This window comes from Scyliorhinus torazame, chromosome 8 (assembly GCF_047496885.1).
Source record: "Scyliorhinus torazame isolate Kashiwa2021f chromosome 8, sScyTor2.1, whole genome shotgun sequence".
Classification (NCBI taxonomy): Eukaryota; Metazoa; Chordata; class Chondrichthyes; order Carcharhiniformes; family Scyliorhinidae; genus Scyliorhinus; species Scyliorhinus torazame.
Window position 1 is genome coordinate 219,825,280 of NC_092714.1, and position 144,179 is coordinate 219,969,458.

The 144,179-nt window shown below is 50.1% G+C and overlaps 1 protein-coding gene across 1 annotated transcript; it reads right to left on the minus strand.

Moving 5' to 3' along the window:
* Positions 1–431: 431 nt before the first annotated feature.
* On the minus strand, positions 432–85,204 carry LOC140428381 (stathmin-3-like). The gene is made up of 5 exons (XM_072514778.1): positions 85,028–85,204; positions 16,283–16,378; positions 7,257–7,426; positions 4,294–4,485; positions 432–1,064 (listed from the first exon to the last, which is right to left on the minus strand). Exons 1-5 carry the CDS (start codon positions 85,044–85,046, stop codon positions 1,005–1,007), a joined length of 537 nt encoding a protein of 178 aa, XP_072370879.1. The 5' UTR covers positions 85,047–85,204; the 3' UTR covers positions 432–1,004.
* Between the last annotated feature and the right edge of the window lie 58,975 nt (positions 85,205–144,179).

The window sequence follows — 144,179 nt, forward strand, 5'->3', positions numbered from 1 at the left end:
GCTTAATCTGACAGCTGTACTATACAATGTTACCAATGATGTTTTCTATTTATAGATGGAACTTACTCCATGTATTAACAAGTTCAACCCACAACATCAACTGCCAAATAGATAGGCCTGTTGAAGGCCTAGATGTTTTTATGCTCTCTAAAGATAAAAAGGCCTAATGGGCAGCAACAGGTCATAATTAAGCTGTGATACTTCCACAGAATAATTAATTGGCATTCACTTATATATTTGTTAAATTATTAAGTTAACGACAATTTTAAAGATATAACCATTACGAAATAAGAGAACATTTAAATAATAAAAAGTTTATTTTAAAATATATTTTTAACATATCTGTTCAGATATATGGTTGAGAAACAGTTAGTCACCTTTATCTATTTGATTTGATGAATTTGACCTGACTTACATAAATTATTGGCATAAATCATTATTTGTATCAGAGATGTTCAGTTTGTCTTCAAATGGCTGAGAATTCTAACAACGGCAGCATGCCAGGGATAAATTAAAGAATTACCATCCTTTAAATGTGGGGATTAAGAAAGGAGCTGCAATGACTATACTGTAGTATAACCCTTCAAAAACTGGCAATGCTCATGTACCCATAATAATATCAATAAAAACCCAATGGTTAATTACATATGGGATATAAAACATTAATTCATTGGTAAACCTTTTTTAATTGTAGGTTGAATCTGTTAATCAATATAATGCGTCTATATATACACATGTTAAAATACATTGGCAGATTATGATGTGAATAACAATTAATACTCTGAATGTTTTAAATATCATTAGATTATTGATATTTTGCTGATTTTTGCCTGCTTACAACTTTCTGTATTGCACATGAAATAAGAACCAATAACCTGAATGCAAAAAAGCATAAACTATTATATAGAAGTACTGAATTCAGAAACAAAATTTGTATCTTGATAGCCAGGATATTATTATTAGATTCGTTCCAGGGTGGTCTTCACAAAGTGATAGAAAGACGATTAGCCAGAAAGTTCCTCTCGTAGCACCTTGTTCCTACGGACCTCAGCTGCATGCCTTTCCTATCACACAAAATGCACAAATTATAGAAGACAGCATACCAAAACAACTCATCTTAAAAATGAAATTCTTTCATTATCATCAGTTTCTATTAGTTTTAAGCACATGCCCCTAGTTTGAGACAAACGTGGAAAATTAGAATGCAGAATCTTTCTCCCTTGGATGCAGTCGATGGGGTTTTCTGATTTGTTTGAGAATCCAAAAAAGATCTCATAAAAAATGGTCAGCTTCACTGTTCCAAACGCCCTGTAATAAAACATTTCATTTCCATGAAGTCATCTGCCCTGTAGGTATTTAAAATTAGCTTTGTGGATTCCTGAAGGTGCACAAGGTCTTTAGATTTCTGTTGAATGTGAATGCTGTATTCTCTGATTTTCCATTTTTATCAATTTACTTGTTTCTGTTTTCAATTTTTAAAAATCTGTAATCACTTTTGAAAGTTGGAATAAGGATAACCAGAAGCATGTCAATAAGTGCTGGTGGTCACTAGGAGTGTGTCTGTCCAGGAGAGGTCGCCAAAAATGGCTCAATGTCTGCCTGGGGACCCCCTTACAGAAAGCTTTGGAAGCTGCCATCTGTGATAGGGTCAGGGTCATGAAAACATATCATCCTGCAAGGACTGGTTTATTTGAATTGCACACTAAGTTGGCATTCTCTACTTGCGTTGCTATCAACAAAAATTTAAAGAAAATTAATTATGAAAGATCATTTTATTTTAGTGTATGAGTATGGCAGAGATATATTTTACTTGTTATTAAACAAGATGATGTGAAATTCTCCCCGTGTCTGCCTGGGTCTCACTCCCACAACCCAAAGATGTGCAGGGTAGGTGGAATGGCCACGCTCAATTGCCACATAATTGGAAAAAAAGAATTGGGTTTCAAATTTTTAAAAAACAATATGACGTGAGACAACATTTTTCAGATAAAGTACAAACAAAGGAGTTTGAGAAAACGTTAAAGTTTTGATTGTTATTTGATTGTTCATTTTGCAGTGTTGCAGTCTTTTCTGAGTCAGAGTCTATAGTCAGAGCTATAACACCTTATTGTGGTTCCATTTTTAATGTTAATTATGGGTGTTGCTTGTCTGAGATTGCATGACTGATGCACAGCTCTTAATGGTACCAGGTGCTTCAGAACAAACTGCAGCAAGCAGAGAAAATCTCCATTAAAAATAATTTATAGTGTTGCTACGTACTACGTGTAAATGTATTACGAGAAATTCTTCATTCCTCAATGTATTCACTGGGTAACTTGATGACCCAACTCATCTACTAATACAATGCAACAGTAGGTTGTACTGACTGGAATGAAACCCAGATATATATATATAAAATACCTCAGCATTATGTACTAAATTAATGTCTTAATAATATGGCAAAATATAATTTCAACTGAATATGTCAACTTTTTCATATTTTTTCCATGACTTCATAGTTAGATGCGAGACCCTTATGGTGCAGTGAGTAGCATCCCAAACCCTGGGCCAGAAACGTTCGAGTCCCACCCCAGGACATGATGGTCAAGGAATTTGTGTTCAACACGCAGCCCAGCAGATTGATTATCAACCTGCACATCTTTCCAACACACGGCAATGGCAGACAGTAAGAGAGGGGGAAATTCCTGGTCAGCCATATGATAGAAAAAAATTTGGAGCCTCTGCCATGACTATCTTTAACACCAGACTGCGACATGCACGTAAAAATACATGTTGCCACAGTCACTCGGTGAACTTTAACGTACCACTGCTATATAATTAGTTGAAGAAAGTGGAAACCTGTTAACAGCAGATCGTGGATTCGAAATTGGACCTCATCACTCAAGTTTCACAGATGAGAAGCAAGTGCCATGAGAACCAATTTTGGGAACCAAGATCCTGGGCGGGATTCTCTCAGCCCGCGGGCAGGACAGAGAATCGCAGCGAATCGTTCCCCGCCACCCCGACGCGATTCTCCACAGAGCGGAGAATCAACGCCATTGGCGCCGGCACCGGCACGGTCGGCGCGCTGCCGGCCGGGGCTGCTCTACGGGCCCCCCCCCGGCGATTCTTGGCCCGGGATGGGCTGAGCAAGCGTAACAAAACACTTGAGTCCCGCCGGCGCCGTCCTAATTGTCATAATGTACACCAGTATATCATGGTGCAGATACACACACACTGATGGACACACACAACACCGCAGCCAATCACCAGTTAGAGCACACTCACTATAAAGACAGGGGGCATCAGAGTTCCTGCTCATTCTGGATACAGCCTCCTACAAGGACAGAGCTTACAGCACAGATCCTCACCATGTGCTGAGTGCATAGACTGGTTTGAACAGGCATTGGTCTTTAGTTTAATCTAACATCGTGTTAACCTACAGTGAAAGTATGTTCAACAGATCCTAACTTAATAAAATAGTGTTGCACTATTTTAAGTGTTGGTGGCCTGTATGTATTCCATGGATCCAGAGCACCCAACACATCACTAATCTGCTCTTAGTCGGTGGGATCTCGGCATGGAAGGGTCCATGCGGGATAGGCATTTTAGCGGCGGGACTTCGGCCCATCTGGGCCGGAGAATCACGCGGGGGGGCCCGCCAACCGGCGCGGCGCGATTCCCGCCCCCGCCGAATCTCCGGTGCCGGAGACTTCGGCAACCGGCGGGGGCGGGATTCACGCCAGCCCCCGGCGATTCTCCGATCCGGCGGGGGGGGTCGGAGAATTTCGCCCCAGGTTTTAAAAAAATTGATACTTTAAAAAATTAATACTTTCATCGGTCGTTACTGTAAAACGCATTAAGGGTATGATAGATAGAGTCAGAATGAAATTTGCAAAACTTATTACATTTATAAACAGAGGAAGGTAAAATAATATTATAATACACTGTTCGTGCTTACTACTATAAACCTCTAGCTTTTAATAGCAGAGAAGGCCACAATTACACATACTAGAGATCCATGTGTGAGTTGGAAGAAGAGTGAGGAGGTGAGATCAGTTCTTCCCTAACTTGATGACGATAAATTATTTCTGAAACTACAAACCTATTTGGATTCACCAAACTAAAATCTACCTATCACATTCCACTAGAAACAAAAACACTCTCAAACGTCTTTCCCCTGGATAAATACCTAAAAAATATAGCCTTGAGAACCAGCAATTATTTACTACTTTATTAGGAAGGAATTCAACCCATTTTGAGTTAGCTACTTTTAAAGTATTAAATATAATAGAAAGGAATTAAAATACTTACCTTCTCACGAAGACGATCCTTGAGGGCAGCTATATGGGCTTTGCGATTTTCGTTACAAACTTCCATCTTCTGATTTAACTTTCTTTCAGTGGTTCTGCTGAAGTCGCAGTTATCCACAATCGCTCTGTGTAGAACTATACGCCTATGTTGCTGCTTTTCTGCAAGTTGCTGCAGAAGTTGCATCTCCTGGGACTGTGAATTCACATAATGATAATCGTTATGCCGAGGTAAGTGGGATAGATAGCAGCAAAACGTTCCGCTGACCTCAAAGAAAGCGATTGAATGAATTCTACAGCGTGGATTTCCCCTTTCCTCACATCAGTTTATTTCAGATGTCGAGTCCAGAGGATCTCCAAGAGACAAGCAGGGGTGATGTTTACGAGCAGGGTAAACAGCCAATCACACTGAAACACTATCAAACGACAGCAAACCTGAAGATATGAAACACTGAATCCCCTCCTCGTTAATTTTAGATTTTTATGACCACAAAATAAATGATTGGGAAAAACTAATGAGATTAAAGTCGATGATTAAATATCATAAGCACGGGCAGCACAGTGGCGCAGTGGGTTAGCCCTGTTGCCTCATGGCGCCGAGGTCCCAGGTTCAATCCTGTCTCTGATTCACTGTCCATGTGGAGTTTGTACATTCTCCCCGTGTTTGCATGGGTTTCGCCCCCACAACCCAAAGATGTGCAGGCTATGTGGATTGGCCATGCTAAATTGCCCCTTAATTGGAAAAAGTGAATTGGGTACTCTGAATTTATTTTAAAAATATCATAAGCAAACGTAAAAAAATGAAAATATGGAGAATTTCTTATCATAATGGAGATATTTGGCATTTAACAGATATAAAATTACTCTTTCAGTGCAAGTGAAGTTGTTTATCAGTAATTGTGAATTGAATACACCATTAATAAAACACAGTTATATCTTATTCAACAAGTATAACTTTTTCAATGGTATTTACAGCAAACCTAAGGCTGAAATTTTCCAGCGCTCCGCCGCAGATTTTCTTACGACGGAGGTGGCAACCATTGGTCACCAGGAGGACCTTCCAATCCCGCCAATGTCAATAGCAATTTGCATGGCTCGCTTGTCCCGCTATTAAGGAACCCGCGGCGGGGGTCAACTTCAGTGGGATCAGAAGATTCCGTCTGCAGGAAGGTGTGGAAAATCCTGCTTTAGCGTGTAATACTGGAAGTTCTTGCCAGCAAAGTCTGGAGAATGCACATAAGAACATAATGTAAGTGATCATGTGCTCCTTAGAGCCTACTCCACCGTTCCACAAGATCGTGCCACCTGGGCAACTTAGCACTGCCAGCCTGGAACCCTGGCACCTTCAGCCCGGCAGTGCCAGGCTGGCACCCAGGTGGCACTGCCAAGGTGCCCAGGGGGTACTGCCAGTTGACGGGGCATTGCCATGGTGCCAGGCTGGCACTACCAAGTGCCAAGCTGTCATTTTTTGCATGGCAGGGATTAGGCGGGGAGTGTCATGCATGGGTGTTGGGGGGCCCTCCCGAGGACACCCTTGTGGTGAGCTTTGGCTTGGGGGAGGTTCGGAGGTCACGTCAGGAGCTCGGGACTTTTTAAAAAGGTGTCCTGATCTCTCCTTGCACTGAGTTCTGGCGAACGGAGCTCCTCAGTGCAGGGAACGGGGCTAAGTGTGGCCTTGGCCACTTGTTCCTCGCTGAGGCCCCTGATCTAGCCAGATGTGCATTTGATAGAGCTCCAAATGCCAGGAAACATCCGGCTATCGCACGCAACGGAACTCTGTCCTCATTCGGGTAGATTGCACACAACATTTCTTTATTCCTTTAGTACCCTAACATTTTTTGACTTCTGTTTTGAATATTCTCAATATCTAAGCACCTACTACTGTCTGGGGTGGAAAATTACAAATATTTACAATCCTTTGAATGAAAGAAACTTCTCCTTATCACCGTCCTAATTGCACAACCCTGTGATCTGTACCAGGGAAAACATTTTTCAGCATCTAGCCTGTCCAGCTACTTAGAGTTTCATGTTTCAATTAGATGACTCCTTCTGCCAAGCTCCAAGGAATATGGATCTAGTCTACTTAATGTCTTCTCATAGGACAGTCCCTTCATTCCGTGAGTCAGTCTTGTGAACCTTTGTTGCACTCCCTCTCAGGCAAGTATGTCCTGCCTTAGGCAATGAGACAGAAACTGCAGACAGTACTGCAGGTGTAGCCTCACCTGTGTCTTGTATGATTGTAGTTAAGAATTCTTTACTTTTCCTATCTAATTGTAACGAAAGCTAGCATACCAGTTAGCATGCACAGTTAAATGCAGAAATCCAGAAGTTACTATCGGTGATTTTAAGCTTCTCCAGAGGGTGCACTGTTGAGATTCCCCCAGAATGCAATCAATTGGAAATCTTTCAGTGGAGTAATGATGGCAAATGCTGACAGGTTTGAAGTCATTATTTTAAACAGTCCTGGACATTCAGTTCAACAGAAACTGTTTCCACTTGCAGAAGGGACAATAACCAAAGGAAACAGATTTAAGGTAAGTGATAAAATAATATTTGGGAAAATTATTTATAGGCTTCAAGTTGTTCTGATCCGGACGGAATGCATTGCTTGAAAGGATAATGGAAGCAGATTCAGTAGTAACTTTCAAGAGGGAATTGAGCCATTAAAGGAAAATGTTAAGGTCCATGTGAAAGAAAAGGGGCGCTAACATAGGCAGGATTGACAGAATGATCTCTTCCTTTGTTGTATCATTTCTATGATCAGTGACGTAAAGGTAACATTTTCTACTCACCTGTGACTACAATTGGACAAATTCACTTTCAAATCCATAAGCCTGTAGGAAACTGGAGACTTAAGAATGACATTATCTGTGGAAAAACTGGGGGGGGGGGGGGGGATGGTGTATGGGGAGAAGGGGAGGAATGTTCAATTTACCACCTGCAAATGAAACCGGCATTATTGTTTACCTTCCTCCTGTCCTCAGCAGCATCCAGCTGTTGCTGGAGTTCCTCCAAAGAGATCTCCTTCTTCTTTGGTGAGACAGGTTGGTCAGGTGACAAATCGGTGGATTGGGGCTTCAGGATTACTTCAAAAGCTTGTCCAGATGCACGCTTGTTAATTGCTTTCACTTCCATATCTAAAGCAAGAAGAGATATTTGAAGTAGGATAATTGTAAGTCAATTGTAGCATTGGGTGAGAGTTAAACTCAAGGGGCGGGATTCTGACATAATCGGCGGGGCGGGAAACTCCGACAGGGAAGGAGTGGCGAGAACTACTCCAGCGTCAGGTCCCCCAAAAGGTGCGGAATCCTCCGCAACTTCAGGGCTAGGCCCGCCCCGGAGTGGTTTGCACCCCGCCGGCTGGCGGGGAAGGGGCTTGGCGCCACACCAACCGGCGCTGAAGGGCCACCGCCGGCTGGCGCGAGTTGGCGCGTGCGCGGGAGCGCCAGAGTCTGCTGGCGTCATCCCAGGGCATGCGCGGGAGGGTTCGTATCCGCATCGGCCATGGCGGAGGACCACAGCGGCCGATGTGGAGGAATAGAGTGCCCCCACGGCACAGGCCCGCCTGCGGATCGGTGGGCTCCGACCGCGGGCTACGCCACCGTGGGGGCACCTCCCGGGGCCAGATCCCCCCGTGCCCCCCCGAGAACCCCAGAGGCCGCTAGTGCCGCCAGGTCCCGCCGGTAAGGACCTACTCCAATTTACGCCGGCGGGACCAGCAAAAAAATGGGCGGCCACTCAGCCCATTGCGTTCCGGAGAATCGCTGGGGGGGGGGCAATGCTAGCGGCTGCCGACCGGCGGGGCGCGATTCCCGCCCCCGCCAAATCCCTGGTGCCGGAGAATTCGGAAGCCGGCGGGGGCGGGATTCACGGTGCCCCCCGGCGATTCACCGATCCGGCGGGGGTTCGGAGAATCCCGCCCAAGATTCCTGGGGCGAGATTCTCCGACCCCCCGCCGGGTCGGAGAATCGCCGGGGGCTGGCGTGAATCCCGCCCCCGCCGGTTGCCGAAGTCTCCGGCACCGGATATTCGGCGGGGCGGGAATCGTGGCGCGCAGGTTGGCGGGCCCCCCCGCGCGATTCTCCGGCCCGGATGGGCCGAAGTCCCACCGCTAAAATGCCTGTCCCGCCGGCGTAGATTAAACCACCTACCATACAGGCGGGACAAGGCGGCGCGGGCGGGCTCCGGGGTCCTGGGGGGTGCCCCCACGGTGGCCTGGCCCGCGATCGGGGCCCACCGATCCGCAGGCGGGCCTCTGCCGTGGGGGCACTCTTTTCCTTCCGCCTTCGCCACGGTCTCCACCATGGTGGAGGCAGAAGAGACTCCCTCCACTGCGCATGCACGGGAATGCCGTCAGCAGCCACTAACGCTCCCGCGCATGCGCCGCCCGGAGAGTTCATTTCCGCACCAGCTGGCGGGGCACCAAAGGCCTTTTCCGCCAGCTGGCGGGGCGGAAATTCGACCGGCGCCGACCTAGCCCCTTAAGGTTGGGGCTCGGCCCCCAAAGATGCGGAGCATTCCGCACCTTTGGGGCGGCGCGATGCCCGACTGATTTGTGCCATTTTGGGCACCAGTCGGCGGACATCGCGCCGTTTCCAGAGAATTTCCCCCCTTATCAGCACTTTGTTCCTTCATATAACCCGTGAAATTATCAACAACACGTATGCAAGCATGGCCCAGTATTTCAGCATTAACTTTAACACATTTATTCTTATTAATGGATAGAAATTTGGAGTTTGTTTTTAGAATTTTACATTTTTGGCTTGTTTTTTTATGTGAATAGCTGAGGAAGAAGATTACGATGGGAGTGAATTATCATGAGCGTGATTGACAACATGCCCGGAAAACCCTGCAGTTTTATTTGGAATTGTCGCCGCTCTTCCATTGAAGTTACAGCAGACGAACAGGAGGTCCCTGAGGGATTGACCCCACTATACATGTTGTGGAATAACAAAAATAAAATTTTTAACATCATGGAGACATTTAAAAAGTGGCCATGTTACTTTCCATGCTGTGTCTGAGTCAGATTCAGTGACAAACATGAAGCGGGATTCTCCCTTCGGGCGGCTAACACAGGAATGTTTTACTCCGGCGTCGGCACCTGTTCTGGGACCCCATTCTGTGGCCCACAGGGGGCTAGCACGGCGATGGAGTGGCCCACGCCGCTTCAGCTGCCAATCCCGGCCTGATCCCAGCGCCGCGGGGTCCGCACATGCGCAGTTGGGCCGGCGCCAACCAGCGCATGCGCAGTGGCCCTCTTCCCCGCGTCGGCTCCGATGCCAAATGGCACAAGGCTACAGGAGCCGGCGCGGAGGAAAGGAGGCCGGGGAACAGCGAGGCTGGCCCATCGATTGGTGGGCCCCGATCGCGGGCCCGGCCACTACGGAGGCCCCCCCCCCCCCGTGGTCGGACCCCCCCCCCCGCCCCCCCACCCCCACAGGCCGCCCCCGGACCCTTCAACGCCGAGGTCCCGCCAGCTCAGAGGATGTTAGAATGGCGCTGGTGGTACTCGGCTTTTTGATGACAGCGGCTCGGCCCATCCTGGCTGGAGAATCGGCGCACCGGCCCGTGCCGGAGAGTCGTCGTATACACTGACCTGCGCCGGGCCGACCACGCCGGCCCGAATGGCACCGATTCTCCGCTCTGCGGGGGGTCGGAGAATCCCGCTCCATGTACATATAGAATAAAGGTTTCAATCTAAGAGCTGTTAACATGTTTGTGTATGTACCTGCTCTGTCCAACACTAGACTGACCCCTTGGTGTGATTCATGTGTTCCCTTACATCACTGTGAGGGAGGTACTTTATTCAGTCCCATGTAAAACCAATATGTGCCAAACCCTTTTACTGCACCCCCCCCCCCCCCCACCCCCCCCCAGTCTTTATCCAATGTATTTCAAGTTATTCTCGTTTTACCCATGTATTTGTATCATTATGACTATCTCATCTTCCTCCTTCAAGCCTGAGTTTGTAGGTTCAAGTGGTCTGGAGGCCTTTATAACCCTTATCAACATTCCATATCTTGTTTGTGCTACTGTCGGAAAAGAGTAAAGCTCTGGGGCGAAATTCTCCCCCAACGGCGGGATGCCCGCCGACTGGCGCCAAAGCCGGCGCAAATCAGACGGGCATCGCGCCGGCAAAAAGGTGCGGAAGTCTCCGCATCTTTGGCGGCCTAGCCCCAACATTGAGGGGCTAGGCCGACGCCGGAGGGATTTCCGCCCCGCCAGCTGGCGGAAATGGCGTTTGTTGCCCCGCCAGCTGGCGCGGAAATGCGGCGCATGCGCGGGAGCGTCAGCGGCCGCCGAAAGTTTCCCGCGCATGCGCAGTGGGGAGAGTCTCTTCCGCCTCCGCCATGGTGGAGGCCGTAGCGGAGGCGGAAGGGAAAGAGTGCCCCCACGGCACAGGCCCGCCCGCGGATCGGTGGGCCCCGATCGCGGGCCAGGCCACCGTGGGGGCACCCCCCGGGGTCAGATCGCCCCGCGCCCCCCCCCAGGACCCCGGAGCCCGCCCACGCTGCCTGGTCCCGCCGGTAAATACCAGGTTTGATTTACGTCGGCGGGACAGGCAGTTTCTGGGCGGGACTTCGGCCCATCCGGACCGGAGAATCCAGCGGGGGGTCCCGCCAACCGGCGCGGCTGGATTCCCGCCCCCGCCCAATCTCCGGGAGCGGAGACTTCGGCGGGGGCGGGGGCGGGATTCACGGCGGCCAACGGCCATTCTCCGACCCGGCGGGGGGTCGGAGAATGACGCCCCTGTTGTTGCAGGTAAATTCTGTTGATTTAGAGGTTATCCTAGTATCTGGATATCTTTTTATCCTCTTTTTCCATTCCTTGGTTTTGAGCCGCTCTTTGCCGATTTGGCAGTTGTGGTGATGGGTGATTGTTGTTCCATCCCATTTCTTATGGATGAATGTTGCGCTCATCTCCATGTCATCTCTTCCTCTTCTCCCTTCATTGTGATCTGCTGTTGTGTGGGTCTTCGTGGTGTCCTTTCTGACAGAGATGGCCTCTTTTGTTATGAGGATGTGTTTTTTTAATAAGCGCGCCTTTTCGTTTGGCTGTCAATATTGGACGGTTGCTGGTTTGTTCCGGCATCGTCTGTGGCACTGTTAAGCTGTCCAGGAGTTTTAGCGTCTGCTCTGCGTTCGTGTTGTTGACCTCATCAACAGCCGGTGGAGGTCCTTCTATTTGTTGGTTACTTTCTTGTTTCCACCACCGCAGGTGTCATGGTAACAATCTGAGTGGTTAGTTGGTCTGACCAATGAGATCTTTCCAGCACCTGTCTCAAAAATGGCAAAACTGCTCTGCAAAGAGAAAAGACAATTCCAAGCTGAAGTCCCATCTCTTGTGTGAGCTCTTGGGAGCTTGTAATTCAGTATAATTTATGACAGTGGTTGTATTGACATCTTCTGCTATTTTGACGAGATTCAGAGCTACTCAGGCATCTCTGCTCGAGAGAGAAAAACTGGTTATGGATGACTTGCATCAGCTCAAAGATTATTTTCTCACTACACCTTTCTGGTTCCAGAATCAAGCCTATGACCAGAGATTAGATTCCTCTGGGCCCATAGATCAGTGTGTCTGTTGTTCGAAGCCAGAGGTCTCTGAGACATGTTTCTTTTCCCAAAAGGACTGTAACACTGGCCCTCCAGGTCCAATTTAAAGTTTGTGAAATGGCCCTCAACTAAATTGTCCACATTCCAGTTTAAAAATCCAGGATCTTTGACCTCACCCAAGAAGCATGGCTATGTGTCCTCTTGGTGCACTGTCTTGACCTCATGAATCATCTTTTGGTCTTCTGGACATTTCAATGCTTTGGCCTTGCACAGTTTGCCGAAGTGTACAATCATTGTTTATTGGATTTGTTTATTGTCACGTGTACCGTGTACAGTGTAAAGTATTTTTTTGCAAACAGCTCAACAGATCATTAAGTACATGGAAAGAAAAGAAAAGAAAATACATAATAGGGCAACACAAGGTACACAATGTAACTACATAACACCGGCATCGGGTAAAGCATACAGGGGTGCAGTGTTAATCAGTTCAGTCCATAAGAGGGTCATTTAGGAGTCTGGTAATAGCGGGGATGAAGCTGTTTTTGAGTCAGTTCATGCATGCTCCAGATATTTGTTTCTCCTGCCTGATGGAAGAAGTTGGAAGAGTGAGTAAGCCAGGTGGGAGGGGTCTCTGATTATGCTGCCCGCTTTCCCCAGGCAGCGGGAGGTGTAGATGGAGTCAATGGATGGGAGGCAGGTTCTTGTGATGGACCGGGCTGTGTTCACAACTCTCTGAAGTTTCTTGCGGTCTTAGGCAGAGTAGTTGCCATACCAGGCTGTGATGCAGCCAGATGGGATGCTTTCTATGGTGCATCTGTAAAAGTTGGTAAGGGTTAATGTGGACTGCCGAATTTCCTTAGTTTCCTGAGGAAGTATAGGTGCTGTTGTGCTTTCTTAGTGGTAGCGTCGACGAGGGGGGACCAGGACAGATTTCTGGAGATGTGTAGCCCGAGGAATTTGAAACTGCTAAGCATCTCCAACTTGGCCCTATTGATGCTGACAGGGGTGTACACAGTACTTTGCTTCCTGAAATCAATGACCAGCTCTTTAGTTTTGCTGGCATTGAGGGAGAGATTGTTGTCGCTGCACCACTCCACTAGGTTCTCTATCTCCCTCCTGTATTCTGACTCGTCGTTATTCGATATCCGGTCCACTATGGCTGTATCATCAGCAAACTTGTAGATGGAGTTGGAACCAAATTTTGCCATGCAGTCGTGTGTGTACAGGGTGTATAGTAGAGGGCTAAGTACGCAGCCTTGTGGGGCCCGGCATTGAAGACTATTGTGGAGGAGGTGTTGTTTATTCTTACTGATTGTGGTCTGTGGGTCAGAAAGTCGAAGATCCAGTTGCAGAGTGAGGAGCCAAGTCCTAGGTTTTGGAGCTTTGATATGAGCTTGGCTGGGATTGTGGTGTTGGAGGTGAAGCTGTAGTCAATAAATGGGAGTCTGATGTAGGAGTCCTTGTTGCTGAGATGCTCTATGGATGAGTGTAGGGCCAGGGAGATGGCATCTGCTGTGGACTGGTTGTGGCGGTATGCGAATTGCAGTGGATCAAGGCATTCTGGGAGTATGAAGGTGATGCGCTTCAAGACCAACTTCTCGAAGCACTTCATTACGAATGAAGTCAGGGCCACCTGACAGTAGTCATTGAGGCACATTGCCTGGTTCTTCTTTGGCACCGGTATGATGGTGGTCTTCTTGAAGCAGGTGGAGACCTCGGAGTGGAGTAGAAACAGGTTAAAGATGTCCGTGAACACCTCTGCCAGCTGGTCCGCGCAGGCTCTGAGTGCATGACCAGGGGTCCCGTCCGGACCCATCGCCTTCCGAGGGTTCACTTTCAGGAAGGCCAATCTGACTTTGGAAGCTGTGATGGTGGGTATGGGTGTGTTATTGGCTGCTGGGGCACTCGACAGCGAATCGTTGGTTTTCTGCTCGAACCGAGCATAGAATGCATTGAGTTCATTGGAGAGGGGTGCGCTGCTGCTGGAGATACTGCTCGGCTTCACTTTGTAGCCCGTTATGTTGTTCAGGCCTTGCCACAATGGCCGAGAGTATGTAACACTGGTCTGTGACTCTAGCTTGGTCTGATATTCTCTCTTGGCATCTCGGATGGCTTTGCGTAGGTCGTACCTAGATTTCTTGCATAGGTCAGGGTCGCCTGACTTGAACGCCTCAGATCTGTCCTTCAGTATGGAGTCAATCTCGCGATTGAGCCAAGGACAAGGATTCTCCGATCCCACGGCCGAGTTCTGACACCGGCGTCAAAAGCGGCCCGAGCCACTCTGGTGTAAACGGGCTCCAGGGCCAGGTATTCACCCCTTCCTAGGGGGCTAGTACGGCGCCAGAGTGGTGTCCGCTGCTCCGGTGGTCGGGTCCTAGCATGTGCGCCACGGCCGGCGCGAGTCTGGGCATGCGCGCCAAGGCCGCGCGAGTTTGCGCATGTGCGTGGGTTCCCGTTTCCCCGCCGACCCCTGGGCAATATGGCGGAGCCCTACAGGGGCCTGGCGCGGAGGAACATAGGCCCACCACGGAATTAGCCCACCCCGCCGATCGGTAGGCCCCGATTGCGGGCCAGGTCAGAGTGGAGGCCCCCCCGGAGTCGGATCCCCACTCGCCCCCCCCACCAAGACGGCCCCCATAGCCAGAACCCCGAGGTCCCGCCGGGTAGGACCATATATAACCTACGCCAGCAGGACTCGGCCGAACTCGGCGGGCAGTCGCTGTTTAGATGGTCACTGAGTTCTTAAATATGGACCAGTCCACTGTCTCTAAGCAGTCACGTAGGAGCTCTTCTGTTTCCTCGGACCAGCACAGCACGGCTTTCTTAGCTTGAGTTTCTGCTTGTATGCCGGAAGAAGGAACACCGTTTTATGGTCTGATTTCCCAAAGTGCGGTCGGGGTAGGAATGGTAGGCGCCCTTTGGCATTTCAATTGGAAGCATTGAGCAGAAATTGCGGAACATTGATCTCGCCTGTGGGGTGCTTTGCTCCACAGCACTGGCATGGCCGCTCTACCAGTCGGTTAGTGTATTCCTTCCCTTAGCCTGAAGTGTCCCTGTTTCAGTGCTGTTTAACTAACTGGAGCATGGGGTTTCTTTTGTACTACGGTTTACTTTCTCCTCTCGAAAAGGTCCTGTACTGCAAACGGAGATCAGACTGCCGAACAATCTGGATAGCTTTCTCGAGGGTTAGATCTTCCTTTGCTTGCAGCAACTCTGGGCATCCATGGCCCACTACTCCGATAACTATTCGATCCCTGATAGGTTCAGATTTTAGGACTTCATATTCACAGCCTTTTATCACCCTGTATCGATCATTAATAAATAAGTCTACAGGTTCTCTTGGCTGCTGGACACGTTAATTAAACTTAGTCCTTTCAAGGATTTTGTTACTTCTTAGGTTAAAATAAGTATTAAATTATTTTAGTACTTCTTCAAACTTAGCAGATGCTTGGTTGGTTTCTTGTCTGGCAATAATAATATCCACTATCGGGTCTACCGAGTAAAGCAGTGTGTTCACTTGTTGAGCTTCTGTCTTTCAGTCCAGAATTGAAACAATCATGGGTCTAAGGAATCTCCAAAGTCCTCCTTTATGTGAGTAATCTGGAAAAGTGGATTTCTGGTGCATGGTTAAAAAATTTAAAAGGATAGGCTCAGCTTTAAGGTTCGTTTGAAGACAAAGGTTTTTTTTCACATTTGCTGGTTTTGGTGGGGTCCTGCTTTAAATGCGCTCATTTTGGTTGGAAAAAGGTTTTAAACAATGGTTGCTTGGATCGACGAGCTGAAGACTTTTCCATTTCACTGCTAAGCTTTAGGGTCACAAAAGCATTGAAAACGAGCTTTTTCGATCATTATAACTGATTGTCTAGTTACCATTCTTACGGGTTAATTCATTAATTATTGAGAATTGTGAAATATTGCTAAAGTCATTGTCCAGAAGTGTAAAAGGGATGGGTAAAGAACTGTCATGGCTCAAAATTTCATTTTGTGTTTTCTAGTTGTCATACTAAGCCTATCAGAAATGACAATACACGGTTAATTCTGGGATCTGACCTTCACGTTCCTAGTATTGTCAAGCTCAAGGGACAATGGTCTTTGACGGCTGTTTGAGTGATGTTCTGTGATGTGACTGTTTGCTTTGATTCTGTGACCTGACACGCTACATAACACTTCAAACAGGAAATAATTAGACGTTTGTGGCAACAATTTACTAAATAGTTTATCAATAAAACAGTATTTTAGAATTGTGCTATATTTGTTCATGTCACACATTTACACCAAATGTATATTTGAAAATGAATGATTGTGCAAATTTTGATTCTATGTATACATAAATAAAACAATAGTTATTACCTATTACATTATCTGGCTATTTATAGTGTAATTACACAATCTAAACATACTTAGAAAGCAATCTGCAGATTACACAAAGGCCTCACTCACCACCAAATTTGTTAATTGTGTTGGGATGTGGCTGAGTGTAGAAACAAGAGCAGATCAGCGAGAGCATTGAGAGCTCCTTCATTTTTTCCTTGTAGGCTTTAAAAACAGAAAAATATATTTTTGATTAAAAATGGCATTTTGATTAACGTTTCGACAAGTGCATTGTGCAACTTTTCAAGCTGAATTCCACATGAATGGGCATCCGTTTGAAAAGATTTGTTAAGGACTTAAATAAAGCCCCCAAAATCTGTTGTCTCCTTACAGTGTATTGAGCGTTAAAGAACTAAGCCTCAATGAAAACCTTAAGATTTCCCCAGTTGGCAATATTGGTCATCTTGGATGGTTTGTCAGGTGCAGCATTAAGGACAGGGAGAGTGCTCAGAAATAATGCCATAATGGCCCTGTGGCAAATCAGAATTCAGACCATCAGGTTGACTGAAAGAGTTAGATGGTCATCTCATCCTACCATCAAACTATTTGTTTCAAGTTCCCTCTTATGGGTACCCATTCATTCAATTATAACTACAATAGTTATAGAAAAATGTTTCAATTCACTGAAAATGATTCAAACTTCTACATTAAACAGCTGCTTGACTCCATCTCCAAACATTCCTCCTTTTAAGTCAGATTTGTTGTGTTTTGCTGATATAATATAGATGAAGCCAAAAGGAGGTTGTATCCCCAAAGTCAAAAAGACTTCCAGAGCAGGGCAGCACAGTGGCGCAGAGGGTAAGCCCTGCTGCCTCACGGCGCCGAGGTCCCAGGTCCCGGCTCTGGTTCACTGTCTGTGTGGAGTTTGCACATTCTCCCCGTGTTTGCGTGGGTTTCGCCCCCCAACCCAAAGATGTGCAGGCTAGGTGGATTGGCCACGCTAAATTGCCCCTTAATTGGAAAAAAATGAATTGGTTACTCTAAATTAATTTTTTTAAATGGGCTTCCAGAAACAGCAAAACACCAGTTGGATCGTTTTCGTCTCCATTTTGTTGTTTCTTTTTCTACATTTGTGCTTTCCAGGAGCTATCACTTGTCTGTGTCTTTGCTTCACAAACAAAACCAGTTACTTCAAGTTGACTCATTTTATTCCCGTGCTGTTTATTTGTTCTTTGCCTCTTTGTTTCTTTCTGCTCCTAATGCAGTTGTTTTCAAAAGGTTACGTGCTGGACAGATGCATGGAGCACACAACATAGGTTGAGCAGAGTAAGTATGAACAAAGAGGGACAAAATAGGATTGGTTGAAAAGGGATAAGAGGAATCATGATAAAGTACTAATGGAAATAAAGACAGGAGGCAGCGCTAAAAAAATAAAAATAATAAAAATAAAGCAGAAACAAGGGGCAAAATTCTCCCCAAACGGCGCGATGTCCGCCGACTGGCGCCCAAAACGGCGCCAATCAGACGGGCATCGCGCCGGCCCAAAGGTGCGGAATGCTCCGCATCTTTGGGGGCCGAGCCCCAACATTGAGGGGCTAGGCCGACGCCGGAGGGATTTCCGCCCCGCCAGCTGGTGGAAACGGCCTTTCTTGCCCCGCCAGCTGGCGCGGAAATGACATATCGGGGCGGCGCATGCGCGGGAGCGTCAGCGGCCGCTGACAGTTTCCCACGCATGCGCAGTGCAGGGAGTCTCTTCCGCCTCCTCCATGGTGGAGACCGTGGCGGAGGCGGAAGGGAAAGAGTGCCCCCACGGCACAGGCCCGCCCGTGGATTGGTGGGCCCCGATCGCGGGCCAGACCACCGTGGGGGCACCCCCCGGGGCCAGACTGGCCCGCACCCCCCTCAGGACCCCGGAGCCCGCCCACGCCGCCTTGTCCCGCCGTTCAAAAGGTGGTTTAATTCACGCTGGCGGGACAGGCAATTTATCGGCGGGACTTCAGCCCATCCGGGCAGGAGAATCCAGCGGGGGGGCCCGCCAACTGGCGCGGCCCGATTCCCGCCCCCGCCGAATATCCGGTACGGGAGACTTCGGCAACCGGCGGGGGCGGGATTCACGGCAGCCCCCGGCGATTCTCCAACCCGACGGGGGGTCGGAGAATGACGCCCAAGAAGTGGGAAAATAACAATGAAAATACATAAATAACAATAAAAAGGAGAAAAATAATCTGAGATGTCCTTCATCCTCAATTGTTTTGAAAACAGCAAACATTCTTCTTGTGATGGAGGCACTTTAAAAGAACCACTGCCTAAAGCAGGAGATTATGTAAAGTTGGCTGCGAATCACTTAGAAACATTTAATGAACTGGAAGCCTGTGAACACCATAAATTGCAAGATTGGTGTTGAATAATTCATGCCCAACTCCAAGAGATTGAGATTAAAAATAAGATTTTGTTTGGAGTCTGTATCTTCGAATGGTAACTTTAAAAAAAACACAGTGCTGGTTACAGACGCAAATTTTTATCAAATGACAGGCATTTTTTAAAGCGAAAATTACGCATAGTCTTGATACATGGCAAGAAGAGAGTGGTTTCAGGGAAAAAGAAAATAATGTTCTGTTATTGGCAGATCCTGGCATATATTTTCAAAGGGTTACAACAATAGGAAATATCAAAAAAAATTGCAAATTTTAAACGAAGGAAAAAATGTCTATATTACGAGAAATATATTATGGGAAATATATTATGGGAAAAGAAAGGTATCCTGTAGGATGATATCCTTGAAAAAAGGACTTTGACCAATATGCTAAATGGAGAAAGGAAAAAGCATCATCAAGAATCAAGAAGAAAGACAAATTTGTATTTCTATCACGCCTTTCACAACGTCATGATATCTCAAAGTATTTTAGTCAATGTACTTTACTATATTGGTACCCCCGGTATTAACTTTAAAATATCGAAATCTGACTATCATTAGTGCATTGCCAAAATTCTAACATGAAATTATTCTGACATGATTACCGGTGGCTGCAGATGCATTAACATATCCATCGCCCATTGGGATTGTAGGATTTTCAGCTGGAGCCAATAACAACTCCTGTGTCACAATTAAAATGCAGCACGAAACAATAGTGGCGCCATGATGTCTGTGGTGAGCTCTCAACAGATGTGTGAGTTGCACTCATGGTTTAGTGCAGTGATTTTCATTCTTCTGCATGAGAAGATCATCAAATATTGGCATGCCCCTGAGAAATGCCAGACTTGTACTAACATGCTCCTGAAAACACCTTGTCCCGATATCTGGAATAAGGAGTTATCTTCCCTCTGCAATAGTTGAAATAAATTATTTTCCTTTAGGACAGAGATAAGTAAACAAACAAAGACTGTGATCATGTCCCTTGGGATGTCACTGTATTCCCTTCAGTTGCCCCGAGGACCCATAGACACCACTTTCATGTTCAAGCCTTATTAACATTTTCCCAGCGAGCTGGATGCCCTGCTGCTGTTCACCAGCTTAATCTGGAGAAGTATTGACTGACAATTGTTAGCAGTTAGGGTGGGATTTAACGGGTCCATTAACCGTGGGTGCAAATCCCATAATGGCTGCTAAATATCGTGAGAGGCCAGAAACAGGATTTGCGTCTCGAGATTTCAGAACGTGATCGTCCTGGACCTTCCTCATTGGCGCAATCAGGTTCACGCCCAAGAAGTGCGCAAACCTGATTTGTATCAATTTAAATCCATTATAGTCTATTAGCGATGATAACGTTGCATCTTCAGACCCCATTGAGTCAGGTGTGACGTCTCATGGGGGCAAATTACTACTGCTTTTTAAAAACGGGAACCAGGTGCCATGACCTCCGATAGGGAGGAAGAAGGTGAACACCACTGTCTCCACCTAGCACCAGGAGGGATATGAGCCGCTGTCCAGTTCCATCTCCAGAGAGGGAAGGCAGCCTCTTGGGTGTGGAGAGGTACCAGGATGGGGGTCATATCTGCTGTGGTGGTCCAGAAGCCTGCTGCCTGTATTGTTAAAAAGTTCTTACAAGCCTGTGTGAGACTGCTGCATGAGGCATGGGGATATGGGCGGGGGAGGGGGAGCGGGGGGGGGGGGGGGGGGGGGTGTTGAGCAGTGGGGGGGTGGGGGGGAGTTGTTGAGCAGTGGGGGGGCAATGTGGAATGGCTGTCTCAGAGCCTTAAGTGTAAAGGCCTGACTGTAATGAGGTCTCGAAAATATGCAGCCTAAGATGGGTGCCTATTAGCTTTGTCTATCCCTGAAGTAGAAAGCAATTGTGCCCTCTAAAACTTCTGAGACTCATGCTTAACAAACTAATTGGCCATCCCTTAACAATGTCAACTGCACACAGTCTCAAAGTCAAGGAATGGGCTGAAAACTCGGTTCAAGGACAAATGTTTGGGTACATGGGATCAAGAGGCACTGAGCTTCCTTATGTGCCAGACCCCAAAGCCTGCCAGTCAGGGTCCATTCGCCCCCAAGGCAAACATCACTGTCCAATGGACCCTGCCTATGAGGGATGGGTGACCACATAACCTCCTGTCAAAACCACAAGTGATATTGAGAAAAAGGGAGGGGAGAACAAGATGTGAGGCCAAATGCAACTCTGACTGGGCGAGGGCATAGTCCGGGGCCAGTGATGCAATGGAGGTGGGATGGTACCTGTGTTCTGAGTGAGCATTAGGCACCAGATAAGGTGTGGGACTAGTTGCTCCCAGGCCCGGAGGCCAATGTGTCAGGGGAAGTGCTGTGACTAAGCAGAGGCGACATGAGCCTGACTGTCTCTCTCTCATCCCTCACAGCTGACTGAACGATATTGGCAGGAGCCAGTGAAGCTGGCTATTCTTCTTATCACTGTGCTGCATCCGTGTGTTCTTCTTGGAGTTGTCGGATATCATGTGCCATAGGAGACACCATCTCACCAGGGAGACTGTGCGATACCTGTGCCACAATCATTCCAACTTGGTGTCACGTGGAGGTGGAGGACAGCCTTTCTCTGTGGCCCTGAAGTTCATGGCAGCCCTCAACATTTATGTGACGAGGTCATTTCAGGGCTCAATGGGTGGCCTGTGTGGCATGTTACAGGCATCCACCCATAAGTGTATCCATAAGGCAAAGGGTGCGCTCTATGCAAGGGCCTCGGACTTAATTCATTTCAACCCGGACCAGGCCCAGTCGGACGAAAGGGCTCCAGGATTCGACACCATAGCTGGTCTGCCACAGGTGTAGAGAGTAATCAATTGGGCTCGTGTCGCACTACGCGTTCCATCGCATCAGAGAGTTCCCTTCATCCACAGTAACACTCCCTCATTGTCCAGCTGGTATGACCACCATATGAGGTTCGAGCACATGCATGCCCATTTTCCAGGGAGCGTGTATGACAGCTACATCCTCAGGTAATCATAAGTCCCTAGAATTGTTGAGGGTCATCCCAGGCTGCAGGCAAGGGATATTCCCTGAGGTCTTTGCTGATGATGCCAATGTGGAGGCCAGAGGCCGTAGCAGACGGCTGGCACAGCGAGGCTCACAGTGCCACCCGGTTTGTGATAGAGCGGTACATCAGCCTCTTTATAATGCGCTTCTGCTGCCTTGACAGGTCTGGTGAGGCCCTCCAGTACAATCCCCTGAGGGTCTCCCGCATCATGGTGATTTGCTGTGCCCTGCATAACCTGGTCCCGCAGCGGGGTGATGACTTTACTGATGAAGACCTGGAGGAGCGTCATGTTTCCTCGGATGAGGAGGAGGTCATGGAGGGAGGAGGAGGTCATGGAGGAAGGAGATCGTGGAGGGAATAGAGGAAGAGGCTGATAAGGAGTCATGGATGTATGCCCAGTGAGGGCAAAGGTTCACATGGGTAGGAGGGCCAAGAATGCCCTCATCGCTTCCCACTTCATGCAGTAGGACCAGTATGTTGTTTGACAGCTCAGTAAGTGCCCCTCAGTCCATCGTGACCCCCTCCCCGACAATGGGATGAGGGTTGCAGAACCTGGACATCAGGGAAACTGGGCTGGGGAGTCCTTGAGTGCCTGCTGACCAGTCATTGCAGCAGGTTGATGATGACTCGCAGTGAGGAATAGTCTGTGATGCTCCTCAGTTATTGTTTATATCCAACTCCTGTCTGTCTGCTGTCAGCACGCTGACTCCCCGACTCATGAGCAAGTGAGGTTCTGCCTATGTTCCTTTGTCCCTTAGTGCTCAAGGGGGATTAGGGGCAACGGTCCAGGGTTCACTGATTCATGCCTGAGTTCTTTCACAATTGGTGAGACATTAGCAGTGAGAGTGCCTCACCATCTGCCTGACATTGAAGACCTGTGAGAAGATTTTTGTCCAGTTGGGGAGAAGCACTATGTCACTGGGAGGAGGGTGAATAAAAATGAGACCTTAAGGTTGTGAATAACAATTGAATTTAATATAGTGATCTCTGCAGATATGACAACTATCCTTGTCTAACCTCACCTGTGCCCACACTGTGCTTCTACAATTCCTTACACTTGTGTACCCTCTCACTACATTTAGGTGTATTCCCAGGAGGCACATCAGAGGTGGAGATGGCCTGCTGCCTTCCATGGCCTGTTGCCTGAGATGCCCTTGGCATACATCCTCTGGAGGGCTGGGATCTGGAGGGCCCGGACCTACTTTCAGGTGGCACTGATGTTGTCGTACAACCCTATTCTGCTCGCTGCGCTTGAGTTGTGTCGGTCTCAGGAAGGGGGGATTGAGACTGTGCAGTCTCAGTGCAGGCCCACTCCTGCTCCTTGACTTTGAGCTCCATGGCCGTCTCCTTGAATGGAGTCTGGATCCTCAGCTCAGGCATCCCACCATCCATTTTCCCTCACTCACAGCGGTTGTGGGTGATCGTCTCCCGCAGGAACACAAATGGGGATTATGTGAGCTAGACTCCTGGCTGGTCAAGGTCGATGTCACCTGGCATGTGTGGGCACTGAGGCTAATCAGGGAGGGATTCTGATGAGGAGTCGGATGCTGGGGCCCTGCGAAGTGGCAGCATGTTTGACTTTCTGAGGGGTGACAGTAGGGTGGAGTGCAGAGAGGAGACCCTTGCTGATCATAGTAGGTTTACATCTTTTTCTTACATTGCACAACCTTCCTCTTGGTCAGGCTGCTGGCACTGACCAGTGCTGCACCATGTCCCAGATGAGATTTGTCATCTTGCTTGAAGGCCTCCTACCAGCACGAGGGTATATTAAAATCCATGCAGTACAGAAGGAGGCCATTTGGCCCACTGAGTCTGCACCAACCCTCCAAAAGAGCACAAAAGATCCACACCCCTGTCCTACCCCTGTCCAATGCTCCTCATTAGAACCCCTCCTAACTTGCAGATTTTTGGACACTAACCTGCTCATATTTTGAATGTGGGAGGAAACCGGAGCCCTTGGAGGAAACCCATGCAGACACGGGGAGAATGGGAAAACTACATGCAGACAGTTACCTAAGGTTGGAATCGAAGCCGGGTTCCTGGTGCTGTGAGGCAGCAGTGCTAACCACTGTGCCATCATGCCGCACACTTCTCCTCCAAAGCATCCAGAAAATGGTGAGGGATCCCTGCATAAATTTAATAACTGGTTTCCTCGCTGCCATCCATTGAACCCTAGAACCATTGAATCCCTACAATTCAGAAGGAGGCCATTTGGCACATTGAGTCTGCACCGACCCTCTGAAAGAACACCCTACCTAGGCCCACTCCCCTGCGCTATCCCCATAATCTGTACATCTTTGGACATCTTTAAGGGGCAATTTAGCATGGCCAATCCACCTAACCTGGACTGTGGGAGGAAACCGGAGCGTCCAGAGAAAACCCATGCAGACAAGGGGAGAATGTGCAAATTCCACACAGGCTGTCACCCGCGGCCGGAATTGAACCCAGCTTCCTCGTGCTGTGAGGCAACAATGCTAACCACTATGCCACCGTGCATCCTCCTGGCTTGAATGACAACAAATGCTGTGGACCCATTTAAATGCAGTGCCCTCCCCCCCACCCCAATCATCAAAGTTCTCAGAGTGGCATTTTTCACATAGGGAAAAACAATTTCAAAGTGCTTGAAAATTGTGGTTTGGATCGCTCCACTGGAGCCGTCGGGAATCGCACTAATTTTCTCACCAATAATGACACTTTGCCATTTTGGGGGGAAATTCTGCCCTATGTGAACAGGTGGAGGAGGGGGAGCAAATGTTAGGTGGTGAGAACAGGTCAGCAGCAGGCTGGAAGATTTCTTGAAGGGCCCAGACATGCACCCTGCTCCTTCTGGCTCTCCTAAATTCTTATGATAAAATCCCAAATACTTACCATTTGGAGTGGCCTCCTGCGCCCCTTTAACAACCATCAGGTAGATGGTTGGAAAAATGGCAACTGGTACTTGCTTGCAACCTCCACCTATTTCTCCTCAAAGGTTGCAATCAGAGCTCTACAACAGGCGGAGGAGCTTAATTCCATGTTTAAACTTCTTCCATACATTTTCGACGAGAGTAAAGGGAGCCCATTAAAAGTCTCCCTCCAAGTTGAACCAGGCCGACAAATGGACGCACAAGGTCTCCACCCAATTTTCAATTTCTGGTCACCCGTGTATTCAAAGAGTAACAAGGGGCAGCAGTTAAAAGTCTCCCCTAATTGGGCAGCACGGTGGCGCAGTGGTAGCACTGCTGCCTCACGGCGCCGAGGTCCCAGGTTCGATCCTGGCTCTGGGTCACTGTCCGTGTGGAGTTTGCACAATTCTCCCCGTGTTTGCGTGGGTTTCGTCCCCACAACCCAAAGATGTGCAAGATAGGTGGATTGAACACGCTCCTTAATTGGAAAAAATGAATTGGGTATTCTAAATTTATTTTAAAAAGTCTCCCCTAATATCTCCTTAAATATCCAACCATAAACAGTCACGGCATTCTGCAGCACAGCATTTTGTTATTCCGTTGCTCGATAAATGCTCAGTGGGATGATGTAACATGTGCCATTTTTAAAATTATTTTTATCTTGCAAGAGGCTTGATATCATTATGACTGAAACAACATGTGATTATTCCAGCTTGCTCCCTCGCCATCTTTTAATATCGAATAATAAAGCTGTATTGTAAAAACTTTTAAAACTTCACAGCACAGATGGCGGCCATTCAGCCCATCGTGGCTCTGCTAGCCAGAAGAGTTGCCCAGCCTAATCCCATTTATCAGTTTATCATCTGTAGCCCTGTGTAAACTGATGTAAAGTTATCTTTATTGTGCAGAATAATTGTAATAAAGAATAAAGAAAGATCCCATGTTGTTTTAAGAGGCGTATGCTCAATGTTTAGAGTCACCAGTAATTTTCAGTCAATTGCAAACATTTTTAAAAATGGCTGTATAGATAAAACAAGATGGTGCCTTTTATAATCAATTTTATTTTTATCCGTTCTTGTGAAGTGAACGCTATTGACAATCGAGGCCAGCGTTTATTGCCCATCAATAATTGCCCTTGAGCAGGTGATGGCGAGCATATTGATATATCACTAACAGATTGTATGAAACATTTCAGGGTATTCTAATTTATAAGATAATTTCCAATATATTTATTCCCTCCTATCTCAGTTATTGGATCTCCCAGTTTCATAGAATTTCCAGTGCAGAAGGAGGCCATTCGGCCCATCAAGTCTGCACCGGCCCTTGGAAAGAGCACCCTATTTAAGACCAAACCCCAACCCTACCAATAACCCAGTAACCCCACCCAGCCTTTTTGAACACTAGGGGCAATTTAGCATGGCCAATCCACTTAACCTGCACATCTTTGGACTGTGGGAGGAAACCGGAGAACCCGGAGGAAACCCACGCAGACACGGGGAGAACGTGCAGACTCTGCACAGACAGTGACCCAAGCTGGGAATCGAACCTGGGACCCTGGAGCTATGAATAAACTGTGCTAACCACTATGCTACCATGCTGCCCTCTTAAAAAGTTAAAAGTTAAAAGAAAAGGAATATACTTTTCAATAATTCCACATGCTGTCTCATTTAACTATCAGAGACACCTTTCCTCTGAAGAAAGTTGGACAAAACATCCTCTTACCTCATGGCTCTATTGAATCTCATCCCCATAGAGTGGGCCATACTGTTCAGCCAATTGTCTGGACAATGTCAATGCCAACGGTTTTCATCCATGCATTAGCAAAAACAGTACCATCACACGCAGTCCCAGTCTTGTCCACTGCAGCTTCTGCTGCCGCAGGGACTGGAGAACCGGTCAACAGCTCTCTGATGAGTCAGGACTTCTTTTCGAGTGAGGGGTGGAAGCCCCACCTCCAGCCAATAATGCTTGCTGGAGCGAGAATTCGCTGTGGGGAAGACAATGTCAGCAGTATCGAGTTCCCTGCCAACTCTTCAGATGGCAGGAAAGGAAACCCCAACATCCTAAAAATCCTGACCAGTTATGTTCACTGGCTTCATTCAAAGGTCGGAGCTAGTATTAATCCTGTTTGGTGTGAAGTGACAGCAAAGGACACAGTTGTAGTCATCATCAATTATATGCCAGAAAACTATATTTCCCGTAATCAACTCCTATGATTCTCTTAAATCTGAGGATCAGATGGGCCTACAGTGCTACATTGTTAGTTGGTTCACATGGTAACCTGTCAGGATAGTAATGATGTTGGTTCCAAACTAACGGCTCTCCAGTCAGTAAAAGCCCGCAAGGGCCTGGGATGTCTATTGATGCATGAAATGGAGTTCAGAGTCACACTGAGGAAGGAAGAAATGGAATCTATGGATTCATTCCTGACAGACACAGGGATCAAACAATAAGAAGGCCAAGAAAATTAGTTCTTGAGGCAGGAAAGTATGGGAAATCAGGAGCAGAAGGAAACTTGGGCTGTTTTTTATGCTCTCCATTGAGCCAATTCAGAAGCAGCATCAATTCAAATATGGGAATAAATTTCTCCACCTGCCTTCCGGTTGGAGTTGAACCTTATACAATGGGACAAAATGTATGTTGCAATATCATTCAGTTTGGCTGCAGCACTTAAAAGGTACATGACACTGGGTGACTTTTTTTTAAAATGTGCATAACCTTTCTTAAACTGAAGAAAGCATTGCAGTTTAAAATTAATACTTCAGTGAGATTTGAAGGGCGAGTATAACTCTCCCTGCTTACAGAAATTGAGCAGATAAAAATTGCCTCTGTACTTGTGGTAGTACCAGGTATTGCGGTATCTGAGAGGCTGATGACCATTGGTTAGACCCAGGAGTCTACCATTGGCTGTATTACGTAGCTCCGCCCTGAAGGTGGAGTATAAGAGATGTTGCCGTCCCAGCAGCCTTCACTTTCTGTATCGAAGCTGCTGGGGAACAAGCTCTAGTAGATTAAAGCCTTCAGTTATGAAATCACTTCGTCTTGAGTGTAATTGATCACGCATCAGTACTGATGCGCGCTCACAGACTTCTTTGCAAAAACGACAGGCATTTATAATAAGAAAAACTGCACAGAGGCCAGCAGAACCCCCCACCCAGCCCCCCCCCCCCTCTCAGCTGCCCCAGTTCCTACTTGTCTCATAGATGTTAGGTGCGATTTAATATGAAAAAAACAGAGACTCATTTTGGATGCATTTAGCGGGGTGTTCCTCATCACTTCCAGTGCCGAGAACCTGCCCACTGTCAAACAGGACTCTTTTTATTTTTGGCTATACTTATCTCACTTCCATTTTTAAATGCTGCCCTGATCTCTCAATCCCCTCAGACTCCCCACCGTGGCCTCCAGACCCCCAATGCCCCGACTTACACGTTGAGGGTTCCTCGAGACCCCCCCTCACCTCGCTTCACAAGGACAGAGCACCCCTGGGCCCGATCCTTGGCACGGGCAACCTGGCAGCTGGGCAGTGCCAGGGTGCCTATGTGGCAGTGCCAAGGCACCCAGATGGCAGCAGGAGAGCCGGGGAGAGCAATGAGGGAATGGAGAGTCCCAGGATGGAAGACACCGCTGGTTGTCTATGTCACCCCCTCTACCATTCCTTAGACATTACACGGAATGGATGATACCTTGGATCCCGTGGCAGCTGCCCTTGTGGTGCTGCTAGTAGGACAGGCAGCCAGACGCTGGAAAGGGTGCTGGCAGCAGCGTCATCAGAGGCTTAAGGCAGCCGCCCTTGTGCAGGGCCCCGCCCCACATCCTGAGGACCCGGCCATCCATCAGGCCAGGGAGGGACCCAGAGGGGGAGGCCGGCAACGGCCCAAGGTGTACAGGCGGCGCTGGTCTTTTGAATAAATTATGGACAGCCTGTGCCGCAGGAGGCTCAACCTCAACAAGGAGATGATGCGGCACTGACTGCAGCCCTGAACATCAACGCGATGTTCAGGGACTTCTGTGGCATCTCACAAGATGCAGCCCACAAGTGCATCCGTCATTCCCAAGCCAGCGAACTCTATGAACTTTGACATGGACCAGGCCCAACAGGATGACCGGGCAGCAGGATTCTCCGTCATCGCCGGAATGCCCCAGGTCCAGGGGGGTCGTGGATGTCACCTTGCGCTCATCGAGACATCTAGGAGTGCCCTACATCAACAGGAGGGGGTTCCACTCCCTGAACGTCTAGCTCGTGTGCGATCACCACATGAATATCATGCACGTGTGTGCACACATCCCAGTGAGTGTGCAGACTAAGAAGACCAACCTAGGATGGCCGATTGACTCTAGGGGAGAAGGGGTACCTGCTGAGGACCTGGCTAATGAAAGCAGTACAGAGGCCGGAGGCCCATGTGGAGACCCGATACAACGAGGCCCATGCAGCCACCCGGGCTGTCATTGAGCGGTTCATTTGGCTCCTCAGAATGTGGTTCCGATGCCTCGACCGCTCTGGTGGTGCACTGTAGTACACCCCCGGAGCATCGCCCGTTTTGTGGTGGGCTCCATAACATAGCAGCGGGGCGATGTGCTTGAGTTGGAGATGGGGAAGATGTAGCCACCTCTGAGGAGGAGGAGGACAAGGGGGCACTGTAGCACAAGAGGCTGGAGGACGAGCCAGGAAGTACCCGCAGGACCAACCTGAGAATGGAGGGCAGGTGACAGTGGCGAGGGTCCGGCAAGCCCGGAGGGCCAAAGAGGCCCTCATTCTCACCCGCTTCACAAAGGATGTGGCCTCATCCATCATTCCTGTCTGAGTCTTCCCCCGTCTGTTGTGGGCGAACTCCTCCTGCAGGGACACAGAGGGGCATCATGAGCTGCACACATCGTTCATCGTGGGGCTGAGGGAGATTTCAGTGGGGGTGGGGGGTGGGGATGGGCTATATGGATGATATGGGGAGTATGAGGGGGGAGATGAAGAATATGTTGGGGGGGGGGGCTTGGGCAGCACTACTGGACATGGAGCCCCCGAGCTGACGGCCGCTGCCACTTTCTCCCAGAGGACCCTGACTGCCCTGTATCTGACCCTCCGAGAACCTTGGGGGAAAAGGGCATCCCGTTTGATGTCGCTCACTTCCAACAGTCTGGCCAGGTCGGCATCCCCGAATCGTGGGGCTGGTTTCTTCGGTGGCAAGGCTGCGAGTTGTGTGGGGTTGCCTGTGCAGAATGGTTTAGGTGCTGCTCTCCCTTGTTAGAAAGGGGCTGCCAAGCGCAGTCTCAGCCAATCAGCCAGCGGAACAGTCATTTGCAGCATGAAGGCCATGGGGCCTTGTTAAGTGGTCCAATCAACGTTTTACAGCAGTGGCGGCCTCGCCAGGCAGAGCGTCAGGAACTCGCGGCATGATAGCGCAGTGGTTAGCACTGTTGCTTCACAGCTCCAGGGTCCCAGGTTTGATTCCCGACTTGGGTTACTGTGCGGAAGTCTGCACGTTCTCTCTGTGCCTGCGTGGGTTTCCTCTGGATGCTCCGGTTTCTTCCCACAGTCCAAAGATGTGCAGGTTAGGTGGATTAGCCATGCTAAATTGCCATTAGTGTCCAACAAAAATGGTTAGGTGGGGTTACTGGGTTACAAAGATAGGGTGGAGTTGTGGTCTTAAGTAGGGTGCTTTTTCCAAGGTCCGGGTCGAATGGCCTCCTTCTGCACAGTATGATTCCCACTCGCTACCACACTTAGAAATTTTCCATTAAATCGTGTCCATAGTTTCATGTTGTGGTTCAAACACAAATATGACCTCAGACCCAAGTTTAATATTTTGTTTGAAGAAATATAGCAATGTGCAAACTGTTACAATAATTGAAATTGCATTCATACCGATGTATTCCTATTTCTGATCCTGAACTTTCCACAAATGTGTCCAGCATCTGCAGTGTAGTGCTTTTATTTTATTGCTGTTATTTTTCTGTTTGTTGACAAATGTGCTAAAATGCAAAAGATGACGACAAGACAGCTATTTTTATCTCGGTGTTGGAAGTCTTCTCTTGATTTTATACATGAGGTTGTGCGAGACAGCTGGTGTCACAGGATATCAGGTTAGTGAAAGACTAGCCAAAGCAACATTTAAAAACAATTGATTTATTAAAAGAATCGATTGAGCATTGTGACTGTAAATCCCACACCATTTGGGAACACTGCTTTGGCATCCATAGTTACGAAGAGGGTTATATCATTGGGCCAAATTCATTCTGAAAAGGAAAAGAGAAACACTGAATTCTGAAAATCATGCCAAACAGAAAATATGTTTAATGCACAGGCATGACGTCTCTATTTCTCTTTCAGATGCCGATGAACCTGCTGCATTTGTTCTGCATTTTATACTAGTTATTTTAACCTATGTTTATGAAATTCAAAAGAATAATAGAGCTACAGAAATTTACAGCACAGAAGAGTGACATTTGGCCTATCATTTCTGTGACGGGTGCAGAAGTGCTATCCAACCTTATCCCTCTTCCCAGCTGTTGGTCCGCAGGCTTGTGGGTTATGACACTTACACTGTATATCCAAGTATTGTTTTTCAATGTATTGAGAGTTTCTGCTCTCCAACCTTTCAGACATTGATACCACCCCCCTCCCCTCCACCAATCCTCTGGGTGAAAGAATTTATGCTTAACTCCTCTCCAATCCTTCTACCAATTACTTTAAATCTATGGCCCTTTGATATTGATCTGTCTGCTATGGAAAATAGATCCTTCCTGGAGAATCTATTCCCCTGGGGAATGACCTTGCAATGACCTTCCCTGTCGGCCACAGGGAAGGTCATTGCAAGAATCCTCCTTCATCACTTTCTCCCTGTGGCTGAAGAGTTCCTCTCAGAGTGCCAATGCAGATTCTGCCCATTAAGAGGCACAACGGACATGATCTTCTCCGCGTGCCAATTACAAGAGAAATGCAGGAAACAGCACAAACCCTTGTACATCACGGCCTTCTTTGACCTCACAAAGGCCTTCGACACTGTCAATCACGAGGGATTATGGAGCGTCCGCCTTCCGACTTCCCCCAACATTTGGCACCATCCTCCTCTGCCTGCTCCACAGTGACATGCAAGCCGTGATCCTGACCAACGGATCCACCACAGATCTAATTCACATTCAGACTGGGGTCAAGCAAGGCTGTGTCATCGCATCGACACTTCTCGATCTACCTCGTTGCAATGCTCCATCTCACCTTCAGCAAGCTCCCCGCTGGAGTGGAGCTAAATACAGGACAAACGGGAATCTTTTTAATTTCCGCCACCTGTAGGCCCGATCTAAAATTGCCCTAACCTCTGTCATTGTACTACAATGCAGACGATGGTTGCATCTGTGCATACTCGGAGTCCGAGCTCCCAGCCATCATCAAGACCTTCACTGAGGCATATGAGTGTATGGGCTTTACCCTAAACATCAGGAAGCCAAAGGTCCTCTACCAGCCTGCCCCCACCAGACAGTACTGCTCCCCAATTATCAAAATTCAAGATGGCGCATCGGGCAATGTGGACCACTTTCCATACCTTGGGAGCCTACTGACAACAAGGGCAGACATTGACAATGTGGTTAAACACCACCTTCAGGGTGCCAGGACAGCCTTTGTTCGCCTTTTGAAGAGAGTGGCTGAAGGCCAGCACCTCAAACACAGCACCAAGTTCATGTTCTACACATAGTGATATCCACCCTCCTACATGGCTCAGAGACATGGGCCGGGATTCTGCGAAAATGCCGTGTTGACGCCGGCGTCAACGGGCCTCTTGGCCCAGCGATTCTGAAGCCCACAGGGGGCCAGTACGGCGCCGGAGTTCTCCACGCAGCTCCGGCGCCGATGTGCGTCCCTGCACTGCCAGCAGCGGGTCCGCGATTGTGCGCGGCGACCAGCCGAGGGTCTGTGCATGCACGCGGCGGCCGCTTCCTTGCAGGACCGGAGCCACATAGTGGGCCGGCGCAGAAGAAGGTAGGCCCCCCCCCCTGTATCGCGCACGCCCGCCGATCAGTAGCCCACTATTGCAGGTCTGGCCATCGTGGATGCCCCCCCCCCCGGAATCTGACACCGCCGCCTGCCCCCCACTAGGACGGCCACAGTGGCCGCGAGTCTGAGCTCCCGCCGGGTGGAATCACGCCGGCGGGAACTCGGCCGATCGACCGCGGAGAATCACGGCGGGGGCCTCTTTCAACGGCCCCCGACCGGCGGCGCGTCGACCGCGCACCTGCAACTGCCGGCGATTCTCCGGTCGCCGGAGAAACGCGTCCCAGCATCGGACCTGATCGCGGGTCTGAGGCCCCATTCTCTGCCCCCGCGCCGAGCGAGATTTTGGCACGGAGGCTCGGAGAATCCCGGCCATGGTCTATGTACAGTAGGCACTTCGAAACCCTGGAGAAGTACCATCAACGCTGCCTCCGCAGAATTGTCAGGACAGTCACACTGAAATTCTTGCTCAGTCAAGAGCATCGAAGCACTGACCATACTCCGCTAGGAGGACAACATTGTCCGCATGCCTGCCACAAGATTCTACTCAAGAGCTTTGAGACGGCAAGAGAACCCCAGGAGGCCAGTGGAAACGTTCCAAGGACGCCCTCAAAACCGCCTTGAAAAAGTTCAAAATTCCCACAAACACCTGGGAACCCTGGCTTAAGGCTGGCTGAAGTGATGGAAAAGCATCCGGGAAGGAGCTGAACACGTCGAGTTTCATCGCTGAGAGCAAGCTGAAGCCAAACGTTGAAAGCGAAAGGAGCGCATGGCAACACGGGCACCTCACCCACCTACTCCTCCAATCATCGTTTGCCCCATCCGCGACATAGTATTGGACTCTGCAGTCATCTGAGAACTAATTTTGAGTGTAGAAGCAAGTCATCCCTGACTCCGAGGGACTGCCCAAGAGGGAGATATAAACCCCACATAATTTCATACAATTAAATGTCCCCTCAGCTTCCTCTGTTTCAAAGAAAACAAACTCTGCCTTTCCAACCTTGCCTCTTGTTAACATTTTTCAGTCCTGGCAACATCCTTGTAAACCTCCTCTGTACTCTCTCTAGTGAAATCTCATCTTCCCAGTAATGTGATGGTCAGAACTCTAAACAGTGCTCTGGCTATGATCTAATTATTGTTTTATACAGTACTAATATAACTTCCTTGATCACAGATTCTATCTTGGCTTCTAAATCACCTTATGTACCTGTGCTCATACTTCAAGAGCGGGATTCTCTGTCCCGCCACACCTGTTTTCTGGTGCACTTACCCTCCCCCCCCCCCCCCCACCCCCCCCCACCCCCCCCCCACCGCCAGCGGGATTCTCCGAGCCACCAGATGGCCAATGGGGATTGCCATCGTGCGCACCCTTACACCGTCAGGAAATCTGCGGGCATGAATCCGCTGACGGCGAAACGGAGGATGACGCTGGCGGAGAATCCAGCTCCAGGGATTTGTGAACCTGCAGTTCAAGGTCTCCCTGTCTCTTTACACTTCTCAACATCCCAGCATTTATTGCATATTCCCTTGCCTTGTTTGCCTTCCCTAAATGCATTCCCACACACTTCTCTGGATTGAATTCCATTTGCCACCTTTCTGTACACTTGACCCGTTCTTTGATATTTTCCTGCTAGCTATACGGTTTTTCCTCACGATTAACCACTTGGTCAATGTATCATCTGCAAACTTCTTAATTATGTCTCTCATATTTAAGTCTAAATTACTGGTGTATATCATGAAAACTAAGGGACTTAGTCCTGACTCCTGTGGAATCTCACTAGCAATAGCGTTCCTGTCACAAAAACATCACATATTACCCTTTGTTTCATGCTCTGAGCCAATTTTGGATCCAACGTGGATCCTGTCGTGATTTATTTTTCTGATCAGTCTGCCATGTGGAACCTTGTCAAAAGCCTTGCAAAATCCAGGTTGATAACATCAAAAGACATTACCCTCATCAACCCTCCTTGTTACCTCTTCAAAAAATGTCATCAAGTTAGTCAGACATGACATTCCCTCAATAAATCCATGTTAACGTTTCATTATTAATCCATGCTTTTCTCTTTGATACTGCTCCTCTGAATGTTTCTGAATAATCTGTCCACCATTGAGGTCAGGGTGACTAGCATGTTAACTACTCTGTCAAGCCAATCCTGCACTCCAGATCCCGTTATGTCATGGAACATCCTGCGCCAGTGTGCCCTTTGGTCTGTGAGGACATATTTGCTCTGAACCATCTCTATCCCCTCCGTGAATTTTTCCCACAGCTCTGATACTGATTAACCTTCAACTAGCTGTTTCCAGTTCACTTTTGCTAAATTAGTAAAAATTTCCTTTCCCCAGTTGAGAACTTTAACTTCTGTTCAATGTTTGTGCTTTTCCATAATTACGCTAACTCTAACTGAATTATGATCATTATCACCAAATTACTCTCCCAGTGATACACCTGCCCAGCTTCATTCCCTAAACTAAGTCCAAAACAGACACTTCTCGATACTATAATAGGCAAATGAATTTCTCGAAGGAGATTATGTATTACTAGTAAAGCAAGAAAAAAAATGGGGTAGAGAAGCAAAAGGATTAAAGGAAAGAGATATATATATCATGAAAATTTTAGATGCAAGTTAATAGATGAAACTCAGAACTAGCATTTATCTCAAGAGGGGTGACATTGAAATGTTACGCTAAACTTGTACTGGACCTTGATTAGAATATGTATAGTTCTGGTTGCCATATTAGACAAAGGATATAGAGGCATTGGAGGCATTGGAGAGACTACAAAAAGATTGACAAGGTTTTTAATTTAGGATGTGGGCATCGCTGGCTAAGCCAGCATTTATTGCCCATCCTTAATTGCCCTTCAGAAGGTGGTGGTGAGCTGCCTTCTTGGGGCAATTTTGAGCCCGAGTTAGTGGTCTGCGGAATTGCCCACGTGGGGGGAAAATCCGGAGAGTATTGGGAAATGCAATCCGATTTTCCACACCCATCGAAAGGGTGACATCACAAGGTTCACGCCCACAAAGGGCAAGAACCTAACTTTCATGGTTGTACATGTATTTTAATATAATTAGCCAGCCCCCCGCCCCACTAAATATTCAAACCTTGCCGACGAGGTTTAAAACAGGTTTTGAAAAACGAGATTCAATCAAGAGGAACCCCCGGGGCGCAAAGGTAAGTATGGCCCTCATGTATGGGGTAGAGGGACATACCCAGGCAGTGCCCTGGCACAACCTCCAGGCACTGGTTGGCAATGCCAGGGTAGCACAGTGCCAACCTGGTAGTGCTAACATATGACGAGGGCAGTGCCAAAGGTGGACCCTCTGTGCAGCCCCATGGGATGGGGTCTCCTGTGTGTTGGGGAGGGCTGATGCCTGTGAGGAGGGACAATGCCCCCGAGACTGCAGTGGTAGTGATGGGTGGGTGCGGGCTGTTGCCCCAATGTCTGCAAGGGGGATGGGTATGAGAGGGGGGTCACCCGATGCCTGCATGGGGGAGGGGTGAAAAGAAGGGGATCCTTGCAAAGGTGGGGGGGGGGAAGGACTGCCCTGATGTTGGTGTTGTTGGGGGTGGTGGGGAGAGAGCCTCTCCGATTCTGCTGTGGTGGGAGGGTGGAGGAGCGTGTGACACTTGTGAGGGGGTGTCCTAATAATTATGTGTGGGGAGAGGAGGAGGGGCTGGGTGCTGTTGAACTTGTCTTCTGAACAGGGCGCCCTTTAAAGATGGTGCCCCAATCTATGTGGAGCCAGCCTTGCCAGAGTGATGGCATAAACCCTGCCAACTCTCTTTTTCTCAGAGAGGTTTAAGCTCTGGAGTGAAAACTGGTCTGTGCAGCTAGAGAGCTACACACTGGTTTTCCGTTAGAGCCTGACACTTTTAAAAAATAGGATAAGATTCTGTCCAGTGAATCACTGCAGTCCATGTGATGTAGGTGCACCCACAGTGCTGTTTGGGAGGGAATTCCAGGATGTGGACCCAGAGACCGTAAAGAAACAGCAATATATTTCCAAGGCAGGATGATGAGTGACTTGGAGGGGAACTTCCAGGTGGTGGTGTTCCCATGTGTTTGCTGCCCTTGTCCTTCTATATCGTAGTGGACATGGGTTTGGAAGATGCTGCCTAAGGAGACTTGATGAGTTCCCGCGATGCACCTTGTAGATGGTGTACAAGCCTACCACTGTTCATCGGTGGTGAAGGGAGTGAATGGTTGTGTAAGGGGGAGCAATCAAGCAGGCTGCTTTGTCTTGGATGGTTTCAAGTATCTTCAGTGTTGCTGAAGCTGCATTCATCCAGACAAGTGGAAAGTATTCCATTGCACTCCTAACTTGTGCCTTGTTGATGATGGACAGACTTTGGGGGTCAGGAGATCAGTCACTCACCACAGAATTCCTAGCCTTTGATCTTCTTGAGTTTATGGTCAATGGTAACTGGCAGGAGGTTGATAGTGGTGGTAATGTCATTGAATGTTAAAGCACGATGGTTAGATTCTCTCTTATTGGAGATTGCCTGGCACTTCTGTGGCGCGAATGTTACTTGCCACTTGTCAGCCCAAACTGGCTATTATCCATGTCTGGCTGCATTTGGACATGAACTACTTTAGTATCTGAGGAGTCACTAATGGTGCTGAATATTGTACAGTCATCAGCGAACATCCTGACTTCTGACCATATGATGGAAGGAAGGTAATTGATGAAGCAGCTGACGATGGTTAGGCCAATGACTATTGTAGAACTACCAGCAGTAATGCCTATAAGGAAAGGTTGCACAGCTTAGGTCTCTTTTCTCTTGAAAAGAATTGAGGGCATTAATATGATGAAAGAATGACAAATAAAAAGTATTTCCAATGGTGGGGAAGAGGCCTCCAATACAAGATAGTTAGAAATCAAATCGGGAATTCAGAAGAAAAGTCTTTACCTGGAGTGCTGAGAATGTGGAACTTTTTCAGGGAATAATTGAGGGAAATAATATAAATGCATTTATGGGGAAGCTAGATAAGCATATCAGGGAGAAGGGAATAGAAGGTTATGCTGATAGAATTGTTTGAGAAAGGATGGAACTCTAATGGAGCCTAAGCACTAACAGTTTAGGCCAAATGGCATCTATTTCTGTGCTGTACATCGAATGTAATTTTATGTTTTTCTCTACATAGGCTTGAATCTGATATTTGGGCGGCAGGGTGGCACAGTGGTTAGCACTGCTGCCTCACAGCGGCAGGGACCCGGGTATAATTCTGACCTTGGTGACTGTGTGGAGTTTGCACATTCTCCCCATGTCTGTGTGGGTTTCCTTCAGGTGCTCCAGTTTCTTCCCACAATCCAAAGATGTGCCGCTAAGGTTGGGGTTGCAAGGATAGGGCGGGGGAATGGGTGGGGTAATGGGCCTAGGTAGCATTCTCTTTCGGAGGGTCGGTGCAGACCGGATATGCTGAATGGCCTCATTCTGCACTGTAGGGATTCTCTGGATTCTATAACTGTTTCTTGTTCTATATATTGTGAAAGCTTTTGTACTGTACATGCAGCAATATAAATAGATGCTGCAAAGCAGTTCAAGATCTTGAGAAAGAATGTAGCTGAATCCAGAGTTCTCAATCCCTACCTCCATCACCATGGCTTTCCAAGATGAATCACAAGAAACGCAACAATTGTAATGATTGAACAACAAAATGATTGTGTGAAGAAAGTAAACACCAGAAAGAACAGAAGGAACCAATTTGTCTGATTTCTTGCTATCTCCATTTACAATCTGAATTGAGCTAGGAGCAAATCACCATTATATTTTAGCTAGCTTTCTCACCTTCTCACACCTGAGTACGTGGGCTCTTCCTGGATAGTTTATTACAGCCATGAGTCACCCACAGTTAACGCACCCTCAAATGCCCATTCATGTGCAAGAATGCAATGAGTGTTTGTGTTCGAAGGCGATTCAATCATCGGCAAGCCTCACCCTTACCTAATATTCACACATGCATACTTTCCATTGAATCGCTCGATAACAATTAGGGGCAAGAAACCTGGAATTTCTGTTTTGCAAACAAGAGGTGCTTAGGCTAATTATGGCACTAGCCCGTGGAGATCGGCTAGCCCGCTACAGTCTGGTCTGTGTAGCTCGGTTATATACTGTCGTCAGCAAGCTTGGTATTCTCTTTGGGACACTAATTAATAATCTCACTTCTCCAATTCACACATCGCTTTCTTTAGAAGTGTCTACTCAAATCGCAACATTTGGAAAATGAAATCTCTCTTAAAATAGCTTCCATTTAACTCTTTAACTTACATTTTGTAAAACCATAAATGTTTACTGACCTCTTTGACATTTTGCAGTGTATGCACACATCTTATTTCAAGTACTTATAATAAATACACAGATACATTGGAATACTAATTAATGTTGGGATTAACATGGTTCCATGGGCACATGAAACTGCCATGCTGACCAGGTTTTAAGTTTAATTGCTTTTCATGCTAGACCATTCTTGTATGTGGCGAAAATTGTCCCTTAGGAATTCTGCTTTCTACTGCATGGTGAGCGAAGTCAACTGGAGCTAAAGCTATCCAATGGTGACAACAGTGAATCTAATGAACTGAGTAATTTGAAAAGACGCACACACAGAATTTTAAATTGTCTGCATTAAACATGCATTTTACGAATTTGAATAATTAGCTATATCGGTCTGTATTTCTTTTCACCTTTCTCTAAATGATAGTTCTCGGCACCTCAAACAGAGATTGTCAATTTGCAGACATATTCTCATTGCTGAACTCCCTAACAGGTTGGCTTCCCTTCCCTCTTTTAAAAATTCACTATCTCAAACCCCGAAAAGGATTAAAGGTCAAACTTTAGCTAATTGGGCAGCAGGGTGGCACTGTGGTTAGCACTGCTGCCTCACGGCGCCGAGGTCCCTGGTTCGCTCCCAGCTCTGGGTCACTGTCTGTGTGGAGTTTGCACGTTCTCCCTGTGTTTGCGTGGGTTTCGCCCCCACAACCCAAAGATGTGCAAGGTAGGTAGATTGCCATGCTAAATTACTCCTTAATTGGAAAAAATGAATTGGGTACTCTAAATTTTAAAAAAAGACTTTAGCCAATTAAGGTTTCTCACCGAAGACTCATGGGATATAGAATCTTTAATCATTGCTTTTTAAAAGCATTTTTCATTCTCTGAAAATGTTCATTTGCATTTAAATAATCCTTGAGGAGAGAAATCTGGGCAGCCGCATTGTACGATATCCTCGCCACTTCTGCACAAGTTCACTTTAAAATTCTTGAACAAATCTGGGTGCACAGAAACAAATACTGCTAGCAATCTTTTGTGCATATTTAGAAAGATGACAAGTACAAAACTGCACAACCATTTTTTGCTGCAGAGAGAGAGAGTTAAATTAATTTCAAATCCTGTATGATGTTTTTTTCTTTCTGAACTCAAACTGTTTATCCCTCCACAAATGCCGCCAGATCTGCTGAGTTTTTCCAGCGTTTTCTGTTTTTATTTCACTCTTTCTGCAAAGCTGGTTTGTTAGTTCTTTATTCTGCACAGAACTGTGAAATTGTCTCTTTGTATTCAGTAAATTGATCAAGCTTAAATGTTACTTCAAATATGCCTTCTGCAGTCACTTTCAGAAATTGGTCCCATAATTACAGAGCTGCAAAACTGAATGAATGCCAAGATCAAAATGAAAATTTACTAGCTATGCACAAACCTTCATCTGCAGTGTTTTGTGTGCAAAGGTTTCAGGTATTTAATTCCACAAATGTTAAGCTTTAAAATTAACGTATTTTTAACAAATATTTCGCTATGTGCCTGTATGTGAGTATAAATCTTGTGTTTATTTTATCTTTCTGCTGAAGATGTTACAGTATGTGTAGGATGTAGATTCCAAATGTTACTAAGCACTTTGAAGATGAAAACCTATCCAATTCCATATTCACAATGCTGTGCATGGCCTTCAACTAACCTTCTTTTTCAACTAACCTTTTAGTCTAAGTACAAAGTGTGAAATGCTGCATCAATGTGCCTTGTCCTTAAAATTTGACTGAGGTCCAGATAATTAAATTTGATACAATTTTAAATAGCAAGGCCAGGAAAAGTATGAGCAATAGAAACCACAACAATCTGCTTAGCGCTGATGATTTCTGATATAGGCTGTTCCATTCTGAATGAAATTTTTTATTTTAATATGACTAATCCTTTCACTGCAATGTATTTTTTCAGTGGGCATAAATTATCTGGTAACTTATCGTCAGGGCAAATATGTTAACAGGCTTAGTCAGCATTACTTTTGAAATAAACTAAATTCTGGGGCAAGATTCTCCAACCCCCCGACGGGTCGGAGAATCGCCGGGGGCTGGCGTGAATCCCGCCCCTGCTGGTTGCCGAATTCCCCGGCACCGGATATTCGGCAGGGGCGGGAATCGCGCCGCGCCGGTTGGCGGGCCACCCCTGCCCGGATGGGCCGAAGTCCCGCCGCTAAAATGCCTGTCCCGCTGGCGTAGCTTAAACCACCTACCTTACCGGTGGAACAAGGCGGCGCGGCTGGGCTCCGGGGTCCTGGGGGGGGCCGCGGGCGATCTGGCCCAGGGGGGTGCCCCCACAGTGGCCTGGCCCGCGAACGGGGCCCAACGATCCGCGGGCGGCCCTGTGCCGTGGGGGCACTCTTCCCTTCCGCCTCCGCCACGATCTCCACCATGGCGGAGGCGGAAGAGACTCCCTCCACAGCGCATGCGCGGGAATGCCGACAGCGGCCGCTAACGCTCCTGCGCATGCGCCGCCCGGAGATGTCATTTCCGCGCCAGCTGGCGGGACACCAAAGGCCTTTTCCGCCAGCTGGCGGGGCGGAAATTCGTCCGGCGCCGACCTAGCCCCTTAAGGTTGGGGCTCGGCCCCCAAAGATGCGGAGCATTCCGCACCTTTGGGGCGGCGCGATGCCCGACTGATTTGCGCCGTTTTGGGCGCCAGTCGGCGGACATCGCGCCATTTCCGGAGAACTTCGCCCCTGTTTCTGTATTAATTTCAAATAATGCACATTATAGTTTAGTAAGTTTAGCTTTAGTTTATGTTTGTATGGCACTTTATTTTACCTCTAAATGTAAATCTCTTCTGAGATTATCTTTAGAGCCTATGTTAATACAGCTTTTATGAATGCCTGGGTGAGCTCCAAAATCCACTAATAGGTTCAGCTCTGTGGGGGTTCTTTATGCAGTTGTGAAGAGGACTGGGCTTTGTTTGATTGACAATTTTATGAGCTGTTAAGATGGTTATGTGTCTTGCGTCGGTTTTGAATGCCTGTTTGTTTAATTTGGTTGTATTTTGAGTAATTGATAGGATTAAACCTTTTTTCAAGGGGAGTCTGGTCATAAACAGTGGCTTAGGCAATGTCTCCAAAGAATCATTTATAGAAATCAAAAAGTATCAAGTGTGTTTTCTTTCCTATTTTCTTCTAATTAGCCTTTTACAACCACAATATCTCCCCTAGTTAAGAGAGTAGGAAATACTCTTTTATCAATACATTCAAGGATCATTCAATACAATAAAGGTTGATTCAGGCAGTTAAAATCGCTTGAGTAACCTGGAAGGATCTCTTTTATGATTTTTCTTCTCAGTGGTGTACAATGAATAACACTTGGTCACTCATGTCAGATAGATGATATACCCCAGGACTACACAGTAGTTCGCTCTCAGCCTCAAATGGTACATTCTGGCTATATTGTGACTCTTTTTAAAAAATGATATTTTTATAAATATACACTTTAAAATATTGAAATTCAACATGGCTCCAAGCTACCAGTTCTGTGGATCCAGCTGTTAACTTTCAAAAGGCCAACGATGAACTTTCATTTGATGTTGACTTAATGCTTGTCAGGCCAGGAGATAAACAAAACTCCATCGGCACTCATAATAGGAATGCATATTTAGCCTTGGCAAGAACAAAGAGCTTGGCTACTTAACAGAACTGCAGGTGGAAGAAGGATTCAGGCCACAATTAAAATTACCACAATACCTTATTTTGGACCACGACTCAACATAGTGTGAGGCCATGTGATGCAGTGGCCATCTTGGGTCTTTGCTCGAGATGTAGCAGAGAAAATTCAAGCTGCTTTTCAGAGAGAGGCATCTTCAGGAACAGACTGCTGGGAGAGAGAGGAGCCGAGCAAAAAAGGCTATTGGGCTGCTTTAGTCAATTGGAGAGCCAAAGTGCCTCACTGTAGCACCTTGAGAAAGTGAAACTAAGGAGACCTATAAATTCTGTGTAAAAACCTATCTTTTCAATCACACTTTCAGTCAGCCCTCCTTGACAATGTTAGAAATGCAGCTCCCTTTCAGAGTGAGACCAGTCTTGCTTCAAAATGAATTGGGAACAGGTGACTGCTCTTTGAAGCTTGTACCTAAGAATTGTTTTTTTTCACCAGTTGGGGAGTTGCCTCTGGATAGGGAGAGGGAACCTGTCACAACCCCCACAAAACCCAGGGGGCGACCCATTTGATCTCCCCGTGGGCCATGTGGAGTATGAGCTCCCCCACTGAGGGGTAGAGGTCCAACAGCAGGCTCCTTAATTCCCTGAGATAAAAGGTGGCCCAGGAAGGAACCGGCATCTCAGAATGGTCCCCGCTGGGACTTGGACTGTTGCTTTGTTTTTGTATTTTCTAGTGTGAGTAGGAAATAAACTATTTTTGACTCTCCATTTCGGTACTCCTCATTGATTACAATAGAGCCAGAAGGGAAGAGTGGAAATCAGTGCTTGAACTGAACTGTAGTATCATGATGAAAGAATTGTGAATCATCAGAATGTCTTCTACTGCCTAATTCGGTCAACGGATATTCATCTGTTGAACATTCCTAATATCTTCTTCCGTAATTCAGTGTCTGAACAAAGAACAAAGAACAATACAGCACAGGAACAGGCCCTTCGGCCCTCCAGGCCTGCACCAGTCATGATACCACCCTTGGCCAAAACACTCAGCACTTACCAGTGCCGTATCCCTCTATACCCGTTTATTTGTCAAGATGCCTTTTGAACGCCGTTAATGTCTCTGCTTCCACAACTACCCCTGGCAGCGGGTTCCAGGCACTCACTACCCTCTGTGTAAAAATACCTGCCTCACACATCTCCTCTAAACTTTGCCTCATGACCTTAAACCTATGCCCCCTAGTGACTGACCCCTCCATCCTGGGAAAGAGTGCCTGCCCATCCACTCCATCCATACCTCTCATAATCTTGTAGACCTTTATCAGGTCATCCCTCAATCTCCGTTGTACTAATGAAAACAATCCGAGTCTATTCAGTCTCTCTGCATAGCTAACACCCTCCAGATCAGGCAACATCCTGGTATACCTCCTCTGCACCCTCGCCAAAGACTCCACATCCTTCCTGTAGTGTGGCGATCAGAATTGTGCGCAATATTCCAAGTGCGGCCTTACTAAGGTTCTACACAACTGTAACATGACTTGCCAGTTTTTATATTCGATGCCCCGTTCAATGAAGGCAAGCATTCCGTATGCTTTCGTGACTACCTTGTCCACTTGTGTTGCCATCTTCAAAGATCTGTGGACCTGCACGCCCAGATCTTTCTGACTTTCTATATTCCTAAGAGTTTTGCCACTTACAGTATATTTCCCCACCACTATGTTATACCTACCAAAATGCATTATGACACATTTGTCTGGATTAAACTCCATTTGCCATTTATCTGCCCAAGTCTCCAACCTATCGATGTCCTGCTGCATCCTCTGATAAACCCTCAACACTATCTGCCACTTCACCAAACTTGGTGTCATCCGCGAACTTACTAATCAGACCAGCTATATTTTTCTCCAAATCATTTATGTACACCACAAACAACAGAGGCCCAAGCACAGATCCCTGTGGAACACCACTAGTCACAACCTTCCATTCAGAAAAACACCCTTCTACTGCTACCCTCTGCCTTCTGTGACCAAGCCAGTTTTGTATCCATCTTGCCACCTCACCTCTGATCCCGTGTGACTTCGCCTTTTGTACCAGTCTGCCATGAAGCACCTTGTCAAAGACTTTACTGAAGTCCATGTAAACAACATACACCGTCCTCCCCTCATCAATCATCTGTTCCCTTATTTGGCGCTGGGATGTTGTGGTGGTATGTATTAGGGGTAATACGGTACACCACGTGTCGACAGGCTATTGGTGGAGGGATGCCAAGTCCTGATAGGATCTGCCACCTACTGGACTCCACCCAGAAATGCCGGTATAAGAACTCAGTTTTTCCCTCTATTTCCCTCAGCAGTTGCATTCTGTCACCACGCTGCTGGGGATAAAGTTCTGCTTAATAAAGCCTTCAATTGACATTACCTCAACCTGCCTTGCGTCATATTGACGGTGCTACAGATGTTTTCTTACAATTCTGGTTCTGTGTAAATGTTAGTTCTTATTCTTACCGACACTCACCTTGAAGCAAATTAGTTTCGGGGGTTTTGTGACAGCTCGATCTTTTCTAACAGAGTCAGCACTGTACATTTTCAGCATCAGCAAAATAATTTGACTGCCAATTGCCAGAAACAGAACAGCTGTACCTACATAAAATGAATTATTTCCCTTGAAAGCCAGAGACAACAGGCGGGATTCTCCAGCCTCACAAACACATGTTTCTCGGCAGAGCGACGCACGAGTCCCTGCTCCAAAGAATCCTGCTGCCAACGAACGGCGGGAGAATTCTGGCCAATATTTGTCCGGAAGGATAAAGAGAATACACTTGCATTTATAGAGTACCTTTCATGACTTCAGGATGTCCCAAAACATTTTACAGCCAATTAACTACTTTTGAAGTGTTGTCACCATTGTATTGCAAGAACCCCAGCAGCCGATTTGCACACAGCAAGCTCCCACATACACAAATGAAAATAAAAATGCAGAATGAAAACATATTCCACTTTAGCCGTGTTGGCTGAAGTATAAATGTTGGATAATAGAACAGGGCAAAACTCCCTGCTCTTCTTCGAATAATGCCATAAGCAGCACATCAGAAAAATACAAGCAGCAGCAGCATCCTTCTCCTCAGCTGAGAGGTGATGGGTATGTTGATGTAAGAGGTGATGGATATGGAGATTCAGGAAGTGATGCTGATGGATATTCAGGAGACAATACCCTGAAAACAGAGTTTAGAGGCTGAGGATCGGCTTCCTTGACATGCCTGACTAACAGTGGCTCAGGAAGCTCACACTGCTGACATCTGTACTCTTCTGGAACAAGACCTCCACCTCAATGGGAGTGCATTTACAGTGGCCGATATGGTGCCTGTCATTTGAGGACCATCACTACCCCCTCCTCCACTCCCACCCCCATCCCCCACTTTGGGTCTTTGCCCGTCACCAAGTTGTTTGCTCTCTTCTGAAAGGAAAGAAAGCAAAGAAGCAAGTGTCCGTAATAATTACTTATTGTCACAAGTGGGCTTCAATGAAGTTACTGTGAAAAGCCCCCGATGCCTTGAGTGGAGAGGAGGGAAAGACACATTCATGGAGAGAGACTGTGAGGCATGAGTGTAAGGGGGCAATACAATGGAGGTGAGGGTGAGTGTTGGGTGTTCGTATGGGGGTGTGAGGTGTCTGCACAGAGAGGAATGAAAGGAGCTGAAAGGAGCATTGTTCTGAAGTGTTTGCAAGGAAATGCTGTGAAAGTCAGTGTGTGGCGGTTGGCATCTGAACCTTCTGCCATTCACCTGCCATGTCCTGAAAGTCTTGAACCTTCTTTGTGCACTGTCACTAGGTTGAAGTAACCATACTCCTGCTGCTCACTTCTTCAGTCACTTCCATCAATGCCTGTTTGGTTGGGGAGTTTGTCCTCGTCCCCATGTCCTCAAGACAGTTCACCTCACTACAGTCCATCAGATCCCAAAGCAGGAACTGAATGATCGACCTAGCGAGCAACTTTCCCAAATCTCTTCTCTATTCCTGTAGTTGCTGCTGCCTAAAAAATCCAGGTGCTGGTGAGCCTTTATATCCCACACAATACTTCCTTTGACAGAATGGTCACATCCTCCTGGCCACCATCGCCGCTTGGTCAGGGAGCCCAGAGGCACAATGCCCAAGCTCTGGGATAGAGACTTAGCAAAGCTCACTCCTTCATCCATTTGAGTTGCCGACCCAAAAATGGTTCCACTGTTCCGGCAGGGAATAAGGGTAGAGCATTCCAGCCGGTATTTCAGTGTCAATGTCCTTCCATCAGAAGTGGACTACATTAGAGATGAAAACCTTAACAGAACTGGAGAAAAGTTTGAGCAGGAAAAGAACCACAGCAACTTATCACAGATGTATTCCTGTGCCAAATATTCATTTGGTATTTTCCCATTTCATCTTCATCTTGTGTGCCACGACCACTTTAGAAACATTTTAAATTTCCCCATAACTATTCTCTTTTTGTTATGATACTGAAGAACATTTAGTATTGTGCTTTAGTACACTGCAGAAACAATGGCCAGACATTTGAATGCCCTTTCCTGAGTTTTTCCTTTGTGCTTTCCTCAATGACTTTTATTATTCTTTCTGTATTTTAATTGCTCGATTTTATCTGACACTGTGCACTTAGGCTACATTTATTTTTCTCTCGCATATATTTACATTGCATATTCAATATTAGTTATAAAATAAAACATTTTTCCATCTATGATCTCCTCAGGCAATATTTCCAGAGTAATTGTTTTTAGTTCACTCCTCACTCCTTTGCGTAGGTCATTTTACAGTCATATACTTTTTCTCCATGTTCTTCTTGATGTTAATTGTTCGATATTTTTAAATTTAATCATATTGTAGCCTCCTCCACCACTTCTACATTGTGAAGTTAATCCATAACATTTCTAAAAACAACATCTGAAAGCACACTGTTGAGTCCATAACATATTGAGTCAAAAAATGATCTTGGACTACCTTCACTAGTTCAGACACTGTAGTCTCACTTCCATTAAAGCAGTTCATATTAGCTTAATTGAGGTCACCAATAATCTAATATTGTGCATAATATATCATCATAGAGGGCTCGATTCAACTAAATGGGAACAAAGTCCCATAGCGAGCGCATTCAGCTGCTTGTTTCCCGGCGCTTGCAGTGCCTAGAAACACATGGCTGTACAATGCAACTCGCGTTGCATAAGGGGCCTCAGCGGGGCACATAGCCCCATTTTGTACACTGATGAGCATCACTCGCCGGAACCCCCCAGTGTAACAAGAGATCAGGATGCCATTTGTAAATGGGTTCCTGATCTCCGAGGCCCTCAAAGCGAACCCCGCCCTCCACCCCCGCCAGCCCGAACGCACTATGGGAGGGTCCCTGGCAGCCCCCCCCACCATACCCCCCCCCAGCACCCACGCAAGGCATCCCCACCCAATCACAGCGCCCACAAATAGTCAGCTTGACACCTTGGCAATGCCAACCTGGCACACTGTCAGTGCCCATGCCGGTTGGCAATGCCAATTGGGCACTGCCAGGCTGGCACCCATGTGGCATTGCCAGGGTGCTCAGGTGGCACCAGCAGTGCCAGGGCACCACCCTGCCCAAAGGGCATGCAGCTGGGAGCATCCAATCTCCTGGGAGACCCCCACAGGTGCTGTTCCATTTGGTCCCCGTTTGCAGGGGCTCGTGCTGAATGGCGCTCGCCCGAGGTCTCCAAGGCGAAGGGGATGAATCCCAAAGCTTCACTCTAATATGCAGATTTTCCAAAAGTTGATCCCACCCACAATGGGTGGTATTTACATCACAACATCTTACGAGATCCGACGTGATCCCGCGAGGCATTGCGAGCCGTGTAGATCCCGGGAGCAGAGTCTCCCGGCTTTCATCGGCCATGGTGTGCCGCTGCGAGCTGCTTTTTGGGTGCAGCATGGCCATTGGATCGCGCCCAGAGTATGCCATTCTCATCTTCCTTACAAAACAAGACTTATTAAAGACTTATCATTAAGTTATTTTCAAGTTTCTTAGACCCAGTTATTAATGCCTTTAGCTCACCCTTCTAATTTCATTTTAAATTTAATTAAAACCTGTATTAACTGATATGGAGTCTTGGGATTGGATTTCAAACCTTTTGGCAGAGTAGGACTTTCATCTGCTTCTTTGTCCCGACTATAACCCTGACCCATTTTTTTCTGGTTTGGATCTCATCTCTCTAGTAGCCAAGATGGCGCCAGTGCACAGCCACTCTCTGTGAGCTCTCCCCCACAAATCCTCTTCCTATATCTTTTATAACCTTTTAAACCTTAATTCTAACACTAATATAATCACTAACCATGTTCTTTTATGTTTACTTCACTATATTCCGTTTGCTTCACCCGATGTCTATGTTTATATGTTTAGATCGTGTATTTGTCGTATGTTCTATGCTTTCATGTATGGAGCCATCTCCCTGGACTGTACACAGAACAATACATTTCACTGTACCTCACTACACATCACAATAAATCTAAATCTAATCTAAACATTTCATCTGAATCACCGGGCAATTAGCTTGAACTCCTACTGGGAATCTCACCACTGCAAGGAACACAATCACTGTCTAACACTAGTGGATCTCCTACAATGTTACTGGCAGAGGAGGGAATCAATGGTGTACCCCCAACATTGATGGCAGGGCCGTGGCTGTATGAAAGGGTGAACATTTGTTAATGAAGTTCACCATTGAGTTAAATTAATGGATACAGTTGATATATGAGACCCTCGTGAAATTAATTAGCCACTTCTCCCTGGAAATGTTACGAGCTGAGCATATAAATAAGGATGAAAAGTTACATGGGCATGGGATGCATGGGAAGCCCAAAAGGCATCAAAAGAAATATCGTGGAATCGGAGCGAGTATTTAAAAAAAAATATATATATATTCAAGTTTTTCAACAAATTTTCAACACAAACCCCCCATATAACAGTAGAAAGCACAAATAGGGTGAAAAAAAAAACACCTTAACCCAAACATCACCCCAAGAGAACCCCCCCCCCCCCCCCCTCCCACCGCCCCTGGGCTGCTGCTGCTGCTGACCTCCTCCTAACGCTCCGCGAGATAGTCTAGGAACGGTTGCCACCGCCTGAGGAACCCCTGCACAGACCCTCGCAAGGCAAACTTTATCCTCTCCAGCTTGATGAACCCTGCCATGTAATTAATCCAAGCTTCCACACTAGGGGGCTTCACATCCTTCCATTGTAGCAAAATCCTCCGCCGGGCTACCAGGGATGCAAAGGCCAGAATACCGGCCTCTTTCACCTCCTGCACTCCCGGCTCGTCCGATACCCCAAATAATGCTAATCCCCAGCTCGGCTTGACCCGGGCATTCACCACCTTGGACATAGTCTTCGCAAAACCCCTCCAAAACCCATCCAGTGCCGGGCACGGCCAGAACATATGGACGTGATTTGACGGGCTTCCCGAGCACCTCCCACATCTGTCCTCCACCCCAAAGAATCTACTCAACCTCGCCCCTGTCATATGCGCTCTGTGAGTAACCTTGAACTGTATTAGGCTGAGCCTGGCGCAAGAGGAGGAAGAATTAACCCTACTCAGGGCATCAACCCACAGACCCTCATCTATCTCCTCCCCAAGCTCCTCCTCCCACTTGCCCTTTAACTCCTCCACTGAGGCCTCCTTCTCTTCCTGCAGCTCCTGATAAATCGCCCAAACCTTGCCTTCTCCAACCCATACACCCAAAATCACCCTGTCCTGAATCCCATGTGCCGGAAACAGTGGGAATTCCCTCACCTGCTGCCTCACAAACGCCCTCACTTGCATGTACCTGAAAGCGTTTCCCGGGGATAGCCCAAACTTCTCCTCCAGTGCCCCTAGGCTCGCAAACGTCCCATCGATGAACAGGTCCCCCATTCTTCTAATCCCTGCCCGATGCCAGCTCCGAAACCCCCCATCCATCCTTCCCGGGACGAACCGATGATTCTCCTGAATCGGGGACCAGACCGAGGCTCCCACCTTGCCCCTGTGTCGCCTCCACTGCCCCCAGATCTTCAACGTCGCCGCCACCACCGGACTCGTGGTGTACCTTGTCGGCGAGAGTGGCAGCGGTGCCGTCACCAGCGCCCTCAGGCTCGTGCCCACACAGGACGCCCATCCCTAACCTCTTCCACGCCGCCCCCTCTCCCTCCATTACCCACTTACAGATCATCGCCACATTGGCTGCCCATTAATAGCCGCACAAATTCGGTAGCGCCAGCCCCCCCTGTCCCTGCTACGCTCCAGAAACACTCTCTTCACCCTCGGGGTCTTATTCGCCCACACAAAACCCATGATGCTCCTACTTACCGAACAGTCGCCGGAATGTGGCGACTCGGGGCTTTTCACAGTAACTTCATCTGAAGCCTACTCGTGACAAAAAGCGATTTTCATTTCATTTTTCACTTAACCGTTTGAAAAAGGCCTTGGGGATCATAATGGGAAGGCACTGGAACACAAAGAGAAACCTCGGGAGGACCGTCATTTTGACCGACTGCACCCTACCCGCTAGTGAGAGTGGCAGCATATCCCATCTTTTAAACTCCTTCTCCATCTGCTCCACCAACCGCGTCAAATTGAGCTTGTGCAGGGCCCCCCAACACCTAGCTACTTGGATCCCTAGGTACCGAAAGCTCCTTTCCGCCCTCTTCAGCGGTAGCTCGTCTATCCCCCTTCCCTGGTCCCCTGAATGCACCACAAAGAGCTCACTCTTCCCTACGTTGAGTTTATACCCCTAAAAGTCCCCAAACTCCCTTAGGATCCGCATGACCTCCGCCATCCCCTCCACTGGATCTGCCACATACAGCAACAGGTCGTCAGCATACAACAACACCCGGTGTTCCTCTCCCCCCCCGGACCAGTCCCCTCCATTTCCTGGACTCCCTCAGTGCCATGGCCAGAGGCTCAATTGCCAGTGCAAACAACAAGGAGGAGAGGGGGCACCCCTGCCTCGTCGCCCGGTACAGCCAAAAGTACTCCAACCTCCGCCGATTCGTAGCCACACTCGCCACTGGGGCTCTATATAGCAGCCTGACCCAGCTGATGAATCCCTCCCCGAACCGAAACCTCCGCAACACTTCCCAAAGGTACTCCCACTCCACCCGGTCAAAGGCCTTCTCCGCGTCCATAGCTGCCACTACCTCCACTTCCCCCTCCACCGGAGCATCATAATCACATTGAGGAGCCTCCGCACATTTGTATTTAATTGCCTAGCCTTCACAAATCCTGTCTGGTCCTCATGAATCACCGCCGGGACACAGTCCTCAATTCTCGTAGCCAGTACCTTTGCCAGCAACTTAGCATCAACATTGAGGAGCGAGATCGGTCTATACGACCCACATTGCAGTGGATCCTTGTCCCGCTTCAGGATCAAATAAATCAGCGCCCTAGACATTGTCGGGGGCAAGGCCCCCCCTCCCTCGCCTTATTGAAAGTCCTCACTAGCAACGGGCCCAGCAGGTCCACGTATTTCCTGTAGAATTCAACCAGGAACCCATCCGGCCCCGGGGCCTTCCCCACCTGCATGCTCCCAAATCCTTTAACCAGTTCTTCCAGCCCAATAGGCGCCCCCAAACCAGCCACCTCCTCCACCTCCACCCTCGGGAACTTCAGCTGATCTAAGAATCGTCGCATCCCCTCCTCCCCGCTGGGGGCTCAGACCTGTACAGATCCCCATAGAAGTCCCTAAATACCTTGTTTATTCTCACTGCACTCCGCACCGTATTCCCCCCTCTATCCTTAACTCCACCAATCTCCCTCGCTGCCTCCCTCTTACGAAGCTGATGTGCCAGCATCTGACTTGCCTTCTCCCCATACTCATACGTAGCCCCCTGCGCTTTCCTCCAGTGTGCCTCTGCTTTCCCTGTGGTAAACAGGTCGAACTCCGTCTGGAGGTTCCGTCACTCCCTGAGTAGCCCCTCCTCAGGGGCCTCTGCATACCTCCTGTCCACCCTTAAAATCTCCCCCACCAACCTCTCCCTCTCCCTCCCCTCTCTCTTCTCCCTGTGGGCCCGAATGGAGATTAGCTCTCCCCTGACCACCACCTTCATCGCCTCCCAGACTACCCCCACCTGCACCTCCCCGTTGTCGTTGGCCTCCAAATATCTTTCAATGCACCCCCGCACCCGCCCGCGCACCTCCTCATCCGCCAATAGTTCCACATCAAGGCACCACAGCGGGCGCTGGTCCCTCTCCTCCCCCAACTCCAGCTCCACCCAATGCGGTGCGTGGTCCGAGATGGCTATGGCCGAATATTCCGTTCCCTCCACTTTTGGGATTAGAGCCCTACTCAAAATGAAAAAATCTATCTGGGAGTAGGCTCTCTGGACGCGGGAAAAGAAGGAAAATTCCCTGGCCAGCGGCCTGACAAACCTCCATGGATCCACTCCCCCCATCTGGTCCATAAACCCCCTGAGCACCTTGGCCGCAGCCGGCCTCTTATCCGTCCTGGACCTAGAGCGGTCCAGTGCTGGGTCCAGCACCGTGTTCAAGTCCCCGTCCCCCCCATTATCAAGCTTCCTACCTCCAGATCCGGAATCCGACCCAGCATGCATTTCATAAATCCGGCATCATCCCAATTCGGGGCATATACGTTCACCAGTACCACCCGCACCCCCTGCAACCTACCGCTCACCATCACATATCGACCTCCATTATCCACTACAATATTCATTGCCTCAAACGACACATGCTTCCCCACCAGTATTGCAGCCCCTCTGTTCTTCGCATCCAGCCCTGAATGAAAGACCTGCCCTACCCATCCCTTTCTCAGCCTAACCTGATCTGCCACCTTCAGATGTGTCTCCTGGAGCATAACCACGCCTGCCTTCAGTCCCTTTAAGTGCGCGAACAACCGGGCCCTCTTGACCGGCCTGTTCAGGCCCCTCACATTCCAAGTTATCATCCGGATTGGGGGGCTACTCACCACCCCCCCCCCCTACCCCCCTGCAGACTAGCCATCTCCTTTTCTAGGCCAGCCACGTGCCCGCGCCTCCCGCACCCTCCAGTCCCCTAGGCGGCGGACCCCCGCTCCGACCATCTCTCATACTTCCAGCTCCCCTTTGGCCAATGCAGCAGCAACCCTGTTCCCCCCCTCTTCCGTCCCCCCTCCCCCCGCTAGATCCACATCTAGCCATTTTGCTCCCCCATGACACTCCCGTAAGTCAGCTGACTCCTGCTGACCCCGGCCTCTCCCGCCATTCCATCGACCCGCCAGTGTGAGAATCCCCCCCGCCCCTTGGTAGCCAGTGTGCGCTCCTCTCCAGCACCGCCCTTCCCCCCCCCCCCCGGCCCAAACCCCGTCCTTCCCTAAGGCGGGAAAAAGCCCGCGCTTTCCTGAGCCGGCCCCGCCCCCTCTGGTGCAGCTCCTTTATGCGGCCTTACCCCAACTCCCCATCCCCGGGCCTCCACTCCCCCTCTTCCTCCCTGGGGCCCTGCCCCTCCAACACCGACGCCCACACTCTCCCACAGCCCCCACATCAAATCCATTCACCCATCCCCACCCAGCACTCAAACCAAAAGAACATTCCCCAAACGTAATAAACACAGTGAACACAGTAAACATCCCCCCATGACAAACCCTCAATTTGAGTCCAACTTTTCAGTTTGTATAAAGTTCCATGCCTCATCGGGCGTTTCAAAATAGTGGTGCCGATCTTGGACCGTGACCCACAATCGCGCTGGCTGCAGCATACCGAACTTCACCCCCTTCCGACGGAGCACCGCCTTAGCACGATTGAAACCAGCTCTCCTCTTAGCCACCTCCGCACTCCAGTCCTGGTAAATTCGGATCTCCGTGTTCTCCCACCTGCTGCTCCGCTCTTTTTTGGCCCATCTCAGGACATACTCTCTGTCCATAAAGCGGTGGAACCTCACCACTACTGCCCTTGGCGGCTCGTTGGCTTTGGGTCTCCTTGCCAGGACCCGATGAGCCCCATCCATATACTGTCGGGGGGACCTTGCTGTCACCTTCCCACACTGGAAGCCGTCGAACAGTTGCCGTTGGGGCCCCTCTGGAGAGCCCAAAAGTCCGTTCCCGGCGGGAGCTGCCGAACATGCGACCTACCTAGGCATACTCGCAACCGGAAGTCTCGGTGGGGGTGTAATATAACCATCATATAATACATATCTGTACCTGTGCAAATTAAATGGCCATTTGAGCTGATAAGGAAAACGTGACACATTTCTGTGTTACAGATCTATTTAATGTGTAATACATGCTATACAGAGAATATTTAAAGACCAATATTAAACATCATGATTTGTAGCAGGAATAGTGGGCTGGATTCTCCGAATTTGGGGCTATGTCCGGAGGATCCGTGGGGTTTTACGAGGGAAAAATCGGCGAGACCCCAGCACCGATCGTCCGACCGGTGAGGGGCTAGCAGCCGTGCCACCTAAAATGCACAGCCTTCCCGATATAAACGGCCGGAGAATTGCCGGGTCCGTGGCTGCGCATGCGCACGGCGACGACCTGCAGTGGTCGCAGCGTACAACATGGCACTGGCCGTGCGCGGACCCGACCTGCCAGATAGTGCCCCCCTGGACATCCCCTCGTCACCCCTGGGCCACCCCCCACAAGCCCCCAGCCCTCGCCAAAGCCCTCCCCAGCCAGCAGCGCGGCTCCTGCCCGACTGTGGCCCATTGGGGGTGGAGCTTCAGGTAACATCCTGAGGCCATCCCAACGGCGTGCGGCATACTCCTCGATGATGCTTTTTTGGAGGGGGTGAGGAGCATCCAAAAAGGATTCTCTGCCCGATCACCGATTATGAAATTGGTGTTGGCAAGCGGAGAATCCCATTCAGAACAAACCCCATAGCAGTACAATAAAATAAATTACATATTAATTTTTTTGGCCCTACCTCCAAAATTGCACTATTCCAAAGTATTGGAATTTACTGTTCACTATGGTGAGGAACAGTAACATATGACAGACAATTTAATTTGCCGACAATCTTCCCAGTTCTAAATAAATTTATTGAAGTACTGCAAATATGACGACAACCTTGGTTTTATAGTCATTTCCCTCCACTCCTCCCGTGCCTCCCCATTATGCCGTGCCTCCCACTTCAATCAAACAAGTAACTGAATGCTCCAAACACAATGCAAATATCAAGGGTAGATCATTTCTTCAATTGACATAGATAAAAAGCAATGTACTATTACTCAGTGGATCTTTTTAATGCTTATCTTTCCCAAGCAGCTGTAATAACTAATGATTACACATTGATTTTCAATAACTAGTAAATGGCTAGGGATGGATTTTGCAATTAATTTTTTCTTAATGTTAATGCATTTATCTTTCTGTCTAATTCCCTTGCGTCTTTCCCTTGCCTCTATTTTTGATTAATTTTCATCAGTCCCCAAATCTAAGGCACCTTGAAAAGTCAAGACTGAAGTGTTGGGTGCTCTGAGATACAGACGAACCAACACAGTTGCGATTGGTACAATGCAGTTTTATTCCTTTAAACTATTTATATTACAAACTTGGTACTCAGCACGTGGTGACTGTGTGAGTGTCTGGCTTTGAGGTCCTTGCCCTGTGCCGTCTCCTGATGGACTGCTCAGGAAGTGTCGTGTTTCTTGTTTTGTACTGTGTATGCTCTTGTCTGTGATTGGCTGTCGTGTTATGTGTGCTAATTGGTCCGTTGCTCTGTCTATCATTGTGTATGTGTGTACGTGCTGTGATGTTCACTTGAATATCATGACAAAGACTATTGCTGTGATTAAAGAGTTACAGCTGTAGTCTGGTCATTTACTGCATTTAATGGTGAGGTAAATTATTGGTCTGTTCGTTAAAATTTGGCCATCGGTGTGAATCAATCTGTCCATCTTCAGCTATCTGCCAGAGTGCTAATCCTCATCCAGGAATAATCAAAATTTGCCAATTAACTGAGTAAGATACCGTGCACTTCCATTAATGCTACTTTCAATTTTCAAGACAAAATAATAAACAAGGACAATAGTTTCACTCCAAAACTATGGTTTTAATCAGGGAAATATCTGCCTTGAAGCAATTTGTAATCAAATTTCAGTGGCTGCTCCTACGGTTTAATTGAAATCTTGATTTTATTGGCACCTTTGAATTTGACCAATGATCTCAAGAAAATGTACAGGAGTAACAATTGGCCGGGATTTTCCAGGAGCCACCATGCAGCACGGTAGCACAGTGGGTAGCACTGTTGCTTCACAGCTCCAGGGTCCCAGGTTCGATTCCCGGCTTGGGTCACTGTCTGAGTGGAGTCTGCACGTTCTCCCCGTGTCTGCGTGGGTTTCCTCCGGGTGCTCCGGTTTCCTCCCACAAGTTCTGAAAGACGTGCTGTTAGGTAATTTGGACATTCTGAATTCTCCTTCTGCTTTTCACAGTAATTTCATTGCAGTGTTAATGTAAGCCTAGTGGGATAATAAAGATTATTTTTTGAAATGCAGCAGGTGGGGCCAGGTGATCCCGGTGATGGTCGTGGCCAAAGATTCCCACCAAATGTATCAGTTAGATTTACCTTTTCACCCCTGAGACAAGAACATACGTGTGGGCATGATCCTTATGTTCATGTGAAGTGGTAATTTTAAAAATATTGTTAAGTGACATACTTTACGTTGTATGAGTGCATTTGGAACTTGGGCGAAATTCTCCGGTATCGGCGCGATGTCCACCGACTGGCGCCCAAAATGGTGCAAATCAGTCGGGCATCGCGCCGCCCCAAAGGTGCGGAATGCTCCGCATCTTTGGGGGCCGAGCCCCAAGCTTAAGGGGCTAGGCCCGCGCCGGACGGATTTCCGCCCAGCCAGCTGGCGGAAAAGGCCTTTGGTGCCCTGCCAGCTGGCGCGGAAATGACATCTCCGGGCGGCGCATGCGCGGGAGCGTCAGCGGCCGCTGACGGCATTCCCGCGCATGCGCACTGGAGGGAGTCTCTTCCGCCTCCGCCATGGTGGAGACCGTGGCAAAGGCGGAAGGGAAAGAGTGCCCCCACGGCACAGGTGGGCCCCGATCGCGGGCCAGGCCACCGCGGGGGCACCCCCCGGGGCCAGATCGCCCCGCGCTCCCCCCAGGACCCCGGAGCCCGCCCGCGCTGCCTTGTACCGCCGGTAAGGTAGGTGGTTTAATCTACGCCGGTGGGACAGGCATTTTAGCGGCGGGACTTCGGCCCATCCGGGCCGGAGAATTGCGTGTGGGGGCCCGCCAACCGGCGCGGCGCGATTCCCGCCCCCGCCGAATATCCGGTGGTAGAAAATTCGGCAACCGGCGGGGGCGGGATTCACGCCAGCCCCCGGCGATTCTCCGACCCGGCGGGGGGTCGGAGAATCTCGCCCCTTATCCAGAATAATAATAGCAACTTAAAATTTAAAAAAACTCTGCTTTGTCCTCGGGAATGGTTGAGGCAGAAACATTTACATCTTATAAGGAAAAATTGGAAAAGTATTTGAAACAAAGGAAGAAATAGGAGAGGGGTTCTCCATCCCGCCAGCCCTGTTTTTCTGTGCGGCGCGTCCTTGCCGGCAGCAGGATTCTCCGTTCCCACAGTCGGCCAAATAGGTTTCCCATTGTGGACACGCCACACTCTCGGGAAACCTGTGGGCGTGAGTGCACTGCCGGCTAAGCGGAGGATCCCGCCGATGGAGAATCCCGCAGAAGGCATTTCAAAGGCTGTCAAGAGATTTGAAGCCCTTTCAAGTGTACTTGGTTTTCAAGAAAACCTATGACACTTGTGACAGCTGCTCCTTTAAAGAATTTTGGCTGAGGCAGCAGGTGTTAGGAATGGGTAAGTGAAAATGCAGAGATCTTTCAATGTACTATCTGGTCAGGGGTGACTGATGAGAGGTCTGATGTAGGGGTCTGATGGGGGGGCTGGGGGGAGACCCAACCCCCAGGACCCTTGAGGACCCCTGTTCTGTAGCCTGGCAGCGGGAGAGCAGTATTTCATCAGTGCCCTGACTCGCTTGACCTCCCTTGGGCCCCACCGCGACAGATCTGCGCTTGCCCAACCTCGCACCAAAGCCCACCCGGTGGATTTCCCCATGAGGGAGTTGGAGCATCACGGTGGAGAAGGAGACTTGTGCTTCGAGCCCGTTAATTGCATTTACATGTTTAGCATTGATTTACATGTTTCCGCCAGCACTGGGTGGGTAGCGTGCTGCCGCTGGCAGCAGAGGATTGGAGTATAGAAGGGGTTTGGCATCTAGCGCCGATCCCATTTTCCAACGACCTGACATTCTCTGCCAAATCGGGAATCCCGATATCAGCATCGGGCGATGGAGAATCAATCCCTTTATTCGGACATATACTAGATTTTCAAGGAATGAAGACATGGGGCGCGATTCTCCGACCCCCCACTGGGTTGGGGAATCGCCGGGGGCTGGCGTGAATCCTGCCCCCGCCGTGTCCCGAATTCTCTGCCACCAGAGATTCGGCGGGGGCGTCAGTGGGCGGAAATCGCGCCGGTCGGCGGAAATCGCGCCGGTCGGCGGGCCCACCCCCAGCGATTCTCCGGTCCGCTATGGGCCGAAGTCCCGCCGCTGTCAACCCACGCCAGCCGGCGTGGATTGAACCACCTTTCGAACGGCGGGACAAGGCGGCGTGGGCGGGCTCTGGGGTCCTGGGGGCGCGAGGCGATCTGGCCCCGGGAGGTGCCCCCACGGTGGTCTGGCCCGCGATCGGGGCCCACCGATCCGCGGGCGGGCCTGTGCCGTGGGGGCACGATTATCCTTCCGCCTTCGCCATTGTCTTCACTATGGCGGAGGCGGAAGAGACCCCCTCCACTGCGCATGCGCGGGGATGCCGTGAGCAGCCGCTGACGCTCCCGCGCATGCGCCGCCCGGCAAAGTCATTTCCGCGCCAGCAGGCGGGCGCCAAAGGCCTTTCCCGCCTGCCGGCGGGGCGGAAATCACTCCGGCGCGGGTCTAGCCCCTCAAGGTGAGGGCTTGGCCCCTAAAGATGCGGAGAGTTCCGCACCTTTGGGGCGGCGCGATGCCGGACTGATTCGCACCCTTTTTGGCGCCGGTCGGCGGACATCGCACCGATTGTGGAGAATCCCGCCCCATGATGCGTGATGTGGCAGACAAATTAAGCCCAAATGAGAAATTATTGGATATAATCATTTTGCGATGTGTATATATCATAAACTGACTATATATTCTAACCAGACAACTCTTTCATCTCAGAGTCACTCTCTGTCTAAATTGAACAATTATTTGGATCTCAGAATCACTACTCAAGAGATTGGGCTTTTTAATGCCTCTTTTCGGGCAGTACGAGAGCCCTTAGAGTTGCAAACTGATATTCACAATGCACACGGTGATGGTTACATTATGCCTGCAGAGCTAATTTGGGAAACAGACACTTAGGGCGACTTTTCTTTGGATAGACTGAGACAGGCATAACGACATATCTCTGGGAGATTGCTTAAAATGTAAATCATTTTCCCAGTTACTAATTGACTATGCCTTACCATTTGAATGGAAGAACTTTAAAATTACAATGGTTGCAGGGTTGCAGATGGGATTTTAAATAAAGTGAGCTGGAATTCATAGCTGGAAGGTTAATGGGATAGCAAACAATTTCCCATGTGTGTCAATTACATTTGTATTAACCCAGCATGTCAGAAAGAGAGTAATCACCCAGCAAAAGTCGAAATGACAGTCATCACAGGAAGTAAAATGGGGCTAATTCATTCTATCTGGACGATTACCTTTCTTCACTACAGAGGTTCCACCACAATTTTGACTGCAAATCCAGAAACCTCCAACCTCCATTTGCCTTCAAGAAACCAGGAGAGAATGTTTTCAACCACCATCTTAAGGACTGTAAGCAAGTGACCTATTTCTGTTTTACCATTCTAGTAAGCACCCTACCCTAGGTTCATATTACTCTAGAAATTGGCTTTCCTTGTGTGTAAGCGTCTGTGAGTTTGGGAAGTGGGTCTTTATTGCGTTTATATTTCAGTAATTCTGAAAACAAAAATGTATCTTTTCTTTTGATTTAAACTTACAAGAAAGCCTGTTTGTGCCTGTTCTTTAAAGCCAAAACATTCATAAGGGTTAAAGCATTCCTTCTCAAAAATTACATCTTGCCACAATCAGCCAAGGTGTGAGAAAAGGGCGGAAATTATCGCACACTTCTCCCCATTCCAGCAGTGCATACTCATGAGAGAGTGCGAGGAAGACATATTAGTGCAAGCATTAGCTCATGCACAATGAACATGTGCAAGGAATAGGCAGAATAGGCAGATCACGGCATTGATCAGCGTGCGTAATTATTTGATGCCCACAGTGCCATTTTGTAGCTCAACAGCTGAACATGCATTCAGCAGACAGAAGAACCTCCCCATCACCATCTCAACTATGCTATTTAAAGAGATCAACTACTTGCAGATTAATTGCTGATTGAATGCTTCTAGCTGTTGCTTGAATCTGCAAATGATTTCTAAAGGTGTTTAAAAAGGTAAAAAAATCTACAGATTGCTAGTGTTGAAGGACTGTGTACTGGCTTCAAGGTTTATGCATAAACAGGTTGCTCCCAGATGTGGGTACATAGTGGAATGCAGCATGATTTGGAAAATGAACATCAGAGGCCATAATTTGCATGAGAAGCTACTTGAAGAGGTTGGAAGAGGTTAGGGCTGGTTTAGCTCAGTGGTTTGTGATGCAGAACAAGGCCAGCAGCGCAGGTCAAAGATTAGGAATCATGTGGCAAGTAACTCACCTCCTGACTCCCCAAAGCCTGTCCACAAGTCTGGAGTGTGATGGAATACTCTCCACTTTTCTAGTTGAGTGCAGCTCCAACAATACTCAAGAAGCTTGACACCATCCTGGACAAAGCAGCTTGGTTGATTGTTACCCCTCCCACAAACATTCAATCCCTCCACCACCAATGAACAGTGGTAGTTGTGTGTACCATCTACAAATCACACTGCAGGAAATCACCAAGGTTCCTTAGGCAGCACCTTCCAAAGCCATGACCACTGCCATCTAGAAGGACAAGGGCAGCAGATACAAGGGAACACTGCCACCTGGAAGTTCCCCTCCAAGTCATTCACCAGCCTGACTTGGAAATATATCATCGTTCCTTCACTGCCGCTGGGTGAAAATCCTGGCAGTCCCTCCCTAACAGCATTGTGGCTGTACCTACACCTCAGGAAGTGTAGCGAGCCTTTTGTCGCAGAATTCCCAGTCTATAACCTGCTCTTGTAATCATTGTATTTATATGGCTGGTCCAGTTCAGTTTCTGGTTAATGGTATTTGATCATGGGAATTCAGCGATGAGAATTCAATTGGAAGCAAGAGGAGGTGGTTAGATTCTCACTTGTTGGAGATGGTAATTGTCTGGCACTTGAATGTTGCGAGTGTTACTTGCCACTCATTAGCCCAAGCCTGAATGTCACCCAGGTCTTGTTACATATGAATGTGGATTCAGCAATGACTGTCTGAATAATGGTCAGTGCTATCTCTTCCTTTTAGTTCGGACTTACAGAAAGACCTGTTCCCCTCAGGTTACCTCCTTCTCTTCCAGTTGTGTGCCACCGAGTTCATCCAGAGAGCAGGAAGTGTGATATGGGACTGTTGTGAAATGTTTGGGTCTTGTGTTTGTCTTGGTTCAATAGCTGACCGTGTGTGCAACCTATGAGATGTAGGTGTGAGGATTGTAGCAGTAGTAAGTGTGTGAAGATGAAGTGAACCTTGTGAATGGTAGATGAGTCCTGAATGATTGTGATTGTTGATAGGTGAGAAATAAGGGTACAGTATTTGAACAGTGTCAAAGGCTAGTGGTGTAGTTGGTAGAATTTGGCATTCACTGACCTTGACTACTCATGTGAGGTCATTGAAGTTCTTGCAGCACTGCAACCAGACTCTTAGAGTTTGATTCAGCTTTGCCTTCCACAGGAAGTGTTCCCACTGTCTTTTCATAGAATTATCATAGAATTTACAGTGCAGAAGGAGGCCATTCGGCCCATCGAGTCTGCACCGGCTCTTGGAAAGAGCACCCTACCCAAGGTCAACACCGCCACCCTATCCCCATAACCCAGTAACCCCACCCAACACGAAGGGCAATTTTGGACACGAAGGGCAATTTATCATGGCCAATCCACCTAACCTGCACATCTTTGGACTGTGGGAGGAAACCGGAGCACCCGGAGGAAACCCACGCGCACACGGGGAGGATGTGCAGACTCCGCACAGACAGTGACCCAAGCTGGAACCGAACCTGGGACCCTGGAGCTGTGAAGCAATTGTGCTATCCACAATGCTACCGTGCTGCCCCTGTATCCCATGTATCTGGAGGGCCTACTGATCCCCTGCAGATACAGGACATCCCTCATCCACTTCCTCCAGTGAGGCCTCCAGTGCACTGTTTGAAAACATTGGCACCCACTTTCACTCATGCTCTTCGCAGTTGCCCAAGTCAGATGTACTTCCTGTACATTGCCAACACCTGACCCAGTGACCAGCGCCCTTTCGCTTCAAGCAGTGCAAACTTTAACTGGAACAAGCAAATTATGATATTGGGCTCTGTGTTGATACACGCAGACAATGAGCAGCATAGTTAGTGCTGGCTGCATGCAGAAATCATTTGAATAAGCAGACAGTGTAAAGTTGGATTCTACACACATTACATTGATCAGGCCTGGTTAATCATGAATTCTGGGGCAACATTCTCCGGTATCGGCGCGATGTCCGCCGACTGGCGCCCAAAATGGCGCAAATCAGTCGGGCATCGCGCCGCCCCAAAGGTGCGGAATGCTCCGCATCTTTGGGGGCCAAGCCCCAACCTTAAGGGGCTAGGCCCACGCCGGACGAATTTCCGCCCCGCCAGCTGCCGGAAAAGGCCTTTGGTGCCCCGCCAGCTGGCGCGGAAATGACATCTCCGGGTGGCGCATGCGCGGGAGCGTCAGCGGCCGCTGACGGCATTCCCGCGCATGCGCAGTGGAGGGAGTCTCTTCCGCCTCCGCCATGGTGGAGACCATGGTGAAGGCGGAAGGGAAAGAGTGCTCCCACGTCACAGGCCCGCCCGCGGATCGGTGGGCTCTGATCGCGGGCCAGGCCACGGTGGGGGCACCCCCCGGGGCCAGATCGCCCCGCGCCCCCCCCAGGACCCCGGAGCCCGCCCGCACCGCCTTGTCCCGCCGGTAAGGTAGGTGGTTTAATTTACGCCGGCGGGACAGGCATTTTAGCGGCGGGACCTCGGCCCATCCGGGCCGGAGAATCGCGGGGGGAGGGCCCACCAACCGGCGTGGCGCGATTCCCGCCCCCGCCGAATATCCAGTGGTGGAGAATTCGGCAACCGGCGGGGGTGGGATTCACGCCAGCCCCCGGCGATTCTCCGACCCGGCGGGGGGTCGGAGAATCTCGCCCCTGATCTTGAACCCGTTTATAGGGTCTGTCCAATTTAAACACCACTTTATCAATGTTAATCGTTCAGGATGGGACCAGTTGAGAGCAATAATGATCATCAATCTCTGGCATCCAAATTAAAACTTTAAAATCCCACATTTAGCTACATTTTGACTGGATCCTCTATGGAATTGGTTCACTTAAATGGGAAAAATGAATAGAAATTGATATTGCAATTTTAGAATAAATGCTGCCCAGTTTCTCTTCCAAGATTACGCATCGATAGTACAGTTGTATTCATATATTCTGTTTTGGCCCACTGGCTCCTCGGCAGAGAGCTTGAGGAGGTCATCCTGGGTTCCCTCATCCACCTTGGCAACTTTCAAATCGGCAACATCAATAAAATCAATGTTTCAAAGGTGGCAGCTTTCAAACCAGGATATGATCAAAATGGACATGCCAATCACAATATCACCAGTTAAACGCAAACAAATGGGAGTAAAAATTAATTTGCGCAGTGCTGCTTCTTTGCAGACTTATGTTGATTCTGCAGGGTAGGCTTTGCCGCAGCTGCATAGGTAGCAGTCCACAGCAAGACCTGCTCCCAGGGATATAATACAAGTCTGCATAGAAGTGACAGTACGCAAACAAATTTATTCCTCGTGTTGTCAAAGCAGTTCACATCAATACAGACAAACTCTCAGTTTCACACATAAGTAGAAGTATGTCCCAGTATGGTAATCATAGAATCCCTGCATTGCAGAAGGAGGCCATTCGGCCAGTCGAGTTGCACCGACTCTCTGAAAGATCACCCTCCCTCGCCCTATCGCCATAACACCACCTAACCATCTTTGGGCACTAAGGGATAATTTAGCATGGCCAATCCACTTAACCTGCACATCTTTGGACTACGGGAGGAAACTGGAGCACCCGGATGAAACCCATGCAGACACAGTGAGAAAGTGAGAAAGTGCAAACTGCACACAGTCACCCAAGGCAGGAATTGAACCCAGGTCCCTGGCGCTGTGACATAGAACATAGAACATACAGTGCAGAAGGAGGCCATTCAGCCTATCGAGTCTGTACCGACCCACTTAAGCCCTCACTTCCACCCTATCCCCATAATCCAATAACCCCTCCTCGCCTTTTAGGTCACTAAGGGCAATTTATTATGGCCAATCCACCTAACCCGCACATCTTTGGACTGTGGGAGGAAACCGGAGCACCCAGAGGAAACCCACGCACACTCAGGGAGAATGTGCAGACTCTGCACAGACAGTGACCCAGCAGGGAATTGAACCTGGGACCCTGGCGCTGTGACGCATCAGTGCTAATCACTTTGCCATTGTGCCGCCCAAATGGTAAATCTTCATGGCAGTATTTTACTGAAGAAAAGAAGTTTTAATTTTATTAAATATTTGGCCTTGAAATTATCCCATGAGTAGCAGCAAATTAGTGTTTAATACTGTTATGATCACGTGAGGAAGGGCGAATTGACACCCCTATTCTATGACTCCAGGTCTGATCGTAACAGGGTTTGTTTTGTGAATTCAGAGAGGATGTGCTAATAATGCAGAGGTCCAACTAGTTGCACTTTCAGTTTGTAAAGAGTTAGGCAGACAGGTTTTACGAGTTTAATCAAAGAACAAATAAGTTTATTGAAACTATTTTCCTACTTATTTTTAAAATAGGTAAATTGCAACCGCAATTCATAAGTCACACAACCTCTGCTGGGCCCAGACACCCACTCGTGCCACTAGGTCGAATAAAAAGAGAGGGGTAAAGATATTTTTACACTTCCTGAAAAAGATAAAACAGCGGAGTTTATGTTTAGCTGTCCTTTGGCTTGACTCAACGCAGTGATTCCAAGTTGTGGTCATTTTGTACAGTTGTCTTCCTAGGCATCGTTGTAAGGAGCAGATTGCTACATTTTATTCCCAAAAGATCTAGGGCACAATCCTATGGCTATACTGCGCCGATAAAGCAGCTCGCTGCGCACAGCGCAGTGTGGCCATTGAAAGCCAAGAGACCTCGCTGCCGGGATCTATCCAGCTCGTAATGCCTCGCGAGATTCAATGCAACCTCGTGAGACGTTGCGAGGTAAATCCCGCCCACAATGATCGCTTTTTGGCCAATCTGCATATTGGAGCGAGGCAGTAAGCCTTACTCTAATATGCAGATTTCCAAGGTTCGTGAGGTTTTGGGATTTTACCTCTTTGCCTCAGAGACCTTGGGTGATTGCTGTTTGGCCCTGGATTCCACAAATGGGGATCAGATGGAAAGGCACTCATGAGGGTCTCTAAGGGGATTGGAGGCCTCCCAGCTGCATGCTGTTTGGGCAGGGTAGTGCCCACCAGGGTACACTGGCACCTTAGTAGTGCCACCTGGGTGACAGCCTGGCACTGCCAAAGTGGTACTGCCAGCTGGCATGGGCACTGGCAGGTTGGCAGTGCCAAGCTGGCATTTTTTGCGCACGTACAATTGGGATGGGATTTCCTGGTGTTGGTATTGTGGGGGGGGGGGGTCCCATATTATGTTCAGACTGGGGGGAGGTCAGGAATTCGTTTGGGGGCCTCAGAGATAGGGATATCATTTAAAAATGGCATCCTGCTCTCTCGCTTCAATGGGGAACTCCCCATTGTTAAAAACGGGGCTATGTGCGGCCTCGGACGTGCATTCCCCATTCAGGCCCCTAATTCAATTTGAGTCGCATTTCATAGCCATGTGTTTCTCGGCACTTTGGGAAGATCGCACCCCGAGTTGACAGTGGATTTCTCGTCTCAGGATGGTTACATTGTAAATCCGATGCAATACTTTCATGAGAGGGAGGGAGAGAGAGAGAGGTTGTGCATAGCTTCAGCCTGTTTTGAGTACAGCATTCTGATCTATATCTCTGTCTTGATAAACAGTTCTTCAAGTATCCTGCTGGCTGTATAGAGGAAGCTGATTAACCCATGTGTGCTGCAATCAGTGTTTTCTGAACAGGTAATTACATTTTGATGTCTCATCTCAGAAACGTTAGAAAAGTTTCAGTTATGTGTAAGCCACCAGGACATCTTTCTTACTCTCCAGGGGGGTTTGATGTCTGTTCCTTTCCATCCCATTTGATGGAATGTCCACTTGTGTATTGGAGCTGGCTGGCAGCCTTCCATTGGCTTCAGTTTTTTTTTAAATTAGAAATTGTATTTTCCTCATAACAATGCAGTCGCCTGAAATTCCTATCTCCATTTACTTGACGCATAATTTATTCAAAAAGTTTCAGATCTCCATAAGGACATCAAAGAAATAAATTTATTAAATTGCATAAGCTCTACTTCAGACCAGTTTTGATTTTTGGAACCAATTGGGCATTATTGTTAGATGTTTAATAGCTTTCCAACAAAGCCATTCTGGATTTGCAAATTGTACATTCGGTATAATAGACAACCAGATAACAAAGATCAATATTCTGATCAGACTGTCTGGTTATTGAGTCTCATATGTGTTATAAAGGAAAAGTCAAATCAATTTTAAAACTGCGAATGCTTTTATATTCTTATGTAGATGGATATTTGGAAATAATAAATAAAATGCTTATTTTAATTTAATCCTTTCACAATTTTGAAAGCTCTGCAATAATTTCCAATTGCCGCACTGTAAATGTCTCTATGGGTCAGCTACAACAGCTGGCTATGTCATTAAGTTACTGGTGTTAATTTACTCAGAGAGGTAATGAAAATGTTCCTGTATATTTTTCCATGCAATTGATTAACTGCCTTTCCCTTCCTCATGCTTCTTCCCTACACTTCATTGTTAGCTACTTTGGATTATTTGAAGTGCCATTTATCATTGCAAAAAGAAGTTTGCCCCAACTGAATAGGAAAGGAGCTCATTACATATTTTAAAAAATCTTGCATACTGCTGGGTATGAAACCAAACAGCAATACATAGAACACAAGAGTCTGTTATCATCCTGTGACTCCTGCATGATGGTATGAATGCAACCATCCTTTGCAATGGATTGGAGACCGAGCCCATTTGTACCTGGGCCAGAGTCAACCAAGGCTGTGTGATTGTGCCAACTCCCTTCACTACCTACTATAGCCTGATCATGGAACGTAGTTGTGACCAACTTCTACAAGGAGTCATGATTGACTTTCGACTCAACAGGCAGCCTTTCAATCTCAACAGGCCGAGAGTCAAGACTAAAGTAACCCTCCAGCATATCCATGACTTAACAATATGCTAACGACTGTGCAGTTGTGGTGCATACTGCCCACGACATTTAGACCACCCTGAACCTCCGTACATCTGTGTACAAAAGGAATGGTCTCTCACTCAACGTCGGCAAAACCAAAATCCTCCATTAGGCCTCCCCACTATAGCAGAGAAGATGCATAGGACCTTGGTGCCCAACTTCTGTGGTCGGTATGGGGCTGATGGTAGGCCCCACCCAAAGCAGAAGGTTTTTGACAAAGTCCCGCATAAGAGATTAGCGTGTAAAATGTAAACGCATGGGATTAGGGGTAATGGATTGAAATGGATAGAAAACTGGTTGGCAGACAGGAAACAAAGAATAGGAATTAATGGGTCTTTTTCAAATTAGCAGGCAGTGACTAGTGGGGTCTGCAGGTGCTAGGACCCCAGCTATTCACAATATATATGAATGATATAGATGAGGGAACAAAATTTGCAAATGACACTAAATTAGGTGGGAGGGTGAGCTGTCAGGAAGATGCAGAGATCCATCAGTGTGATTTGGACAAGTTGAGTGAGTGGGCAAATGAATGGCAGATGCAGTATAATTTGGATAAATGTGAGGTTATCCACTTTGGTAGCAAAAACAAGAAGGCAAACTGTTATCTGAATGGCTATAAATTAGGAGAGGGGAATGTGCAACGAGACTTGGGTGCCCTCGTACACCCTCACGGAAGGTAAGCATGCAGGTACAGCAGGCAATAAAGAAGGCAAATGGTATGCTGGCCTTCATAGTGAGAGGATTCGAGTACAGCAGCAGGGATGACTTGCTGCAATTCTACAGGATCTTGCTGAGGCCACCCTTGGAATATTGTGTGCAGGTGTGGTCACTTTATCTGAAGAAACGTGTTCTTGCTATAGAGGGAGTGCAGCGATGGATCACCAGGCTGATTCCTGGGATGGCGGGACTGACGTATGAGGAGAGATTGGGCTGGATTCTCCACTGTCGGGATTCTCCATTGTACCAGCAGCGGGCCCATGCCCGGGGAACTCCCGACAGCAATGGGGCTGCCCACAATGGGAAACTCCATTGGCCGGCTGGTGGGACGGAGAATCCCACTGCCGGCGGGGTGGCGTCGCACCAGAAAACTGTTGCGGCGGGACCGAGAATCCCGCCCATTGGGTCAGTTAGGAGGGTATGCGCTGGAATTCAGAAGAATGAGAGGGGATCTCATAGAAACCTATAAAATTCTAACAGGACTAGACAGGGTAGATGCAAAAAGGATGTTTCGATGGTGGGCTGTCCAGAACCAGGGGTCACAGTCTGAGGATAAGGGGAAAGAACATTTAAGACAGAGGTGAGGAGATATTTTTTCCCCCAGAGAGTGGTGAGCCTGTGGAATCAGTTACCACAAAAAGTACTTCAGGTCAAACCATTGTATGTTTTCAAGAAGCAGTTAGATACAACACTTGCGGGAAGTGGACAAAATGATGTGGGAGGAAAGCAGGATTAGGCTACTGAGTAGGATGATCCGCCATGATCATAATGAATAGCGGAGCAAGCTCGAAAGTCTGAATGGCCTCCTCCTGCTCCTATTTTCCATGTTTCTGTGTGGCATTCTCGGCAGGGCAGTGAATCCATTGTAAGTATGAGTATGGATGAAAGGCTGAGCAGGAGATCTCGAGCAAATGCTGGATTTTATCCCTGATGCAACCATCAATTCACGCGAGACAGAGATTTGAAGTGAACAGTGGCTTTAATCGACTTGCCTGCACTGCTAGTGAGAGCCGCCTATAGGGCTGCTGCTCTTTATACCTCCCCTCAAGGGGCGGAGCCCACAAGGGCACCAACATGATACACTCTATGTCATATCGTACAATGGTCCATAGGTGGAGCCTACATGGGCAACAGCGTGATACAGTGTAATACATGGCGAATGGTTAGTACAATACGTTCACCACAATCCCAACCTTTACCAATTGTCCAGATCGGAGATGCATGAAGAAAATGCTGCCTCCAATGTAGATTTGAATGTGCTACCCATCATAACACAATCTACTCATCATAGGATCGTTGAGTAAACTGTCTGATATAGGTTGTTGTAGAGGCGGAAACTCTGAAGTGTAAGGTTTTCGGGCAATTCGACCCTTTTTGGACTGCCCAAGAATAAAACCCAGAGACTGTAAACTGGACACTTTTCAGCCAAAGGAACGTAACCAAATTTCCCAGCAGGCTTGGTCCGCTGAGCTGAGTAGGGGCATAGGTATTTACAAACCCCCCCCCGGAGCTACAAGGAAGAAGAAGCCAGACAACGAAATAGGATTAAAAACAGAGACAAAGGGGAATGGTAATGCTGTAAGGGGCCTGCCTGCAAGCAGGACAATGGGATGGTCATAGCCCCATGCAGATGTAAATGACTTTGCCTCCACCAGAGCAGAATCCAATCAACACCCCATCAACATAGCAGCTATCTCCGGAGCAGATGGAAGACTTTGAAAATCTTCACAAGGGAGCTCAACCTCGTTATCTCAAAAAGCAGACTGGAGGCGGACCTAGGGGAGGTACTCCCATCTTGACAGGTCTGACCGGCTCAAAGGGGGCAGGACCAGCGGGAACTTTAAACCTTATGGATTCAATGCAAAGGGGGCTGGCCGAACACAGGAAAAAGCCAGGTAAAACGGATATAAAAGGGGCTGTGTTTCGATTGAGGGTCTCTTGGCTTGACCTCTCCACCTTCGACTTGACCTCTCGCAGCCTGTGACCGTAAGTACCCTGCAGCAGCTTGCGAAACTCCCTTGACTTTGATAGTGGTTGAGGCTTTGGGGAAGGGGACTTGATTTGTGTTTTGTGCCATTGCTAAAATTGTGTAACAATAAGATTTTACGTTGTGTCCGTTATAGTACTTTCTGAATAGACTTAGTTTGTGTTGGAGTTTAAGATTTTATTATAATTTCTTCTGTTTGATGATTTTGACCTGGGTTTTGCAATAAACCTCGATTTGCTGATAATTGGAGTCGTTTAAATTCTTCAATCTCTCACCAGCGATCTCTGACCAAGTCATTGTTAAGATATTCCTCACCTTAATTCCGGGGTCGAGAATCTAGGGTCATCTTGAACGATTCAAACCCGTTCACTCAGGACAGGCTGCTGGTTAGGTAATAAACAGCAGTGTCCTATTCTCTCTCTTGGGAAAGCTACTCCAGCGAAGTAGGAACCGGGTGGGTGTTGCACCACCGGCAAGAGACAGAATCACCTGGGCATTGGTGGGGGTCTGGATATCTGTGTGATATAAGCCTCAGGCTTCCGGTTAGGGATAAACGGCAGGCTTGATTCAGTGCTCTCTTCCGTGGAGGTGTCCCAGTGCGGCATCCCCTGGCCTCTGAAGTTTCAGTGCCAGCTGGAGAGAGACACACACAGATACTCAAACCCCAGATATCGGCCCAGTAGTGGAGTAGCAGAGATGGAACCCTCTACAGAAGCAGGGAAGTATGTAAAGGACCCACGGCAGGTCGTTCCCTGTGGGGCACTGGGCCGCATCAGCAGAGCTGCCGGTGACGAAGCAGGCAAGGCAGGGAACCCGATCAACCCTGTGGGCCCGCTTTGGGACAAGGAATGATGGGCAGGAAAAACCATTCAACCCGCCATGTGTTTTTCGGTGATGGAGGCAGTCGCCAGAGGGATTTTCTGGTCCCCCCGTTGTCAATGGGATTTCCCGTTGAATGCACCCCTTGTCACTAGGAAACCCGCCGGCAGGGGTACGTCGTCGGTGGGATCGGAATATTCCGTCGGCTTGAACAGCCGGTAAATTTTGTCTGATATCCGTGGGAGGGTGGGGAGTGGAGTCTGAAGTCTGATGGAGGGAGTGAGGGCTAGGCAGCAGCAAGGAGCAGGAGCAGAGGTCTCGAACTGGTCAGTCGCAGCATTAAGGAGCCTGAGCTACGAGACAGGGCAGTCCAAAGACATTTTTGGTGGCTAGAGGACTGGGAAGTGGAATTGGAGAAGGCATATAGCTGCTGGACACCTGGGCGGACCACCTGAACAGTGCCCCGCAGTCGGCGTAGCCACAGGGAGAAGAAGATCCCTTCTGTGCCTGGGAGGCAAGGTAACCAGGTTCATGTGGTCATGGGAAATTAGCTGCAGGAGCCACGGCAGCTGAATTCTGCTACATGACTGACGAGAGATCAGGAGTTAAGCTTTCAACGATATTCTGGTGGATTTGAAGTGTCAGCTGCGAATGTACATTACAAGAAGTATCTCAGAGTTAAGCATTTCCATTAATGTTGATAAAGATATCGGGTAGGATTCTCCGAGCCTCCTGGCCGAAATTGCGCTGGGCGCAGGGGCGGAGAATGGGGCATCAGACCCGCGATTGGGTCTGACGCTTTCCCGCGATTCTCTGCGAACCGGAGAAGTGCCGCCAGTCGCGCGCACATGGTCGACGCGGCGCCGGTCGGGGGCCATTGAATGGTTCGCTCATGGTGCTCAGAGTGGCGGCTGCAGACCCAGTCAGCGGCTGCCCTGGTGGGGGGGGCGGGGGATCCGTCACTGGGTGGGGGGGACCTGCTGGACGGCCAGGTTCGCGATTGGGGGTCACCAATCGGCGGGCACGCGCAATCTGGGAGGGGGCTATATTGTGGGAGCTGGCCCGCTGTGTGGGTCCACCATGTTGAGCGGGGCCGCTGCCACAGCTGCCATTGCGCGCATGCGCGGACCCGCGGCCGGATGTGCAGGGCCCCCGTATCGACAGCCGCCTTCAAAATGGAGAATCACTTTGGACTTTCCAGAAAAAGTCCAGATTGATTCGCGCCCGTTTTCTCGCGGGCGTGGGGACATAGCCCCATTATCAAAGAATTCCGCCCCTGATGCCAGTGGAATAAAGAAACCTTGGGTGGGATTCTCCAACTTCCTGCCGGGTGGGAGAATTGCCTGGGGGGCGGCGTGAATCCCACCCCCGCCAGCTGCTGAATTCTCCGGCAGCGGCCCACCTGGCGATTCTCTGGCCCACGATGGGCCAAGTGGCCGCTCGTTTACGGCCAGTCCCGTCAGCGTAAATTACATCAGGTGCTTAATGGCGGGACCTGGCTCCGCAGGCGGCCTCCGGGGTCCTCGGGGGGGGGGCGCGGGGATTCTGGCCCCGGGAGGCGCCCCCACGGTGGCCTGGCCCGTGATCGGAGCCACTGATCTGTGGGCGGGCCTGTGCCATGGGGGCACTCTATTCCTCCGCGTCGGCCGCTGTAACAGTCCGCGATGGCCGACGCAGATAAGAACCACCCTGCGCATGCGCTGGGATGACGCCAGCACACCCACGCACGCGGCAACTTGCGGCGGCCAGCGGAGGTCCTTCGCAGCCGGTTGGCGTGGTGCCAAGCCCCTTCCGCACCGGTCAGCGCGGCACAAACCACTCCAGCGCCGTTCTAGCCCCTGAAGGTGCGGAGGATTCCGCACCTTCGGGGCGGCCCAACGCCGGAGTGGTTCACGCCACTCCTTGGCGCCGGAGTTGCCCGCCCCGCCGGTTCGCGGAAAATCCCGCCCCTTGTTTTATAACCTCCATTCAGTCCCTGCGTTCAAACCTCAGACCAGCAACTACAGCTCTTGCTATTGTTATTGATGGGGAGATTACAGAAGTCATTAAACACTTCTTATATCTCGGCAGCTACCTTTCACAAAAGGTAACATCAGCGAGGAGATCAAGCACAGAAACAGGTGTGCCAACAGAATCTTCCAAAATTGTGCAACCAAGTCTTCAAAAACAGAGATCTCCACAAGGGGATAAAGCCTTTCGTCTACAATAAAAGCAGAATACTACAGCTGCTGGAAATCTGAAAGGAAAACAGAAAATGCTGGATAAACTCAGCAGGTCTGGTAGCATCTATGGAGCGTGAAACCGAGTTAAGGGGCGAAATTCTCCCCTAACGGCGAGATGTCCGCCGACTGGCGCCAAAGACGGCGCCAATCAGACGGGCATCGCGCCGGCCCAAAGGTGCGGAATGCTCCGCATCTTTGGCGGCCTAGCCCCAACATTGAGGGGCTAGGCCGACGCCGGAGGGATTTCCGCCCCGCCAGCTGGCGGAAATGGCGTTTGTTGCCCCGCCAGCTGGCGCGGAAATGCGGCGCATGCGCGGGAGCGTCAGCGGCCGCTGTCAGTTTCCCGGCGCATGCGCAGGAGCGTCAGCGGCCGCTGTCAGTTTCCCGCGCATGCGCAGTGGGGAGAGTCTCTTCCGCCTCCGCCATGGTGGAGGCCGTGGCGGAGGCGGAAGGGAAAGAGTGCCCCCAGGGCACAGGCCCGCCCGCGGATCGGTGGGCCCCGATCGCGGGCCAGGCCACCGTGGGGGCACCCCCCGGGGTCAGATCGCCCCATGCCCCCCCCCCCCCCCAGGACCCCGGAGCCCGCCCACGCCGCCTGGTCCCGCCGGTAAATACCAGGTTTGATTTACGTCGGCGGGACAGGCAATTTCTGGGCGGGACTTTGGCCCATCCGGACCGGAGAATCCAGGGGGGGTCCCGCCAACCAGCGCGGCCCGATTCCCGCCCCCGCCCAATCTCCGGTACCGGCGACTTCGGCGGGGGCGGGGGCGGGATTCACGGCGGCCAACGGCCATTCTCCGACCCGGCGGGGGGTCGGAGAATGACGCCCAAGGTTTCTTCTCCAGAGCTGAAGAGAGCTTGAAATCTGATAGATTTTATACTGCTGGAGAGAGGAGGTGGAGCAGATGGAGCAAAACAGAAGGGCAGGGATAGGTCGGCGCTCTGGAGAGATTTGACAAGGTTGTCATATACACAGGACACACACCCTTCTGCTTTAGTCCACAATGCTTGTTGTCATTGCCCTTCTACATGGCAATGATACATTGGTCACATATTAAAGGTGCCTGGAGAATTTCCACCAATGGTATTGCCACAGAATACTCAAAATCAAGTAGGAGGTAGGTGAACAAACCCCAGCATATTCACCAAAGCATCATAATCATGATCATGCGCAATCATCTCTGTTGGTCTGGACACTATGTCTGCATGCCAAATGATAAGCTTCCAAAGCAAATCCCCTTTTCTCAACTTCAGGATGGCACCTGATCTTAGGACAGAGGAAATGTTTCAAAGACACTTCGAACACCTCGTTTGAAAGAGGAGATGGTGGGATAGTGGCAATATCACTTGACTAGTAATTCGGATGCCTGGGCTAATCTTCTGGGGGCTTGGGTTCAATTTCCAGCATGGCAGCTGGTAAATTTAAAATTCCATTAATAATACCCGGAGGTGAAAGCTAGTCTCAGTAATGGAGACCCGAAACAATCATTGATTGTTGGAAAAACACATCAGCTCTTTTCCAGAATTTCAGTCAGTACAATCCTAACATATTATTTGGTAAAAAATGAAAAGTAAAAATTAGGAAAAAAATATTTATTGTCACATTTGGGGTGGCACAGCGGCACAGTGGTTAGCACTGCTGCTTCACAGAGCCAGGCACCCTGGTTAGACTCCGACCTCGAATGACTTTATGTGTGGAGTTCGCACATTCTCCCCATGTCTGTGTGGGTTTCCGGTTTCCTCCCACAGTCCAAAGATGTGTAGGTTAGGTGGACTGGCCATGCTAAATCGCCCATAAGTGTCCAAATGTTAGGAGGGGTTACAGGTGCAGGGTGGGGGATTGGGCCTAGATGGGGTGTGCTTTCAGGTGGTCGGTTCGGACTCGATCGGTCAACTGACCTCCTTCTGCACTGTAGGGATTCTATAATGATTTATCTGTCATTAAATAAACTGCTTGAAACTTGAGAGGATAAGAAGCATTTTTCTCAGGATTATTGTAAAATAGTAATTTGGCAGTACAGAATTTGAGTATTGCTGAAGAAAGAGTTATGTCAAAGCTTTTCATCTTGCACTCATCAGGACTCTTCCTCCCCCTCCCCCAACCCCTTATACCAATATTCTTGCCAAGTGTACTAATGAGTGCAAGACAGAAAGCTTCGACGTGCCTCTTTTTTCAGCAATCATTGTAAAAGTTCAGTCATTGTAGAACCTGAATAACCCAAAATACCCTCCCACAAATCCCGAAAGTCATGGGGCGGAATTCTCCCCCCACGCCGGGTGGGAGATTCTCTGGGGCGCCGCGCGAGTCCTGCCACGCCACCCCGGCACCCGCACGCGGCGCGGTGAGAATCATGGCTGGCCGCTGGGAGAATAACCGCTCGCCGTTTGTAACGGGCGAGCGGCGATTCTCCAGCCCCGGATGGGCCGGGCGACCTGCCCAACACGACGGCTTCCCGCTGGCGCCATCCACACCTGGTCGCTGCCAGTGGGAACAGAGCGAGAATGCTGTGGGGGTGGCCTGTGGGGGGGTGGAGGGGGGGTTCCAGCACCGGGGGGGGGCCTCAAAAGGGGTCTGGCCTGCGATCGGTGCCCACTGATCGGCGGACCGGCCTCTCTGAAGGAGGACCTCCTTTCCTCCGCAAGAAGACATCGGATGGATCTTGTGGCGCGGCCTCGGGGAGGACGGCAACCGCGCATGCGCAGGTGACGTTAATTACGTGGCGACGCCGCTCCTAGCCTCCCAGGGGCGGGAGAATAGGGGGCTGGGAGCGGCCTCTGACGCCGGAGTGAAAAACTCCGGTTTTCACTCCGGCATCAGGGGCGCAGAGAATCGCCGGGGGCTGGCGTGAATCCCGCCCCCGCCGGTTGCCAAATTCTCCACCACCGGATATTCGGCGGGGGTGGGAATCGCGCCGCACCGGTTGGCGGGCCAACCCCGCGATTCTCCGGCCCGAATGGGCCGAAGTCCCGCTGCTAAAATGCCTGTCCCGCCGGCGTAGATTAAACCACCTACCATACCGGCGGGACAAGGCGGCGATCTGGAAACGGGGGGTGCCCCCACGGTGGCCTGACCCGCGATTGTGGCCCACCGATCCGCGGACGGGCCTGTGCCGTGGGGGCACTCTTTCCCTTCCGCCTTCGCCACGGTCTCCACCATGGCGGAGGCGGAAGAGACTCTCTCCACTGCGCATGCGCGGGAATGCCGTCAGCGGCCGCTGACGCTCCCGCGCATGCACCGCCCGGAGATGTCATTTCCGCGCCAGCTGGCGGGGCACCAAAGGCTTTTTCCGCCAGCTGGCGGGGCGGAAATTCGTCCGGCGCCGACCTAGCCCCTTAAGGTTGGGGCTCGGCCCCCAAAGATGCGGAGCATTCCGCACCTTTGGGGCGGCGCGATGCCCGACTGATTTGCGCCGTTTTGGGCGCCAGTCGGCGGACATCGCGCCGTTTTCGGAGAATTTCGTCCCAGGACTTAGTCTCCTGCGCCCATGCTGGTTGGTGATTTGGACACTCTAAATTGTCCTTCAGTGTACCTGAACAGGTGCTGTGGTGTGGCGACTAGGGGATTTTCACAGTAACTTCACTGCAGTGTAATGTAAGCCTACTTGTGATGCTAATAAAAGATTATCAATACAATTTTATCCTTGGATTTTATGCTGGTACAAATGATATTGTAAGGCTTACAAACGTGTTCTGTTACGTTTTGTGGTCCCCGGAAGTTTGAAATAGTCACACTTTTAGACATAATTGCTGGAGGTCCATGGAGTGTATTTTTTGCAGCTCTCCATGTGACTGGTGGACTGATACGTTGTTGCTCTACACCCTGACTGTAGTGCAGTAATGATGATGTTGTTTCTGGGTATATATGTAAACATGTGCATGACAATAAAGTTCCTATTTCATTTTGAATGATGTGACAACATAACAGCAGCAAATGTATAATTTTATTTCATTACACACAGCCCAAAACAAAGCAATTAAAAAAACGTAGTATGATTAGATGGTCTGTGGAAAGAGTGAGCGTTAAGGGCTGCCAAAGATGCCACTGTCAGCCATGATGCCGGAACAAATCAACGCACGCAATACTGATAAATTATTGAACTGGTTGATGAATCACATTATATTTTGTATTTATTTATCTAATTATTACAATTAACAGATTACTGTCATGAATGAATTTTCTTTTAAAAGCAGAATATCCTTGCATCTTTCTTTTGGTGACCGCAGAATTGCATATTTTAATCTTGTTATGTCCATCACAAAAACTCCCATAAAATGCACAACACGTATAATGAGCTCATTAGACAGAATGATATAACACCAGGGTCATCATAGGGCATTTGATTTCTGAAATTAATTTAGTTTCATTCCACACTCCATTGAAATAGGTGTTGATTGTTTTAGATGTACCCAACATCGGTGCTAATTTTGCGACAATGTAAACAAGATAGTGTAAAAAAAATCACATCTTGGAATATATATCTATATATATATTCCAGTCTAATATTTCTGAAAATGCGATCTCTGAAATCTGTCTGAATTCCTGTCTGTATATGCAGATTATTTTCCTGCATTTTTGGAATCTTCCACATCATACAACCATTATGATTTTGCAGGTTTGTGTGACTGTGCACGTGGAAGTGGATGACCTATTATTAAATGCACTTCATCACAAACTGCCTTTTAAAAAATATGTGGTTACCTCATCCTAATGCTGTTCACTGATGGATGCATCAAAGGGGGACTTGTGCATATTGCACAGAAAATGGATGACTCTCTCCACAGATTAGCTCATCTGGGCGGGGTTTTCTTAATAGTTTTGAGTTCTGGTATCAAAGGGTGGCACCAGCCTTAAAAGTATTATGAAGGTTTACAGAAACCTAATTTTCTTTTGAGCATTTGATGTTCCATACTGTATAACCCTGTTATCAGTCTCATGTATTGTATTACATTATATTACAATACTTGTGACGTGCACTCAGTGACACTACCACACCAGAGAGCTTTGAATACAATTAATTAACAGCAATAAAGTGATCACTATAAATGTATACATGAGTAAAATAATTAAATGCAGAAGAAATTAAGGGACAATTTGAGAATTCTGATAAGCTTTTTCAACGCTCTTTTCAAATCTGTACAATGAATCCTTAATCATCAAGTTGCATTATTTTGAAAATCTTCACAAGCATTGATACCATTAGCAATTTTTACAAAACACCTTTGGAAGGAACCTCCCAAATTAGTACCTTTCACACTTTGCTGATGTACCTATACTAAACCCAGGATACACAAAGGGATTCTTTATTTAGATCTGTCTGCGTAGAGAATTCAAATGATAGTGTGTCACTTGAATTGTCTTTAGCTTATATTGCTTCAGAATTTCAATCTGGAACTTTATATTCAAGCTTTATATTTCAATTCCATCATGATGTATGCCTTTATTATTTTAGGGTTTTTGCAATGGATTTATATCTGTAACTGTCCAAGCCTGCAATGAGAACTATCCAAATAATAATAATCTTTATTGTCACAAGTAGGCTTACATTAACACTGCAATGAAGTTACTGTGAAAAGCCCCATTCGCCACATTCCGGCGCCTGTTCGGGTACACGGAGGGAGAATTCAGAATGTCCAAATTACCAACAGCACGTCTTTCGAAATGCTGGATTAGCAAATCACCAACTCGAGTATTCATCCCAATCCATGTACCAGTGGAAATCATCCTCCCTCAGCCAGATATATATGTGGTCTCATCTGCCTGTGCATACATCATGACCTCCAATTATGGATGAAACAGGAACCTAAACTATGTTACTGACCAGGAAAATTAGGTAGCATTGGTTTATACATCATATTTTCCTTAAAACTCAGAGTTAACAGACCATTAGGTAGGATGCAAAGAGAAAAATGCCTCAAAATAGTAAGAGGCTCCAAACACAGCTCATGTTTAACGTATGGTAGGCCGATAAAAATCCTCCCGTCTACTTATTTCAATGTAAAAAAAGTACTTTATTAAAGTACTTTTTGAGAACCATGCCATAGGGAATATATTTTACATGGTTTCCTTCCACAGGATGGAATCAAATAGATTGCATGTTCTATCAGAAACCCTGATATCCTGTATAATTAAAAATGTAATAGTGAAGATGAAGTAGAGTTGAAATGACAGATGTAACAAAAATATCCTCCTCATAACATGATGAAGCAGGATTATTAGAAGTCCACCCACTCAATAACTCAACAACTAAGAATCATGAACCTTTAGCAAATTACACAGCCTGAGTTTGCACATGCCTGTAAATGATTATTGATTATTGTATCACCCATCTGTGTGTACTTCTGTGCACTAATTGATGTTATTTTCTTTGTGCACATTAGGAGGCGTAAAATCAAGAAAATCAGTCAGAGACAAAGCAACAATAACATACATATTACTAATTTGAAACTGACAGTGGTTGGGAGTACAGAAATACAGAAAATTGCAGATGGGTGCTAGATTTCTCTCTTCCACGCTTGATGCAATCCCATTTAGCACTTGAAGTATTTTAAAGAGAACAATTTTAAAAATCCGTTAAATCATGTTTCTAATTCACAAAGACACAGCAGGCTCTTACACATCATATGGATAGTGACATCACCTAGCAGTCATATTTCAACAGTTGAAACAGTTTTAACTGAAATATATCGGGTTGCATTAAGTGTTTTTTGCGTTAAGGAGAGATATTGTGACCTCGTTGTAATATCTGAACGAAAACCGCAGTCATAGTAAATACTTCATTGTGTCTACCAGTGGGCTTTTACAACTGAAATGAAACAATAAACATAATCGTTTTTTCTGGATGGCTATCAGGAGTCTGCATTATAGTGATTTACACCTAGCAACACACCTAATAACATGGTTTAGCACCTTGAACACATTGCAAAATACAGATTCTACAAAAAGAGAACATGATGGGAAAACTAAGCGGCTCAAGTAGCATTCGTGTCGAGACTAAAAATTTTTTTGTTTCATCTAAAGACCCACTTCTGATGAAATTGCTTCTAATGAAATAACTTCCACCAATTCCAGTTTTTGTATTGCATTAAAGTTTGCCTTTCTTATACAAATCTGCAGAGTAAAGAACTGTATAGAATTTTAAGTCAATTGTAGATATTTGAAAGCAGACCAAGGCAGGCCAGCAGGGCGGGTTCAATTCCCGTACCAGCCTCCCCGAACAGGTGCCGGAATGTGGCGACTAGGGGCTTTTCACAGTAACTTAATTTGAAGCTGACTTGTGACAATAAGCGATTTTCATTTCATTTCATATTTCCTCATCAAATGTTTGAGAGTTTGAACACATAAATATTGAAGACAGAGCTTGAGTGAATTATTGTACTTTTGAAGACAATGAGGAGATTGTTTTCAAACAATAGAATTTTAGAGATTAACACTAAAAGCCATTTTTTTTATCATCATAGAATTTACAGTGCAGAAGGAGGCCATTCGGCCCATCGAGTCTGCACCAACTCTTGGAAAGAGCACCCTACCCAAGGTCAACACCTTCACCCTATCCCCATAACCTCACCCAACACTAAGGGCAATTTTGGACACGAAGGGCAATTTATCATGGCCAATCCACCTAACCTGCACATCCTTGGACTGTGGGAGGAAACCGGAGCACCTGGAGGAGCCTATTGAATTTGCAAGAAGAGTGGGATAAAGTTTTCACATTGGGCACAAATGTTTTTTACATATCTCCAAATATATATGAGTACATGACTGGAAATGTAAAGAAATTTTTTAGGTTTGATATGAAAAATAGTGAAAGCTGAAAATGTTGCATAAGTGAGAAGCATACTTGTGGGACTTCAATTTCGATTTTCCTATGATGTTCTGTCTCTCTTATGAATAAAAATATATATCTAGACTTAAGTGGTAAATTTGTGTCAAAGAGATCTCTCATATGGAGGAGCATGATGCATTGGGAATCATCAATATGTTTAGGAAAAACGTATACTAGATCTATTTAAGGTCACAGAAAGCTAGCATTAAAGTAAAAAGCTATGTTGTGATCTCAAATGATCACTCCAATAAACATTTTAAAATAATTCATTTTGTGTGGATTGTATTTCATACAACACTGTTTTTGTATTAAGCTGAAACTAATTGCACATTGCACTCAGTTAACATAAATGCTCCTGTGCTATGGTCCTTTGAGAGATCAGATACAATAGACTTTAAACGCCAGTGGCACAGGAGACAACTGATACAGCATTGCCCACAGACTGGTAACTTACAGGTTTGTGATGGAAAGCTCAAACATCTGCTAAAAGGCATTTACACTTTATGGCATATGGAAAGGTTTATTGCAACATTGCTGCCAACACGCATGAAAGGATCAGACTTTTAACAATGCACAAAGATTTCAGGCTGTTAGATTTAGTTTAATGCTTGTCAAATGGATTAAGTTTTGTCATGTAGCAAATCAATACTTCTTAATTGAAATGCTAATATGCATTTGATGGAATAAGTATACATAAAAAGTAAAATTACGCAAAGGAAATTAAAAAAGTGAATTAAATTGTTGGCAAAAGATCTGTTTTATGAATTTTTACGAAATTACCTTGGTGTAAGGCAAATAACCTATGCAACATTCACATTAGTTCCTGAGTACAGAATGCCATTTATAGATCAGCACCACTGAATATTATAGAGTAAAAATTGCCAGAAGGTGACAAAGTATAAGCATTCCTTATCTATAAACCCTAATGGTGCTGCTTATTTTCGATACAATTATAGCTCAAATACTACAAAACGTAATAGTTACTGCATAGCCATGTTTTCTGCTCTTACATTGACAAGTCTTAAACCAACAGTGTCTTATGAGACCTTATAAAAACAATGCAATAACTCAAATATATTTGTTTAGGATAGAATTTCATAAATGGATAAAATTGCTGGCTGAATCTACCAATGTTATGTCAAACATCTAAATGGGTGATCTACTACTGCATAAAAGAATAAACTGATACAATAATATGATGCTTTGCTTAAAATATGAAACATTCATTAAACCACCAGGCACTTTATTATAGGGATCCCCCCCCTCTTGTGTTGCAGCACAGACTGCAGTACAAGTGATTTGACACTCACAGACACTGCCTCAGCTTGGTGCAGGTTTCAGCTGTGACGACACAGCCTGCAAATCTGTTCAGACACTGCAGATACCGCAAACCGTCTTTGTCATTAATGACAGAAAACTAACTGTTTCTTTACAATAATTAGTCTTTATAGTTTAATTTCTTCCCAACATTGTGTTCATTTATGCCATGTCACACAAATGTGTTGACTTCCATATTATTAACTCAGATTAAATGAATGTTCCACATAAATGCTTCGAAGCCTATCATTATTTTCAAGCATCAAGAATGCTAGAAAATAGATCCATGATTTGTCTAAAATTGATCAAATTAATGAAACATTTGAAAGTCACTTTCCATTTCCTTTAGTAAATTGTTAGCCTAGAATTAGAAAGATAAAGATTACGTTTTAAGTATTTCAGTGTTTTTATTTGTTTATTAGCATCTCTTCTTTCAACACAGTACATATTTTCACCTCAACAAATCACTTTCTACCAATTCTATTTCTACCATTGTCAAGCACACAAAATGTAATCTTGCCAAGTGATAATTAGTCATCTGTTTTGTCCATGGTTTATTGCTCTATTTTTAAAATGAGGAAACATTTGCAAATAAATATAATTTGGCCTTCATTTTAGCTTTGTGCTTTGTGTAGCAAATCATATTGTTTCCAAAGACTTAGCTTAACAACTGGAGGTCCAACAATGTAAGGTCATTCTAGAGTATCTAATGCATGAGATTTGATTAATGCGAAGTATATTGTAGTCTTGCAAAATGTGCACAGATTATACACCTGAGAATTTCCTTCGAGATTTTGCACATCAGATGCTAGGTTCAATGCAAGATCCCCATTACACAATATGACTTGCTTAATAGTTTACTAATCAATAATGCCACTGAGTAGCTATTCCGCTATAATGCCCTCTGATGAGTGCCCTCATGATGTTGTTGGACTTGTTGCTACTTACCCAGAAAGCCGTTCTTTCACTAATAAATCTAATATTCTTGAAAATAACCTCTCTAAACAAGACTTTGCTTGGTGCTCCTGAAACCTAAGCAGATCTTGGTTGCAATAAATACCTATTGCAACCACAAATTATTGAACTCTAATTGTTTATATCGCACTGGAGATAGACTTTGTTCTGAAATAATTAAGGCCTGCCCAACCTTGAGCAACACTGCAAATACACCATTGTTTTAGATTTCCTCAGCAGATAGTCTGTTTCTCTCATAGCTGTTATTTATTAGCACCACCAAGCATCTTAAGAAGCCCTGGCCAGAGACAAATTATCTTTGTCTAGTGTTTCCATAGCTATTAATTCTCTACACCATAGATCAATAAAGTAGGTCAAATGATTCTGGGGCTTTGCTGCTATGGGTAAATGGTCTCATCAAAATAAATAGCAAATAATTCCTTATAAAATAACTTTGCTCATTCAAAGCTTCCTTATTTAGATGGAAGTTTGAATTTCTCATATCTGTAGAGAATATGCAGAAATCCAACAAGAGACCTGGCAAAATGATAGATTTCAATTCAGATATAATTTCCTGGTAAATACTGGCTTGAGAAAAATGAAGGACTGTTGATTACAGTTTTTCTCATTTAAAGATTTTAATGACCTAGTTTCAGTGACATTCCATGGCCTATTTCCATTGCAAATTGCTAACTATGTTCATCTCTATCTCCCTCTGGGCTTGCTGTCAATGTTATTTCTGATCAATTTATTTGAAAGGATATTTCCTCCCATGCACTACCTCAGGCTGTAGAGACACATGTATCTTTAGAAATTACAGTCCACCCCTGAAAGTAATATGGCCGCTGGGTGGAACCTTCTGCATTTAGCCATATTCCCCTCACACAGCTTGTAGAATACTGAAAAAAATTGCTGAAGATTAACCTTCTGCTTTCTATTGTATTAGACAATACAATAATAGCTTATTTGCAACCACATAGCTTTCTATACATTATAATTATAGCACGTACTAACATAGAAATTAAAATATCAGGGTTTTTCATCATCACTTAAATCAACCAGCAAAACTATAATTCAATATATGTATTTCACACTGCACACAGATCTACTCCAGACAAATGAAATGCTGACAGAATTTGCAGCAACACTGCATTTTGCTACACTCAAAAATAAATTAACACAATCTTTTTCTAAAGCATCATATGTATTTTTAAAAAATTGTCATTACATACCGGCTACAGTGCTGGACATGGTGGCACAGGATGTAGAGGCTGAAGCAGCAGGAATGAGATGGGTCTGTGCTGCAGTGGTGTGGAGACAGATGTCTGAATAAGGCACTGACTCAGTGGTGTGTAAACTGCAGAAAGAGAAGAGGAGAGGTAACCTGTGAGAAACAGAAAATCTGAATGGCTCTGATAGTCCTTTGATGTCACTGCTGCACTGCCTCTTTTTCGGCACAATGAATATTAATTTGCTAAATGATCCCAAAACTCCCAATCTTAAAATGCAATTTTTTATGTGTTTGAATTAGGTAGTATACCTCAAAACTCCCCTACTAATTGCACATTCCAAGTAATAGATTTGCTAGCCTGTTTGACGTTACAAACTAACATTTTAAGACATTGGACTATTTTATGAAATATTTCATATTCACAGAATATTTGCTTTGAAAATTAAAATTGCCGACCATTGGATTAAACCTTATATTTTGTATATATACTAAAATTACTCAAGTGCTAAAACCACTCAAGCCCCAAATCCTGCTGTTAAAGTATTTATGATGAATAATATAATTCATTTAACCTTTTCAATACTGTGTACTGCATAATGTTGTAGTGCTAAATATATACATATATATATTTAGTAGACATATATCAAAATTTATTATATTCTCTATTATTTTCATGGTGACTTCCTGTATTAAGAGATTGCCAAAAAATATTTGACCTTGACATTGTACATTGCCATTTTAGATGAAAATTTCCAACATGTTCGGCTAATTCACTGCACAAGGGTATTTCTCAGATTTTCCTACAAGAGATTTATGCATTCTAACAATGCGCTAGAAAAATATAATTGGCCATTCGCTGTTCTACTCTCAGATTCAAGGAGAAACAATGTCGTGCTTGGTATAAATAGAGGAGCAAAGATGCACAAACAAATCTACTGTGGTCTGTCAGTGACAAATGGAAGCTCTCACATAAAGACTGAAATCCACGTCCACATAATCAGGAAAATACTATATTGAAATAATTATCATGCCCACACATATGAGTTGGTAACAAAAATTACTAAAGTGGAACGAATCTCCTCCAACACTAAATATTTCACAATGTTAAAGATGTAAAAAAAGGTTCTCTTTTTAAAATATCATACACAAGAGCATTCCACATTACATGGTGGGGGGAGGGGCGATTTGGAAGTGAACTTTGCATTGGGTCATTGGTTGGAAGAGGATGCCAATAACTACCCAAAGTAGATCAGAGGCCCAAACACATTTTTGAGGCTGAGCATTGATAGGTAGCTCACTAATCACCATCAATAGAGGCTGTTACTACAAAGGATTTTGGACCAAAAGTTCTTGTTCTGGCCAGATTGCAGCTGGGAGCAGAAAATGGCCCAGAATAATATTGTGTAAATCCTGCAATTTGTTTTGCACGTCAGCCTTTTCCAATAAAGAGATGTGTGGCCTTCCATCCACTCCGCTTTCTGGCCAGGGGCCATAGAGGAGTTAATTCAAACATTATCCAAAGAATTTTGATCTTAAAAGGCTTCAGTGGAATTCCCCCCCCCACCCCCCCCCCGCGATGAACAGCTCCTCAAACACGGTCACAAATATCTCCCACTTTTTCTCAAACCCCTCTGTAGAGCCCCTTAACTCATATTTTATCTTCTCCAACTGCAGGTAGTCATACAGGTCACCCAACCAAGTTGCTACCCCCGGTGGCGATGCCGACTGCCACGCCAGTAAAATTCGCCACCATGCAATTAGATAGGCGAAGGCCATGACATTGGCCTGCCTCCTCTCCATGGGCTCCAGCTTCTCTGAAACCCCAAATATCGCCACTAAAGAGTGTGAGTCCACCTCCTCCTCCACTATCCTGGCTAAGACCACAAACACTCCCGTTCAGAATCTTCCCAATTTTTCGCAACCCCAAAACATGCGCGGTGATTCGCTGGCCCCCGCCCACACCTCTCACACTCATCTGCTACTCCCTGGAAGAACCCACTCATTCTCACCCTAGTCATATGCACCCTGTGTACCACCTTAAATTGTATCAGGCTCATCCTTGCACAGGAAGAGGTCCCATTTACCCTACGCAGTGCCTCATTCCATACTCCCCAATTGATCTTCCCTCCCAACTCCCCTTCCCATTTCTCCTTGATTTTCACTACTCACTCGCCTCCCCGCACCCCCCCCCCCCCCTTCCCTCCCCTTCCACATCCGGAAGCACCAGTCACTCCAGCAGGGTGTATCCCAGCAACCTAGGGAACCCCCTCCAGAGCTTTCGAGCAAAGTCCCTAACCTGCTGATACCTGAACTCACTCCGCCTCGGCAGCTCTACCCTCTCCCTTAGTTCCTCCAGACTGGTGAACCTTTCCTCCAAATACAAATCCCTCACCTTGACCAGTTCCACTTCCCTCCACCTCCTGTATACACTATCCATCCCCCACGGCTCAACCCATGATTCTTGCATAGCAGCGTTAACACCGACAACCCTTCCACCCTAAAATGCCTCCTCAACTGATTCCATATCTTCATCGTGGACTGCACCACCGGGCTCCCTGAATACCTACTCGGAGCCATTGGCATTGCTGCCATCACCATAGCCCGCAAACGAGACCCCTCGCAAGATTCCACCTCTATCCTAATCCACTTTACCCCTTCTCCTTCCCACCATCGCCGCACCTTATCCATATTCACCGCCCAATAATAATGAAGCAGGTTTGGCAATGCCAACCCTCCGTGCTGTCTCTGCCTCTGTAGCAGGGTCCTCCCAACCCTCGACCCCTACCCCGCCCATACATAGTCCGAAATGATCGTATCCAATTTAAAAACAAAAGGCCTTTGGTATAAAGATTGGGAGAGCCTGAAAAATAAAGAAGAAACTCGGCAGAATATTTATTTTCACCACTTGGACCCTCCCCGCCAATGTCAGCAGTGTATCCCACCTCTTAAGATCCTCCCTGGCTTCATCCACCAGCTTCGTTAAGTTCCACTAATGAAGCCACATCCATTCCCTCGCTATCTGAATCCCCAAATACCTAAACCTATCCCTCACTACCGTAAATGGCAACCCCCCTAAATTAGCCCACCGCCCCAGCTCATTCACCGGGAAAACCTTGCTTTTCCCTACATTCAGTTTATACCCCAAGAACCATCCAAACCTCCCCAGCAGGTCCATAATTCTGCCCATACTCTCCAGCAGATCCGAAATATACAGCAACGGTCATCGGCATAGAGCGACATCCAATGCTCCCTCCGTCCCCTCATGATCCCCTGAGAGCCATCGCCAATGGCTCTATGGCCGGCGCAAACAATAACGGCAACAGCAGGCATCCCTGCCTCATACCCCTGTGTAAGTTAAAGCCCTGCAAACTCATATTATTCGTCCTCACACTCACATTTGGTGCCACATACAGCAACCGCACCAATGCCACAAATCCCAGCCAAAACCCAAACCTTCCCAAAACCTTGAACAAGTACCGCCACTTCACCCGATCAAATGCCTTCTCCGCATCCATGGACACCACCTCCGGTACCAGAGCCCCTTATGGATTTATCACTACATTCAACAGCCGTCTTATATTACTTGCGAGCTGCCTGCCTCTCACAAAGCTTGTTTAATCTTCTGCAATCACCCCCGGGACACAATCCTCCATCCTCTCCGCCAACAACTTAGCCAATACTTTCACATCCGTGTTCAATAATGATATGCGCCTATACGACCCACATTCCACCGGGTCCTTCCCCTTTTTCGGGATTAGCGTGATTACTGCCTGCGTTAGGGCAGCGCGGTGGCACAGTGGTTAGCATTGCTGCCTCACAGAGCTGAGGTCCCAGGTTCGATCCCGGCTCTGGGTCACTGTCCGTGTGGTGTTTGCACATTCTCCCTGTGTTTGCGTGGGTTTCGCCCCCACAACCCAAAAATGGACAGGGTAGATCAGTTGGCCACGCTAAATTGCCCCTTAATTGGAAAAAATGAATTTGGTATTCTAAAATTGTTTTTTTTTTAAATTACTGCCTGCGTCATTGTCTCCGGCAGCTTCCACTTCGCCAGCCTGTCATTAAACACCCCAACTGATGTGGGTGCCAGGTCTGTTGCAAATTCCTTATAAAATTCCGCTGGGTACCCATTTGGCCCTGGGGCCTTCCCCGACTTAATACCCTTGATATTATCTAGCATCTCCTTCAGACCCACGGGCGACTCCAACACCTACCTCTTTGCTTCCTCCACCTGGGGAAATTCAAGCTTGTCCAGAAACCGCCCCACGTGCCCATCCTCTCACCCGGATCCGCCTCATACTGTCCCTGATAGTATTCCCTAAATGCCTCATTTATCTTCCCTGACTCTGACACCACATCCCCAGCCCCTCCGTATCTGCAATATTTCCCTCGTTGCGCCTGCCTCCGTAGCTGGTGCGCCAGCATATGGCTTGCTTCTTCCCATACTCATATTGCACCCCACTTGCCCTGTGCAGTTGCCATACTGCCCTCCCTGTTGTCAACCTGTCAAACAGCCCATGCAATTTTTTCCACCCTCCACGGTGGGCACCCTTGAATATTCCCTGTCCACCTCCACCATCTCACTCGCTGGACAGTCATGGTCCTCCCTCCTTTCCTTATCCGCACGAATCTGAAACAAAATAATTTCCCCCCAAATCACGGTCTTCAGTGTTTCCCAAAAAATGACCGCCGACACCTCCTCATTCTGATTGAACTCCACATACGCCTTAATCGCCGCCTGCACCTTAACCTAACCTGGTCCTTCACAAGGAGGTGCGTCTGCTGCAGAAAGACCACCCCTGTTTTCAAGCTCCTGAGGTACACGAACACTCAAGACCTTTAAACCGGCCTATTCAGTCCCCGTCGTTCCACGTTACCAGCCTTACAGGAGGCTTATGCCTCCAATCCCCTCTCCCGTCCATCATCTGCCCCACTTAACTCCTGCCCTCTTTATTCCGCCCTATATATCTATCCCATCCCAGATAGCCCCTTCTCCACCCCTGACCATGTTATCTCTCACCCCCCTGCCACATCCCAACTGAAGTGTTGGGTACTCTGCTACACAGACGAACCAACATGGTTGCGAATGGTACAACTCAGTTTTATTTCAAACATCTATTTACAGTGGTAAACTGTTTACTGAGGTTCAATCATAACCCTTGAATCTGTGGACCTACTCCTAATTCTATCTTGTAGTGGCACTCAGCACATGGTGGATGTCTGAGTGGCTTGCTATGAGCTCTGTGCCCTGAGCTGCCTCGTCCTCGAGTCCCCAGGAAGTGTCGCGTTCCCTGTTTTGTACTGTGTATGCTCTTGCCTGTGATTCGCTGTCATGTTGTGTGTGTGTTGATTGGTCCGTTGATCTGTCCATCAGTATGTATGTGCTATGATGTTCACCTGGATATCATGACATCCCCCCTTTTTTTACAAGAATATGTGCCTATGTGGTCATAAATAGAGATGTGTACTGAGTGTAGCTAAATGTGTGAGTGTGCAATATCTACAGCATGTACATGGGGCTAAACTATATACAAGGGGCGATGCCGGGTGCGACATAACAACGAGGTTGTACCATAAACAAAGAACGGGGAAATGTAGAACGACAGAACGAATTCCTGTAACGATAAGAACAGAAACATATTAACACAGTGGTAGTATGAGTTCAATGTACAAACAGTCTCATAAGTCCAGTCTAGTAGGTGGGCGACGAATAAGGGTTGACCGTTAGGGTGGCACACCATTCATCACCCGGATTGACAGTGTTGACTTGCATCGGCTGGTGGGTCTTGGCTGGAGACATTCGGTTCCCATCAATGACCGCAACATGGAAGGCTTCCCGGTCGTCTGTGTCACTGGTCTGGATATCGTCTGGGCATGACTCGCAGTAAGGAAGCTGAATGGTCCGCATGTCCCTGCGAGGTTGTCGGAATTGTGGAACATTGGCAGGTTGAGCTGCTCGACAGCAGGCAGCGTAGTGGCCCACCTTGCCACAGCGGAGGCATTGTCGGGTTTTTGTGGGACATTGCCGCTTTAAATGTGCAGCTCCACAGTTGCCGCATGTTGTGACGTCATGGCGGTCGTTGCGCCACCGCGCATGCGCAGTTCGGTCTTGCGTCGAGCGCAACTGTGCATCACGCTCCTCAGTGTTGCCGTCGTTTTTGGCGTGCACAAACGTGGGAGGCCTCAAAAAGCGTGCAAAATGGCCGCCCTCATCCGGGCCGCGGGCCGGGATGAACTCGATCGCCTGGACCTGTTCGGCCTCGTAGGACGCCTGCCTCGCCAATCTGGCCGTGTAGGACCCCTGCCGCGCTTTCGGCCGCCTGAAACTGGGTATAGCGGCTAGTCGCATTTTCATGCAGGACACAGGCTTCGATTGCGGAGGCTAAGGTGAGGCCTTTTATTTTTAAGACCTGCTGGCGTAGGGTGCCCGAGGTGACCCCAAAAACGATCTGGTCCCGAATCATGGAATCGGAGGTGGTGTCATAACCGCAGGACTGCGTGAGGATACGGAGATGCGTAAGGAATGACTGAAAGGGCTCATCCTTACCTTGCAGGCGCTGCTGGAAGAGATACCTCTCGAAGCTCTCGTTGACCTCGACGTTGAAGTGTTGGTTGAGCTTGAGAAGGACCGTCTTGTACTTGGTCTTGTCTTCACCTTCCGCGAACACCAGGGAGTTGTAGACATGGATGGCGTGTTGACCTGCCGTGGAGAGGAGGATGGCGATCTTTCTGGTGGCCGAAGCGCTCTCCTTTTCGTTGGCTTCCAGGAAGAGCTGAATGCGCTGTTTGAACAGCTTCCAATTAACGCCGAGGTTTCCAGCGACTTGTAGCGGCTGCGGTGTGCTGACAGTGTCCATGGCGCAGGATGGCAGATTCCGGAGGATTTGTAGGTAGGTACCACAGTTAATCCTGGTACTATGAAGTGTTGGGTACTCTGCTACACAGACGAACCAACATGTTTGCGAATGGTACAACTCCGTTTTATTTCAAACATCTATTTACAGTTGTATACTGTTTACTGAGGTTCGATCATAACCCTTGAATCTGTGGACCTACTCCTAATTCTATCTTGTAGTGGCACTCAGCACATGGTGGATGTCTGAGTGGCTTGCTGTGAGCTCTGTGCCCTGAGCTGTCTCGTCCTCGAGTCCCCAGGAAGTGTTGTGTTCCCTGTTTTGTGTACTGTGTATGCTCTTGCCTGTGATTAGCTGTCGTATTGTGTGTGTGCTGATTGGTCCGTTGATCTGTCCATCAGTATGTATGTATGTATGTGCTATGATGTTCACCTGGATATCATGACACCAACACCCTCCCCCCCCCACCCACCCTTGGCCACCCCTCTCGGCCTTCTCCCCCACCATCTCACTTCCGTTCACCAGCATCACCTGCAAGCGTGACAGCCCCTGCCCAAAGGCATCCTTCCACCTCAGTTCTAGGAAGAAAGCTCCCTGCTCACCTTACCCTCCCCCACCCAAAGAAACACTTCTCCTGAATCCCAAGCTGCCTCCTCCCAAAAGCAAACAAACAAATGCTAACCACAAACAGTCCCACAAAACAGAAGGGGGGGGGGGGGGGGGTGGGAACATCCATTCCCATATAAACTTTTCAATCCTTACAATACCAACAGTAAATAACACACGTGTGGTAGTCACCACTGTTGTATTATATTGTATATATGGGTATTACGGTAAGGCCCCTGTACTACAGGTGCGGGGGTAGATCCTTGCCTGCTGGCTCCGCCCAGGAGGTGGAGTATAAATGTGTGTGTTCTCCGAACAGCAGCCATTTTGTAAGTTGCATTAGGAGGCCACATATCTTTGTGTAATAAAGCCTCGATTACATTCTACTCTCGTCTCGTCGTAATTGATAGTGCATCACTTTATTACACAGAGATCACAAGCCGGATCGCCTGCAGCTGCATCCTCAAGCAGACAACGCCAAAAAGGACTTCCAACATTGGCTAGCTTGCTTGGAAGCATACATCGGGTCTGCGCCAGACCCAATCTCAGAAGCACAGAAGCTCCAGATTCTGTACACGTGTCTGAGTTCCAACGTTTTTCCTCTCGTCCAGGAAGTGCCTACCTACGCAGAGGCCATGGCGCTACTGAAGGAGAATTACGCTCAGCAGACCAACAAGATCTACGCCAGGCACCTCCTATCCACGCGGCACCAACTTCCCGGAGAGTCTGTGGAAGATTTCTGGCATGCCCTGCTCGCCCTGGTGAGAGACTGTGACTACCAGGCCGTTTCGGCCGTTGAACATTCGAACCTGCTAATGAGAGACGCGTTTGTTACTGGCATAGGTTCTGACTACATCCGCCAGCGCCTCTTAGAAGGGGCCATGCTTGACCTCGCGGCGACAAAGAAACTAGCGCTCTCGCTCACGGTCGCCTCACGCAACGTACAGGTTTATGCCCCCGACCGCACAGCATCGTGCATCGTGGACCCCGCCAGCGGCCACCCCATTGTGGACCCCATCAGAGACCGCCCTCAGCCAACCCCACGCCTGCGCCGCGCGGCAGCCAACCAACCCCGGGGGACCCAAGTGCTACTTCTGCGGACAGAAACAACACCCCCGGCAGCGCTGCCTGGCGCAGAGCGAGCTCTGCAAGGCCTGTGGCAAGAAGGGACATTTCGCTGCAGTGTGCCAGGCCCGCTCAATCGCCGCTATTGTCCCGGCACCCCCTTTGTGCGGCCAGTGGGCGCGCCATCTTGCTCCACTCACAACACGTGCAGCCCATGGGCGCCGCCATCTTGCTTGCCTCAGAACCAATGGGCACCGCCATCTTGCCTGCCCCAGGCCACGTGCGGCCCGAGGGTGCCGCCATCTAGCCTGCCCCAGGACACGTGCGGCCCGTGGGCGCTGCCATCTTACCCGCCTCAGGACCCCTGCCCGACGGGCACCTCATCGGGCCGCTCATCGCCTGCATCCGCCGCCGACCAGCCATGTCTCGCCTCGGTCACGATTGACGAGTCTCGACCGCACAACCTCGCGACCGCTTCGACAAAGTTGAAGGCCGACAGGCACGAGATATCCTGCCTTCTGGACTCTGGGAGCACTGAGAGCTTCATCCACCCCAAAACGGTAAGGCGCTGCTCCCTCGTGGTACACCCCATTAACCAAAGAATCTCCCTGGCCTCCGAATCCCACTCCGTGGTGATCCGGGGGTACTGCATCACCACCCTTACCGTCCAGAGCGTAAAGTTCAGCGGCTTCCGGCTCAACATCCTTCCCAACCTCTGCACTGCCTTGCTACTCAGCCTGGACTTCCAGTGCAACCTCCAGAGCTTTACCCTGAAATTTGGCGGGCCCCTACCACCCCTTACTGTTTGCGGCCTCGCGACCCTTAAGGTCGACCCGCCTTCCCTGTTTGCAAACCTCACCCCGGATTGCAAACCCGTCTCCACCAGGAGCAGACGGTACAATGCCCAGGACAGGACTTTCATCAGGTCTGAGGTCCAGCGGCTGCTGCGGGAAGGTATCATCGAGGCCAGCAACAGCCCCTGGAGAGCCCAAGTGCTAGTGGTGAAAACCGGGGAGAAAAACAGGATGGTCGTTGACTCCAGTCAGACCATCAATCGGTACACGCAGCTCGACGCGTACCCCCTCCCACACATATCTGATATGGTCAATCAGATTGCACAGTACCGGATCTTCTCGACAGTGGACCTGAAATCTGCCTACCACCAGCTCCCCATCCGTAAGGCGAACCACCAATACACTGCGTTTGAAGAAGACGGCCACCTTTACCATTTCCTTAGGGTTCCCTTCGGCGTCACCAACGGGGTCTCGGTCTTCCAACGGGAGATGGATCGAATGGTTGACCGATACGGGCTGCGGGCCACTTTCCCGTACCTGGGCAACGTCACCACCTGTGACCATGACCAGCAGAACCATGACGCTAACCTTTCCAAATTTCTCTACACCGCCACACTCCTCAACCTAACTTACAACAAGGAGAAGTGCGTGTTCAGCACAAACCGATTAGCCATCCTCGGCTATGTGTTTAAGAACGGAGTTCTAGGGCCCGACCCCAATCGCTTGCACCCCCTCATGGAACTCCCCCTCCCCCACTTCCCCAAGGCTCTCAAACGATGCCTGGGGTTCTTTTCGTATTACGCCCAGTGGGTCCCAAACTATGGGTCAAGGCCCGCCCACTCATTCAATCCACCTCTTTCCCACTGACGGCTGAGGCTCACCAGGCCTTCAACCGTATCAAGGCCGACATCGCCAAGGTCGCGATGCACGAGGTCGACGAGACGCTCCCCTTCCAAGTCGAGAGTGAGGCATCAGACGTCGCTCTGGCCGCCACCCTCAACCAGGCAGGCAGGCCTGTGGCATTCTTTTCCTGCACCCTCCATGCCTCCGAAATGTGGCACTCCTCCGTCGAAAAGGAGGCCCAAGCGATCGTCGAAGCTGTGCGGCACTGGAGGCATTACCTGGCCGGCAGGAGATTCACTCTCCTCACTGACCAACGGTCGGTTGTCTTCATGTTTAATAACACACAGCGGAGTAAGATCAAACACGATAAAACCTTGAGGTGGAGGATCGAGCTCTCCACCTACAATCACGAGTTTTTGTATCGCCCCGGTAAGCTCAACGAGCCCCCCGATGCCCTGTCCCGAGGTACATTTGCCAGCGCACAAGTGGACCGACTCCGGACCCTGCACGACGATCTCTGTCACCCGGCAGTCACCCGCTTTTACCACTTCATTAAGGCCCGCAATCTGCCCTACTCCATCAAGGAAGACAGGGCTATCACCAGAGACTGCCAGGTCTGCGCGGAGTGTAAACCGCACGTCTACCGGCCAGACCGTACGCGCCTGGTGAAGGCCTCCCACTCCTTTGAACGCCTCAGCGTGGACTTCAAATGGCCCCTCCCTTCCACCGACCGCAACACGTACTTTCTCAGTGTGGTCAATGAGTATTCCAGATTCCCCTTCGCCGTCCCATGCCCCGATATGACGTCTGCCACCGTCATCAAAGTCCTCAACACCATCTTCGCTCTGTTCGGTTTCCCCGCCTACGTCCACAGCGACCGGGGATCCTCATTTATGAGTGATGAGCTGCGCCAGTACCTGCTCAACAGGAGCATTGCCTCAAGCAGATACGACCAGCTACAACTCCCGGGGAAACGGGCAGGTGGAGCGGGAGAATGGGACGGTCTGATGGGTCGTCCAGCTGGCCCTACGGTCCAGACACCTCCCGGCCTCCTGCTGGCAAGAGGTTCTCCCCGACGCGCTTCACTCCATTCGGTCGCTCCTGTGCACCGCGACCAACTAAACCCCCCATGAAATACTCTTTGCCTTCCCCAGGAAGTCCACCTCCGGGGTTTCGCTCCCAATGTGGCTGGCAGCTCCAGGACCCGTTCTCCTCCGCAAGCATGTGCAGCTCCACAAGGCGGACCCGTTGGTTGAGAGAGTACAACTACTCCATGCGAACCTGCCGTACACCTACGTAGCGTACCCCGACAGCCGCCAAGACACCGTCTCCCTCAGGGATCTGGCACCAGCTGGGTCGCCACACAACCCCCCCCTGCCCCGGCACCACGCTCCCCTCCCACGGCCAACCCCACCGCAGCCCCCGCTCCAGGACAATCTGTCCTCCGCTTGCACCCACCCGGGGATGAAGAGGATTTCGACACGCTCCCGGAGTCACCGAAGACCAAGCCGACGCCTGAGTCGCCACCAGCACTGCGGCGCTCTCAACGCCAGATCAAGGCGCCCGATCGTCTAAATTTGTAACCTTCTCTTTTAAAACCAATCTGTATGTATATAGTTTTCCACCACCACCGCTGGACTCATTTTTAACAGGGGGTGAATGTGATATTCACCACTGTTGTATTATATTGTATATCTAGTGTGGAAAACAAACAAATGCTAACCACAAACAGTCCCATAAAACAGGAGGGGGGGATGGGAACATCCATTCCCATATAAACTTTTCAACCCTTACAATACCAACAGTAAATAACACACGTGTGGTAGTCACCACTGTTGTATTATATTGTATATTGTATGGGTATTACGGTAAGGTCCCTGTACTACAGGTACGGGGGTAGATCCTTGCCTGCTGGCTCCGCCTAGGAGGCGGAGTATAAATGTGTGTGCTCTCCGAACAGCAGCCATTTCGTAAGCTGCTGTAGGAGGCCACACATCTCTGTGTAATAAAGCCTCGATTACATTCTACTCTTGTCTCGTCATAATTGATCGTGCATCCACACGCAAAAAAGGACCCCTCCAAACCAGAGAGGACGAAAATCCTCCAATCCCTACCACAACTTCGAACATGTTCCCAACCATTATGAAGTGCCAGCAGCCATGTTCCCAAGCATTGTCCGCTTAGTTCTCCCCCAGTTTATGCTCCTGAATGAAGTCTTCGGCCGCTTCTGTGGACTCAAAATAATACTCCCAGCCTCCGAACGCCACCCATAATTTCTCCGGGTAGAGCACCCCAAACCTGATCTGCCGCCGGTACAGCACCGCCTTGGCCTTGTTGAACCCTGCCTGCCGCTTTGCCAACTTGGCTCCGATGTCCTGATAAATTTGGTTCTTGTTCCCTTCCCATCGCAGGTACCTTCTTCCCTGGCCCAACGCTAAATCTTCTCTTTCGCCACAAATTTGTGGAGTCTCACGATCACCGCCTGTGGCGGCTCCCCAGCTCTAATTTCTGTCTCAGGGACCTATGTGCTCGGTCCACTTCAGGCACCTTACCTAGCCCCCCTTCTGCCACCAGCCCCACCAGCATCTTCGAGACGTACCCCATGGCACTGACACCTTCCAGTCCTTCAGGCAGGCCCACTATTCACAGGTTCTGACTTCTCGAGGTATTCACCTGCTCCTCCACCTTTGCCCTGCACCTTTTACACAGGTCCCCTAGGAGCCCTACCTCCGCCTCTAGAGCCACCACACGATTGCTGTGGTCCGAGATCACTCCTTCAATCTCCCAAATCTGCGACCCCTGCACCTCCAAACACTTCTCCACCGTTCCATTGAAATCTTCAGGGGTACCACAGCTCCTTCGATGGCCTTCGAGCGATCCTCCCGCATTTTCTTCCTCTGCTGGCGGAATTCCTCCTTAATAAAAGCCCTCAACTGCTCCAGCTGGGGCTTTCCACCTTGCAGCAGCCCTTACCCCGTAGCCATTTTTACACTGGCTGCTGCTGCACAGGTTTCCTCTAACTCTGGCCAGTTCCCTCACCGTCTTCTGCTGGGTTTGGTAACCAGCGGACATACCACTCTCGGGGAAACTACTCCACCAACCTTCACCTACACCTTTTAATCAAAGTTGAAATGAAATGAAATGAAAATCGCTTCTTGTCACGAGTAGGCTTCAAATGAAGTTACTGTGAAAAGCCCCTAGTCACCACATTCCGGCGCCTGTTCGGGGAGGCTGGTACGGAATTGAACCGTGCTGCTGGCCTGCCTTGGTCTGCTTTCAAAGCCAGTGATTTAGCCCCACCCAGTATCGGGTAAAAAGAGCTCTTTCCTGTGCCTTCAAGCAGGAGCTGCCCTGTGTGCAACCACTCACACCATGGCCGCCACCAGAAGTCGGGGAAGCTGCTTATAAGTGCTCCCCCACCACTCACTTCCAGTCAACACACAAATAGTGCAGCGCGCAGACCTGCTCCTCAATTTTAAGATGCTGACCTGGACAGGCTTCTGCTCGTTGTGAATGAGAGACGGGGCATATTGTTCTCCCAAGGGGATCAGAGGACCAATATCTCCTGGGAGGCAGTGGCAGCGGCTGTCAGTGTGGGCAGCATGACCAGAGGACCAGCATCCAATGGCAAAAGAAGACCAACGACCTCCACTGAGGTGCAAGGGTAAGGTACCACCTGTCTCCGGGCATCACTTCTACCTGCCATCCCTCAAATCCATAATCACTGGCTGACACCTCCACCCCTCCCCACATCCGATCTTCATGCTTGTTCCTCAGCAACCCCTGGCATCCACCAGCACAACTTCTTCATGTCCAGTTGCAGTGCCCACACATGCCACCGGCTACGGACGCCCCTGAGGAACGGCCCTGGAAATCTCGGGATTGTCCGAGAGAGGAGGCACTGACAGCGAGGTTGACCTATGCCGCAGGGGTGAGGATCCACTGTCCCGTCATCCAGATGACCTGCCTCAAGTGAGTTGTTCATGTCAAACAAAATGGTGCTTCCCTCTCACTGACCACATCTCCATTCCCTCACAGGATCTCCATCTGATGGGGCTGGGCCATCACGTCACCCCCCCCCCCCCCCCCCCCCCCCCCCCACCTCTGACCCAAGAGACCAGTATCAAGCACAGCTATCACCCTCACCTTCCACCCACACAGCGACACATACCTCATTAGTGGGCAGGCTTCTGGACACACAATCTGGAGTTGCCTTTTCTGTGGCTCTGCTCTAACTACGGCAATCAGTGGGTTTGCCCTTCTTTCTTTTGATATCTATATTCTAATGCTCAGAGTCGCCAGGTATCAAATGATACCACCACAAGGTTCATCCGGCTATCGATCAAAGAGCCAAACACCAGTTAGTTAGTTCAAGGTTAAGGGTACTTTATTTACACACACAATGGATCATGCAACATAGTTAAGTACACCTATCGACTAAGACAACCTGTACTTAACTCCGGCTTAGGTCAGAGGATCAGTGGCCGTTGTTCGATTCTGGATCTATCGAGTCTGGAGAAGTAACTGCTGCTCAGCTAGGCTCATCCGTCTGGTAGCGAGCGTTGAACTTGGACTTGCTTCTGGTGGTGCTGCACTTGGAAACAGATGTAGCCGGAGTGCCAGGTCCAAGAGAGGACGAACACATGGCGGACTCCCTTCTTATGCTTGGTGGTTTTCGTGCTCTTTTGGGTGGTCCTTCAGTTTGGACCCCACTAATTGGGTGATCCCTGATCACTATGTTCAATTTCTAACCAATAAATGGGCGAATGCCTGGATGGCTGGGCGTGTCCCAAGCGGTCATTGACCCTGTTGTTTACGCTTCCCTAGTATAGGGCGTGGCGCCGAAATGTCTGGGACTGTACCGGTCGCTCGAGTACCAGTCCTTTGTCTTGGTGACGATGGGCCATCAAATGATAATTGGCCCATCAAAATGCTAATTGGTCAGAGTTTCGATACCGTCTGGACTCCTTGCTTGCAAATATACATTTCAGGCTCTGAGCCTGCCTGAGTCTTGCTTTGTCCATTTTACCCGCTAGGCTTTGCGGGTTTCTCTGTTCCTGGTTGTAAATGGCCATCCCAGATGGCTACACTCCGTCCTCTTGATCCTCAATGCGAAGCGTGAAGGATCACAATACTGGATCTTCTCCTGTTCTCTGGCATGCCGGGTACCCTCAATCAAGGACAGGTTCTACCCTACTCTGTCCTATGGGTCAAAACATTTACCTACATTTCCCTAATACAACACATATCTAAAAATTCCTAAGGGGGCATTTAACATTCAAACCTATATTTCATTCTCCTTGCCCAAAAAGGGGAACCTCTAACTGTCTCTAACTAGACTACACTCATGCTGCTATTTAACAAAGAACTTCTCTTACAATACAAAAAATATAACCAATAGCAGCATCACATTCCTACTTATCAAATGTCTGTGTACAAACAAGTAACTTTATTAAAGAAACAACAACCGCGGAATTTATTAAGGAAGAAGATTCAGAAAGAGTGTGGGGTTTTCTGGAGTCCGAGGAAAGGGGCTCTAAAGGTGTATACTGGAGGCGGGAGCCCCTCCTTCTCCATTTCTGATTTTCTGGATGCACTGACACAATATAGCTGTGACCAGTAGGGCTTCTACTGTGTATGGCAGGGAGTACCATTTAATGAGATTCTCACACCATGTGGGGGTATCAGTGGCTGGGTCAATGTGTGGTGTAGTGCCTGGGCTGGGGGTGTTGTGTTGGGTAGTCGTGTTCGGGGCCTGTGTGGTGAGGGAGATACAGGTGGGTAACGCGCGCAATTGTATTGTTCCAGCGACGATCATGATGCAGATCATCAGGTTTGTCTTCATTTTGTTCGTGCTTCTCTCCGTCTTAAAGTATCTTCGTATCTTCCTGGGGGTACAAGCATAATATCTGTTATTATCTTGTTGCTTAACATCTCGTCTGTCTGTCTGTTTCTCCTTAACTTCAATTTCCCATTTAGCATTGTCACTGTGGTGTTGGGTGCTCTGAGGTACAGACGAACCAACACGGTTGTGATTGGTACAACGCAGTTTTATTCCAACTAGTTATTTACACATCTGACTTGGTACTCAGCACGTGGTGACAGTGTGAGTGTCTTGTTAATGAGGTCCTGGCCTTGTCCTGTCTCCAGCTGGACTGACCAGCGGGTGTCGTGTTTCTTGTCTTATACTGTGTCTGCTCTTGTCTGTGATTGGCTGTCGTGTTATGTGTGCTAATTGGTCTGTTGGTCTGTCTATCATGATGTGTGTGTTGTGATGTGTGTTTGAATATCATGACATCCCCCCTTTTTTACAAGATTATGTGCCTACGTGGTTATAAATATAAATGTGTCCTGAGTGCAGCTAAAGGTGTGTGTGCGTGATATTTACAGCACGTACAGGTGGCGTAACTATATACAAGGAGCGATGTCAGGTGTGACATGCTAACGAGGTTGTACCATAACAAAAGAAGAAGAACGTTGAAATTTGGACCGATCAAACGAGGCCTGGAACGATAAAACAGTGACATGTTACAATACAGTAGATGCTAAAATTTGACGTGTGAACAGTCTCATAAGTCCAGTCTAGTAGGTGGGTGACAAATTCGGGTTGACCGCCTCAAGGGTGGGTCGAGAACCACCGGCTGAGGTGCGAGTCTGGCCACGGGCGGCGACAGAAGGGGCATGGTATATGGCAGCTCCACGAAGTCGCTATCAGGAACCAGTGGCGGACACGGCGTCTGTGTATGGTTCCGTTGCGAGCGTGGAAGTAGGCGAAGGGCTCGGCGATTGCGCCTACACACGGATCCATCCGGCATGCGTACCAGGAACGAGCGGGGAGCCACACGTCGGAGAACTTCGGCAGGAGCTGACCAGCCACCATCTGGTAGGTGAATGCGGACGTTGTCTCCAGGGGCCAGGGAGGGAAGATCAGTTGCCCTTGTGTCGTACGATCTCTTCTGGCGATCGTGCTGCAGTTGCATCCTATGCAGTACCGGAGTATGGTCTATTGTTGGTGCCAGGATGGAAGGCACAGTGGTTCTGAGGGTGCGACCCATCAGCAGCTGTGCTGGCGAGAGACCCGTGGCTAGTGGGGCCAAGCGATAGGCCAGCAGGGCGAGGTAGAAGTCTAATCCGGCAGCAGCAGCCTTGCAGAGGAGCTGCTTGGCAATGTGAACGCCCTTCTCCGCCTTTCCATTTGACTGGGGATGCAGAGGGCTGGACGTCACGTGTGTGAAGCCATACTAAGGCCGCAAAGGACGACCATTCATGGCTGGCAAAACAGGGCCCATTGTCCGACATGACAGTCATCGGAATGCCGTGGCGAGCAAAGGTGTCTTTGCAGGCCCTGATGACAGCAGACAACGTCAGATCGTGCAGGCGTATGACTTCTGGGTAATTGGAGAAGTAGTCCACTATGATAACATAGTCCATGCCAAGCGCGTGAAATAGGTCGACACCCACCTTCGCCCAGGGGGACGTCACCAGCTCATGGGCAGAAGCGTCTCAGGAGGTTGCGCCGGCTGAAACCTTTGGCAGGTTGTACAGTTGATCACCATGTTGGCAATATTGTCACTGATGCCCGGCCAGTATACCGTCTCTCGGGCCCTCCGTCTGCACTTCTCGACCCCCAAGTGGCCTTCGTGTATTTGATCGAGAACCAGCTGGCGCATACTGTGCGGAATCACAATCCGGTCCAGCTTCAGAAGGATCCCATCAATGATGGCTAGGTCGTCTCGTACATTATAGCACTGCGGGCACTGCCCTTTGATCCATCCTCCCGTCATGTGGCGCATCACTCGCTGTAAAAGGAGGTCGGCCGCTGTCTCTCGGCGGTTGCGGGCCAGACTGGAGTCGTCAGCCGGCAGATTTGCCGCTGTCAAGGCCACCTGTGCCTTGACCTGACATACGAACCCCTCCACATCTGGCGGCGTGCTCACTGCTCTGGATAGGGCATCCGCCACGATGAGGTCCTTCCCTGGAGTGTAGACCAGTTGGAAGTCATACCTCCTGAGTTTAAGTAGGATGCGCTGGAGGCGAGGGGTCATCTCGTTCAGGTCCTTGTTTATTATGCTGACCAGGGGGCGGTGGTCAGTTTTGACCGTGAACCATGGAAGACCATAGACGTAATCGTGGAACTTGTCTAAACCGGTTAGCAAGCCCAGGCATTCTTTTTCAATTTGTGCTTGGCGCTGCTCTGTGGGGGTCATGGCCCGCGATGCATAGGCAACCGGGGCCCATGACGACGTGTCATCCCTCTGCAGGAGCACTGCTCCAATGCCGGGTTGGCTGGCATCAGTTGAGATTTTGGTGGGACGAGACGTGTCGAAGAACGCCAACACTGGTGCCGTGGTGAGTTTGCGTTTGAGCTCCTCCCATTCCAGCTGGTGTGTGTGTTGCCACTGGAACTCTGTAGATTTTTTGACGAGGTGGTGCAGAGTCGTTGTGTGGGAGGCAAGGTTGGGAATAAATTTCCCTAGGAAGTTGACCATGCCAAGGAAGCGTAGGACAGCCTTCTTGTCGGCCGGCTGCGGCATGGCTGTGATGGCGCTCACCTTGTCTGCATCCGGACGGACACCTGACCGGGAGATATGGTCCCCCAGGAACTTCAATTCGGTCTGGCCAAAGGCGCACTTGGCTTGGTTGAGGCGCAGGCCGTTTTCCCGTATGCGGGCAAAAACACGTTGGAGACGATGTATGTGCTCCTGCGGTGTGGTGGACCAGATAATGACATCGTCCACATATACGCGCACCTCTTCGATGCCTTCCATCATCTGCTCCATGATTCTGTGGAAGACCTCGGATGCCGAGATGATGCCAAATGGCATCCGGTTATAGCAGAATCTGCCGAAAGGGGTGTTGAAGGTACATAGCTTTCGGCTGGACGGGTCCAGTTGGATCTGCCAAAATCCTTTAGAAGCATCCAGTTTCGTGAATATCTTCGCTTGGGCCATTTCACTGGTGATCTCCTCCCGTTTGGGTATGGGATAATGTTCCCGCATAATGTTATTATTGTGGTCTTTGGGGTCTATACAGATGCGGAGCTCGCCAGAGGGCTTCTTGACACACACCATGGAGCTGACCCATGGCGTGGGCTCCGTGACCCTGGATAGGACCCCTTGGTCCTGGAGATCCTGCAGCTGCAGCTTGAGGCGGTCTTTAAGTGGCGTAGGAACCCTGCGAGGTGCGTGAACGACCGGGATGGCGTCCGGTTTGAGGCGAATTCGGTAGGTGTATGGCAGTATTCCCATGCCTTTGAATGCCTCCTGGTTGTGGGCGAGGAGCGATTGGAGCTGTGCGTTGAACTCTGCATCCGGGAAGTCAGACGTGCCGTCTGGAGAGAGAGATAGAATTTGTTGCACAAGGTGGAGAGCCTTACATGCCTGTGTGCCCAGCAGGGAGTCCTTCGATGAGCCAACTATCTCGAACGAGAGTGTGGCCGTGTGTGTTTTGTGTGTCACCTGGAGCTGGCAGGATCCCATGGCCGGGATAACGTTCCCGTTGTAGTCGACCATCTTGCACCGGGATGGCTGGATTGGTGGTCTGACCTTCATGGCATAGAATGCTGACCATGCTATGAGGTTGGCGGATGCGCCAGTGTCCAGGCGGAAAGTGATCTGCGATCGGTTGACCGTCAGGGTGGCACTCCATTCATCGGCCGGATTGATGGTGTTGACCCAGTTCACATCAATGACCGCAACCCGGAAGGCGTCTTGGTCATCTGTGTCGTCGGTTTGGATGTCGTTATGTGGAGGCTGGATGGTCCGCACGTGTCTGCGAGGTTGTCGGAGATGTGGCAGATCCACAGGTTGAGCCGCTCGACAGTAGGCAGTGTAGTGGCCCATCTTGCCACAGCATAGGCATTGTCGGGTTTTTGCAGGACATTGCCCTTTTAAATGTGCAGCTCCACAGTTGCCGCACGTCATGACGTCATGGCGTTCATTACGCCACTGCGCATGCGCAGTTCGGTCTTGCGTCGGGCGCGTCTGCGCAGCACGTCCCTCAGTGTAGCCGTAGGTTTTGGCGCGCACAAACGCGGGAGGCCTCAAAAAGCGCGCGAAACGGCCGCCCTCGTCCGGGCCGCGGACCGGGGGAAACTCGATTGCCTGGATGCGTTCGGCGTCGTGGGCGGCCTGGCTTGCCGATTCGATCGCTTGGGACCCCCTCCGTGCTGATTCGGTCGCCTGAAATTGGGCATAGCGGCTGGTCGCATTTTCATGCAGGACACAGGCTTCAACTGCAGATGCTGAGGTCAGGCCTTTAATTTTTAGAAGCTGCTGGCGTAGGCCACTGGAGGCAACGCCAAAAATGATCTGGTCCCGGATCATGGACTCTGAGGTGGTGCCGTAACCGCAGGACTGCGCGAGTATGCGGAGGTGTGTCAGGAAGGACTGAAAGAGCTCATCCTTACCTTGTAGGCGCTGCTGAAAGATATACCTCTCAAAGCTTTCATTGACCTCAACGTTGAAGTGCTGGTCGATCTTGAGGAGGACCGTGTCATATTTAGATTTGTTCTCGCCTTCTGTGAACACCAAGGAGTTGTATACATCGATGGCGTGCTGGCCTGCGGTAGTGAGGAGCATGGCAATCTTTGTTCCGTCCGAGGCGCCCTGTTTTTCGTTGGCTCGCATGAACAGTTCAAATCGCTGCTTGAAGAGCTTCCAGTTGGTGCCCAGGTTCCCAGCGACTTGCAACGGCTGCGGTTTGTTGTGGGTGTCCATGGCTCAGGATGGCAGATTTGCCGGTAAGTATCGATTCACTCACTGGGACCATGTGGTGTTGGGTGCTCTGAGGTACAAACGAACCAACACGGTTGCGATTGGTACAACGCAGTTTTATTCCAACTAGTTATTTACACATCTGACTTGGTACTCAGCACTGTGTGAGTGTCTTGTTAATGAGGTCCTGGCCTTGTCCTGTCTCCAGCTGGACTGACCAGCGGGTGTCGTGTTTCTTGTCTTATACTGTGTCTGCTCTTGTCTGTGATTGGCTGTCGTGTTATGTGTGCTAATTGGTCTGTTGGTCTGTCTATCATGATGTGTGTGTTGTGATGTGTGTTTGAATATCATGACAGTCACCATATGTGACTCCCTCATTTTTTTTTTAAACAACCATTTGGGAGACAAGTCATCTGAAAAGTAAAAATTCTGTCACAGTGCGAGTACTCTCGCAGCCTGTGTTTGATGGGCATTTCTCCGTCCTCTGCAAACTCGTTTTTCCAACCAAGTGATTCAGACATGTAAATAGCAAATGGGGGAATAGCAACCGAAGGGTCGCCGGAAATGGGCAAAAGTTGTGGCAAAAGACATTTAAACCACAGATATGAGAAAGAACAGCAAAAGTGTTTCAAAAACAATTCTCCGAATGGGGTGCGTATGATCCACGGCAGGGCAAGGATGGGTGGAATCCCCGGGTAGGGCGGTGATCGGTGCCATTGCTCCACTACCCAAACTTGGCTGACCAAATGTATATGGGGTCCTCAGGCAAGGCGGGGATAAGTGCCGTTACTCCACTGCCTGAGTGACCTTCCAAGAGCGGTAAGAATTTGGAAATACATGGGCTCCAACAAACTTGTTTCCTTAACTGCCATGTGGCGTCAGAAGAGTAGCTATTACTGTATCAAGAAATTAATCGTGAGGCTGATACACAAAATTGTACAAGAGAGAACGTACAACATTTAAAAACAAACCAAAGAAGAAAAGCGGGCAGGTTCCATCAGAGTATAGGACACCGTAAATCCCAATCGGTTCCTGACTCTCATAATCTGGACACCTCAAGGTTCCATTCCAAAAAGGGTCTCAAAGGGGTTACCATGGTGGGAGTCAGACTCGGAGTCATCACCATCTCCCGGGTGCCAAACTCGTGCCTGGAGTTTCAGTGCTAATGCGGCGTGTGCCGTGTGGGGTCCATTTCATCATTCCGTGTCAGACGACAGGAATTATCACGGTGCCAGTGTTTCATGTTCCATAGGGCGGTCGGGGCATTGGGGGTGTCGCTATCGTCGGGTGGTGGGTCAGGTTCCGGTAAGGGCAAATAAATCGTCTTGAAGGGGCTGAACATATCCTGGTCGGGGCTTACTTTGTCCGAGATTGAATAGGGTCCTGCAAATTTAGGGGAGAGGAATGAGCTGGGGTTGTATAAGGAGATCATCACTTGCTGTCCGACTGTATACTCTGTCGGGTGTACTGTCTTATCAAAGCAGGCCTTACTCTGCTTTCATTTAGCGCCTAGTCGAACAGCTGCAGCGAGCTGTGCTGCTTTAATATTTTCCAACATGTTTTGGACCGCTTTCTCATGAGTCAAGGTGGTGACTGCAGGGCTGGCCAAATGAAGTCCAAATAAATACTCGGTACCCTTCATGGGTCGTCCTGTCATGAGGGTATGGGGGGGTGTAACCTGTCGAACCTGACACCGTGTTTCAATAAACATTAGTGTGAATGGGAGAACTGTGTTCCATGTCGTGTTGTGCTGCTGCACCATTTTTCTCAGTGTGGCCTTTAGTGTCCGTTTCATGCGTTCCACAATGCCGCTGGACTGCGGATGATCGGCAATGTGGAACTTTTGCTTTATCCCAAAAATTGTCATGACATTTTTCATGACCCTGCCTGTGAAGTGCGAACCTTGGTTTGACTCAATACTACGGGGGAGTCCCCATCTGGTGAAAGTTTGCTCGGTGAGGATCTTTGCCGTGGCCTTGGCTGTATTTCTTCTCGAGGGGAAAGCTTCGACCCATTTCGTAAATGTGTCGATGACAACCAACACATATTTGTATCCATTTCTGCAGGGGGGGAGGGGACCAATATAGTTTAACTGTAAGTTTGTCCACGGGCCATTTACAGGCGGGTGTGTCGTAGCTGGGCTTTTTTTGCATATCTATTGTTCTGTGCACAAATCAAGCAATTCTCAACGTAATGGGATACGTCGGTTTTAAAATCAGGCCACCAGCAGAGAGGTCTGAGGTGGGCAAGGGTGGATTCAATCCCTTGGTGTCCATGTCCGTCATGGAACTTACAAATGATTTCATTCCTGTCCTGGGTGGGAACTACATAAATGCCATCTTTTAAAACGATTCCCTCATGAATCGTTAAAAAATGTTAAAACTTTTTGTAGGGAGCTGGGAAGTTTCCTTTTAAAATTTCCTTCAGTGTCTTATCTTCCTTCTGTGCCTGGGCTAAGTCTTGAATGTTGGTCTGTAAGACCTGAACTGCGTGCACTGGGGCACTCTCGGGGGGTTGCCAAAAGTGTCCATGTCGTGAGCCTGCCTTTGCTAGGGCGTCAGCTTTCACGTTACCGGGTGGGGAGGAACGATGGTGACTTCTTACTTTAACTATGCCATATTTTGGAGACTTCCGGTTGCGGCTATGCCTAGGTAGGTCGTACATTCGGCAGCTCCCGCCGGGAACGGACTTTTGGGCTCTCTAGAGGGGCCCCAACGGCAATTTTCGATGGCAGCAAAAAGTGAGAGGGAGAAAAAACAAGATGGCGGCGGGTGGAGGCCAAGCAGCATGGGCGCAGTGGTCGCAGGAGCAGCAGGGGTTTCTTAGACGCTGCTTTGAGGAGCTGAAAACCGAAATGCTGGCGCCAATGAAGGCGGCGATTGAGAAGCTAGCGGAGACCTAGAAGGCCCAAGGGGCGGCGATCCGGGAGGTGCGGCAAAAAGCCTCGGAGAATGAGACCTTGGGCCTGGCGGTGAAGGTGGAGGCGCATGAGGCGCTGCACAAGAGGTGGGCGGAAAGATTTGAGGACCTGGAGAATAGGTCGAGGAGGAAGAATCATCGGATTCTGGGTCTCCCCAAAGGAGTGGAGGGGCCCGATGCTGGGGCATATGTGAGCACGATGCTCAATTTGCTGATAGACGCGGGAGCCTTCCCGAGGCCTCTGGAGCTAGATGGGGCTCACCGGGTCCTAGCAAGGAGACCCAAGGCCAACGAGCCGCCAAGGGCTGTAGTGGTGAGGTTTCACCGCTTCATGGACAGAGAGTGTGTCCTGAGATGGGCCAAGAAAGAATGGAGCAGCAGGTGGGAGAACACGGAGATCTGAATCTATCAGGACTGGAGTGCAGAGGTGGCGAAGAAGAGAGCGGGTTTTAATCGGGCTAAGGCGGTGCTCCATCGAAAGGGGGTGAAGTTCGGTATGCTGCAGCCAGCGCGATTGTGGGTCACGTTCCAGGGTCAGCACCACTATTTCGAAACGCCTGATGAGGCATGGAACTTTATACGGACTGAAAAGTAGGGCTCAAATTGAGGGTTTGTTTTGGGGGGATGTTTACTGTGTATATAGTGTCTATTACGTTTAGGGAATGTTCCTCTGGTTTGGGTGCTGGATGGGGATGGGTGTAGGGATTGGATGGGTAGACTGTGGGAGAGTGTGGGCGTCGATGTTGGAGGGGGCAGACCCCCACGAAGGAAGAGCGGGAGTGGAGGCCCGAGGATGGGGAATTGGGGTAAGGCCGCAAAAGGAGCTGCGCCAGAGGGGGCGGGCTCAGGAAAGCGCGGGCTTTTTCCCGCGCTAGGGAAGGACGGTGGCGGGGGCCGGGGGGGGATGGGCGGTGCTGGAGAGGAGCGCACACTGACTGCCAGGGAGGGGGAGGGGGGGGATTCTCACATTGGAGGGGGTCGATGGAATGGGGGGAGAGGCCGGGGTCAGCAGGAGTCAGCTGACTTACAGGAGTGTTATGGGGGAGCAAAAGGGCTAGATGTGGATCTAGCGGGGAGAGGAGAGGGGGGTATAGGGTTGCTGCTGCATTGGCCAAAGGAGAGCTGGAAGTAGGAGAGGTGGTCGGGGTGGGGGTCCGCCGTCTGGGGTCCTGGGGGGTGCGGGAGGCGCGGGCACGTGGCTGGCCTAGAAAAGGAGAAGGCCAGTCGGGGGGGGGGGGGGTGAGCAGCCCCCCAATCCGGCTGATAACTTGGAATGTGGGGGGCCTGAACGGGCCGGTCAAGAGGGCCTGGGTGTTCGCGCACTTAAAGGGACTGAAGGCAGACGTGGTTATGCTCCAGGAGACACATTTGAAGGTGGCAGATCAGGTTAGGCTGAGAAAGGGATGGATAGGACAGGTATTCCATTCAGGGTTGGATGCAAAGAACAGAGGGGTTGCAATACTGGTGGGGAAGCGGGTGTCATTTGAGGCAATGAATATTGTAGTGGATAATGGAGGTCGATATGTGATGGTGAGCGGTAGGTTGCAGGGGGTGCAGGTGGTACTGATAAACGTATATGCCCCGAACTGGGATGATGCCGGGTTTATGAAACGCATGCTGGGTCGGATTCCGGACCTGGAGGTAGGAAGCTTGATAATCGGGGGGGGGGGGGATTTCAACATGGTGCTGGACCAAGCACTGGATCGCTCTAGGTCCAGGACGGGTAAGAGGCCGGCTGCGGCCAAGGTGCTTAGGGGTTTATGGACCAGATGGGGGGAGTGGATCCATGGAGGTTTGTCAGGCCCCAGGCCAGGGAATTTTCAATCTTTTCCCACGTCCACAGAGCCTACTCCCGGATAGATTTCTTTATTTTGAGTAGGGCGCTAATCCCGAAAGTGGAGGGAACGGAGTATTCGGCCATAGCCATCTCAGACCACGCCCCGCACTGTGTGGAGCTGGAGTTAGGAGAGGGACCAGCGCCCACTGTGGCGTCTAGATGTGGGATTATTGACGGATGAGGAGGTGTGCGGGCAGGTGCGGGGGTGCATTGAAAGATATTTGGAGGCCAATGACAACGGGGAGGTGCAGGTGGGGGTTGTCTGGGAGGCGCTGAAGGCGGTAGTCAGGGGAGAGTGTGGTAGTATGCATTAGGGGTCATGTGGGACTGTGAAGCCGTGATGTCATTGGCTGACAGATCCCGGGTCCTGGTTGGCTGTTGACCTCTAGCTCCGCCCTGAAGGCGGAGTATAAGAACCAGGAGTTCTCCCCCGCAGGCCAGTCTGTTACTGAACTGCGGGGAACAAGTCACGCTTAATAAAGCTTCATCGACTTCATCTCTATTCGTCTCTCGTGAGTCTTTGTGCGCTACAATTTATTAAGCGTGCTTAAAGGACTATGGAGCTCAGGATCATCCCGGAATGCCTGAGGATCAGCCCCCACGCAGTGAACTCAGCAGCAGTTTTCAAGCACTGGCAGACTTGTTTCGAGGCCTACCTCAGAACGGCCCCCGGCCGGGTCACAGAAGACCAGAAACTACAGGTCATGCACTCGAGGGTAAGCCCGGACATTTTCCCTCTCATCGAAGACGCAGAGGATTTCCAGACGGCGTTCGCAGCACTAAAGAGCATCTATATTCGCCCAGTGAACCAGATCTACGCACGCTACCAACTCGCAATGAGACGGCAAAGTCCCGGAGAATCGCTGGACGAATTCTACGCCGCGCTGCTAATTTTGGGACGGGCCTGCAGCTGCCCGCCGGTAAACGCGATTGAACACATGGACATGTTGATGCGCGATGCTTTTGTCGCAGGTATGAACTCTCCCCAAATCCGCCAAAGACTTTTGGAAAAAGAGTCGCTGGGACTCTCAGAGGCACGGGCCCTTGCAGCCTCCCTGGATGTAGCCGCGCGAAACGCCCGCGCGGACGGCCCCGACCGCGCGGCAGCCCCTTGGGCTCCATGGACCCCCGTCGCGACAAATCCCCCCCCCCCCAGCCCACAGGCTTGCGCGGTTCAGACTCCAAGTCGCCCCGGGGGAGCCCGCTGCTATTTCTGCGGCCAGGCGAAACACCCCCGGCAGCGCTGCCCGGCCCGCGCAGCGATTTGCAAGAGCTGCGGGAAAAAGGGCCATTTCGCGGCTGTGTGCCGGTCCCGGGAGGTCGCCGCTGTCCCAGGAGAAGAAGCAGTCCTGCGCGTTTCTAATTCTCCCCAACCCCCCCAGTGCCCTGTGTACGACCCGCAAGCGCAGCAATTTTGGGTCCCGGCCACCGCTGTTCCCGGAGAACAAGGAGTCCTGCGCGTTTCAAACGCTCCCCAACCCCTGCAGCGCCCCATGTGCGACCCGCAGGCGCCACCATTTTGGGTCCCGGCCACCACGAGGGGAGGAGGGGCGCCGCCATCTTGGGACCCCCCAGCCATGTGCGATGCATGGGGGTGGCCATTTTGTTCACCCCCGCCGCCATCTTGGACGGCAACAACGGACCCCAGTGTCGACGGCTCCACGGGGTTCGAGGAAGACGCTCAAGCACTACGATCACGTCTGGCCTCAATGACGCTGGACCAAGCACAGCCCCGGACGCTCCAGACGACGACAACAACGGTGCTGATAAACGGGCACGAGACACCATGCCTGCTCGACTCCGGGAGCACAGAAAGCTTCATTCACCCCGACACGGTAAGACGCTGTTTTTTGACCATCTGTCCCAGTGTGCAAAAGATTTCCCGAGCTGCAGCATCCCACTCCGTACAGATTAAAGGCTTCTGCATAGTAACCCTAACGGTGCAAGGGAGGGAGTTTAAAAACTACAGGCTCTACGTCCTTCCCCAACTCTGCGCGCCCACATTACTGGGATGAGACTTCCAGTGCAATCTGCAGAGCCTAACCTTCCAATTCGGCGGCCCAATACCCCCACTCACTATCTGCGGCCTCGCAACCCTCAAGGTTGAGCCCCCATCCTTGTTTGCAAACCTCAGCCCGGATTACAAACCCGTCGCCACTAGGAGCAGACGGTACAGCGCCCAGAACCGGACATTCATTCGGTCTGAAGTCCAGCGGCTACTGAAGGAAGGCATAATCTGTGGTGTTGGGTGCTCTGGTGCACAGATGAGCCAACACAGTTGTATGTGGTACAACTCTATTTTATTTTAACTCTTATAATACAGTTCGTTCTGGATACTCTGCACGAGCTGTCTCCCTGAGTGTGTTTGGTAGCAGATCTGTCCTGGTCATCCTCTCCAGCTAATACTGACCACCGGGGGTCGTGTCTGTGCTTTTATATCTTTCTGTCATTGGTTATGGTGTTGTGTGTTCTGATTTGTCTGTTGGTGTGTCTATCATGATGTGTGTGTTTGAATATCATGACATCCCCCCTTTTTACAAAGATATGTGCCTACGTGGTTATAAATATAATTGTGTCGTGAGTGCATCTAAGAGTGTGTGCGTGTGTTGTGTACAGCGTGTGTATATGACGTAACTATTTACATGGGGCGATGTCGGGTGCGTCACACTAACAAGGTTGTACCATAACAAAACATGGATGCGAGAGAAAAAAAAACTTGAACAGTGGTCCGGTCAGACGATATCTGGAACAATAAATAACAAACAGGTTATAATACAGAAGTGTTTGACTTTTTAAACGTATGAACAGCGTTATAAGTCCAGTCTAATGGGTGACCGCCTCAAGAATGGGCTGGTCCTCAAGCCGGTTCAGCTGTGGAGATTTGGGTTCACACTGGTTCACCTTGGACTGTTGGAGGTGATGCTGTTGCCGAAGTCTCTACTTTCCCATTTGTTGTACTTCGTGCAGTGCTTGGTTTTTTATTCGTGCAAATATAACATTCAACATCTTTGTTAGTGTTGCCTTGGCTGTGGTTTGGTTCTGGTGGCGATGGAAGGGGCATGATCCGTGGCATCTCCACGAAGTCATCCTTGGGAACCAGTGGAGGATCCGGCGTGTGCGTACGGTTCAGTTGCGAGCGTGGAAGGCGGCGCAAAGCTCGCTGATTGCGCCTACGCACCAATCCATCCGCCCTGCATGCCAGGAACAAGGTGGAGTCTTTTTTCTTTTTATGTTTGTGGTGGACGGCATCTTGTAGCCGATGGGTCGTTGCCATCGAAGTAGCACCATCACTAATATCATGCAAGGCGATGACTGTGCCAGATGTGGAAGTTGGCCGAGACCGTGCACGCTGGTTCCGGCCACCTGCTGTGCCGGAAGGGCGACTCCGCAGAGAAACGTCGAAGCATGTCGCCTTGGAGAGAGAATTGTTGCTCGCATCAACGTCTGGCGATGGCGCGAATTGGTGTGTCCATCTTGGACCGCCGGTGCTGGTTGCCACTGCCGACCCAGTGGGACTGCCACGCGATCCATTCCCTGTCGCCGTGGCATCCGCCGTCACCCTGAGCGTGCCATCACCGAGGCCGCGACACCGCCCGTCCGGAGCAAGGTCTGGCGTGCGCGAATCAGAGTCGGCGCTTGGCTGCTCCCCATCTGGAGTCCGGTCTGCCTTCCGTCGATGCCCCCGTCCGGAGTCCCAACAGGTTCATTGGAGGCAGCCGAGATTCCCTGAAGCTGCACTTCTGGAGTCGGAACATGCAGGAATGCACCAACCAGTGGAGAAGCTCGAGCCATCGAGGGTGGAAGAGGTGCGCCGCCACCGCAGTCGTCAGTGGTCCCACCGTGATCGTCGAGTGCCTCGGTACGCACTAGGCGAGGTCTGTCACCTTGCACCTTTTGCATGGGAAGTGGGATGCTGTCGTCACTCATCTCACATCCCGTGGATAGATCCTCATTAGCAGCTGTGGAGATTTGGGTTCACACTGGTTCACCTTGGACTGTTGGAGGTGATGCTGTTGCCGAAGTCTCTACTTCGGGTTGGGTAAATTGTCAGAGTTTTCATCTGGTGGTGCACACCATGTCGGTGGACTGTCATTGTCTTGCCGTTGTCCTTCATTTGGGCTTTTCTTCTTTGGAATTTTAAATCTTCCCCCAGACATTGCAGAACCTTGTTTATTACCCCCAAATTCTCCCATATGTATGGTCTCAAATATAGGATCCAATGTTTCTATCGACATTGTACTATTTTCCAAAGAACATTCCGTTTCACTTTTCTTCTCAGGTGTCTCATATGTACCTTTGTCTAATGTACATGCCTTCATGGTCTCTGGGTCTGATTTTGCTGGGACTGGCATGGTCACAGTCTCTCTTTTACTGTTCTCAATTGCCCACATTATACTCCCCATACATAACTGTTTAATCACTGGGGTTAGTGTGGTACAATGGATAATCGGGTCGACCTTATCTGCATCTTCACCATTAGTGGAAAGCACACTTGGTTCACTTGAAACTGCTGTGGGTTTTAAATCCGTTATCTGGCTACTCGATGTCGGTGTCCTCAGGATTCTTGCTCCCATGTTCTGCTCATTTATCAGTGGAGTGTGCATAGGTTCAATGCAATTAATGTTCCCCTCAAGGTTTGAAGAGTCATTACTGACTAACTGTTGGCCTCCGAAGTTGGGACTTTGCGGCGTTGTGTTGAAGGGAGACATTCGTCCCTGCTGTAGATATGATTCAGGTTGTGTTATTTTCATTACCTGAGGATCAATGTCTTGTCCATTTTTTCGATCCGTACTAAAACACTGGCTATTCTCAGTCTGCTCCTTGCAAGTTAAACATTCAATTAATTTCTTTAGCAAATCCTCAGCATCCTTCTGTGGCCGTGCAGCATTATTAATCTCTGTTCGGCTATAATGATCCTGAAGGTCAGCGCATAAACCTTTTTTCTTCGGGCTTGGACGAGGCGATTCCTTTGGCTTGTCTTCAGTTTGGCTTGAACAGTCTTCAGCGCTGTGTCCTGCATTGTAGCATGAGAGACCGTCATGGTCATGCTGCTGTGTAGTGGAGCATGGTAGGCTGTTATAGCCATCTTGCTGTTCGCGTGAGCATGGCAGACTTGCATCGTCTGCCGCTGGTTGGTCAGCAGAGGTTGCTAGACCCTCAAGGTCTTGTTCCTGCAAGGACTGCACATTGGAGTCTTGCGTTGCTTCTATCGTGGAGGCTGTCCACGAGTTCTCTGTGGAGGCTTGTGACACTGGAGTCACTTCTGGTTCATGCGAGGACTGCGCTCTGGAGTCTTGCATGTCTTCTTTAATAGAGTCGGGAACGTTGAGCGGGACGTGGACCACGCTCTGTGTGGCAGCAGGGCGCTCTCCGTGTGCTTGCAGCGCTCCCTGTCTGTTAATGTCAGGCTGCAGCATCATCCGGTACTGATAAGTTGGGACGTCATATCTGCTGGATTGAAGATCCTCAAATCCGAAAAATGAATCCGCATCTGCGTCGGATTCAATGTGGGGGCCGCCAATGTGCAACACGAAAGGTTCGTCCGAGTCATAGTCGTATAGGACCACGGAGCTATCATTGGGCTCGCGAGGTCCGGAAACACTGTAAAGATCGTCATCGAAGTATTCGAGGTCGGAATCATCGGCTTGTGCGTAGGTAACTGCTTGTCGGAGGGTTCTTCGGAGGTCAAATTCATCTCCTGGGTCAATTTGCGGCAATGTGCTGTCATTCCAGGTGAGGGAGGGTTGTTTTACAGCTTTCACAGATCTTTGTTTTTTTGATTTGGGACGTTTCCCTTTTAAATTGGATTTGGGACGTTTCCCCTTTAAATTGGTGCAGTCTGGGGCCTCTGACATCCTGACGCTCGGTATGTAGCACGTAGGAAGCGACTGCGCATGCTCAGATCGCTGTTCCATTACCGATGGCCGTTTTCTTGACTGCGCATGCGCAGCATCTCGCGCATGCGCAAACGAAACTTCCGGTTCTGCGCACTGCTCGCGCAACTGTGCTAGCGTGATACCTTTAGCAAGATGGCCGCCGACCTCGACCCAGCCCTCTCTCAGGCCCGGGATTTCGGCCTCTGGGAATTCGGGCTCCGGGATCCCAGCCACGAGGTGAGTACTGCAGCTTTTCTTACCTTTACTTGCTGATTGGATTGCGTTTTCTTCACAGTACTTGGAGAATGTGTCCAGGACTGCCTGGTAATCGTACCTTTGCTGCCTCCTGAAGAACCTGAACCTTGTGAATATTTCTCTTGCCCTTGCACCGGCGATGGTGAGGAGAAATTCAATTTTTTCGCTATCATCCAGGTCTTGGAGTTCAGCTGCCACCAGGAACAATTCGAACACTTGCCGGAATCGCCGCCAGTTTTCGCGGAGATCGCCGTAGCACTGGAGCGGCTGCGGAACCGGGAGCTCTATCATTTTGCCTGGGCACTGCTGGTTGTCTGTGTACACTGAGGTATGCCGGCAGGTATCGATCCACTCCTGTACCATGTGGTGTTGGGTGCTCTGGTGCACAGATGAGCCAACACAGTTGTATGTGGTACAACTACTCTATTTTATTTTAACTCTTATAATACAGTTCGTTCTGGATACTCTGCACGTGCTGTCTCCCTGAGTGTGTTTGGTAACAGATCTGTCCTGGCCATCCTCTCCAGCTAATACTGACCACCGGGGGTCGTGTCTGTGCTTTTATATCTTTCTGTCATTGGTTGTGGTGTTGTGTGTTCTGATTTGTCTGTTGGTGTGTCTATCATGATGTGTGTGTTTGAATATCATGACATAATCCAGTCCAGCAATAGTCCCTGGAGAGCACAGGTGGTAGTAGTGAAGACAGGGGAGAAACAAAGGATGGTCATAGACTATAGCCAGACCATCAACAGGTACACACAACTAGATGCGTACCCTCTCCCCCGCATATCCGACATGGTCAATCGGATTGCCCAATATAAGGTCTTCTCCACCGTGGACCTCAAGTCCGCCTAACCCCAGCTCCCCATCCGCCCAGGTGACCGCAAGTACGCAGCCTTCGAGGCAGACGGGCGATTATACCACTTCCTAAGGGTCCCATTTGGCGTCACAAACGGGGTCTCGGTCTTCCAAAGAGAGATGGACCGAATGGTTGATCAACACGGGTTGCAGGCCACGTTCCCGTATCTCGACAACGTAACCATCTGCGGCCACGATCAGCAGGACCACGACGCCAACCTCCAAAAATTCCTCCAGACCGCTAAAGCCTTGAACCTCACGTACAACGAGGACAAGTGCGTTTTCAGCACAAACCGGCTAGCCATCTTGGGCTATGTAGTGCGCAATGGAATAATAGGCCCCGACCCCGAACGCATGCGCCCCCTCATGGAATTTCCCCTCCCTCACTGCTCATAAGCCCTAAAACGCTGCCTGGGGTTCTTTTCATACTACGCCCAGTGGGTCCCCCAGTACGCAGACAAGGCCCGCCCCCTAATACAGACCACGACCTTCCCTCTGTCGACAGAGGCTTGCCAGGCCTTCAGCCGCATCAAAGCGGATATCGCAAAGGCCACGATGCGCGCCATCGACGAGTCCCTCTCCTTCCAGGTCGAGAGCGACGCCTCCGACGTAGCTCTAGCGGCCACCCTTAACCAAGCGGGCAGACCCGTGGCTTTTTTCTCCCGAACCCTCCACGCTTCAGAAATCCGCCACTCCTCAGTGGAAAAGGAAGCCCAAGCCAGAGGGGAAGCTGTGCGACATTGGAGGCATTACCTGGCCGGCAGGAGATTCACTCTCCTCACGGACCAACGGTCGGTAGCCTTCATGTTCGATAATGCACAGCGGGGCAAAATTAAAAACGACAAGATCTTAAGGTGGAGGATCGAGCTCTCCACCTTCAACTATGAGATCCTGTACCGTCCCGGAAAGCTGAACGAGCCATCCGATGCCCTATCCCGCGGCACATGTGCCAACGCACAAATTAACCGCCTCCAAACCCTCCACGAGGACCTCTGCCACCCGGGGGTCACTCGGTTCTACCACTTTATAAAGTCCCGCAACCTCCCCTACTCTGTGGAGGAGGTCCATACAGTCACAAGGAACTGCCACATCTGCACAGAGTGCAAACCGCACTTTTTCAGGCCGGATGGTGCGCACCTGATCAAGGCTTCCCGTCCCTTTGAACGCCTTAGTCTGGATTTCAAAGGGTCCCTCCCCTCCACCGACCGCAACACATACTTCCTGAATGTGGTGGACGAGTGCTCCCGTTTCCCCTTCGCCATCCCCTGTCCTGACATGACAGCGGCCACAGTCATTAAAGCCCTTAACACCATATTCACACTGTTCGGTTGCCCCGCATACGTCCACAGCGACAGGGGGTCCTCCTTCATGAGTGACGAGCTGCGCCAGTTCCTGCTCAGCAACGGTATAGCCTCGAGCAGGACGACCAGCTACAACCCCCGGGGGAACGGGCAAGTAGAGAGGGAGGACGGCACGGTCTGGAAGACCGTCCTACTGGCCCTACGGTCCAGGGACCTCCCAGTTTCACGGTGGCAGGAGGTCCTCCCGGACGCTCTCCACTCCATCCGGTCGCTACTGTGTACTAGTACTAACCAAACGCCTCATGAGCGCCTCCTTGTCTTCCCCAGGAAGTCCTCCTCTGGAACGTCGCTGCCGACCTGGCTGGCGGCCCCAGGACCCATCCTGCTCCGAAAACATGTGCGGGCGCACAAGTCGGACCCGTTAGTCGAGAGGGTTCACCTCCTCCACGCAAACCCGCAGTACGCTTACATGGAGTACCCCGACGGCCGACAGGACACGGTCTCCCTGCGAGATCTGGCGCCCGCCGGCAACACGCACACCCCCCGACACCAATCACCCCCTCCCTGCCACCGGCGCACCCCGCCACCGCCCCCTTCCCGGGAGGATCGGTCCTCCTCCCAGGTCCGACCAGAAGTGAAGCTGAAGCAGAAACCGTAAGGCTCCCGGAGACGACAACACGGGAACAAGCACCACCACCGGGGCCGAGGCGATCGACAAGGACGACCAGACCGCCCGACTGACTCGTGGCATGGATGTAACACTACAATGTTGTGGACTTTAACGAGAACTTTTTTTCTTTTCCCCCTTACGACTACTGTAAATAGTGCAAAACAAAAAAATACCCTGTACATACTGTGATGACATGCAAAAGTTTTCCTCCGAGGACCAGCCTTGTAAACCCCTACCACCATGCGAAGCACCACCCCGCCGGGTTCATTTTTAACAAGGGGTGAATGTGGTAGTATGCATTAGGGGTCATGTGGGACTGTGAAGCCGTGATGTAATTGGCTGACAGATCCCAGGTCCTGGTTGGCTGTTGACCTCTAGCTCCGCCCTGAAGGCGGAGTATAAGGACCAGGAGTTCTCCCCCACAGGCCAGTCTGTTACTGAACTGCGGGGAACAAGTCACGCTTAATAAAGCCTCATCGACTTCATCTCTATTCGTCTCTCGTGAGTCTTTGTGCGCTACAGAGAGTTAATCTCCATCAGGGCCCACAGGGAGAAGAGAGAGAGCAGGGAGAGGGAGAGGTTGGTGGGGGAGATCTTAAGGGTGGACAGGAGATATGTAGAGGCCCCCGAGGAGGGACTACTCAGGGAGCGGCGGAACCTCCAGATGGAGTTCGACCTGTTGACCACAGGGAAAGCAGAGGCACAGTGGAGGAAAGCGCAGGGGGCGACATATGAGTATGGGGAGAAGGCGAGTCGGATGCTGGCACACCAGCTTCGTAAGAGGGAGGCAGCGAGGGTGATAGGTGGAGTTAAGGATAGCAGGGGGAATACGGTGCGGAGTGCGGTGAGAATAAATGAGGTATTTAGGGACTTCTATGGGGATCTGTACAGATCTGAGCCCCAGCGGGGGAAGAGGGGATGCGACGATTTTTGGATCAGCTGAGGTTCCCGAGGGTGGAGGAGCAGGAGGTGGCTGGTTTAGGGGCGCCAATTGGGCTGGAGGAGCTAGTTAAAGGATTGGGGAGCATGCAGACGGGGAAGGTCTCGGGGCCAGATGGGTTCCCGATCGAGTTCTACAGGAAATACGTGGACCTGCTAGGCCCGTTGCTAGTGAGGACTTTCAATAAAGCAAGGGAGGGGGGGGACCTTGCCCCCGACAATGTCCGAGACGCTGATCTCTCTGATCCTGAAGCAGGACAAGGACCCACTGCAGTGTGGGTCGTATAGACCGATCTCGCTCCTCAATGTGGATGCTAAGTTGCTGTCAAAATTGCTGGCTACGAGAATTGAGGACTGTGTCCCGGGGGTGATTCTTGAGGACCAGACGGGATTTGTAAGGGGCAGGCAGCTAAACACTAATGTGAGGAGGCTCCACAATGTGATTATGATGCCGTCGGTGGAGGGAGAAGCGGAGGTAGTGGCAGCTATGGACGCGGAGAAGGCCTTCGACTGGGTGGAGTGGGAGTATCTTTGGGAAGTGTTGCGGAGGTTTGGGTTCGGGGAGGGGTTCATCGGCTGGGTCAGGCCGCTATATAGAGCCCCAGTGGCGAGTGTGGCTACGAATCGGCGGAGGTTGGAGTACTTTTGGCTGTACCGGGCGATGAGGCAGGGGTGCCCCCTCTCCTCCTTGTTGTTTGCACTGGCAATTGAGCCTCTGGCCATGGCACTGAGGGAGTCCAGGAAATGGAGGGGACTGGTCCGGGGGGGGAGAGGAACACCGGGTGTTGTTGTATGCTGACGACCTGTTGCTGTATGTGGCAGATCCAGTGGAGGGGCTGGCGGAGGTCATGCGGATCCTAAGGGGGTTTGGGGACTTTTCGGGGTATAAACTCAACGTAGGGAAGAGTGAGCTCTTTGTGGTGCATTCAGGGGACCAGGGAAGAGGGATAGACGAGCTACCGCTGAAGAGGGCGGAAAGGAGCTTTCGGTACCTAGGGATCCAAGTAGCTAGGTGTTGGGGGGCCCTGCACAAGCTCAATTTGACGCGGTTGGTGGAGCAGATGGAGAAGGAGTTTAAAAGATGGGATATGCTGCCACTCTCACTAGCGGGTAGGGTGCAGTCGGTCAAAATGACGGTCCTCCCGAGGTTTCTCTTTGTGTTCCAGTGCCTTCCCATTATGATCCCCAAGGCCTTTTTCAAACGGTTAAGTGAAAAATGAAATGAAAATCGCTTTTTGTCACGAGTAGGCTTCAAATGAAGTTACTGTGAAAAGCCCCGAGTCGCCACATTCCTGCGACTGTTCGGTAAGTAGGAGCATCATGGGTTTTGTGTGGGCGAATAAGACCCCGAGGGTGAAGAGAGTGTTTCTGGAGCGTAGCAGGGACAGGGGAGGGCTGGCTCTGCCGGATTTGTGCGGCTATTATTGGGCAGCCAATATGGCGATGATCCGTAAGTGGGTAATGGAGGGAGAGGAGACAGCGTGGAAGAAGTTAGAGATGGCGTCCTGTGTGGGCACGAGCCTGAGGGCGCTGGCGACGGCACCGCTGCCGCTCTCGCCGACAAGGTACACCACGGGTCCGGTGGTGGCGGCGACGTTGAAGATCTGGGGGCAGTGGAGACGACACAAGGGCGAGGTGGGAGCCTAGGTTTGGTCCGCGATTTGGGAGGACCATCGGTTCGTCCCGGGAAGGGTGGATGGGGGATTTCGGAGCTTGCATCGGGCAGGCGTTAGAAGAATGGGGGACCTGTTTATAGATGGGACGTTTTGCGAGCCTGGGGACAGCGCTGCTCTGTGGGGGTCATGACACGTGATGCATATGCAACGGGGGCCCATGATGAGGCCTCATCACGTTGAAGGAGCACTGCCCCAATGCCAGATTGGCTGGCATCGGTCAAAATTTTGGTCTCCTTTGCTGGATCAAAGAAAGCTAAGACTGGGGCCATGGTCAGTTTTGTTTTGAGTTCTCTCCATTCGCGCTCGTGGGCAGGGAGCCATTGAAAGTCTGTTGTCTTCCTGACCAGGTTCCTGAGTGCCGTGGTATGAGAGGCGAGGTTAGGGATAAATTTCCCTAAAAAATTGACCATGCCCAGAAATCGGAGGACCGCCTTCTTGTCCTCTGGTGTTTTCATAGCTTTGATAGCAGCTACCTTGTCCGCATCCGGCTGCACACCCAATTGGGAAATGTGGTCCCCGAGGAACTTGAGTTCCGTCTGACCAAAAGAGCATTTGGCCCTGTTGAGGCGGAGGCCATGCGCACGTATACGTTTGAATAAGCGCTGGAAGCGACTAACATGCTCCTGAGGGGTGGTGGATCAAATGATTATGTCGTTGCCATAGACGCGAACACCTTCAATGCCTTCCATCATTTGTTCCATAATTCTATGGAACACTTTTGAAGCAGATAAGGGGCGAAATTCTCCGTTATCGGCGCAAAGTCCGCCGACCGGTGGCAAAAACGGCGCAAATCCCACCTGCATCGCACCGCCAAAAACGTTGCAAAGTCTCCGGCCCGGAATGGGCTAGCAGCGACGTGACGCTATCCGCGCTGGCTCACGTGGTTCACGCTGTGCGGCGTGACGGCTCATTAAGGACGCTCTGCTCCCCCCACCCGACCAGAACACCCGACCGGATGGCCGCCCGCCGCTCAGCCCCGAGGTTCCAGTCACGGGATGTGGAGGTGCTCCTGGACGCAGTGGAGCAGAGAAGGGATGCCCTGTATCCTGGGCACGGCCGCAGAGTTGCCCCACGCCACAGCCGGCATCTGTGGAGGGAGGTGGCAGATGCCGTCACCGCTGTGGCCCTGACACCACGGACAGGCACCCAGTGCCACAAGAAGGTGAACGACCTCGTCAGAGCAGCCATGGTGAGCCTCACCCCCTGCCCGATATCCATATCCCCCATATCCCCCTCCCCCATATCCCCCCTCCCCCATATCCCTCCTCCCCATATCCCCCTCCCCCATATCCCCCTCCCCATATCCGCCTTCCCCCATTTCCCCCATATCCCCCCTCACCCACATCCCCATCCCCCATATCCCCCCTCCCCCATATCCCCCCTCCCCCATATACCCCCTCCCCCATAACCCCCTCCCCCATATTCCCCCTCCCCATATCCCCATCCCCCATATCCCCCCTCCCCCATATCCGCCCTCCCCCATATCCCCCCTCCCCCATATCCCCCCATATCCCCCCTCCCCCATTTCCCCCCTCCCCATATCCCCCTCCCCCATATTCCCCCTCCCCATATCCCCCATATCCCACCTCCCCCATATCCCCGCTCCCCCATATACCCCCCTCCCCCATATCCCCCCTCCCACATATCCCCCTCCCTATATCCCCCTCCCCCATATCCGCCTTCCCCCATTTCCCCAAGTGAATCCAGCCCTAACCTTAACCTCTGCAATACACGCGCAACCGATGGCGTGCATTCATATACCTGTCTAACACTGTTGCCTTGTACCCCTGCCACCAGCCCCCCCCCCCACAGGAGAAACACGCACACAACACCAGGGAGCATGTGAGGACTGGAGGAGGCCCCGCTGATGAGAGGCCACTGACCGAACATGAGGGAAGGGCCCTGGAACTGGCTGGCGGACCTGAGGACCGGGAGATTGCTGATGCAGAGGTCGGGGGCCCACCAGCAAGTGAGCCACCGACAGCCCGTCCCCATATCCCCCCTCCCCCATATCACCTGATCACTGCCTGCGTGTCTAACCATGCATGCTTCATTGTGTATCGCAGGAGCAAACGTCGAGGCATCCATCCCAGCAGATGCAGACCGCCCGCATGATGCCCCTCGGAGGCCACGGGAGACGGAGAGACCCGGACCCTCCGGCATGCGACGCCCGCAGGATGCCCCTTGGAGACCACTGGAGATGGAGAGACCCGGACCCTCTGGCATGCGACGCCCGCAGGATGCCCCTTGGAGACCACTGGAGATGGAGAGACCCGGACCCTCTGGCATGCGACGCCCGCACGATGTCCCTCGGAGACCACTGGAGATGGAGAGAATGGAGCAACAGGGAGACGACGCCCCCGTCTCATGCGGGTGCGACGGCGCAGGCGTGTGCCACCCAGCGACGAGAGGGGCAGCCACTGGCCCCCGTCACAGCCGAGCCACGAAACCACTACCCAGGACACCACTACCCAGGACACCACTACCCAGGACACCCCTACCCAGGACACCACTACCCAGGAAACTGAAATACAGGACAGTGACACAGATTGGATGGGCGGAGACGAACTGCCACCCCAAAGTGCCATGGACTCAGAGTCGGACGATGCGCACGACACAACGCTACTGCTGTCACCAACACCCTCCACCATCGCAGAGACGCTCACCTCGGTTGGGCACTTTAGTGATGAGGCGTCTGGTACACTCACTGGTGCGCACAACACAGCCGTCCCGGTACAGCAGGTGGAGGTAGGAGCAGCAGAGGGGCCGGGCAGTCGGAGGGCAGCCCAACCCAAGAGAACATCTGCCGCCCAGATGGATCCCGGGTTCCTGGAGTTACCACACCCACCCATAGATCCGATGCAACCACCGAACCTGAGACGAGCGAAGAGGGTGACGGCCGGCTTGCGGCGGCTGCAGTCGCAGGTGGAGGAGTCCCCCCGCGTCCAGGAGCTGGGAGTGGTGCCGGTCATGCGTGCCACCCAGGCCGACACCGCACGAGTGGCGTCCGCGGTGGAGGCAATGGGTGCGACGGTGTCAGACATGGGGGACGGTTTGCGAGGCCTGGGGCTTTCCGTGCAGGCGGCGTCTGTAGCCCAGGACATGGCTGCCCTCTCACAGGAGGCCATGAGCCAGCGCCAGCGGCAGATGGCAGAGGCGCTCAACGCCATAGCCCAGTCTCTGCAGGCCATGGCCCAGTCTCAGCAGGCCATGGCCCAGTCTCTGCAGGCCATGGCCCAGTCTCTGCAGGCCATGGCCCAGTCTCAGCAGGCCATCGCTGAGGGCATCGGCGCCATTGCCCATGTGCGAGCCGGCGTCGCACAGTCACAGACAAGGATTGCCAACTCCCTGAGCTCCATGGCTGCAAACCTGCAGACTCCTGTCGATACCAGCACTGGCCTCTAGGACTGGCAGCGCCAGATGTCGGGGGGGCGTCGGATGGCCAGTCCGTTCGCATCCCCCACCCATGTAGAGGCCTGGGGGCCATCGGGCACCCCGAGGGAGGAGGAGGTGCTGTGGTCCGTCCCGGTCCCCCTGTAGGGGAGGTCCCGGAACAACGCGACACCTCGGACTACCCCCCTTCCGTCCCAGGTGCATCGGGTGGGCAACGGGCAGGACAGGCTGGCAGCTCGCCATCCCAGTCGCCCGGGCCGCAGCCTGGCCCATCTAGGCCAGGACGCCCCAGGAAACGGCCGCCAAAGGGATCCCGTGTCAGAGGGCAGGAATCACAGGAGTCCACCTCCAGTTCTGCTGTACCGTCTGGGGAACCACGTAGACGTAGTCATAGGGTCCGTAAGGCCAAACAATTAGACACTGAGTAAGTTGGCACGGGTGCAGGGCACAGATGAGTTTTAGGGGCTAGGGCACGTGCATGAACTCCTTTTGTTATTAAAGTCAATGTTACACCTACCGAAGCTGCCTTTGTGCTCTGTCCAAAGCGTGCGGGGGTGTCATGTACATTGAGCGCAAGTGTGTGTGTGAGGGGTGGTCTTACCTCAGCCCCAGGTGAGTCTGCCCCCTTCCCCCTGGGCCGCCATCAACATCCCCCCGGGCAGAGGATGGGACCGTGCACTGCAGTGTCACAGCCGCATGCAGGTCCGGGTGGATGGTGGTACTGTGACCATGGGTCAGACATAGTCCAACGATGTGGAGCCAGGAGCTCATCGCAGGGCGGGTTGTCATCATCCTCCATGGCCTGCAATAGACACGCGTCCACCGGCAACTGTGTGAGCCCGGCCATTGTGCCGCAGGTCGATCGGCAATGGGGGGGTGGTGTGCATGCGGGTGAGGTGGGTGGGGTTGGGGAGGCGGATGAGGGTGCTGGGTGGGTGGATGGGTGGGGGGTGTGGGTGGTCGGCTGTTGCCATGGTGTGCGGTCTGTGGCCATACTACCCGATTCCCACGCCTATCTAGTCAGTGAAGCGGGCAGCTATCAGTCTGTCCCGTGCCCGCTGGCCCAACCGTTAACGGTGGACAGCCACCCGCCCGTGTCTAGCCCGTCTGCCCTGACCATTGCCCCCATCCCCCTCATCTGGGAAGGACTGCGCCTCTTACTGCTGCTCCTCCACTCCGCCCTCCTCTGCCTGCGGCGCATCGCCCCTCTGCTGGGCTATATTGTGCAGGACGCAGCACACTACAATGATGCGGCCGACCCTATCTGACCGATACTAGAGGGCGCCCCCAAAGAGGTCCAGGCACCTGAAACGCATCTTCAGCACGCCAAAGCACCTCTCTATCACTCCCCTTGTCGCTACATGGGCATCATTGTAGCGGTTCTCTGCCTCATTGCGTGGCCTCCGTATAGGCGTCATCAGCCACGATCGCAATGGGTAGCCCCTGTCGCCCAGCAACCAGCCCCTCAGCCGGGGATGGCGTCCCTCGTACATGCCGGGGATGGATGACCGCGACAACACGAATGAGTCGTGTACACTGCCTGGGTGACGGGCGCAGACGTGCAGGATCATCATGCGGTGGTCACAGACCACCTGTATGTTCATCGAATAGGTCCCCTTCTTATTGGTGAACATGGCCCTGTAATCTGCAGGTGGCCGCACGGCGACGTGCATCCCATCAATCGCGCCCTGGACCATGGGCAACCCGGCCACGGCAGAGAAGCCCAAGGCCCGGGCATCTTGGCTGGCCTGGTACACAGGGAAGCGGATGTAGCGGTGCGCCATGGCACATAGGGCGTCTGTCACTGCCCGGATGCACCGGTGCACCGATGTCTGCGATATGCCGGACAGGTCCCCACTCGGTGCCTGGAATGACACCGTTGCATAAAAGTTCAGGGCCACCGTAACCTTGACAGACACGGGGAGAGGGTGTCCCTCGCCAGTGCCACGTGGTGACAGGTGCGCCAGCAGGTGGCAGATGTGTGCCACGGTTTCCCGGCTCATCCGGAGTCTCCTCCTGCATTCTCGGTCCGTGAGGTCCTGGTGTGACTGCCGGGGCCGGTACACACGGGGCGCCCTCGGGTGCCTCTGTTGCCGTGGGGCCGCGACGTCCTCCTCCCCCTCCTCGTCCTGTCGGTCAGGTGTCCCTCCAGCCTGGTCGGCTGCCACCTGCCCCTCTGCGGCAGCCCCTCTCTGGCACGCTCATCCTCCTCCTCCTCCTCCTCATCCAGGGCAACATGGACATTAGCGACTGCCGCCACGGCGGCCAATATCTCTGGCTGATCGGAAAACATGACGGCCTGGAAGGTGGGGGGGGGGGGGGGATGACGGCATGTCACCATTGCCCATACCCCTTCCTCCCCCCAGCCAGCTGGCATGGACCGCATGGGTCCGACTGTTGGAGGCTGGCACCTGGCCAGGTGGACCAACTCCTTGCCCCCTCCCATCCCCCTCCCCGGCACGAACACCATCCTCCTCCCCGTCACGGACCCCATCCCCCTACCCGGCACGGACCCCAACCCCCTCCCCGGCACGGACCAACCCCCCCCCCCATCCCCCTCCCCGGCACGGACCCCATCCCCCTCCCCGGCACGGACCCCCCCATCCCCCTCCCCGGCATGGACCCCCCCATCCCCCTCCCCGGCACGGACCCCATCCTCCTCCCCGGCACGGACCCCATCTCCCTCCCCGGCACGGACCACCCTCATCCCCCTCCCCGGCACGGACCCCATCCCCCTCCCCGGCACGGACCCCGTCCCCCCATCCCCCCATCCCCCTCCCCGGCACAGACCCCCCCCCCCATCCCCCTCCCCGGCACGGACCCACCCCCATCCCACTCCCCGGCACGGACCCCATCCCCCTCCCCGGCACGGACCCCCCTCCCATCCCCCTCCCCGGCACGGACCCCCCCCCATCCACCTCCCCGGCGCGGACCCCATCCCCCTCCCCGGCACGGACCCCCCCCCATCCCCCTCCCCGGCACGGACCCCATCCTCCTCCCCGGCACGGACCCCATCCCCCTCCCCGGGCCCCATCCTCCTCCCCGGCACGGACCCCGTCCCCCCCATCCCCCTCCCCGGCACAGACCCCATCCTCCTCCCCGGCACGGACCCCATCCTCCTCCCCGGCACTCACCCCCCCTCCCGGCACTCCCCCGGAGCCCAGCCCACTCTAACCACCCCCCAGCCGCACACACACACACAAAACCCTACACACACCCTACATACACATTCAGACTGCGGCCACGCCATCGCCTCTCCAGCGGCCAACCCCCCAGGCCGTCACCCACCTCCACGCTGGTCGGCGTAAACCTTGAGCACTGGTTGACGCCGATTGAAAGGTGGTTTGATTTACGCCGACGTGACCCGTCATCGCGTCGGCGGGACTTCGGCCCATCCGGACGGGAGGATATCGGCAGCCCCAAAATCCATTGCCTTGCGCCCACCCGTGCCATTCTCCGGGGTGTGCGGCGCCATTGACGCCCCGCCGACTTTTCTCCCTTCGGAGACTTCGGTGGGCGGCGGAGGCGGAATTCACGGCGGCCAACAGCCAATCTCCGACCCGCTGGGGGGTCGGGGAATCTCGCCCAAGATCCCAAACGGCATCCCGTTGTAACAATATCTGCCAAAGGGGGTATTAAATGTGCAAAGTTTCCTGCTGGATTTGTCGAGCTGGATCTACCAGAATCCTTTTGCGGCGTCGAGTTGGGTGAAGAGCTTGGCGCGAGCCATCTCACCTGTGAGCTCTTCGCGCTTGGGAATTGGATAATGCTCATGATATTGCGATTTAGATCCTTGGGATCATGCAAATTCTCAATTCGCCGGAAGGCTTTTTTACACATACCATGGAACTGACCCAGTCGGTTGGTTCCGTGCCTTTGGAAGTCACTCCTTGGTTCTGGAGGTCCTGCAGCTGCTGCTTGAGGCGGTCCTTAAGTTGTGCTGGGACCCTGCGAGGTGCGTGCACCACAGGCATGGCATTCTGTTTTAATAAGACCTTGTAGGTGTATGGGAGCGTGCCCATGCCCTCGAAGACGTTGTGGTGCTGGTTGATAATGGCGTCGAGTTGCGCCCTGAACTCGGTGTCCTGAAAGGCAGACGTGTCAGGAGGAGAGAGAGTGGACTCTCTGAACTAGATTCAACAGCTTGCATCAAAGGGAAGGATGGCTTTGCGTGACCTGTGTGTCACGTCAAGTTGGCACGAGCCTCTGGCAGCAATGGCATTGCCATTGTAATCTAATAGCTGGCAGGCTGATGGAAGGATGGCTGGTTTGACACGAAGGCTTTGGAGATCAGACCGCGCAATGAGATTGGCGGAGGTACCAGTGTCCAGCTGGAATTGTATTTGGGACGGTTGACCGTCAGGGTGACACACCACTCATCGTCTGGATCGATGCTGTATACCGATAGAGGCTGGATTCTTTGCTTCGGGGACACCCTGTTTTTTGTAAGAATACCGACTCGAAAAGGCGCCTTCAGGTCCTCGGTGTCAATGTTGCGTAGTAGGACCGCATCGGATATGAGTTGGCAGGCTGAGCTGCTCTGCATAAAGCAGCATAGTGGCCAAGTTTGCCACATCTCAGGCATTGTTGGGATTTGGCAGGGCATTGCCACTTTAAATGGACAGAGCCACAGTGGCCGCACGTCGTAGCTTCAGTACGTTCGCTGTGCCCCAGTGCATGCGCGGTGCAGTCGTACATGGTGCGCGCCTGCGCATTACGTTCGTCGACGTCGCTGTCCTCTCGTTTGGTGTGCACAAGCGCGGGAGTCCGTGAAAAGCGCGCGAAATGGCCGCCCTCATCCAGGCTGAGGCCCTGGAGTTGCTCAATTGCTTGGACCCATTCCGCCTCGTGGGGACCTTGCCGCGCCGTTTCAGCCGCTTGAATGTGGGAATACCGACTGGTGGCGTTTTTGTCTCGCACCCAGGTCTCGATGACGGTTGCTAGGGTGAGCTGCTTTACCTTGAGGAGCTGCTGGCGTAGGGGGTCCGACTGAATACCGAAAACGATCTGGTCGCGTATCATGGAGTCGGAGATGGGCCCGTAATTACAGGACTGCGCAAGGATGCGGAGGTGGGTGAGAAAGGACTGGAAAGGTTCATCCTTTCCCTGCAAATGCTGTTGGAATACATAGCGCTCAAAACTTTCATTCACCTCTATGCTGCAGTGAGTGTCAAACTTGAGGAGGACCATCTTGAACTTTGTTTTATCTTCATCATCCGCAAAGGTGAGAGAATTGAAAATGTGGATGGCATGTTCCCCGGCCGTGGATAGGAAGAGACCGATCTCCTTGGTGTCCGAGGCATCTTCCTGGTCTGTGGCTTCAAGGTAGAGCTGGAAGCGTTGTTTGAATAACTTCCAGTTGGCCCCTGGGTTACCGGTGATGCGGAGCGGCGGCGGCGGGCGGACGCTGTCCATTTTGCAGGTTGACTGTATGCTGGTGGAAGGCAGATCAGTTACAGGTAGGTCTAAGAAGTTCTAATATCCCTCAACTCCTGGTATCATGATGTGTTGGGTGCTCTGGATCCGTGGAACACATACAGGCCACCAACACTTAAAATAGTGCAACACTATTTTATTAAGTCAGAAACTGTTGAACATACTTTCACTGTGGGTTAACACGATATTAGATTGAACTAAAGACCTGTGCCTTGTCCTAACCAGTCTATGCACTCAGCAGATGGTGAAGATATGTGCTGCAAGCTGTAAGCTCTGTCCTACTAGGAGGCTGCAGCTCGAATGAGCAGAAACGCTGATGCCCCCTGTCTTTATAGTGAGTGTGCTCTAACTGGTGATTGGCTGCGGTGTTGTGTGTGTTGATTGGTCCCGCTGTGTGTCCATCAGTGTGTGTGTATCTGCATCATGACATACTGGTGTATATTATGACACCATCCACTTCATAAACCCCACATCGTCCCAATTCGGGGCATACACGCTAACCAACACCACCAGTCCCCTCTCCAAAGCACCCGTTATTATAATGCATCTGCTCCCTCCTGGTCTGCCACCACCTTCTCCATCTGAAACTTCACTCTCTTACCCACCAGTATCGTTACCCCTGCCCCCCGGGCCCTGCTGTTGAAGCCCGAGAGGAACACCCAGCTCTCCCAAAGCATCACCTGGTTCTTCACCCTCAAATGGGTCTCCTGCAGCAGCACCATGTCAGCTCTCAAGCTCTTCAAATGCAAGAAGACTCTTGTTCACGTCACCGGCCTGCCCAAACCTTGCACGTTCCACGTTACCATACAGACCGGGGGTCTCTCACTTCCCCCGCTCCTGTCAGTCATGATCACGGATCCTGGCCCCGGTCAATGGCGGGAACCAACCCTAACCCAATCACCACCAACCAACTATCCCTTCCCCCCCTTCCCAGAAACCTCCCAGCCACTTCCTCTTGAAACCTCCTCTCCCTGCATTGTCCCCACCCCCCACCCTTCACACCTCCAAGGCCCATAGAAACCTGTCCACACGGGCTCCAACAGCCGCGGCCACTTCCCCCACATCAGTCCTTCTCGCTAGCCTACCTGCGTTTGCTAGCGAGGTGGCCCCTGCCTGAGGCCCCTCCCCCCACAGGCCCAAGACCAAAAAGCACCAACATAATGTCCCCCCCACACCCGGTCTTTCCAATTATCGCCACAGAACAGACACCTAAACATAGGAAACAAAATCCCAACATATTACCGCAATGGCCCAAAACCATCTCCTCCCAACCACAGTATGAAGTCCAAACTCAGTTCAGTCCCAGTCCTTCAGCCTTCATGAATATCTCCCCCTCCTCCACCGTCTTGAAGTAATAGTCCCTGGAGTTGTGTGTAACTCTTAACATCACTGCGTAGACCACCCCAAACCGCACGTTGCTCTTGTACAACACTGCCTTCACCCTACCAAAGGCCGCCCGCCGTCTTGCCAGCTCCGCCGTGAGATCCTAGAATATACGAATACCAACACCTTCCCACCACACCTCTCGATTCTGCTTCTTCCATTTCAGCACTTTCTCCTTCACCAGGTAGCGAAAAAAACAAATTATCACAGCTCTTGATGGCTCATTCATCTTCAGCTTCGGCTGGAGTGACCAGTGAGCCCGGTGCAGCTCATAGATGGAGGGGTCCTCTTCATCCCCCAGCAACTTGGCGAACATCTCCGCAAAGTACCCCGTCGGCTTCCAGCCCTCCAGCCCCTCAGGCAATCCCACAATCCGCAGGTCCTCAACTTTGGCTCTCAGCCCTCTGTTACTCTCCTGCACCTTCCGCAGCTCCTCACCCATCGAGGTGAACTGGTCATTGTGCTGCAACAATGCCTCCTCCACCCCCTTCAACACTTCCCCTTGCTCCCGCACCACAGTTGATGTCTTTCCCAAAGCTTCCTTTATAGGGGCCAGGGTATCATCCACCAACTCCTTGAGCGAGGCCATCATCTCCTTCCAATGCCTGTCAAAATGTTTGGCGAACTGACGCTCAAACTCCACCGCCATCACGTCAGCCAGCGTGTCCACTGTAATGGGAGCAGCCTCACCTGGCAAGCTTGCTTCCGCCATCTTTCTTCCCACAGAACTCCGCACTGAGCTTGAGTTCGCAGGTGGACTATCGCTCGCACCTTTTTGCCCCATATTCTTCTTTTAAGTTTTCGACATCCTTTAGTTACCGCAACCTTTCTAGAGATCAATCACGTAAAGTTGTCTCTCCAAGTCTGGGTGAAAAGGATCAAAACCGAAAGCTCTACAGGAGCCACCCAACATGCGACCTCCACCTACATGCCGCCACTGGAAGTCTTGTGGTAACTTTCTTAACAAGTATAATGCTATTTGCATTCAATGATTACTGCACTTACATTAATGATCAGACATGCCCGTTTCTTCCTTTCAAACTCTGCATCTGTTTCTTTAACAAAACAGATCAGCCGATAGTTTTTGAGAGAGGAACATGGGGAGTAATTCGCCCCTTCCCTGTTGGCAGGTTCAATGGCGGGTTCATATTTTCTTCCAAATTTACAATAATCAGTAACAAATGTAACCCAACAATAAACAATAATCAGTAACAAATGTAATGCCAATCCCCATATCAATAACAACGATCCTATTCTCCCACCAAACCCCAGACATTAGCCTGCATGTCAACACAAAAAAATTACAAAAAGGAATCAGGAATCGCCCATAGTCACCATTAACACACACAGTCCCCCTCCACCCAACCCTCCCAACCACCCCGCCACCCCCCCCCCCCCAATGTTCGATATAATCCAATTCTCAAAAGTGCAAAATGAATAACACCCGTGAATTGTAGAACCCCTCCATCCTTCCCCTCAGTTCAAATTTGACCTTTTCATGTGTCTTGAATTCCAGCAGGCCCCCCCCCCGCCCAGGGCACAGGGTGGAGAAGTTGATCTCCACCCTAACAGGATCCGCCTTCGGGCGATCAACGAGCGAAGGCTACAACATTTGCCTCCGTGCCCGTTTTCAACCCCGGCTGGTCCGACACCCCAAATATGGCTTCCCGAGGGCCTGGGTCCAATTTCACATGCACCACTTTAGAGATTTCCCTAAACACCTCCTTCCAGTAATCCTCCAGCTTTGGACAGGACCAAAACATATGAACATGGTTTGCGGGCCCCTCCCCGCAACGTTCACAAACATCTTCTACCCCCTCAAAGCGACGGCTCATCCTCGCCCTTGTAAGGTGCGCTCTGTACACTACCTTCAGCTGTATCAGCCCCAACCTCGCACACGAGGTGGAGGCGTTCACTGGAGACAGTCTTGAAAATTATTTGCATCCCACGAATTAGATGCAGATGAAGGCCCGAATTAGATGCAGATGAAGGCCCGACTGGTATCTTCCACTCACCTCTGCTTCTCCGCGACACCAACAGGAAAACACGACAGTTCAGAACATGTCTGGGACAACATGGCATCCAGAAGTCGGGATTCACCTGAACAACGCCTGAGGTTGCCTCCGGAGTTCAGGATGAAGGCCACCAGAAACCCTGGATCCTGGAACACCACAGTAGTGGGTGGAGGGAGCATCTACAGTTGGATCCCCCAGATTCAGTGTAATTGAGGAGGTCCATTTTCCAGCTTCAGAGTGCTCCTGAAGACGCTTCTTTTTCAGGAGGTCCATCGTCTTTCCTCAGTTATGTTGGGCACCTTTTCAATATGGTGCCCGGGTATGATGACTGGGTGTGCGCCCTTATGCTTGGAATACAGCGTTAAACACCCCGGGTGCATAATTGAGAGGCTGAGATGGGACGATATGAATAGTTTCCCATTGGCCTCCACAGCGGGGAACACTCCCCATTCCTGCTCCACCATGGGACTTAGTCCCAGATGCGAGAATTCCACCAATAGGGTTATCGTTTCAGGTCAATGCTTTTTCATTGGAAATGCTTTTTAAATTTGTCTTCCAGTATCTTCACTCTTTTGATTTTTGCTTTATTGTCAATGTACAGCCATGGCTATTTCAGGAATGCCCACCTTGAGGATGTCCTGCTCTTCTCTTCAATAGGATTTGATTTTGTCCAGTTCTGATAAAGGGTCATTGCTTTGAAAAATGAACTCTTTTTTCCCCCCCATAGGTGGTACCTGGTTCAATGAGCATTTCCAGTATTTTCTGTTTTATTTTAGCTTTCAACAGCTATGACACTCAATGTATTTTTATTCCTTTCTTCTATATTGGTAATCAATAGGCGGTTTTGCACAATTTAGGTAATTTATTAATCATTCCACATTAAGTACACCTTTACCTCCACGTCTCTTGGGTTTCTCAATGAATCACACTTGTCTCGTTCATTCCCGTTACTTCCTTGTTTCATTGCTTATCCTCTTGTTGACTAATATTCAGTCAGGTGCACCCTATATGAATTTACTCCAATCTTTTATTCTCTGTGATCACTTATTGCATCCCTCTCTCAGTACACTCCTTCTATTTTATCTACCGCAACCATTATTTTCCCAGAGCTTGACTTTTGTCTGGTATTTTGCCTTTAGCTTTGCTTCTACACTTTTGTCTGATAACGATTCTGTGAAGGATGTTGGGATCTTTTAACAGTGACAGCCCTCTATAAAGGCAAGTTTTTATTGCTTGGAATTCTCTTTAAGCCATAGGTATCCGAGTAATTTCTTCATCCCCCCTTGTAATTTATCTCCATCTGTTGATTTTAATGCTGCTTGGCTGGTTTAGAACAATAGAGCTCTGCCAGTGGCTAAAGCTTTTCTGCTTTACTAAATAACTGAAGGGAGTCTATCCTTGACTGTCCTGAATGCATTGCTGGTGATCAATGTGCCTCTGCCCACCTCGATGTTTATGGATTTTGTCCAATTACAAATCTGGATAGTAGGAACTCTAGTAGGCCATTTTAATGAAATTATCCATGTTTAGTTGCTGCTGTTGGTTTCTAATCATTGTATTATTACTTATTTCTTTGGCTTGGGTATTTAATGATATGTTATTTTTTGTTTGATTTCTATTTTGCTGATATATCCTGGACTTTGGTCGTCACCTGCTTCACCTTGGTGCAGTACAACACAACCAATTTCAAAATTATGTCAGCAACAAGTAGTTCCGGTATCACTCCGGCAGCATTTTTGCTCTCACCCAGGAAGTGTTTTTTCCTGTGCATGACACAAGTTATCCTGGAGGTCCTTTCTGTGTCCCAGCAGTACAGGATACACATGCCAAAATGCACCAGTGTTCCCTTTCACAGTTCTCTCCATTCCACTCCTGACGCTGTTTGACTCTGCGATGGGATACATGGGTGCCAATTGCCCTTCAGTCTCTCAGCCAGGCATGAGTCTGTACAGTTAATACTTGTTGGCTATTCAGCTGTTGGATTACTTCAAGGATAAATTTGCGATCAAAAGGAATAAAACGCCACAGTTTTGAATTGTTCCCTTTTTGGGTCTCTGTAGTTGAATGGTACTGCAATAATATAAATCTCATTGTAAAGGAGTGCATGCCATGAAATCATAGATTCATAGGATGGGTATAGCACAGAAGGAGGTCAGTTGGCGATTTGTGTCTGTGTTGACTCTGCAAGAGCAACTCGCCTAGTTCCGTTCATCCACCTTTTCCCCATTGCCTTGCCAATTTTTTTCTCTTCAGTTGTATCTCCTACCCATGGAACTAAAGTTCCTCATCATTTTGCCAACCCCCATCCCCAGGGCCATTCTCACAAATCTTCTCTGCACCCTCTCCAAAGTCTTCACATCCTTCCAAAAGCGTGGTGTCCAGAGCTGGACACAATACTCCAGTTGAAGTTGAACCAGTGTTTCTCCCAGCCCTTATTCACAGCACATATCCAGCAATTTCTTGAAACTCCTATTTTTGCGAGGCTAACGAAGGAACGGCACAAATTGGTGAACAACCTGCTCATTTATATAATAGCTTATTTAAAGAAAACTGAATTTACTCCCTGTAAAGCAGCAATGTCTACATTTTATGGAGCAGAACAAAATAACTAATTTGCAACAGTTGAAAGCAGATCCTTTCTGGTTACAACTATTGGAGCCATTTTGCTTTGTGTGCTAATAAAGCAGTTTGCAAATTGGGGTCCACAGACCCCTAGGGGTCCATTGAGACTTTCTATGGAATCCAGTAGTGTTCACTGAGCAGGGCTGGCCTTACAATTGTCATAGTCACAATTGTCAGTTGTAATTTTAATAAGGGCCATTTCGGTACTGTGGCGGAACGGAAATTGATCGGAGGGATTCAGACATAAAGTTCAGCAGATGGGTTTGGGATGTGTTGACATTTTCAAGGACTTAGGAGGGTGGCACGGTGGCACGGTGCCTCACAGCACCAGGGATCCGGGTTCAATTCCGGCCTTGGGTGAATGCCCCTGTGGAATTTGCACTTTTTCTCCGTGTCAGCTTGGGTTTCCTCCGGGTGCTCCGGTTTCCTCCCACAGCCCAAAGATGTGCAGGTTAGGTGGATTGGCCATGCTAAATAGGGTAAAGGATGCAGGAGGTGGGTCTCATCGACAAGATGAGTTTTGACATGAAGGTAGATTGGAGAGAATCCGTAGAAAGGTGTGAGTTCAGCAAGGGGAAGTATTGGAGGAAATTTGGGCCCATGAGAAGATTACATTATTTGGTTTAATTTGGTCTGCAGTTTCCCCACTGGGACTGTAACAAACGTCTATTCCCTCTCACTGGTACTGTCGTAGATTGAGGGCACGATTCCCCTGAAAAATAACCAAGTGATGATTTCCGCCAGGTGTTTGGGTGTGATCCAGATCGCAATTCACCCAAACTTCGTAACTTTTTTAGCGCTTGGACTGAGAGATTCTCACAGAAATATCCCACACTTAGGGCATGCTCTATCCGAATGGGGACAGAGTCCAGTAGCGCGCGATTAGTTTGGAGCACCGAGAAACACTCCGCTATCTAATGCCCATCAGTGTAGATCGGGGGCCTGAGCAGGGAACGATTGACTGAGGCCACATATATCCCCGTTCCCTGCACTGAGGAGCACCGCTCACCGGAACTCCTTGTTAAATAGCGCCTGGTCTCTCGAGCCCCCAACGCGACTCCTGAAAACCCCTCCCCACGCCCCAATTCACTATAAGTGCCCCCTCTACAACCCCCCACAACTGCGCAGGGCAGCCCGCGGCCCGATCCCTGCTGCGTGAAAAATGCCAGCTTGTGCCAGGGTGCCTTGTGGCACCAGCAGTGCCACCCTGCCCAGACGGCATGTGCCTGGGGGCCTCTGATTCCCTGGGAGACCCCCACGAGTCCTGTTCCATCTGGAGACTGTAGAGGGTGCCATCTCTGCTACTCCACTACTGGGCCGATATCTGGGGTTTGAGTATCTGTGTGTGTCTCTCTCCAGCTGGCACTGAAACTTCAGAGGCCAGGGGATGCCGCACTGGGACACTTCCACTGAAGAGAGCACTGAATCAAGCCTGCCGTTTATCCCTAACCGGCAGCCTGAGGCTTATATCACACAGATCTCCAGACCCCTACCAATACCCAGGTGATTCTCTCTCTTGCCGGTGGTGCAACACCCACCCGGTTCCTACTTCGCTGGAGTAGCTTTCCCAAGAGAGAGAATAGGACACTGCTGTTTATTACCTAACCAGCAGCCTGTCCTGAGTGAATCGCTCAAGATGACCCTTGATTCTTGAACCCGGAATTAAGGTGAGGAATATTTTAACAATGACTTGGTCAGAGATCGCTGGTGAGAGATTGAAGAATTTAAACGACTCCAATTATCAGCAAATCAAGGTTTATTGCAAAACCCAGGTCAAAATCATCAACAGAAGAAAATATAATAAAATCTTAAACTCTAACACAAACTAAGTCTATTCAGAAAATACTATAACGGACACAACGAAAAATCTTATGGTTACAACAGTTTTAGCAATAGCACAAAACACAAATCAAGTCCCCTTCCCCAAAGCCTCAAACACTATTAAAGTCAAGGGAGTTTCGCAAGCTGCTGCAGGGTACTTACGGTCACAGGCTGCAGAGGTCAAGTCAAAGGTGGAGAGGTCGAGCCAAGAGACCCTCAATCGAAACACAGCCCCTTTTATATTGTTTTACCTGGCTTTTTCCTGTGTTCGGCCAGCCCCTTTTGCATTGAATCCATAAGGTTTAAAGTTCCCGCTGGTCCTGCCCCCTTTGAGCCTGTCAGACCTGTCAAGATAGGAGTACCTCCCCTAGGTCCGCCTCCAGTCTGCTTTTTGAGATAACGAGGTTGAGCTCCCTTGTGAAGATTTTCAAAAGTCTTCCGTCTGCTCTGGAGATCGCTGCTATGTTGATGGGGTGTTGATTGGATACTGCTCTGGTGGAGGCAAAGTCATTTACATCTGCATGGGGCTATGACCATCCCATTGTCCTGCTTGCAGGCAGGCCCCCTGTGTATTCCCGTGCCCCTTTGTCTGTGTTTTGATCTTATCTCGTTGTCTGGCTCCTTCTTCCTTGTAGCTCCTAGGGGGGGGTTTGTAAATACTTATGCCCCTACTCAGCTCAGCGGACCAAGCCTGCTGGGAAATCTGGTTACGTTCTCTTGGCTGAAAAGTCAGTTTACAGTCTCTGAGTTTTATTCTTGGGCAGTTCCAAAAAAAAGGCCGAATTGCCCGAAAACCTTACAAGACCAGCACAAAACAGCCCTCGCCCTTGCTCTCCAAGGCAAAGGGGTTAGATCCCATGTCTTTGTTAGATCTTGGGAACATGTATTAGAGTGAGACTAGCTTCTCACTCTAATATGCAAAGTTGTGATCCCACTGACATCCCGCAAGACCATGTTAGATCTCGTGAGGCGAGGCGTGACGAGCCGGACAGATCCCGAAAGTAAGAGCTCCCGGCCGCTCTGCCTTTTGGGTGCAAAGCGGCCAGTAGATCCACCTCTTAGAACTTTTTCTGGCGGGGGAACAAAGATGCTGGCTCCTCAGGGATTGGGTGCTCCTTTTAAAGGGTGACTAGATCACAAAGTAAAGTTGAAGGTCGCCAACACCCCCATGCATGGGCATTGTGACCCCCCGCAGACATTGGCAACACCCCCAAACTTCAACCCCAAAGGGGCAACTTCCCACTATCACTAAATTACCACATCACCTCCCAACCGCACCCCCCCCACCCCCCCCCCCCCCCCCCCCCCCCACCACCACCCAGGCATATGGTTACCTGGCCATTCATTCATCCATCCTCGTCGATATCGGGGAATTCCCCCCCGCAACTGACTATATCCTGCTATGTGGTCGCTGAGAAGGGTCTCGTCACCTTACACCCCCCCCCCCCACATGCTCACTTCAGGCCCGACCCTTCCAAAACCCCCTTCACACCCCTCACCCTTCAAATCCCTCCTTCATGCTCCCACCCTTCATACACCCCTGAAAGCCCCCCTTAATGCAGCCCTTTGATGCCCCCCCCCTTCACCTCTCACTTTCATGACCATGGCCCTCCTGGGGCCCTACCACTTGGCAGTTTCCCTTTGGCATCTTGGAACTGCCCCAGGCACCTTGGCAGTGCCAACCCATCAAGGTTGCCACATTGACACTGCCTGCGTGTTAGGGGCCGTGCCCAGGCACTACCCTGCCCTGTCCATGACCACCTGAGGAGTCTAATGGCCTCACAGTGCATTGGTGGGCGGGTGAATCCCGGGAGCCACGATATTCTGGCCTCGAATGGGCTCAGCATATTTAAATGAGTTTTAAGACTTATTTAAATAGGCAAGTCTGATGCATGCCCAGCGAGTGGGTGAACTAGATCACGTCGGGTGCCTCATATCAGGATCATTGCGATCGGTTTGGCGCCTGCCGCAAACCCTGTTTAAGGAGATGTGCTGGGCGCAATGAGGGGGGAGAATCACACCTGAATCTTGGTGTCATATTTGACCCTGAGCGAAGCTTTCAACCACATATCCATGCTATTATTAAGAACACCCATTTCCAATTCCGTAACATTGTCAAATTCGATCTGCTCAGCTTGTCTGTTGCTGAAACCCTTGTCCATGCCTTTGTTACTGTGAAGTTCCAGGCGAGCGACCACATGCAAGCGATGACTGTAAGAAAAAATTCAAGTTTATTTTACCGGCCATATTACAACTCCTCCCTGAAGGGTCTCCCGCGTGCCCGGTCCACACTTGGGCCTGGATATTTATGTCCCACGAGGCCCCTGACTTAAGGATGTAACTCCGCCTCCTCATCTAGGGAGATCATGCTCAGGTGAGGCCACAGGGACACTGAGGTTGTAGACCCCTTGGCCTCCGGTCAGGTTATATCAGCCCCCCCCCCCCCCCCCCCCTGCTCCCAAGTCCGATATGTCTTCTATCTCAACTGTAGGAGGGGGAGATCCTTCGTCTGCTTTGCTCAAGCTGTCTCCCGGACGTCCGCTGTTCTGGGCCAGGAGGAGTGACGAACCGCGGAGCGACGTTTGCAGGCCGAATGCCGGGTTCCGCTGTGCTTGGCTTGGGGGTCACTACTGGACCTGTTTCCACTGCTGTTGGCAAAGTCTTGATGCCTGATTCCGGGTGAGTCGACCTCCCACATCTCCGAGGCGAGGGGCTCATCCGCCTCACTGGGTATCACAGCTGGCTGTCCAGAGGTAGGGGCACCACTGGTCGTGAGGGCTTTAATCGGTCCTTGCAGACCTGTAATACTTGGCTGGCGAGGTGGTCCATGTGCTTGTTTGATTCTTCTCCATGTACTCATACATGGTACGAGACTATCCCTGATCACTTTACTACTCTCCCTGGGATCCACTAAGCCCCCTCAGTGAAATTTCAGATGTAGATTACATCACCCATTAAAAATTCCGCCATGGGTCTCAGGTGTCGTGTTCCGGCCTGTTCCTGCCGGTCGCGGACCTTTTCCCCGATGTCAGGCGGGACAAGGCTCAGCTGCGTGCGCAGACGACGACCCATTAACAATTCCGAGGGTGTCACTCCAGTGGTGGCGTGTGGTGTAGTCTGGTAATAGAACAGGAAACGGGCCGGCTGGGTCTACTGGGAAACGGAGGTCTGCTTTCTCATTCCGAGCTTAATTGTCTGCATTGCTCATTCGGCCAATCCATAGGATGACGGTTGGTAGGGTGCAGTGCATACATGTTTCAGAAAGTCAGCAATTTCTGCACTTGTAAAAGCCATGCCGTTGTTCGACTCTCACACCTCGGGAAGCCCGTGAACACTAAAGGTTGGTCTGCGCTGCTCAGCAGCGGCTCATGATGTCATTGTGGTCATGCGGTGTATGTCCATCCACTTTGAATAGGCGTCCATGATAATTAGATACATGGCTCCTTGAAAGAGCCCTGCGAAATCCATGTGGAGGCGGAACCATGGTCAGCTGGACTCTCCCATGGGTAGAGTGGAGCTGTGGGGGTAGCTTCTGGTGCTCTTGGCACCATGTGCATTGCTTTTCCAAAGTCTTGATGTTGGTGTCTATTCCAGGCCACCATGCGTAGCTCCGGGCCAACATTTTCATTGTGGAGACTACCCAGCTGCCCCCTGTGGAGGTCTTGTAGAATTGCTCCCTAGCCTCGCTCGGGCACGGTGACCCGGGAGTCCGACTGCAGGATGCCATCCGCCACCCTGAGTTCAGCCACCTTTGTGGTGAATGTGCGCAGATCCTCCCAGAGAGTGCGATGCTGGGCCCCGTACAGCACTATGTGGTGGACCATGGTCAACAATGGGTCTGTCTGCCTCCATGCCTTCACCGAGGCCGCCGTCACTCGCAAGGAGTCCATAAATAGCAAGACTGCAATTACCCCATCTGATGTGGCAGGCGAGTGTATGCTGGTGGGCAACAGGAGTCAGCTGAGGGCGTCTGCATGCGGAATATTTGTTCCTCCCTGGACGATGTACCAATATGTAGTCGTACGCTGCCAGGACAGCGGCCGCTCCTGAATGCAGGCGGATGCCATGGTGGGAGTGATTGCCCTGTCCTCCTTAAACAGCCCCAACAGGGGCTTGTGGTTGATAGAGGCTGTAAATATATGCCCGTAAACGTACTTGTGGAAATGCTTAACCCCGAAATCCAACGCCAAACTTTCCTTTTTGATTTGTGCATAGTTCCGCTCTGCTGCCGTCAGGGTGCGTGAAGCAAACGCAATGGGTCGTTCCGTCATCATTCGGGGTACCAGAACAGCCTCGATGCCATAAGGTGAGGCATCGCAGGTTAACAAAGCCATCAGTTGCGGTGAGTCCCAAAACCATCGTTGGCCCTTCTTTAGTAACAGATGCAGTGGGGACAACACGGTCACCAAACTTGGAATTAACTTGTCATAAAGTTGATTAGGCCCAAGAAGGAGCGGAGTTCCATTGGATATATTGGCACGGGGCCTGCTGGATTGCTTGTACCTTATCATCCTCTGGGTGCTAGCCATTCCAGTCCACCCTATAACCCAAGTTGACCACTTTGTTTGCGTGAAATATGCAGTTTTTGCCCCGTAGGTAGGTGCAGATTGTCTCGAAGCAAGGTAGCCTCCAGGTTCTTCATGTATTCCTGGTTGGAGCCCTGCTGGACGCGGAAAGCTGGAGGGGAATACGGAGAGGAGACAGAGAGCACAGAGTCTCACTCTATGCAGATGACCTGCTCCTCTGTGTCTCGAAGCCACAGGAGGGACTGAAGGCAATACTGCAAATACTGAAAGAGTTTGGAACCTTCTCGGGCTACAAACTTAACTTGGGCAAAAGCGAGACATTCCCAGAGAACCCAAAAGGGGGAGGGAGAGAGCTGGAGGGGCTCCCGTTCAAAACAGCCCAGAACAGATTCCGTTACCTGGGGATCCAAATAGCCAGAGACTGGACACAGATCCACAAGTGGAACCTGACCAGCCTGGTGGAGGAAGTAAGAAGAGAACTTCAACGGTGGGGCTCACTCCCACTCTCCCTGGCAGGAAGAGTGCAGACGATCAAGATGAACGCACTGCCAAGGCTCCTCTTCCTGTTTAGACCCATCCCGATCTTCATCCCCAAGGCCTTTTTCCAAAACATAGACAGGATAATCATGGCGTTTGTGTGGGTGGGTAAGAACCCGAGAATTCCCAAACCGACACTGCAAAGAGGGAAAGTCAGAGGGGGCCTGGCTCTACCGAACCTACAATACTACCACTGGGCAGTAACGGCAGAAAAA

Bases quoted from the DNA above. Each gene is read 5' to 3' on its own strand.
- LOC140428381 (XM_072514778.1), bottom strand. The intron at 4,486-7,256 runs GTAAACAATAAT...GTGAATTCACAG, and splicing joins CTGCTGAGGACAGGAGGAAG to TCCCAGGAGATGCAACTTCT. The intron at 1,065-4,293 runs GTAAGTATTTTA...TTTGTGTGATAG, and splicing joins AGGATCGTCTTCGTGAGAAG to GAAAGGCATGCAGCTGAGGT.